This window comes from Schistosoma haematobium, chromosome ZW (assembly GCF_000699445.3).
Source record: "Schistosoma haematobium chromosome ZW, whole genome shotgun sequence".
In the NCBI taxonomy this organism is placed as follows: domain Eukaryota; kingdom Metazoa; phylum Platyhelminthes; class Trematoda; order Strigeidida; family Schistosomatidae; genus Schistosoma; species Schistosoma haematobium.
Genome location: NC_067195.1, coordinates 44684670 through 44815117, shown reverse-complemented (window position 1 = coordinate 44815117; position 130448 = coordinate 44684670). Strand labels below are relative to the sequence as shown.

General features: G+C 35.1%; 3 protein-coding genes across 8 annotated transcripts; 2 read left to right on the top strand and 1 right to left on the bottom strand.

Annotated features, from left to right (window-relative positions):
- The first annotated feature begins 8952 nt into the window (after positions 1–8952).
- On the top strand, positions 8953–12462 carry MS3_00003667 (uncharacterized protein). Its single transcript, XM_012937492.3, has 3 exons — positions 8953–8981; positions 9025–9233; positions 10426–12462. The coding sequence occupies exon 3, from the start codon at positions 10500–10502 to the stop codon at positions 11472–11474; it is 975 nt and encodes a 324-aa protein (XP_012792946.1). The 5' UTR covers positions 8953–8981; positions 9025–9233; positions 10426–10499; the 3' UTR covers positions 11475–12462.
- Positions 12463–30090: 17628 nt separating this feature from the next.
- On the top strand, positions 30091–44822 carry MS3_00003666 (uncharacterized protein). Of its 5 annotated transcripts, XM_051211525.1 has the most exons (10): positions 30091–30148; positions 30180–30263; positions 30296–30514; positions 30555–30703; positions 32155–32385; positions 33997–34093; positions 35001–35164; positions 39921–40155; positions 40784–40970; positions 41612–44822. In XM_051211525.1, exons 1-10 carry the CDS (start codon positions 30137–30139, stop codon positions 41863–41865), a joined length of 1632 nt encoding a protein of 543 aa, XP_051071592.1. In that variant the 5' UTR covers positions 30091–30136; the 3' UTR covers positions 41866–44822. The 5 variants fall into 5 exon arrangements, with proteins under 5 accessions (XP_051071592.1, XP_051071595.1, XP_051071594.1 ...); XM_051211528.1 differs by having other exon boundaries at positions 30091–30263; positions 41612–42238; XM_051211527.1 differs by having other exon boundaries at positions 30091–30263; positions 39859–40155; positions 41612–42238.
- Positions 44823–53919: 9097 nt separating this feature from the next.
- Positions 53920–117893, bottom strand: EFR3A_1 (membrane anchoring protein efr3a). Of its 2 annotated transcripts, XM_051211522.1 has the most exons (18): positions 117834–117893; positions 117702–117787; positions 117542–117660; positions 117364–117511; positions 117204–117325; positions 117038–117169; positions 112271–112399; positions 109810–109888; positions 107670–107871; positions 102132–102230; positions 99493–99573; positions 95568–96563; positions 90221–90463; positions 86018–86096; positions 83118–83240; positions 80514–80684; positions 79169–79245; positions 73066–77660 (listed from the first exon to the last, which is right to left on the bottom strand). In XM_051211522.1, exons 12-18 carry the CDS (start codon positions 95573–95575, stop codon positions 77282–77284), a joined length of 1080 nt encoding a protein of 359 aa, XP_051071589.1. In that variant the 5' UTR covers positions 95576–96563; positions 99493–99573; positions 102132–102230; positions 107670–107871; positions 109810–109888; positions 112271–112399; positions 117038–117169; positions 117204–117325; positions 117364–117511; positions 117542–117660; positions 117702–117787; positions 117834–117893; the 3' UTR covers positions 73066–77281. The 2 variants fall into 2 exon arrangements, with proteins under 2 accessions (XP_051071590.1, XP_051071589.1); XM_051211523.1 differs by lacking the exons at positions 107670–107871; positions 109810–109888; positions 112271–112399; ... (4 more) ...; positions 117702–117787; positions 117834–117893 and adding exons at positions 53920–67304; positions 67343–67428 and having other exon boundaries at positions 77335–77660; positions 95568–95770; positions 102132–107134.
- Positions 117894–130448: the final 12555 nt, after the last annotated feature.

The following is a 130448-nucleotide window of genomic DNA, read 5'->3' as shown; positions in this document are numbered from 1 at the left end:
CTCTTAGCATAAAATGGGGAGTTGCATTTGCCTTCACTGAATCCCTCCTGTAGTTTGAGCTGTTATCTAAGCTCTCTGTGGTTACAAACATAAGATTATGCTCTGAGGAGACAATCGGGAGTGGATTTCTATGGAGGATGTAGTTGCTTGTATCAAATGAGGCAGAACATTCATGACAGAACATTTTGACCGGTTAAGTTTTAACTCATTGTCTATTACATATTCCTATATTATTTTAGGTTTGTAACAACTTAGGGTGATTGGTTAAGAGTTGGCCGCAAACATCTTAGTAGCTTCACAGAATTAAAGTTCATGTATTCATTCACTTCCTTATTTTGTACAGGGATTAAATTTATATATATATATATATATATATATATATATATATATATTCAGACTGTTGCAGATGTGGTGCTTGTGTCAACATAAAATCCCTTTGGATAATAATCCCCGACTGAGTTGAATCATAAAACACAGGACCGCAGTGTACGCACATTGACTTCTCTTTAATATGAACATAGATCAGTCGCTGACTACCAGAGTGTGAGCTGGATAGTCCTGAGAAATATTGGTATAACGACTCATAAGTTAATTTAACTTAGTGATCAGTAAAAGTCTGCCAAGTACTGGGCATTATGCAATAAAATCCAAAGAAGTTTCTGTAAAGTGGTTTGCATGACGTAAGTACCAAATATGACTCACTGGGGAATTAAGCGAATTGTTTCGAGAAAATAGGACCTGAATCAAATTTGTCTGTAAAGCGCCCCGTGATTTTTGTGTTGTGGCGTTGAAAACGACTTATGGTGTCTGACTACATAGTAAAAACAAAGTTTAATTATAAACATTTTCATGTCCTTTTAAACATGTGCTTAAAAACATAAATTAAGTATTACGTAGTTTGATAACACTATCTTCCCAGTTCATTGGAAGTTAACATCATCATTTTCCAGTAAGATTTCTTGAGTTGTCAGTTTTATTATGATTACACCCAAGGCCAAATTAGTAGCTAGTTTGTCTGGGTCGTTAATATCTTTGCAAAAATCAGTTAACCCATAATCGTGAGAGTCATATAATTCCGAATATGATACTCCGAAATAAATAAAACTGAAAATTAGTGAAGTTAGTAATGATCACTTTAAACTACAATTATAAAAATGTAATTTTCCTAACCAACATTAAACCTGGAAAGTAAGAAGATAAGCTGATAGTCTTGATGAGAGCTCAACTTGACACACTCTTACCCCACGTTAATTTAATCACTGCCCAAACCACCTGAAATACACAGGTTTGAAATAGAAATACGTAAGTGCTCCAAGAAATAGCATCTTTACATAGCCTGATTTTCGAAGGGATTCAAAAATCCGGTTAGAAGTGATAAATAAAAACAGTTTACGCATCTCAACGCCACGCGGTTGACAGCAATTTAATAAGATCTTCACAAGAACTCGCGCGATTTCATGTTCGCTTGTCTTATTTAAACTCGAGGTAAACTGAGCATTCCTTTGAAATGTGAAGACTATAACACCACACGAACTACTTGATTATCTTACTTCAGTAATTTGAAGCATGCGATCGGAGACTTCCGAGAATAGCCTGTTTTTTACTAGCCTAGATAGCGGCTTTATTACATAGTCGTAAAAGCCAAGAAACGCAACGTCAAACAACCAGGGTTTCACCAACGACGTGCTTGCAAACCAAATAATAATTATAAGAAAGCTTGTTGACAATACTGAGTGTAAGATCCATTTTGAATGTTTTTTTTTGTGTGTGTGAAAATCCCTCCATGTATACACTTGCAATATGTTCCTGTTGATTCCCTGAATTGTACATTGTTAGTCTTTCGATTACACGTGGGTTGTTAATATTTGTGTTTTTTATTATAGTTTTTATTTTTCTTACGCCTTCACTAAATTTTTGTGTTTCTTCCCGAACTGCATCTATGTTGTTTTACTTGATACTTGTTTTTGGCGGCAGCCACATTGATTTGCCTTTTCTTTAGTGCGTGTTCTATCCAGTCAGGATAGAATAGCCTTCATTTGTTGTGACTGGTAATTTTTCCCGCATCTTTTATCAACTTCTTTATTTATTGTAATTTAGATTTGATTGATTGAACAATTATTGGATGAATAGCCGGGTGGTAATATTTGTTTAGGTAACGATGTACATTTAAATTTATGATGAATTATAGAACCGCTATTTACCCGATTACTTGTTTTGATTTTGACGGGCGAGGGCGCGTGTCTGACTTACCTGAACGGCTATTCATCGGTCCAAACCGTAGTTTGGATTCTACACTGAGGGCTCTGAAAAACTGAAAGGAGCTCGAAAACAGTGTCAGGGGCGAAAATGTGTGAGGAAACGTGCTAACATAATGCAGTGCAGATCACCTCTGGGACCAGTAATAACTACAACATTACTATGACGTGCTATTGTGAAGAACCAACTTTTGGGACGCTGAGATTATTCTTTAACATGCATAAAATGGAAATTACCACACAATTAAATCACCACATTCATCTGATGTGGAAAACCATGGAACATTTACTTCAGATCACATGAAATAATATAAACAATAAAAATGTGGTGAAAAGAAGATATTTCCAGTTTCAGTTTCATTTCGAAAAGAAACTTAGGATAAGCTATGTTAGTTCTGGCAATGGAAGTCTGTCAGTTAATCCGACTTACTATTGAAAGTGTCGACAAATGGAGCTTCAATCACATATTGAGTTGATGAATTCCATTCGTTGATGATTAGATAGGAAGATCGATAGCCGGCTAATAATTAGTTTGTTCTGCACTTGTGAGCATTTAAAAAGTGTCACCGTAATTCCTCTGTTGATAAACAAGGAAAGTGAAGACATGTCAGATGCAAATTTATTACCAAGTAACGACACTGCTTCTTTTAAGTTACCGTAGAAATAGGTTGAGTTTAGGCAGTGGAGCAGCATACGGCAGTTTCGCATTTGGAGGAATCAGATTAGTCTCATTGAACCTTTGCCAACAGTTCACTGCCTATTTTTAGTCAAAGGTAAGCTGCTTGAAGGCAGTATTTTTGGACAGGTCAGTTCGAAAGACAGTGAGTTCAATGAAACTGCAAGATCAACGAAGCGGAAAGCAAGGCGCAATATGGTATCCATATTTTAATATAAAGGGGTCGGAAACGATCCGCATTTCACCCATGAGCGCGAAAGTCTCCAGCTCTACCAGAATTTCTTCACCAAGTGTGATTAGGTTGGTGTTCTCCGTGTTGTATTTGGGGATTTCGCCTTTTCCCTTGTGTATGTTGAGGCCTACTGATACGAAGACTGCCGCTACACTGACTGCCCCCAAATGCCCTGACTGTCTTGATCTGCATTTGTTGATGTGTATGGAATAGAAGGACCAGGTCATCTGAAGAGTCCAAATCGTCTAGCTGCATCCAAGCTTTCTATTGTATTCCATGCTTACCCTGAAATGTGGAGGTCTTCATAATTTAGTCAACCACCAGAAGAAAGACGAAGGGAGAGAGTAATCAACCTTGTCTGTCTCCGGTCCTTACTTGGGATGCATCTGTCAGCTGTCCTCCATGCGCTATTTTGCATTGTAGTCCGTCGTATGAATTCCGGATGATGTTGACGATTTACTCAGGTACACCATAGTGTCGAAGAAGGTTCCATGATGTTCTATCCACGCTGTCAAACGCCTTTTTCGTAGTCAAGGAAGTTGATGTGTATAGTGACGAGTTCCATTCAATTGATTTTTGATCGATACGTCTACTGAATCTATCATCCGGCTCAGCAACACTGTTGGAAACTTTTCATAGTACTGATTGTAATGTGATGCTTCTGTATTTTTCAGACTTCCTCAGATCTTTTATTGATATCTTGATGAGGTATCCTTCTTTCCAGTCTGTCGACACTTTTTCCTTCTCTCAAGTCTTCCTGAATGGATTGTGGAGCACGTTCGCAGTTGCTTTTATGTCTGACTTCAGAGCTTTATCTGGTATGTTGTCACGTGCTGCTGCTTTCCCACTCTTGGTTTGTTTGATGGCTATCCTGATTTCTTCAATCGTTTATAGAGTGACATCTATAGAGAGGTCTATAGGTGCTATCTTGAATTCGTTGATTTTGTTAATATCTCGTAGGGAGGTTGTATTGAACCTTAGTAATTCTGTTTCTTCAGCTATCTAGTGTTTCTTTAGCTTCAGTTTCATCTTGGCCATAACCAGGTTGTGATCTCAATTTACGTCAGCTCCTCTCTTGGTTCTCACATCCTCCATTGTCCTTGTGAATTTTTTGTTGATACAAGTATAATCTATCTGGTTCTCTGTGGTGTGAACGGTGAGATCTATGTAGCTTTGTGTATGCGTTTGTGAAGGGATATTGTGCCACCTATAACCAATTTGTTGAATGCACACAGATATTAATAGGCATAATCACGTAAACTATTGGTATTGTAAATGCAATCGATACTTTTGAATATGTCTTATATAATTCAGTCTGCCCATAAATAATAAAGCAGGTTCTGGTGACGTATCCACTTAATGAATACTTTCTCAGTTCACCGTTTTGCGGCCAGCCACTAAATATAGAACAACTTTAAATATACATTCCATTGATTCACCTGTTAATGTTGATTACAGCACTATTGGCTTCAAATATTCTTTTTATTCTGAGAACAATCTTCTTGTCTACGGACCACAACTCATCCATGAACGTTTACAAGGATGATTGGGAAGCATCTTGAATGGTTGTTTGACATATTCACCGTCTGAAGTTACATGGAACATTGACTGACAGTTCAGAAACTTAGACGTTAAACAACAAATGTTACTTAAAGTTCTCACAGTTTTTGGTTCACTGTTAGACGTTGTGGTTTATGCTGTGATCAAATGTGCATTGAAACATCAAAAACATCTGCTTAAATCTCATGTCCTACAGCAGAATACTTTCGACATGAATGTAATTAGTATGGGTGGCAAGAGAAGGGATAAAATCACTCTTCCCTACTTTTTTGAAATTCCTTTAGCATACTGTCGAATTCATTTCAGCTTCTGAAACGCTTGTCTAGTATTATACGGTGAAACGCCTCGCTTTCATCGACCGAAACATCCCTTGAATATGAAGCGCTTCAAACAGCACTAGGTAGCTATTAAAAAGAGCTTCTCACTGTAATAAAACTTTGCTAACTGAAAATAGTACTACTAGCATCTAAGACTTCCCGTTATTTGACATTTCGCTTCAATCCTTGAGTAAAAACGGCAAATCACACAAACTTCGCGTGTTTACAATCTAAGTCTCAGTTTCAGTTTGGAAAGAACAAGAGGCTTGATGGCCCGTGTTAGTCTTGGCAATGGTGGTCTCCCAGTTGATCCAACTTTCTGTTGAAAAAAACGACGGACAGATGATGATTCGATGGGAAAGTCGATAGTCAGCTGACAAGTAATTTGTTCTGGGCTTGTGAACTTTTCTGGAGTGCCTTCGTAAATTCTCTGCTTTGGAAGACAAGAAAAATGAGGGTGTATCAGGTGCAAATTTATCACTAAGCAATTTGTAGACTGTTATCAAGTCGCTTTTAGTTCTTTGATACGACAGCAGGAATAGGTTTAGCCTGGCCAGTCGAGCATCGTAATGGAGCGTCGCTATTCAGTGAATCAGCTTATTTGACGTTCTTCGAACATTTTCCAAAAGCCCACTGTATTTTTCTAAGCAGGGGCTAGTCGCTTGTATACAGTACTCAGGTTTAGGACGCACTAACACTGTATACAAAGTCAAAAGGGTTTTAGCGTCGACATGACTAAAAGTTCTACGTATTGACCATAAAGTTCTAAAACCTTTAGCAGCTATCACACGGCCGTATGTAGTAGTCTTTAAGTCTTGGCTAATGATAACCCCTAAGTCATTGTTTGTCTGGACAACAGGTAGCTAAGTGTTATTCATCGTGTATGTGTCCGTACCTTGATGACCGATATGCATCACAATACGCTTGGAAATATTTATCGGTAACTGCCAGGTTTGAGACCATTCAGATGATTTCTCCAGGTCATTAAGAAGTTCTAAGCTATCACACATTTCCTATCGCTTTCCATATCTTGACATCGTCGGCATATAGCAAGACCAATTATGACAGGAGACTATGAAGGTCATTTACATACAAGAGGAATAACACTGGCTCCAAAACCGTACCCTGAGGGCACTCCATTAAGCACAGTTTCCTAGCTAGACAACCTGGAGTTCACCCGTACACTTTGTTGGCGCCCAACTAGGAACTCTTTTATCCACATCAATAGACTGCCTCCAACCCCGACATTTCTAAACTTATACAACGGCCGGTTGTGCGGAACTTTGTCAAGAGCTTTGCTGAAGTAAATGTAGGTTACGTCTACAGGTAACTTTTAGTCCTAAAGTACGCACCAACGTTCACGAGCCACTAATAAGTTAGTTAGACATGAATAATCTGGTCTAGAGCTATGTTGCTTTTCCGAAAGAATTCGGTTTTCGTCATGATACGAAAACAGCTTCTTCCCCAAAATTTATTCTGAAATTTTAACAACCACGCTGGTTAGGCTAACGGGTCGGTAGTCCTCAGGTTTACGTTTTGTACCCGTTTTGAAGACAGGACTTACTATGGCGGTCTTTCAGTCTTTTGGTAAACGACCCTGGGTTACGGATGAATTAAAGCATATACTTAAAAGGTTCGCGACGAAGTTAGCTAATTCCCTTAGTAGTTCATCGGGTCCCGTGGATTTACCTATGCCAAGCTTATTTAGCTGACCAAATACATCGAGTTCTTTAATGGTCACGCTGTCCAGTGTTTGTATGGGAGGATTTTCATGGACTGACCGGGAGGGTGTTTCTACGGTATATACATTACTGGAGTAGTTTGAGAACACTTGAGTTTTACCAAAGTCGCCCTCCACTAATGATGAAGCAGTATTGTCTTTCCTCTTCTTTTTTCCTTTGATCTATATACGAATATAAACGTTTAGGACATTCTATGGATTACTTGTTAATTTTCTCTTTGTACAACCTTCTAGACTTATGGAGTGTCGAGGCACAGGTATTCCGAGCTTTTCGATACTGAGATTTTGTCTCATCAGTCTCCAGTAACCTAAACCTATCCCACATTTTTCCTCTTTTACGGAGAAGGATGCGGATCTCCCTACTGAATCATGGTGGAGAATTTCTGGGCCCCCTCGGTGTAGTACAAGGGATGTGGGGTGTAGCGACTTTTGAGTTTAAATTTCGAAATACGTCTCAAGCCGTTTCGATTAGGAACTCTGGATCTATTGTCCAATCTACTGACGACGTTGAGTGTATGATATCTTCTATGTTGGCTTTCCAGACGTTAGGTCTGGATTGAGGTGACGCGCGCAGGTGTTTGACAATTATATGAATGTCGAAGGTTAAAACTGAATGATCGCTTTTACCTAGGGGTGGCATGTAATGGAGGTTCGTAACGTCATCCTAATAATGAGTCAATATAAGATCTATTAGGGATGATTCAGTCCTGGTAGTACCTAGTCGCTTCTTTTACACGTTGCACTAGAGCACATGAGATAACCGCATCAACTAGTCCCTGCTAGAAGGAATTATCTGACAATTCGGTTCGCAGATTTTCCTAGTCTACCATGGGAGCATTAGAGTCCCTTAAGATTAAACATCATCCACTTTTTGACCAAGTATTGAGACTGCTTATCAGGACCTCATTTACCTCACGGTTTGGACTGCGATAGACCAAACCAATCAACAGCTGTTGTCCCTTGCATTTCAAGGGGTAACTAACTAATTCACATGTCCCACTCTCATTGGATACACTGTAGATAGTGGCAAATGGAGTGGCATGCCTAATAAATAGAGATACTCCCCCTCCTTTACGCTCTTGTATTCTGTTGGCCCTAACTATCGTAAAACCCTCAAAATCAAGTTCCATACTACATATAGGCTGCGTCAGCCAAGTTTCTGTGACCGATTAAACCTCTTTTTCTGGAGTCAATATGTACACCTAGTTCCTACCGCTCATTGAGCAAGCTTCGGGCATTGGTGTAACAGATCGGAAGCCCATTTAAGTGGCTTCGTGCTGCACTGAGAATGGCTTCAGACCATTCGTCAACTTCGGTTGGAGTAGTGAACAAAGTTGCGTTAAGCATACTGTGGGATTCTGGAGGGTTATCAACGACTTGGGAAGTTAGACTGTTTTTCCTGCTAGAAATAGAATGAATCTTGCGATTGCAATTCCTAGGCGTTTCCTGCTGAATATCATTTTGAAGACGCGGAGCAAAGGAAACCTCCTTCAGTGAGTTTTTAATTAACACAAACTTCTTTGAAAACTGTCTTTTCTTTTAAGATCTATGTGAGTCATCTGTTTCCGAGATCACTTGAGGCTGCATCACATCAATTCGCGTGCTGACAGAGCGAGTGCTGTCCGATGTTGCACGACTGCGCTTTCTGAAACACGTCTTTGCAGCCTTTATCATTGAAATGACCTCGGTTAGCAAGCTGTTTGCGTCCGAACAGCTGCTGACAAGTCCATACGCAACCGTTTTTACTGAACCTTTTGACAGCCGCAGGAGTCAAATTCGTGCAAACTTCGTGATACCAGCACTTGCACTCACCGCACTGCATGCTTCTTTCAATGGGACATCGACAGCTCGGACGTAGGCAATTGCATTTTTTGCACTGTCCAGTCATCAAACAGCAGTCCTCAAAAACTGAAACAATAGTATCCAGAGACAAAAATGGTCCGTGACCAAAAAAGTGGAAAACTGGATACAGCAAAAACGTCAGAGCCTTTCGAGGCTGCATGCGGTTTCGTTTCAACGACCTTGAACGGCCTGACAACAGGCGCGCGACAACATGCTAAGTCATCCTTATTCTTGTTACGTTACCTCCTGGACCCTATCAAGTTTCAAAAAGGAGCTGAGATTCATTTGATAATTGGTATCTCAGGTAAAATTACGAATTAACAATCGAGCCAACGTGTATACTACAAGACAGAGAAAGGTGAAATAATGCCCTTCTCAATGATTTTAAGATTTTTCTACAGCAAAGGACTACTTAAATATGAAGACACTTAATATTTTTTCAACCAAAATGGACACTGGACAAAGCCACAGCAACTGAAATACGGAGTGACCCCCCATACCAGGCCGTCCAAGGTCGTTTGAACAAAACGGCGGGCTGCTCTGAATGGACCTGACCTGAGCGCTTGTCTTGACCATCTACAGCTTAACAATTGTCCAAACATTTCGCCTTGTAAGTTTGTAATCTTACTAGAATATTGATTAACATAAACCACATGATGGTGGAACTTGTTTAGTCATTAACTGTGAGTTGACTGTTGGGTGCTTCTGTAGATTTCCGATTCCCTCAAATCTTTTATCAGTATCTTGATGAGGTATCCTTTCCAGTCTGTCAACACTTTTTCCTTCCCTTAAGTCTTCCTGAATGGATTGTGGAGCACGTTCGCGGTTGCTCACGAGACCACATCATTAATTCAGGCCTTAGGGCGATTAGAAATAAAAAACAAAACCACTAGTCAAATGAGATGTTTCTCATCTAATAAAATAACATGCTGTAACATAGAACATAGATGCAAAACAAACAATAAAATATCATAGGCAATTGGGGGTAATTAGCTTGTAGGTCATTCATTGTGCAGTCTGTTTAGATATGACTGTTAATCCTAGTCGTTGACACTATCATTTTCGCAAGTCTTTAACCGAGGGCCGTTTCTAAAATGAACGAAAGATCACTGAAAGTTGTCCTTTCCAGCACAATTGTTTTGGACAAGCGCTTCTATCAGTTTGTCATCAAAGAGAACTTTAGTGAATGCTCATTAATTTTATGTACATTTTCCACTTCTATTCACTACCTTATTCATTATGTTCATATAAAGTCTGACGTTAATTCAAAAACATTCTGATCCACTTAGATAAGGCGAACAAATATTTTTATACAAAAAACAGTAGACGAAAACTAGTGCATTGACCAAAAGTCCTACAAAGTTTAATTCGTTTCTGCATTGCTAGTTACCATTTATCTTATTCGACGACATTGTGAAATGGTTGTGTTTTCTATCTCATTTTCACGATCAAGTTTATGCTTTGGAGTACGGACTTTGAAATTCATCAGTAGTAAAAAAGGAACAGCTTATTAATGCTAATTTACCCAAAACAACTGGATAGATGTCAAAAAAAAGTAGCTTGGAATACCTCGTGATGGTACATCAATATTCACTATTCGTGTCATTTTAAATAATCGGGTATATCCTACTTGTACAAGCCATTTTTATCTAAATAACCATCTATGATTCCGTTGTAAACATCTTAAGCTATTTCTATCACACTTGTAAGTATCTCGATGTTAAAAAATAACATTTTCATATTAAATATGATAAGCATCCACCTTCTACACATCTAACGCAACTTCATTTTTTTAATTTCAGATATAATAGAACCCGTCCGTTATCTATAAGTATATAGGTACCCGTTTCTCAAATAATTGTACGTTTTTGCCATAATGGTGAAGCAACGTTGCCTTGATCTACTATTCAATAAAATACCTTCCAATTTTATCGCCTACATTGATGAATGCCATATGCCTCGCAATAATAATAATTGGCTCTGGAAATGTTTAATAAATGAGAATTGTGAAAAATATACTTGCATACTTGTTACTTCTGAATTATACAACTACAAAACTGTTGAGAATTCTCATCAGTCACTTAAAGTTCTGCATACTTATAATTATGAAACTTCCGAAAGTCTTGTAAATAAGCTATCAAAGTTATCTTGTTCTGTTAGAAAACGGAACGATCAACAAACATTTATCTTCATAGAGTCATTATCTTGGTTTTTAATTGATTGTCCTATCGATTATGAATTTGATTACTGGTGTCAGTTTGTTATTGGTTCTTTGTTTAATCTTTCTTTAACACCCTATGTACAACGAGTAGTTTGTAACTTTAATCCTGTAATAGATAATTCTAGCAAGGTATATTATGGTGCATCTTCCACAATAATTGATACACTAGAAGCATATGCAACTTCTGTTATTTACTGCCAGTCGTTGACAGAGATTTCAAACAGTTTGACGAATCAGATCTGTCAATCTCTGAAATTATTTCATCGTCGTAGCCTTCAGGGTGAGTGTAACAAATGCTTAGAGAACTCAGTCTCTTTCAACAAGTCTTCATTTACTGAATGTGGTACCATCGAACTTGATACAAAAGCTTTAAAAATTCTCAAGTACTCGATAAATAAAAATGAACCAGATTCTTTACCAGTGCCTAGTCCTTTACCCAAGAGCACTTTTAATCTAACAATGACTGAAAGTGAAAAAATTGCTCGTAGTTTCGTCGTTTTACCGCATGATGCAGTACGGCTGTCCAACACAGTGGAGAAAAGTGAATCTCCTGGTTGTGTTATTCAGTATCAGCCTGATTGTTTTGATGATTTGGATGACGAGGATCCAGATGATGATTTACATATTTGAACATATAGTTTTAACATCTGAATTATTTTGATACAATATATGAAAACAAATATTTTGAGGCTTCACCTTTAAAACCCTTCCTGTAAACTGTTTTCTCCCTAAGTATTAAATTGTAATTATTACTTCTATTTTATATAAAATAAGACGTGTTAGATCATGTGGTTAAGTATCTGTTCTCACTAAATCATAAACACTCAACATTATTTACTTGTGGGGAATGTTATGTGACCTGCACAATCCATTAAAAAGGAATTCATTTTAAATTTATAAAATGATTTAAATGTAATTTTCGAGCCGATTTCCGTATTAAGTCAGTGCAACTTTCATTGTGTTAAATAATTTGGTGTGATTCGCACTAATTTAACTTTTGAATTAGTTCGCTATAATTTTCGTTCAGCAGGACATTCATCTGAACTAAATTTGTGTAAACTTCATCTAGTGGGACAAATGAATTAACTAATGATTGCTACGATAAAATCTGTATGTAAATAAATGTATTAAAATGGGTCTCTATCAATAAAATTTCCCGGCAATCTTTAACTTCTATTTATAATTAGTGGGCCGGGAAAAAAAGGATAATCAGTCTCGTTCAGTATTATTAAGTCTGTCACAACGTAGAACCTGAAGCTTATGTACAAGTTGTCACACCCCATCAGCTCAGAGAGGTGAAATTATACCAAATCCTAGAATAGTAAAGGTAGTATCAGTAGTAACTCCTCGAAGATTTCATGCAGTTGGTTCCCTTTATGAATTTAAATAAAGCCAGAACAAACGTGGATGCAGAGCAATATTAGTTCATTACATCTCGTGGTTTCTCATCAGCTGCTTACAACCGTATATGTACTGAAAGTTTACATTGAAGATACAGTGTGATGCAATTGACGTAGATGAATGAAAAGAATCGGGATGATAAAGGTAATCAATAGTAATTTTATATATGTTCAGGAACAGGTCGGGGTTCTTTTGATATTGGAATCCAAGAAATAAAGGGTGGGTGATGCACTAATTAAGGTTCAGAGACAGATCAGTCAGCTACAACGTAGGACCAGCTACGTATATGCATCGGTTCAAGTTGCCGCTTGGACAGACACAAGATAAATTGCATGATAATCTTAGAGGTTATGAATGGTTTCCATAATATTCATGGAATTAAAAAACTGGTGAGATGGGTTGCGCAATAATCAGACAGGATTTCGAGAGTTTATATAAGTTAAGTGAATGCGAATATATGAGTGAAAGGGTGGTTTTAATGTACAGAAAATAAGAATTCGGCGAGGCAAGACCATAAAGAAATGATTTACCAGGGTAGGAATAGGTTTACTACTGTTTCTTTTTGGATACATAATTCAGGTTTGAGTTTTTTATCGCTGTTGTTTCAGCAAACCGAAGAGACGCCGTGTTCTTTTGTCTACTAATAATTCTGAAGGCTTGAGAAATGTCAATTGTGTGCCTGGTATCAAGTAAATGCCGAGCTATTGCACTGTTAAGTCATTAACCCTCAAAGTCTCAATTTCCCTAGAACATGTTCGGAAATGTGGACATGTACTCTCCTCACTGGCAATAGAAAAAACGTAGGCACCGAAGATGCGACGCGAGGAAAAATATTTGAATTGACGAGATTAAAGCAAAAAGGAGGTTATGGAAAATTCGAAGTCTCAGAATTTGGGAGAGATAAATAATGGATGCGTTTAAGCCATTGCAAACAATTTTGAGCCATGTCATAGTCTCTAACCATTGGTTACGATAATCACACGGACAGAAATCGGTCAGTCTACACCTATTAACATGGCTATGTTCAGTCACTGGTGACTTCATGGACTAATCCCATTCTTTCGTCTAAGTACTTCTAGCAAATTCCTGCATCAGAAATTATCACCCTTTGAGGTAGGTGGTGATTGGGCGTACTCAACATTATTATTAAAGCCGGAGTTAGAAATTATTAATGAAGTAACCAGACGTTATTTTTGAGTAGTTTCCAACAGGTCTCCATGCACAGAACTGTATGATAACACCTAGTAGTGGTATTATTGTGCAATAAATGTGAAAACTATCTTCAGTAAAAGATTGTCATCCAAGAAAGAGTATCTTGGTTCATTTTACAATGGTTTATCTGCACTTCATGTCGCATATCCAAATAAAGCCGACAAGTTATTTGGTATCAGGGTGCGCAATCCAGTTATATATTCCTGGGAACAAATTCATTTCGGAGTAATACAAAGGGCACAAATCACTGGTTACGATTAAATGACTTGTCTCTCGTTAGTAAAATATCTGGTAACTACACTTTTATTAATATCGCTATCATCCAAGCAAACATTTTTCAGTACATGCATCAAAATCTAATTACATTCTTATTTCAAAGTGTTATTTATATATTCACTGTAACTGCTTGTAGATTGATAAATAATATTAACAGCGACATAAGTTAAGAGTAGGAATAATTTATATTATATTATCAAGTACTTGGTAAAATTAACTGGGATCAGTTTATCTCTGAGACTTTTCTATCCTACGTTTTCAAATATCATTAAATATTAGACCAACAGGGGGTGGTCAGGATTCCTGAAGTTCTCAAAAAATATATTTTGTCCTGTTTTATAGCGAACTCTAGGCGCTGAAGGAGAGAAAAAAGGTTAAAAAAACGACGGAAATCATAGTAAACTAGTGGGTGTATTTATTATACAATCGGAACTGCTTGGAATCTAAGATTAGCTAATTGAAATTAGTAAATCCGTAATTCAAAGTCAATCAATTGAATGTTGCGATCAATAGAAGTGTTAATGGTGCATAAATATTTCTGGATGTGATCATCTTCAAAGGTTTAGTCTATTCAATAGGTCTACCAAAATAAATCAGTGAATTAGTTTCTGGAGCGAATCAGTCTCTTGGATGTTAAAGAGAATTCGAGGCCGGTTAGAATATATTATAAACTAATAATCTGGATTAGGATCTGACCTGATTGCTAAACTCAAGCCATTAACCTTTATTATTGATGACTTTCAACTTATATAAATAATCTTTACACACACAGTAATATTCAAACAAACAGTAATATGTAGCATAAATCATGAAAAATACAACAATTAACTATATGCAATTACAGTTCATTGATTGTTTCACTGGATGTTAGCCGAGTTTTTATTGGTTGTTAATATTCTTTCTAGAAATGACTCTTTCTATCAAGATTTACGAAATCTATGCTTATATTAAACAGTTAAACAAATCTTCCTACAGTCTACTGAATATGATGGGAGGGGGGAATGAGTAAATATTGACTGTTTTTATTTGAGCTGAATTTCCCGCAATAATAAACAAACCTTTGTCACTATAGTGACATTTCTGTTAAGTATGAATGAAATAAAGATATATATGTTTATATTTAACAAATGATATATTACCTACTGTTTCTCCCTATAATATTCAATTTATATCCTATTGTTCAAGGTCAAATTGTTGATTAATTAATACTCAGACTGATATAATTCATTTCATACATTCACAAAATTGGTAATAAAATTTATTCCGATTGAACCTTTTCAAGTATTTTGTCTTTTAATAATCCGCATTCATTTCTAACACTTAAAATCAGCTATGATTCTTTTTCTTCTTATCTGCTCCTTTTATTACCTTATTGTTCTCTTAATGGAATAATATAAATAGTTATCATGAATCACATTATCACCGTCACCATAATTTATACTACTTATCGAAATTACCCATTAAGAAAACATGGTAGAATTATTAGCTGAGATCCATACATGTAAGTGATATGTGTGCATTTTCGATTACAGTGATAATATTTTGATAAACGTCATATCTAGTCTTTTGTCAACTTGAATTTTAAAAAAAAATTTTAATCATGATGAAATTTCCAAAATAAAATTATTAAGTGACAAAATACTACATTAATATAATGATTTAGTAAAAAATGGATAGTGGCTAGCAGTAGAATCCAGGACGCGCGTTTCGTCCTATTTGGGACTCCTAAGCTGGGCGTACCTTCATCTCAAAGTTGATGTTCACTTTGCGACTCGAACCCAAACAATACCAAGTGAATTGAAATTCACCCCATCGCACAAGCAAGTGGCTATCAGGACTCAGTAGCTAAGTGGATAACTTCGATGGCGTTTGAAGCGAATGGTACTGGGTTCGAGTCCCAGAGTGAACATCAACCTTGAGATGAAGGTACATCCAGCTGACGAGTCCTAAGTAGGACGAAACGCGCGTCCTGGATTCTACTGCTAACCATTATCCATCATTGCTTACAAAAGGCTTGTGAATTAAGGCAATATCGAGGCATACGCACAGTATGCACATATGCCGATAACAGACTGATCAATTGCAGTCTTAAACCTCAATGGGAAGATACAAGCTAAATAATACCAAGTGAATTGATTTAGTCAATAGTTAATTTAATCATAAATTAATTGAGAGAAAATACAATTAACGGTCATTCACTGTAAATTAATGATTTGATTAGACCTATTTAATTTGTCCATATTGCCGATAGTTTCAGGAAATAAATAAATCTTAAAAATCATATTTTTATTCATGATTCACTCAAAACAAATCAACCTTCTATTGTCAAGCTTTACATACACCTGGTACCAATCAAAATAAATCTTGAAAAGCTAACTTACTGAATTGGACCGAGATCAAGTAATCCTGAATCATTTGAAAAACTCACGTTTCCATGGCATCCCAATCACGAGGGTGTGCGAAACACATGATGTTCAACAAACAAGTTCAAGTTGCTCAACAGAATTTCTAAAGTTTCTAGCGTCAAATTTTGACAGGGACTTTGACAAGTAGTCATAAGCAACATCTGTCTAGACCAACGTAACTATTCATCTGTTCCTAGATTTGAATGGTTTCTTGGCAATTAACGAACCCGGCCTCAAAGTATCGTTGAATAAATAACTGCTTAAAATTCCCTGTATTATTAACCAAATAAACATATATGTTACTAGTACATGTCTTATTATCATTATGATTGCTATTAAAACCATTAATATATACCGTATATAACAACTATATTTTATTACACATCCATAAAAGAATGATACTAAACATTTTCACTAAAACTTCATCCATTAGGAATCGATGAATACTGAATCAGATCAAAATAAGTTGCTACAAAAATTTAAAAATTTACGCAAAGAACCACAAAAACAAGTAGACTATTTAACAAATGCAATAAATGATATCGAAGAAGTAAGTTTTATACAATATATATACAATATCGTTTCATTATTATCTTGTTTTTAAGTTATAGCACAGTATATCTATGCAATTATGTTCAACTTCATGAATTTACCAACAACCCTTAGTCAGTCACTTATCAATGTATGGGGATTTGTGAAGATTGTAGTTGTAGTGTAGTGAACGAGAAACAGGTGGGAACAATCGAATGCATTTAAATACAAAGTTACAGAACGTGTTAGTAAAATCTGAGAACTATGCAGTAAATACTGCATCTGAAAAATGTCAATTAATCGGCTCAGACTTGATTGTCCTTTCGTTTCCAAATCAACCATTCTCTGTTCTCGTTCTCCTGTATTCGATCTTCTTCACCTTCTGCCGCCAGGCGTTTCACTATCGATTGATGATACACACTACATATATCTGTCGACGTCAGTAGCAAATACCACAGTAGGAGTTCCATACTAGGACGAAACGGCCGTTCAGTACTTACAGGTTTTCAATGATGGTCTAGCTTCAATCGATTCATGAATCCAACTTTGAAAATTTTCAATGTCGTTTGAAAAAAACTGTTATAAAGTTGGTTGTTTAAAATGTAACATATTACACTATATTACTATAAACGGTAGATATCATAAAAACTGTAAATGGATAAAGTAACAACATTAATCTATTTCATGCAATATTCTATCTTATTAGACTTATACTTTAAGGTACAACTGTCAACAACTTTTTGAAACTAAATTTACTTCATAGTATGGAATGTTCAAACAAGTTCATTAGAATGAATTGATCTAGAGCTTATACAATAACTGATAAGTCCAATGCAACTTGAATGGTTGATAGTATTCCCCAAAACGAGTTCAGAGAACACAAGTCCACTAAGATTATTCATCTGAGTAATAAGTCTGCTTCATTATAATACACCAGTTTAATATTAACATAATACATATTTTTAAATGCTACAAATTGTCACCGGAACATTTTCACAGTTAATGATAAAATCTATACATGTTAACTTTACTTCGAACTTGTCCATCTACTTGGACAAGAAATTATTAGTTATGAAAGTTTAGAAAATGTTCAACATTACTACAACAGAAAAGCTTCCATAAATAAATAAGATCTCAGTCAGTAGGAAACAGAATGAGATCAATAAATGGTGATCATTATGTTGGATAGTATTTCACCGATTCATGTTTGCTAAAATACTCATTAACATCAAAATCTCACGGTAAATCGAAGACAGATAAATGACGCAAGATTTTGACTCAAAATAGTCAAGTAACACAAATTTTGTACGAAACTTCATGGGCTGAAGTAAGGTCATTCTTATGATCTGTTTCAACTGTATTTATTAAGTCATCTGATTTTATTTTATTTTTGTGATAATTCGTTCTCACCCTAAAACGACTCTGGTGGTATTTTTTTGTTATCCAACATGGTGAGTTTCACATTATTTTTCAGATTTTTTTTTATCATCTTTGTTTCTTCTTAACTTCCGTTTGTCTAGTTGACAATTTACTTCCCATATATAAATGTTCTTAACAATAGCATGTGTGATCCGATCGTCCGACATGCATTGTGCTAATTCATTACATAGTTCTGTTAATCTTCGTCTTCTTATTACATTATTCAAACTCATCAAAAGGACTAACTGTTATAAAATGCATGTTGCTAAAATATTCAGAAGTTTCGAAATGAATCAGCAACAAATCAGCTATCAAATTCACCCAAAAGTCACAAGTAAACATTAAGATACTCTATTTTTCGAAATATACTCAGTTTGTAGATAGTTTGTATCCTGAAATGATATCCGTTGATGAACCACTGGAAAGCCCTAAGGGATAGAGTAGACTGTTTCGAAATTCTCAACATTGCACAGCCAAGACATCATACTAGATTTAGCTGAAAACCATTAAACTTTCAGACAAATATATGAATCCGATTGTCTAATTTTTGAATTTATGATTTGTGAAATGAGATTTATTCATTATAACACAGTTCATACTTGTTAACATATTTTATTTATTTCCAGAATCTTATTCGAAATAAAGAAAGTTATAAAATACAAATGCAGAAAATCGATCAACTATTTCGAGCTAATGTGAACGATCTTAATGAACAGATAAATGTAAGCAATGTTACATTTTGAAAAAAAAGAATATTCATCATCTATGATGATTCTATAGTTTATAAACTGGATGGTTTAATTACAATACCATGTCTGAAGACCACTCTGAATATGAACCTTACTAAAAAGATGTTAAAATTATAATCCAAGCACATTCTATGAACGATGGACAGTTTCTACAAACTTCCCATTCATGTCAGTCTGTTCTCAGTAAATATGTCGATACAGATCCAATCCATTAATCAGTCAGCACCAGTTTAAAAAATCATATGATTATATACCAGTTCAAGACAAATGTTAATAGGAATGTCAATAGATATGAAGATAATAGAGCTTTTAAGTATAAATTATCATCAACGGGTGGTCAAATTAGACTGAATCTCCACCAGTAGATTGCTCACCTCTGTCCTAGGTAGAACGTTAATGATCCTATCTCTGAACATGATGGTTTTATTGCACGCTTCCATTATCATTCTGGACATCATTTGCGCTTCATTAATTTTAATCATAATAAATCTTAAGATAGAAATTATTTAGGAATTAACATTGATGATAATATCAAATTAGAATCAATAAATGAGAATACTGATTAAGATTGATCTTCACTGGAACAAAGCCTCAGTTTCTTGGTTCACACTAGTTTTAATATGAAATTGGTATGTTAATCGGAATAAAAGGTTTGCTTACATTTTTCAATTCTGTAAAAATAGCCTTCTTCCACATAACGAAATAGGATAAACTGGATCAGGGAACATTTGGACGATTGTTGCTCTTGATTTTCCAAACTCTCTCGAGTTATAATTAAAACGCTTATAAAATAACCAAAACAAACTTGATCTTTAGGTTTTTATGAGTATATTCGTAATACCAACTGTTTGGATACTTAAAAACAAATACTTTGAAAAGTCTTACTAGGATTAACATCCTTAAGTAGTTGTATTTAAATAACCGAACATGTAAGATCTAGATTAGTTAAAAGGATGTGAAAAAAATTTGTTTTTGTTGAATTGTTCCCTATTTATAAATGTTCAATTTTCATTAATACAAATTATTTAGCAATTGAAAAATGACCTTGAAATTCAGTCACTTCATTTGAAACAAATTGAAAAGTGGTTAAAAGCAACACGGGGATGGATTTTAATTCGAAAATATTTGTATAAACAGAAATATCGTAAATGGAAAATGGAATTGTTACGAACTCATTATCATGTAGGTTTTATCATATTTATGTTGTGACTATTGAAGTGAAACTATCTGAAACGTCGCTTCAGTCATCAATAGAAAAAAATATTTTTCATTGGTAATTTACTGAACCTAATTCGTGATCTTTCCTCGATAATTATACTTCTAAATAAGAAAGATTGGTTCAATAAAACGTCCTCTTTTCGGAGAATTCAAAGATGCCTAGTTACTACCAAGTATTATAATGTGATATTATATTTCCAGTAATGAATAATCAGTGAATTTATGATGTTTAGTTAGACTGAGTAAATAAAATAACAGAAAGCAATACTTGAAAATAACGAGACAGTAATTTACCTTTATGTCCAAATTGTATACTAGTAGTTAAAAATCGATTATCTCTTGGACACTTCAGTTAACAACATTGAATTCATAGGTAAGGGCAAAAGTGTGGATACCTCGTTAAAAAGTTATACTAAACTTATCAGTATCCAGTATTTTAGAGCAATTTTCAGATTGAATCTGTTTATTGATTTGATTTATGATAAAGATGTTCTGAATTAAAACAATAATTTTCAAGATACGTATTCCAATGTGAAAAAGTTACAATTATGTGAATTTAATAGTCAATAATGGATAATCCTGCTACTTATTTCCTAAACATCATTATTTTTAAGTCAGTTATTTAGAATTATGAATTTAGTAGTCATTTCCACTGATTCTTTATTTCTACCGTTCACTCAATTAGCTAATTTCAACAACTCATCTCCTTGCACTAAAGTATTAAAGTTCCACCAGTAATGAGAAGGATACTAAATGAATCAAACGGTCGCCCGATATTTGGATTAGTCCAATTTACCAAATTAAATTTTAAACTTTCCATACTGCCACACATAGAGATGTTTCCTAAGAAATTCTAAATTACTTACATTAGTTTAAATAAAATAGCATTTCTATATAATTAACTTGTTATTATATTTTCTTATTCAGATTGAAGGTGCATATGAAGCATTCAATAAAACTGTATTCGGTAATGAAGCTAATCATCCAATATGGAAAGTATGTACAAATTCATTAGCAACAGTACAATATCCTACTTCTAATAACTGGATAAATGAACAATCTTGGCTTCATTATAGAAAACAAATTATTGAATCACAATTAAGTACAAAAAGTAAAGATGAAATAAAATGCATTCAACATAGATTACGTAGTAAAATTACTCAACAAATACTTAATCATTATTCTAATAGAGAATCTCATGAAAATAATGAAGATTATGTTGATGAAATTAATGAATTAAAGCAACAAGATGAATTAACAAATTATCCTTACAGCATAAATCATCCATTACATATACATGAGCAACAATTGATGAATACATTTAATCAAATAAAAACTGTGCAATATTTAAATCTAATTGAATTAAATGAAAAAGAGAATGATTTACATTCATTACTGTAAGTTTGTTTTTCATTTTAATAGACTGGTTATATGCAAAAAAAAGGTAATCCTTATAGAATAAATACAATATTAAAAAACACCATCTGTAAATCTTTAATTTAAAGATATTGTTGGTGATATAATGAAAAACTATATCTGAAGTGGATGTCAGGTCAAAAGACAGTCTGTACAGAAAATCTTTCTATAAAAACAAAATCGTCCTCTGATTAAAAGCTAGGTTATAACGACTGGCCAATTTAATGTTTATTTTACTGTCCACCTACTTTTATCAACCTTAGTACACAAGCCATCCGTTGTAGATACGTTTTCCTCTTATTGAAAAATATCTACTATCATGACTTAACAAAGAAAAACATAGGTTAATGATGTTCTCTATTCTACAGCGTGTAATATATTCATGGAATCCAGCTTTAGATACATTCTTCGATAGCATTTATTAGACCGGCGAAAAGATTAGGGGTGTTGTACGCCTCAAAGTACCTTACATTACAAACGCATAACCGATTTACGTACTGAAACATGAATTATGTACTAAAAAATTTATATTTTTAGACGTTAATTTTTATATCTATATGTGCATATTTTCATTAACCAACCCAGTATTTTTTATTGTTTAGTAAAAGGTAATAACAGCGTTGCTCTACTTGCAATTAAGTCTGCAAAGAAAGGTTTAATCCCGTGAATGAAATTGCTAGACACAGGTGAAACCGTCGGATGAAAGCTGGCAAATCATTTGTTTTCTTTTTTAAAACGAGAACAGAACAATCTGAATCGATACAGTGGTTAACACTGACCTCAAAATGGAATTTTTAAACACTTCCTCACGTTTAGTTAAGGGTATAATCTTCATATAAAATAGAGTTCCTATCTATTAAAAGACGTAACACAGTAATGTTCAAGTTAATTTTATGATAAGTGTTGACAACCAGGAAACTATTCATCGAGAATTTTCTCTTTTACCTGATGTATATAACTGTTTTCTAATGATTTGCAGTTACTAATAGGTATCCTGTTTATAAATTTCTAGGACCATAAAACCCTAATCGTATGATACGAGCCTACTGAATCAAAGTCGTTAGTTCACCGAAATAGCTTCACCAAATCATTATTAGTACGTTGATACTTAAACTTTAATTCTGAAATTGCCAGAAAAATGAAACAAGTTGATGAATCTTGTTTAAACTACCACAAAATATCACTATTTTATTGTGTCCCAAACACTATCATTAGTTGACAAAAAAAGTTAACTGTAACATATAAAAGATCTACTAATTACTTTTGTTTAATATTTTTGAAAAATAAAGGACCGAAACCCCTCTGATAATTAAACCGTCAGGTACATATCATTTTATATCTTCTGGAGGACCTTAAATTTTATGTTTACCACTGAATAATCAAGGAGTTTCGGGGATAAAAATAAGCTATCTGAAATTCTTTACTATACAGTATAAAATATTTTGAAACTTACTGAATTTGTATTTTAAAAAGTTTACTTTTGATTTACAGAACACACATTAGGAATCTGAAATTTGATCTTGATAATGAATACACAAAATATACACAAATGAGTTTCAATGAAATCGACAAGAAGAAACAACAGTTGATCAACGTAAGTTTCTTTTTCCTTCGTTTTTTCCCCATTAAAATTAATTCAGTTAACTTCTTGACTCTTTTTTTTAATTATAGTTTTCAAAAGTACTAGATGAATTAGAAGAAGAAGAGACTGTTGAATTCAACAATTTAATTAGTAAAGCAAGAAAAACAAATGAAACAAGGATTGTACTTAAAAAGGAGTTGAAATATTTGAGAATTAGTCAAAATATCAATGCTATGCATCGTTTTACTTATTTTGATTATAGGTATAATTTACCTTTATGCAAATTATAAAACAAGGTTATATTTGTTCTACATAATTGTGGTATTTGTACTAACTGATGATTCATTTGTACTTGATTACGTGCTGATTACAAATTACAAATAATAATGCATTCATTTGTGTTCATCTAATTCTACCTACCTTAAATTGCACTATTTTTGGAATTCGTAGTTATCACATTTTTTGGGTCCCTTATTTAGATGTCAATTAGATCGGACGATTTATTCACTATATTTTGTCCATATGATGACAGTATTTCTTAAAATATATTACAGTTTCACTAAATTGGTAAAATATATTTTTTAATTAATCTAAATGCGAAAAATTATATGTAAAGAATTATCATGATACACAGCAATATATGTGAATTCCCAGTAAAGATTGTTATTTTTTGTATGTTTCTGTTATAATAACATAGCGAACAACAATTCAATTTTTTTTGTTTTAAAAAGAAACATTATCACTAAGAAGACGAAGATTATTAGAACTAGGTGGTATATTAGCGCAATACATTTCGAACAATCTGGTCACACATATACTTGTTAAGAACGTATATATATATATATATATATATATATATATATATATATATATATATATATATATATATATATATATATATATATATATAAGGTTGACTAGACATATGGAGGTTAAGTGGAAACAGAGGAAATAACGTAGAAAACGATATGAAACTTACCATGCCCAGTAATGAACTTATATTATCAGGGTAGGTTTAAGGTGAGCACAAACTATTTTTGAGTACATAAAGGGGGTCCGACTTTTCGTATGGCTAAGGCTTCAATAAGCCTTAGTATACGCCCTTTAACACATTTGTCCAACACCATTAAAACCAAGCTAAGATTAAACTTGTGACCTGTTGCAACTATATGTTCGACAATAGAGGATCATGGATGTTTATCATCTACTCTTATTGGGTCATTTGATTTTATTTGACACCTTAATTTGGTGATCACAATAACATCCCTATTTATGTGTGGCCACACACACATTTAAACTGGTAAATGCAGTGGGATGTGACGCAATCATTTTCATGTCTTTTAGGTTTTCCATGAAGCATGAACCTTGTTATTTCCTTGATAATGACCATCACTGAGTAATACGTCTTGTTGATGACCGATTTAAGCGTTTGTTTTAATAAAAGGCTATTTGAATCACCTCTAAATAGTATGGTGAATTCGACACTTTACATCTAGGTTTTTTTCTGCCAAGGCTATAGTACGTCTCACTGTACCATAAAATTTCCATCTATTTATGAATTTAAGGGGATAGCCACTTCCCATTAGTGCTTTGTTTAACAACCTAGCATCATCATCAATAGCGCCATTTGTGCAAAAGGGAATATACTAAGGTTTATTGAAGCCTTAGCCCTACGAAAATTCAAACCCACTATGTGTATTCAAAAACAGTTTGTTCTCAACTTTAACCAACCCTAGTAATATTAGCTTATTATCCAGAGTGGTAAAGTTTTGTAGTGGCATTTAATATTTAATATGAATAGAAGATATAAGGTGACATTCATCATGGACCACACCTGCATGGCCGAGCCACGCCGTTCGATCAACTCCAATTAATTCAATCATTCTTCCCGCCTTCTCCATCGTTAGGTATTTCTCCGCGTTAAATATTGAATATCTATTTCCCGAGTTGTCTCATGTTCAGCTTTGAGGATTGTATGGTTATGGTCCAATGCCACTACAGTTTCAAATTTTTCGCATTATTTTCTTTATTATCCTTGTCTTCTCTTACTCTCCATTTCTATTTCAATTGACCTTTCATTTTTATATATAAATGTTCTTAACAAGTGTGTGTGATCAGAGTGTTTGAAATGTATTGCACTAATATATCACATAGTTCTAATAATCTTCGTCTTCTTATTACACTATCAAAATTTATCAAAGAGACTAATTGCTTTAAACATATTATTTCAATAGTTGAAATCATTAGTCAATTGAAGCTAGACCACCATCGAGAACTTGGAGGCACTGTACGACCATTTCGTCCTAGTATGGGACTTCTCAGCAGTACAAATCCACGATCTCGCCCCGCGACACTCGAACCCACGATCTATCGGTCTCGCGTGCAAACGCTTAACCTCTAGACCACTGCGCCAGCGGTGTCAATGTCTGACTTCAACCAATCCACGAAATTGAGCCACCGTCCACCATTGTGATAATAATCAACTGCTCACTAGTGACTGATTTCAAGAGGCATTCCCTGGAGTTCTAGATAGAAGCCGCGACCAGTAGAGTTCAACCAGGTATTTGTGAGATATCAGCTAACTGAAGACAACAGTGTACGGTGGCGCAATTTCGTGGATTAGTTGAAGTAAGACATTAACACCGCTGGATGCCGGCTCAGTGGTCTGGTGATTAGGCTACTGGAGAGCAACTGATAGGTCCTGAGTTCGAACTACGCGAGGGGCGGGATCGCGAATGCACGCTGCCAAGGTGTCCCACAATACGACGAAACGGCCATCCATTGCTTCCGGGTTTTCCATGGTGGTCTAGCTCCAACTGACTTATAGTGACTCACATGTATCACGAGAACACGACTGGTTTAATAAAAACAATTATTATTATAACCAACTGTACCAGTGCTTGTTTTAATGTGCTTTTGTTTAACTGTGCTAATTATAGCCATTTTGTGCTTCCATTACCTTCCATCATTGTTTCGCGGTTTTTGGTACTGTTCGCACGTACTCCTTTCTCCTGTTTCCACTTGTACCATTCCTTGGCACGATCTTGGTATTCGTTAGATACCACGAGATCGCCAACGAAATAAACCTGGTTACGCTCGACCTTCGCCTTCTGATTTACTTGGCACGTGTTTCTTGGTAGCGGTGTTCATAGTCAATCTCGACTCGACGCCACGCTACAGACTCATGGTTTCAACTATTGACATTACTAAAATCTCCACAAAACCCCTTGTGATATTATTATTAATAAGTCCAGGTACATTTAATTAGTTTGGTTAACATCAGCACTACACTATTATCAAATATATTTACTTTTAAAAAGTGAAAATTTACTCTGTCTTTCATAAAACATAATCTTAAATAACATCTGAGAGAATAACAGGTACGAAATACAAGTAAGGACAAATAATGTTTTATCAAAAAATGTAGTTATCAGTAAAGGGGTTGTGGAGATTGTTAAGTTTTTGATTGAGATCATGAACCGATTGATGTTAAAGCAAACGAAACGGCGGTCCAGTGCTTCCAGGTTTTAAATGGTGGTCTAACATTAATTGGTTCATGATCTCAATCAAAATATGTAGTCTTGAATCTGTGACAAACGATAAATAAAATTTGTCAATGAATCTGTAATTAAACCAACTATAAAGTACAACACTTTTTTAAGAAACAGGATTTCAGAAATAAACAGGGGTTGATTTAGATCCAACTCAAAAAGAATTGTTTAACCTAAAGAAAATGCTTCTCCTTTGTTTCCGATTTTTCTCTTTTCCTTCTGTTTCATACATCGAAGCGAGAATTGAGAATATTTGGGTAGGATAACAAGGATTATTGTTGTTCCTGTAAGTCATCATCAGATGCCGACAAATTTCAGTATTATAAAATAAAAATACTTTGAAATTAACAAACTTATGCAACTAAAGCTGGTTAGGAATGAGTAAATATCACCATGATGGCGTGAAAATGCAAATAGAGTCATCAATATTCCACGAATTGTCGCAACTCAATTCAATAAGTAAATGGCGGTTCTGGAACAGCGAAAATAGGAACAAAAGACCGTATATCTAAAGATTAAACTATGATATGAAGTAAGCTCTGATATCAAGAATGATGACTAAATCTTTGCAACAAAATCACCTAGCGCAAACGACAGAAATGACACAATTATTCACCTACACCAAAACTCATCTCTAGCATTTAACGATCATTTATATGAACTATTTCAATCACAATTTCTCATTATCCAAATACTACCTCAGCCTTTTAATGTCGAATCGTTAAAATCAAAGTAATAAATGTTTAGGTACTTGCAGTTTGAGGTACTACGAATTGAAGGACGTAAACATTTTGACTTAATGTTTAGCTTCATCTTTCGTGTGTTTGTTTTCACATTCAGTTTGACATCGTGTTTCGTCGCGAAAGGCTGCTCCTCACACTAGAAGGATGTGCCTCCGAGATGCTTCGTTAGAACTATTGTGGTGTTTGTATGAATGAACGATTCCTGCTTACTTGTTGAATGCTTGGTTTTGAATCCCAAATACAGTACATTCGTTCGTGCTTATCTAGTACTTCTTGATCCAATTGCGTCATTTCTGGTATTCTTAGTTTGTACTATAATTTAAATACTCCTAATTATCACAACTATGCATCACACTTTTTTGTAATCTGTCTTTTCATACTTCAAACTTCCATTTGGATTAAAACTTTTTACAAGTATTAGATAACGAATCGTCAGTTTAAAATGCACCATGTCTTGGGTATTACGTAATTCATTTCTCTAAGATTTTAACACAAGCACAGTTGTTGCTAAAATGTGTGGCCTGAAATTGCATCTGAGGTCATGAGCAAGCAGGTTATCTAAGAAACTCCAACCATGTACAAAGAAAGCCTACTGTCACGCAATCTCATGACCATTATTTTAATTTAGTATGAAACTTGTATAAAGCACACCTTATGGCAGAATTGTTCATTATTACGTTAGTATTATGTCGCCAGTTCATGAACTGCATCACATCTACTGACCGGTCCTTGCCACTGCATCCTTCCTGTTAAATAGTTAACACAGGTGATCCGACCAACATATTGCAGTTAGTACCTAATAGACACAAGAAATCATTGTTATAGATCCATGCCGCTTTTGCGAACGAAAAATCAGTGGAAAAAAACCTATTTACTTTTACATGCAAAATTACAGCGTTCAGAAAATATGAAAAACATACATTAAATATATTATTGTCACATTTTCCTTCAATTTCCCTTAACTTACCCGATTATTTCCTTAAATCTGTTCTTATTTCGATTGCTGGATGATCGCCTTCCTGTTCTCGTCATTTCAATCTTCTGCTCCCAGGCATTTGTAGTGACCTACTTTTATCAAGAGAACGAGAATGGTGTAATGGAAACAATTATTATTTAACTGTACCAAAATACATACATCCTCCCGTTGATTGTGACCTTGCACGAATTCGGTTGCGCTCAGTAACCACACTTGTAACCTGGCACGATCTCGGTATTCTTTCGATACCACGAGATTGCTAACAAATACATCTCGACTATAGCCATCAGCTGCCTTCTGATACTTGGCCTACGGAGGATCATATCGGTTAACTGGCACGTAGTCTTCCTGTAGTGGTGATCATGGTCAACCGCGACTCGACGCCACACTACGCATTCCACTTTCGATCGATGCTACATACTACTTATACCTGTCAGAATAAGCAGAATACACCGCTCCGCGTCTATGTCTTAGTTTAGAAAGCGTATTTACTGACCTCTTCTGGCCACTTTTGGTGAAGCTCTAGAGAGAAGTCTGCGGCCAAGATAATTATCTGGCACCTCAGGACGATCTGATGAGACTTCAAAGTTGGGAGGATGGCAATGGGTTAACCTTTAACACTTCTAAGTATGAAGTAGTCCGTCAAAGACATGTCGTAGATTGAAAACACAACTTATGTAACTCGTATCTAGAGGTATCCCAAGTTGGTGCCCTATAATCTGAAATATTACATTGACTGCTACAAAAATGCCTTTCGAGCAAACCTTGGATTGATAAAGTTGAAGCGTATTTTTGACCAGTACAATGGGCAAACTGTCCACTTGATCCCCTACAGTTTAATTCAACTCCATTTAGAGTATGAAAACAGTGTTTCCTCTCTCATTGAAAAATAATAGAGACATAATGGAACTCATCCAAAGGCGAGCCACTAAATCAGTTAAAGTACTTCAATTCAAATCTTATCAATAGCGCCTCAAGTCGCTGAAGCTTTGCTCATTTAAGTATTGCTGTCTCAGAGTTGACCTTCCAATGACTTACAGAACCTTAAGTACTTCTGAACATCCTCCTAAATACCCACTTAACTTCAGTTCTAATACAAACCTTAGGGGTAACACCCATAAAAGAGAAACGCAACACAGCTGAACGAACTGTAAGCACATATCTGTAAGAGTAGACAAATGTTGGAATCGGCTGCCTGCTGAGCTAGATCACATGATTCCTTAGGAGCCATTTAAGAGAAAACTTGATATATACTTAAGGACTAAAAACAGCATCTCGCTATAGTTTTCTAATATTTTTTTCTCCCTTATCATCAAATATACTAAGGTTCCTACCTGGTAACATCAATTGTCCGTTGAGCGAAAGCTTTGTCTATTTCGCTCAGAACCATCTAAAACCACGTGGACCATTTAAGTATACGGATTTTCTAAAATTTATCATGTCGCAACCAGCTAACCGGCCTGGTGACGTCACTACTATCACGACAGCCATTATTTGTGCCCAATAGATGCTAACCCTTATTTAACACAAAATCCCTTATAATCAGAGCAGCCGAGTGACTGCGATAACCACATGGGATGATTTCAACAACCTGGAGCGTCTACGTAACCTAAAAAAGCCAGTACAAAAAAATTGGTCGAATTATGAAGGTTTTTCACGAAGATTTTACATATGAATTGAAGTGACAACTTGAGACTTTTTATCTTCAATTTTTCACACTAACAAGGTAAAATTTAGATTTGTTTAACTTGGTGCTCAACAGTTGCGATACAATTAGCCCGCGGGGTTCGCTACTGGTTGTGGTTCTTGCGTGATGCCGAAATTGGTTTGTTTCTTTAGTTATCCTTATTTCCTAGGTACCTGTATCTGTTCTTACGAAGGATGCCCAGTTGGACTTCACATTGAAGCGCAAGGCCTCTGGGGCACAGCTCGTCTCGAAAGTAAGCTACTTGTAGTTCTCTTAAAGACCCAGGTTTGCACAGCTCTTGGTATTAGAGAGATGTGGTATTTTGGTCTTCAGTGTGTGGACCACAAAAACAGACTTACATGGCCAGAGGCCGATAAGAAGATTACGACAACGCAAAAAATCAAGGATGGCCCACTGCATTTTGACGTCAAAGTGAAATACTATCCAGAGGACCCATCGAATGAACTTATTGATGAAACAACTCGTTTGTATTTTTACTATGATGTAACTACTGTTTTGCTAAACAATGTAATGATATCCATAGGTTAAAGACGACATAGTCAGTGGGAGAATTTATTGTCCTGCAGAAACTGCTGTTTTATTGGCTTCTTATCAATATCTTATTCGCAGTGAGGGAAATGGTCCATCCACCGTCAGAAAACCCCTTAACATCTCCAAATACCTTTCTGCAAAGTAGGTTTTCCTCGAATTCGTGTACTTTAGCACTACTAGTCTCATCAGTGTAAGCTAGGTGATAAATGTTGAATAGTGCAGCTAATCCGTTATTGGTAAAACTAGTTTATGGGTGACATCTGATTGACCTCAAAGTGAGATCGGAAAAACCCAACCTACTAGGGTTAGGTAAAGGTTGAAGTGTAGCGTAGGTACTCAGAACTAGGATTTATGTTCAAATGTTAGGGTTATGAATTAGTTTTTACAAATCACAATCTGATATCAACTATAGCCCTAGGATGTTATTTGGTCATATAGTTACATAAGCTTAACACAAATTCGAAACTGATTTAAATCTTATTGATGCGCCTCATAAATTTAAGCTCGCCAAGTTTGTCCTTAGAGTTGCAGATTAGTGAGTGAAACCGAGTCAAAAGGTTGGTACGTCGTTGGATATCCAGAGATTAAACGACAACTCAGAACTGATTGAACTAGCACGATTTTACTTTTCTCCTAATCCCCTGTAAACCATATGTTATAATGCTTCCTCATACTGTATAATCCTTCGTCCCATCACTTCAGACCTATATTCCATGTATATGTGTCTTAACGTGATTTCAACTTTCATTCCTACATAAATATCCCTGGTACACTAAATTGTATTATCCTAGGTCGGACTTGGTCTGCATCAATATTCAAGAGGAGTGCTATGCACTCACGATTAATCTTATCAAAGGCTTATGTTTCTCTAATTCCGATAGGATTATTATAGTTTTTGATTGTCAATTTGATCCATTTTAGTATATGCGGTTATCGTGACGATTTGTTGAGGTTGTGACATAACTCAGATGTATTCATTTATTATTACCCTAGAATTTCAAAAGTATTCCATACTGCGTTTCGTAAACCCACCTTTTCCAAAATCATTTTCTATTCTACTCTCACTAATACTATTGCTACCAGTTTGATAATCATTTCGCCAGTTTTACCACTACTGTTATCAGCCTAATTCAATTCACATATTGGCCACATTTTTCCTCTGGTTACGACTAAGTTGAAGAAAGCAAGCAGATTGCTTGTCATCACACAACCGTCACTACAATGTAGATTTCATGTCAACCGAAAGTCTATTTCTAACTTTTGGCATATGAGTGGATAAATTGTATGTCTATGAAAATAGTTTCCGCTCATGTTAATGGAGAACGTCAATCAGTATGTGTAAACATGAAAATAATTAACCTCGCAATTCATAACTTGTGATTTAAAGATGTTTTTTGATTTGATTGTTCAGGTGTTTGTCTCTTGATGCTACAAAAATACTTCACCTACTATATAAATAATCTATCTTCATAATCATAGGTCAGCCTAAAAGTGTTTCCTCTTGCTCATTAAACTTATTTATGTTAAACTGGATCTCAGTTTTCCCCCACACCAATCGACTTGACATGCTTTTTTGTCTACATTTATTTTAGTGTACGTGAACAATATAATCTAACTGATGAAGAATGGGAAGCCAAAGTGATGAATTGTGTTTCTTCGCATAAAAATATGTCCAAGGACGACGCAGTAAAGGAATACATAAGAATTGCTCAAGATCTAGAAATGTTTGGAGTTACATTTTTTAAAATAAAAAATGAAAAAAAGACTGACTTGTGGCTTGGTATTGATGCTTTAGGTTTGAATATTTATGAATATGACAACCAGTGAGTTTTTCGTTTTTAATAGGCTTCCCAACTTCATAGTACATGACAATTTCCAATATTTCTCTTGTTTTCAGCCACTAAGTCGCATGTTTAAACCCTTCTTCACTTCAACCTGAGCAACCGGTTAGTATCACTAGCCCTCACACCTAAGATGTGACTCCAAACTACGTACCTTTACCTGCTAATGAGTTTATAATAACAGTTCTACCCCTTACCTCCTGTTTTCCTAATTCATAACAATCAGTCTTTCGAAACAAACATCCTTTAATCTTGTATACGCTATATCACATAGGGCTTTTAGCATAAATAAGTATAGTTTTATTTGCTAAATGTTATTTCATAGTAAGTTGAGGTTGGAGCTTGAAGGAAATCTAATTAAACACATGTACGAACGGATTCCGTCAAGTTTCTTTGAGTTAATGATAGTCACATTAATAAACACGATGTATTTCACATGTATTAGAGATAGCCTGACCATAGTTCTGGTTGTACTTTGAGTGTCCAAATTTTCGTTCGTAGTAAAATAACTTGTAGTTTACGGTGGGAAAGTGTTTAACTTTGGTAATTTATATTTACAACTATGCGAAGGCAGAACATGAATAATAGGTTTATGGTGTTCAATCATGGATATCTAATGATCCTTAGCTTGCGATAAAACCACGAGGCAACTCGTTATGTTAAAGTAGAATGTAGTAAATAAAGGTGGTAAGACCGCACGTGAGCCTTCAACCTTGGTTCTTCTAATGCATCCGGCTAAAGTGGGCATCTACCTCATCGTGAGATATCGGTTTGCAGAGTCAATGATTATCCTGTGTCGTGTTAGGGTTTACTGGACAAGGTGAGGCTTCATTTTCAAAGTCGACCCTAATTACTTTACGTCATATAGATGCAGCATTTCCAAAGATCATAGTTTTTCGAGAGGTACACTTTACAGCTGTTAGAACCTTATGTATTCGAAAATACGACTTCGTCAGTGGACGTGGAGTTCCTACTTGTAGTTTTGTCACTTCAGTCGACCTGTCTGGCATGGCACGTATCTAAACGGAAAAGTGCTACGATTAGTGTAATTCGATTGGTTTATCACAAACAGACCCAATCGCCATCCCAAGGTATCAGCTACGGTTGCGAGTAGTTTCAATCCTGATCGGGGTTACCGGCTTACTCTATAGGATGGTGTTAGAGCTTAAGTCCATCTCTAATTCTCTGACTTCTAATCGCACCGATTATTGACGAAAACTCCCAAATTGGTAAAGTTCATGCAAATCATCCAACCATATTGTGTAGATTTATCTCGTTTACGGTTTGCGCTTGACTACTAAAATACGATAAGTTAGTGTTATCTGATAACACGGTACATCGTTAATAAGGGACTATCAATTTAGTGAATTCCGTTTTTAATACTTGATAAAGTACTCGTTAATCAAGACATTCAATACTAATTTAAAAAAAAAAACAGATTTAACGAAATATTGTTCCAATATATATGAACGATACTTAGTTTCGCTATACAATTTTACACAATACTTTAAATTGTTGGATATAAAAGACGTCAGTCCACTCCATGACTTGTGTAACGTCTCAATTAAACGTTTTCTTCTTCGAACTTCACAGATTAGCACCAAAGGTTACCTTTCCATGGAATGAGATACAAAAGTTATCCTATTCTCGCAATAAATTTTTCGTCAAGCCTGTTGAAGCTTCTGGGAAGGTAAGTGACAGAAATCTGTTTCCTTTCTTTATTCTGTTAGTTATAAGTAGGTACTTACAGAATAATTTCATCGGGTTTATGAATCGACGTGCACTAGACGGGATCAAAGTCGGTTGACTTTATTTTAAGATAAAATTCACTGATTTTGAGTTTTGTGAAGTGACCTCTAGTCTCTAGACATATATTTCTTACTGAATGAACATATAACAATTTCGGCTGTTTCGATATGAGCCCGAAATACTATTTTGAATTATACAAAATACACCTGACAAATAGCTCGAAATCTCGTTTAACCAGAGTTCCGTCATATATCCACAATAACAAAAAAAACAACAGGTTTCTTGATTTTTATTGAATTATTGTGATTTTTTATTGTTTCTCAAGTCAATTAGTTCCTTGATACTGTTTGGTTAGTTTTTATGATAGGAGTTGTAACTTTCAGTAAGTGGACTTACTACATCAAAATCACTATGGTTAGTGTTTGTGGTTAATGTGAATGTATTTAGTTTTCAGCTAAATGTTTCTTAGTGATCATATTGGTATTTGTGTTGTCACCATCTTATGTTTGAAATATTACTCTGCTTTGCTTATTTTGTTATGTAAGAAGCTGAAAATGAAAAGCAGTATTATATTTTGAAGCAATAAAATGTGTTGTTATGCTCAGTTTACTGGTCATTGTTTTCCTGTAGTAAAAGCATCAATCGTTTTGTTGCCTTTGTATGTAGTGATATGATAAAAATAGATTATTCCGTGTTTGTTTTTTGAATTAATTATATAATTTCTTTTGGGTTTATTAGCTTTTTTTGTTAACCCAATGTGCCAATGTTGCTTTTTTGGCATTGTACGTTTTACAGATTGTCATGCTGACATCATTAGTTGCTCTTCATTGTCTCTTGTCTAATTTTAGGTTCTCGTATTCTACACGGATAGTACTCATACATCTAAACTTATTCTAAACCTATCTACAGGCAACCATAAATTATATGCTATTCGACGTCAACCCGATTCGATTGAAGTTCAACAAATGAAAGTAAAAGCTAAGGAGCGACAGACTATACGTGATGCTGAAAGGTGAGTGTATTTTAATAAATATCTAATAATCTATTGTGTTATATCCCGACGAGAATAATCAGAATTAACTGCAGGTGCATCCACTTTTTGTGTTCTCCCAAATTCTAATCTTCTAAATTCTTCATGTCCCTTTCTTTTTTCTCTTTCCAAATTTATTTCAGTGGATTATTTTCCTTGAATAACGTCTTCAAACCCTAATTTTTCTGATTACAGCTTATAATTTTACTACATCTAGCACTACGGGATTTGAATCGACCACTGCATCTCTGTGCTAATGTGGTGTGGCAACTCGAACTGATGTACGTACGTACGAAGTTCCACGTTGTTACTGACTGACTGTTGGGATTCATTTATGGACTAATATTACACGTATATTCATGTTGTATATTTATTAGGTAACTAGATTAGGTATAATCATAGTCCTCTTATCATAAGCTTTATTTTGACCTATAGACTATTTGATATAATTTACTGTTTTTGAGTTGTTTCCAGTTTATTAATTACAGTTCCCCACAATCTCAGCCACTATTTGGCATGATCTTGTATAAATGTTATTTTCTATTTTATGGTGTGATGTGGTCTGTTTGGTTTGTATATAAACCTAGTATGTTTGAAATATGTGATAGATATAGTGGAAGCTGGTATTGGTTTTCTGGCATCAACTGTCAGTGTTAGGCGAAGAAAAGGACCAACCGGGACTCGAGACTGCTCATACAGGTCTATATATCATTGGTCTGGCACAGGGCTAAGATTGTATAAGTCATATTCCTATTGGCGAATAAGTCACGTGATAATTAGCCGAGCTTAAAAACACAACGGTTTGCACTTCACCTTTACAAATTGATTCAGTTACAAGAAAGTTTATATGAGGATTATTTCTTCATTGTTATTACCTTCCTCTTGATGAATTTTATTTACTAATATCTTAGTAAAACATAAATGCAAATAACATTTGTACCATAATTGTTATGAGCTTCATGGGGACTTGCTTTTGCAGCCAATACTATGCTATGGAGATTGTTTACCTTGAATGATTACAAAAAGGGTAAAGTGGAAGCATTGGCTTGGTATGCACATATTCCAAAAAAGCCTGGTCAAATATCAGCTCTGATATTGTCAATGAAATACTGTGAACCATCACGAATAATAAAGAAATACTCAAGACGCGTCTGTTTTCCATACAATCAAAAACGTTTCTTCACAATAATTTGCGACATTGGTCTGACCATAAAGAATAAAACAGTCCATCTTTTTTTACCAATTTACTTATATTGAATGTGATCAGTCCCAGTCAATTAGTGACTAACAAACTCAATATTAAATCCTTGCTTAAGTTCTCTCGAATAACGTTATGTATGGTGCTAGTGTTCTACCTTATTATGACCAACTTCACTACTCGGCAGTTCGTCCTTTATTACTTTATGATTGCAAAACAGGTACATTTGACTAAAGGGTTTAGTGACAACCAAACCAAATCTGACTGTTGAATCGTATCAAGAAATGCAATTATTTTTATTGGGACTCGTAATATGGTCATAACCATTTTTTGGAGGCTTTGGGCAACAGCCCAGATGTATTCATTATTTATTTTTCTCCAGATCTTCGATGTAATTATTTTATACTTGTTGTTTGTTGATCACGTTCGTTGTTTGCGAATTTAATTATCTGTTTGGTTTTCTATATCACTGATAATATCATTTCAATCCCTTTGCTTTGTACGGTATTGACTTTTCCCATCACAATAGGATAAAGGAAGTGGATTGCATAGAATATCGAAGTGGCTTACAAAAATTTGCTTTTAACTTAAATGAATCATAGAATCATCTTACCATGAGCCATCATTGGGAGATGTTATTTTCACGGTTAAAAACAATTTTAGCTAATGGTAGGATCTACATACATTCACCTGGATCTTATAGGCTACATGATTAGTAGTATATCTAATGTACTGATTTTTAAGGATCGACAACCAATATGCAGCCATATATGGTTGTTTTAGAAATAATTACAAGTAAGCACAACCATAAATTTAATCGAAAATGGAGTTCTCAAGCTACTATTACGTTTTGTGAACAAGGTTATGCACTGAGGAGCAGAATTCGATTGTTATCCATTTTTGTTAAATCCATTACTACTCTTCGGTCAAATGAGTGTGAACTCAAACATTTTCAACTGGACTGTGGATCGAAATATGTATTAATTCAGAAATATTCTTATATCTCATTACGTTGATGAAGGTGTGCTAAAAGTGTAAAGTATAACTTCACCAAGTGTACTTAAATCACTAATATGGCTCCACGTCTGTGATTAAGTGGTATAAACGCATAACTTTCACCTATATGGGGAGACGTTTAGTCATTCAGATACATTAGTATAAAAAGCCTGTTAATGCACCAGACTTTACCACCACACACTTTACCAGACACACAATTCCAAACGCACACATCTACTTGGTCACGGTTTACGATTTACTATGCTATTTCGGTAAAAGGCTAGATAAAAGCGAAAAATATCATTTCTGCGTGTGATACGCTTAGACGTAGCTTCTGGTATTCCCATATGCAATATCGTATCATGATATCACGCTTGCTTACCTAATCACAGTGTTTTCATAGAAAAAGTTCAAGATTGTGTGGCATATGTGATTTATCACTTTGTGTTGACCTAGCTGATTTCCATGAGAATACAGATACTAGAGATAATAAACATCTTAAGTTCTATACCATATTTAGTACTCATCAGATATGTGTTTATAATTATTTTTAAAATAGAGTGGTGAGCATCTCGTAAGTGATTTGGATTGTCGTAATGTGTTTTGATAATTACCTGTCAATATTTTGCTCCGTGTACCAATCAAAAACAGACTATGATAATGTAACTCTTGAATTACTTATCAAATCAACTGTGTACACATTTTTGGTGATTGATATACTATTTTGTATACAATGGTGGTAACTAAAAATTTGAAAAGTCCAAATCATTGCAGGATTCAGACTACAGACCTCTGGGTAACTAGCTCTGTTCTACTAAGTAATTGTTAACCCTGAGTGAATTCTTTTCATACACAGTAGTCATTCCTTTTTCTTATCACCCAATTTTAGTATTTTATGATCACTCCTTGGAAGAAGACATATGTGGGTAACTGATTATGCACAAATATAAAAGACCCTTGACTGTAGATGCAGCTCTGAATTTTCTATGAAAAAACTTGTAACCTTCTAAATAACTTAATTCCCTCATAGTAAAAAGAAAAGTCATAAACATGTTATCGTTTAGGAAACAGATTTTTTAACGCTTTTGACAAAAATACCGAAGTGAGGAAACACTCGTCCACCTATTGGGAGCGGATAGATAATACAAAGTAATATCATTTCAGGTTATTTAATTTACATTTCAAATCAATAAAACGTTTTATCGATCACTTGGATGTCCGATATTTTCTAACCAGACCTCATATCCAAAAACTCGCCTACTTATCCCAAAAGATGTCAACTTCGCCTATTCTGAGGGATTGTCTAATGTTACTTCGCTTAGTGATTTATCGAATAATCACTACAACCAAGGGATCTTCGAATTATCGCCATGTATTTTGGGACTAACATCCAAGCAATGTCAGGCTAGAAATGGGGTACTCGATAGAGGTAGCAAATCAATTGATGAGACAAATCTTCAATTAGGATGGTTTGGACAAACACCCTCTACATCGACGCTTGTTATCGAATGTAGGAGTAAGTTAAAAGGAGGCTGAAGGTAACTAAACCAATGCGTAGCAGCAATCTAAATAATCATTGACAAAGGAACTGATCCATATTAAAAGGTTATCTAGTTAAGGTTCGCTAGAATACTGTAACCAATAGTTAAGGATCTTGAACGATATGGCTAAGGAGTGTTAGTGACTGGGCAGGTGCGTTCATTCGTTGCCTTCTTCTAAACCCCAAGGTACCATATTCTTCAGAATCCTTTTATCTCACCAATTTATACCCTCTGGAATGGCACCCTCGACACCTAATCTTTTCTATTACCATTAACACTGTTACTACCTCCACTACTCCGGGATTTCCCCTGACAATTTCATCTCACTGAGTTAATGGGTTATGGAAAATTAAAGAGGTGTACACATGTCCGATTTACTGCGATGCACTTTATTGACTGAACAACCTCGTCACAACATACTAACAAAATACATGTAACTCTTAGAGTAGGACTTTCTGTGTTACTAAATTTCTAAGTGTTATTTATGTGGTCTATAATTGTAAGTTTACACCCAGACTGTTATACAACTTTATGTATTTATCTGTCATTCAGTGGGCAAAACCTTTCTGTTACTGCCATAAACGTAAGCTTCATGGTTTTCTCGACTGAATTTGATTAAAATAGTTCTTGTGCTCACAGACTAAATAACATCACTATTCATTTATTGTTTTATACAATAGTCAATTTACTAAAATAGGTTCTTAGGATATACCAGAAAAAAACCCAATTCAGATATTCATTCAATAAATATTCTCCCCTCTTTTTGTTTCGAAAGTAAATTAAATAATTTCACGTCCTCTTACTCCAGTTTGTTTTCTGTACATTCAATAAATGCTTGTTCGTCTCTTAACTGCAGTGCACTGTGGTGACACATGTAAGGACAATAATTTTGTGGTTGTTTGTAATTTGTGAATAATTATAGCTTTTTTGCTTCTATACAGGTCTGATTATTCATATTTTATCAAACTCAAATTAACTTCTACTTAATTAATATATCATTAAGGGAAAAACTACGTGCTGAACAAGAAGCGAGAGAAGTAATGGAAAAACGACTACAAGATATGCAACGTTTAATGCAAGAAAACGAGGAAGCATTCGCACGTACGCAAACAGTTTTAGAACAATATGAATGTAAAGTTAATGAATTGAATGCACAACTTGAAGAAGAAAAAAGTGCACGAAAACAATTAGAAAACTTACAGTATTATCTAGAAGAAGCAAATCGCAAATTAGGACTGGTAAGATTTGATGAACATTCTAAAATTACTTTTGTTTTTCCCTTTATTTTTGATTTAGTTTCTGATGATAATCGTTCTTGTTTAATTGTTGAACAATTAAACCCATTTGACAGCAAATCTCCAAATTGTATCTTTATCCTACCAGTTAGCAATTATTAGAGATGTATTATCAAGAAAATCCAACTTTGTTTAAAGTTATATCAACGTTACTCGTCTTTGTCCTTAAAGACATCTTTGAACTGAAATGTGAAACGACACGAGTTCCCCCCTAGTTTAAAGTTGACTTTTTATTCCTCATTGATGAAAATCAACCTATGGAGTCCCATAACCTCTCCAGGCAAAGGTATTACACTAAAGGTAATTACCTACTTTTCATGGTAAGCAGAGGCTATTGTCAAGTGTAAATCCTATTCTTTTGAAGACCGTACAACAGCTAAATTCACTAGTTACAGCTCTAGTTTAATAATTTAAGAACTACACTTTAGGTCAATAGCATTTCTAGTTTTCCTATGATAATTCCAGTTATAGGTAGCTATACTTGGTCATCGTGCTGTACTAATAACAATCCATGGTAAACGACGATTTTTTTGTCTTTGTTTTTCATAAACCGTGGTTCAACTGCTTTAAGTCAATAGAAGAGCGTCAGCGTATAGCACAGGAACGCGATGAAATCAATGCCAAAATTAATGAGCAAAACCAACTACTACAGGAGCGAGAGGAAGAAAAGCGTCAGTTTGAGGCTGAACTGGCTCGCGTTCGAGCTATGCATGAAGCAGAAATGGACCACTTCAGTGAACAGAAACAAGAATCTGACGGTTAGCGATGTACCACTTAAATATTTTTCTTAACCATAGTGATTAATTGGGGACAAAATCGTTATTGTGTGATGTACATTTCTCAGCTTTTGAAATACCATGAACTTTCTAACCATTTATTTAACAAACTCATTAGATTTTCTTTACCAAACCGCAAACAAATAAAGTTATTAACCATCTATGTAATTTCTAACTTACAGGACATGTATACATTAAATCATCATGTTTGTAGCTGCAGAGAGCGCCTATTCCTTGTCAGCTTCATATCTCATATAACCTTTCGTGTCAAAGAAATACAAAGTCATGCGCCTAGTCATATATATATATATATATATGCTTCCTGCAAATTATTATTTCAAATGAATTACAACCAAATTAAATATAGTTAAACATTTTATCATGCCATTTACAGTACCATATCCTTTGCGTTACCTAAGGTTTATTTTTCTCCTGATCCCTATAAATACTAGTTTATACTTGTGTACGCAGTAATAACTGTTGCATTTAGTTCATTGAACCACTCTCAATCTATTTGTTTGCCCCTAGGGCTACTACCACTATTGCTACGACAATTAGTAGTACCATTATGATTATATGCATCTATGTATATGTATATATGAAATTTATTGATTGTGTTTTAGAATGCGAACTGGAGGCAGTCAATAATGTTGATGAGGATTTACGTCAGTCCAAACAAGATACTGATGAGGATCATGCGACACGCCTTAAATTATTACGACAAGATTTAAGCTCTGTTCGAAATCCAAATAAGATGCAAGCGATCGACATTCATTATGAGGATATCGTAAGCAAAGGTATGGATAAATATCGTACACTAAGAGCTATACGTGAGGGGAATACGAAAAAACGAGTTGATCAATTTGAATCCATGTAGTTCGTATAATTGGTTGGCATACGTGTAGTAAGTAGAAAAGAATTCATTTGTTAATTAAACTATTTGTTTCGCTTGTGTAATCAAACATTCCATGAGGAAACGCCAACTGAATTACTGTCGAGCTGTTTTACTCAAGTCAGATTATATTTGTGTTTTTTTCCTCGCTTTCACATGTTGCACGTTTATATTTTTTTATTGCCGTTAACATTGTAATAGGATGATAATTATCTCATGATTTTGGTGTAAACACTACTTGATTGTAAAGAAAAACAATTTTAGCCTTGCAACATCTTATAAAATATTTTGCTTGTAGCTTTTCCGTTATCATCCTTTTTTGCTCAATATTTTTATATATATTCGTTGTATTTGTTTATTATTGCTTCTATTATTGTCAATTGTTACTATCGTTAATGCTAATCCACTACCTGATGATACGTCTCACGCGTATTCTATGCAAGACTAAAGAAAGGTATGGTGAATGAGATCACAAAGAAGATTTCGTATCACAGAGATTACGACTACCACTGCTGTTCTGAATAATTCATCAGCACAAAAATTGGAAGTTATCCTTACATATATGATATAAATATATGCCTTCTTAGTACACACGTATACTTATATATAAGATGTCTTTTATCCCCTGTCCAACGTTTTTCCATATTTCATGAGAAGTCAGTGCCTATTTTCTGTGACCAGTTTTCCGCCAATTGGTTGGAACATGTAGACAACTTTAAATACACTAATGATGCAGTGATTTGCATAATAATATATGTGTATCATAATAGGAGTATGCACAGACAGAATTTAGTAAAACAACTTCGCCGAAATAAACAAATGAAGGTTAAGTTAGCAAACTAATACTTGTTCTACGGGATCTCCGATCCACATGTTAGAGTCAATCAGTCAGCTACAACGTAGGACCAGGCACATATGTGCATCGATCAAAGTTGCCATACCTCATTAACACAACAAGATGAAAACCAGATTCATAGAAGTGGTTAATTCAGTGTTGGTAATATATGAAAGAAAGATTGCATATAAGGACATAGTACAGGAAGAAAGAATTAGTTAGTAGAAAGAAAGATATGGAGCGATTTTAATCTCAAAGTGTATAAACCGACGCCATTGTGATCGATTCTGAGCCATGTCACCAAGTCTCCAACCATTGGTTACGATAGTCATGCGGACCCCAACCAAGTAGTCTGCATCTACCAAAATGGCTCAGACTAGAAGTTAGTGACTTCAATGACTGGTGCCACGTTTTAGTTTGGCCGCTCCCTAATTTCTTCCAACCATCTCCGACACTAGTCAGGATTGCACGTCGTGGTAATCAGTGTTCAGGCGTACGCAACACTTGGCCCAACCATCTCAGTCGATGAAGATCCACAACCTCATCAACTGATTTATCATCATTCCCTAAAATCCTGTATCTAACCTCACTATTCACTTACCCGGTGATCCCAGCAGATGCGAGCGATATTTCTAAGGCATCTGTGGTCAAATACTAGTAGTCCACATGTTACACCGGGGACCTGTTTATCTCCATAATGTATGCTCGACAATCGGTAGCTTTAAATCATCCGCTGAATTTATCCTTCCGTCTCATACTAAGAAAAGAAAAGCGACAAAAGTTAAACAACCCCTTATTGGATAATCAAAATGTTTATTAGATGACGTCGATCATGTTCATGATATGAATACCATTATGTATATCCATTGATTGTAAATGGTAGTCTAAACAGTTTGTAAGTGTACTTTATTGTAAATTACATCTTGTTTGGTGTAGTAGTTACTTTTCATAATTATGGTGCGTAAATTCCAGTGATATTTACATGATAATGCATGTCAAACAACATCTGTTTTATACTATTTCAAGACGTTATGCGTCGACAAATTTCGCTTTCAGATTCTAAACCTATATGCTTAACTCTCCCCAGAGATGTTACAATGTCATTACTATGTTATACCGGCCTAATTTTATGTGACAGAAGAATCAAAAGACCATATAACGGTAACTTGCTTTCAGTGCACTTCCTACTAATAACCTAAGCCATCAGTTACTCCGATAATGATAATATGCCAGATAGAATTCTAACCAAAAGTTGAAATGCTGAGCATGTTTGAAGTTACCTTGATCTTATCAAAACACTTTTTGCAGCAAATTACTGTGAAAACTCCTTAGATTTACAGATTATTTGTCTTTAGTTCTAACTTTTCCCAACGTAATGTAAAAAGGCAGATAATTTTGAAATACCTAGTAGTAGTGCCTGTTATAATGAAGGCGAACCTATTGGCATCCCGAAATACAAGGTTTCCTTCAGAAGAATTGTTTCGACAAACAACCTCAAGTTTTACAAACATCCTTACCCGTATATCAAGTATCCTCTACTTTTGGCAAAATAAGCTTGCCTTATTACTGCAATTGTAAAGTGTGGCCAGACTTATAGTTAAGGAGTATGCCTGACACTAGTCTCTTTTCCAATCTATATGTTTCTTTCTTAACTTGCTGATCTAATTATGGTGAACCGTTTTAATATCAAATGGATGATTAAGGGTGAGAAAATGATATCTAGTTGCATCCTAATTATTATATATGGATTTAGTTCAAACTATTTATCATATTAGGTGGTTGTTAGTGAAGGTCAGTTAACAAAGTGCATCGCAGTAAATCGGACATGTGTACACCTCTTTAATTTTCCATAACCCATTAACTCAGTGAGATGAAATTGTCAGGGGAAATCCCGGAGTAGTGGAGGTAGTAACAGTGTTAATGGTAATAGAAAAGATAAGGTGTCGAGGGTGCCATTCGAGAGGGTATAAATTGGTGAAACAGAAGGATTCTGAAGATACACGTTAAACTCGATTTTTAGTGCGTAGATTGGTACCACGCAAGTTATTATAAAGTAACTGTACTTCCCCAATTCGTGCAGTAAGCTCTCCAGGGAACGGCTTACTAGGTCTGATGAGATTTCCGTAATATGTGAAGCAGTCGACCTGCTTGGCTACTCCATTGATTGTTACTTGGGGGGGGGGCTGTGCAGACCCATTTTGAGTAAATGTTTTGCTTTCGTGAGATATCTCGCGAATACGGTCGCATTGTCGCTTAAGACGGTCGGTAGGTTTTAGCGTCTTCGCCAGACGCAAATATTACATATAACATAACAGTAAAACAATCTCATGGGTGGTTAATTCCTCATAAGTTAGGTCGTAATAGTATTCTCTAAAAGAATGTCTCCAGCAGTGCTAAAAAATAAGAAAAGCGAGCAACTTTGTGTAACACCTTGAATAACAATTCCTATAACTCTTCGTCATAGTGAAGGTATAAATATCAGGAGTTTATAGGATATATTAATAAATTGTGTGTTTCCTCCGGGTTGGTGGTCATCATTAACAATATTTTACCTCAGACCATGGTTGTTGGAGACTTATTGAAATACAAAGATACACTTAACAAATCAAGGGATAAATGATCACTTTATGCCATAAGAAACCTAGATCCGTTACCATTGAATCATGAATGGCAATCTCCTTCATTTGTCATTAGCAGCTAATTGATATCGGTCAATCAAAAAAAATATTTTGAACTACGCCTCAAAGCAGGTGAATCACTGGTTGGTATCTTTTGTTGTCGAATTCCGGGTGTGTTGTTCAATCAATCGTAAGCAACGTGTGAACCTGTTATAAATCATCAGCCATTGTTTACGCAGTTTAGTGAGATCAGTTTTTCAAAAGAAATATCTAATTATTGTGCGTGGTGAATATAGTTTTAGAAAGGAGGGTCCTCAGAATAAAAATGACAAATACAAACTAGAGATAAATAAGTGGTAAACCTATCTTCGCTACTCCAAGTGATTCTGAGCGGTTGCTCCCCAACTGTTATCCTACAAACCCGAATAGGTAGTTCACACCTATCAACATGCATCAGACCCGTAGATAGTGACTTCATGAAGACATCCTACATCTTGTCTAAGCAGACCTTGACGGGTGTCGGGTATCACCATCTAGGTTTTGAATATTTCCAGACACTCATAAAAAATAGGTACTTTTATACATTGGTTTAATCGAAGCTCTAAAATAGTAAGTGAAAACATTCGAGCTAAACTTTTGTCCTTTTCGATTGGTATATAACTTCTGTCTACTGTCGTTAGGTTCGAGCGGGCGTGAAATGTGGCTGAAGGTTTTCTCCAGTTATCTGCAGCCACTTTATCATAAAGTAGTGGCCAAACACTTAGCTTTCGCTATTCAGTCTGTTATGTAGAGATTCGTTATGTTTATCTATACAATAATAACAGTTATCAGTACAGTTTTGGATTTTAGATAACAATGGGATCCAGGATACGTCTTGCCTTATTTGGAACTCATTAGGTAGACATACGTTCATCCCAATGAAGATATAATAAAATGTGTGACAACTGTGTTCGTTTTTATTCTCTTGTCCAGTTCATATATCTTTGTTTATTAATTAATACGCCAACCACTCATTCTAGATAATCACGAGCTTATCTAACGGGTATAAAAGTACGTTCCTTCGTTGATCTCCAAAACTCCATTTGGCATATATACCAACCCCAGACAATGCCCCGATATTGTCTTTACACAAAAGATCTCCGTAAAGTCATTACGTAGTGCATCGTCAGTGAATAAATACACAACGTAGTACACATAAATCTAATAAGCATAGCTATCATCAGCAAATAAAATGTAAGTGTATGATGAACACAGGCCAATCTGTCAAAAATGTACCACGAATGCATCGTCATATGCTACAAGTATGATAGATTCCACATCTTTGTTGAGTTAAATAAGTCTTAACAATAAAATGTTCAGTTTGTTCATTTGTGCCCTCAATATTTCTTAGTAGTGTGCTGAGCAATTGTACGATGAACTCGATCCCTAAAAAATATTAACAGCAGAACTAAGTCTTATAATTGGTACGTGAGTATAATGATGTAACAGTAGCATCAATGATGAAGTTGAGTTAGGTTACCAGCGTATATCCAGAGATGAAGTGGATTTCTCGACAATGGCAAAAGTATCAGTTACAGAGAGTAAAAGTCAGTTGTATAATATAATGTGACTCCAATTTAGTTATCGTATTCATTCTTGGTGTAATCTGTTAGTGAATATTGTCTTTAAAACGGACCTAAATGGTTGAGTAACTCCGAGGATAAAGATAGTCCTCTTTCTTTCCAAATGCTGCCATACGGTCATAGGCTTTTAGCCTCTGACAGGAATGGCTTGCTCAACGGCTTTACGTGCTGGTTGTTTTTCCATGAAATTGAAAGGAAAGGTAGCTAACATCTGGTTCTTTAATTGGATAATAGATATGGCGTTTCCACCCAAGGCCGTTGGAAAATTCAGATTTCAGACCAATGATCTTCAGGATCCAGAGAGGAAGAAGGATTCGTAAAGTTATTTTAGTCACTAGCCACTATAGGACAATCTCGTGATGATTCCTCACTGTCTGGTAAACTAAACCCTAAGTCAACGGCTCGTGAAATAGTCCTCTAAAAAGTCACCTACTTCCGTTTTTGCACAATAGAAGGATCCAAGCTAACACACAAATCTGATGATAATACCCTTACTTCCCCTCGTTATCAATACAATTAAATTGATATCACCAAATCCAAACACCAACTTCTGTGGTTAAAACATTTTTACAAATTTCATCTCAGTGACTTCCACATCGCTCTTTATTTGTCAACACTGAGGCCGGGTGGAAATGGCGGGTTGTTATTCAGTTTGTGGTATGGCACCGTGGTGTGAAAGATAGGCATACATGACTAGTATATGTCAGTTCATTACAACTTCTCGATTAGGGTCCCAAAGATCATACAACTCAATTGCTTGAGACGTTGTACAATATATGCTCCATAATACAATCCAGTGGCCCTTCATAATAGTGAAATTAGCCTTTTTAAATCCAAGAATGCTTTCTTGGCTTTTTGTTCACTGAGCTTTATCTTTTGTTGTATGCTATTTCTGCTTAGTTCTTTTTTGATTGTGTTCTCATTCTATGGATTTCTTTACCATATTACCATTTCATTTCTGTGGTATATTTTCTTTGATGCTGTATTGTACTAAAATTTGTCTATTAATTAAATAACCTTCAAAATAATCAACCATACCACAAACAACCTTTTCGTCTGTCTGAAATAATGAAAATATAAGTGTTCAGACAGAATCACAGTTGAACTGTTTACTACAGTTTTAAACAATAACTTATGAAAAATACCTTTCTTTGAATGCCAACACCATCCCACACTGAATCCTTAGAACTCAAATAAAATCCTGTCACAATTATTCCAGACTGAAATACAAACACCAAACTAGTACAGTCGGAAAGACTGATACCAAAATCTTTGTTCTTGCTCTTTTCAAAGTGATAAAGGGAACTATATATACCAAAATGAAACGCTACAAGTTATATCAATGGAAATACAACTTTCGATTGCACTGATTGCTATTAGAAGGTTGTTCTGATCTACGTAATAAATGTAAGATAGATCAAGGGGACTAACAACGGTCGATCAATAACTGAACAGAACCATACAAGTATGATACAAATTGATAATAAGATTAACACGAACAATTTTCATTACCATACACACAAAGTAAATTGACTAAGTTGTTCTACCTTCCGGGTCATTTTAGAAGTGAATTAAAGCATCCAATCATCAGAGAAAATAGAAATAAATTGAGACAAACCCTAAGTCTAACGCCAACAACTCGAAAAATAAATAGGAATTGGGCAGATAGGTGATCTTAAAACTAAGTAAATAGCGTGTACAGATTATAGGTTGTTTTAAAACAATGGACCTACAAACACAGTTTTGTGATATGAAATAAGTATTATTTTGGATAGGTGAGTTGATCAATTCAAAGTTACATCTTCACAACTGTTTAAAAACATCGTGTTCGATATCATCAAAGTAAAAACAGCCTACACAATGAAATGTACAACGTATTATTTTATATGATCATTTATAAAACCATGTTACATCATTAACAAGTGCTCCTATATTTCTCTCGAATATAATTTCCCTCTAATATATTCCATATATTTCAACTGACCATGATGTTTTAACATTTTGTAACTAAAATTATCAGTACTATAGCAACTCTCCTACAATCAATTTCGATTATGGTTAATTTTAGTTAAACCCTTTTATTAACTTACTTAATAGACAATGTTGTTCGAACAGTAATAATCCGTCCATTTTTTGTACTATTATGATCACTATCTTGTCTGTATAAAAGTGTACGCTTGATAATATGACAGCCTACACACATATATCTCTCTAGCTAAAATGTTAATCGCATAAATATTGCTTGATGAGTCATTCTCATTCACATGTATATATATACTCGAATCCTATTATTAGCCTTTGCCTTTCCTATCTGAGTCATATTCGATTCGTCTCTCCATTTGCTCGCATACACAAGTTCGCCTCTCTGCTTCGAATTCGCTCGATATGCTTTCAGTTTTGTCACCCATGCTATCCGCAAATAAATTGTAGTCACCGCTTCTTATTGCCTTCTGATTTCAAACACCGTTGGGATTTATATAATAACGGTTATCAAGGTGATTGATTAACGAAGCTGAGCTACTAAAGTACAAAGAAATATAAACGGATGGGAAATTTAAATAATAACTCAATAAATATATATTTAGATACTTAACATTGACATATTTAACAGATAAAACTACTAAAATACATGCAATGCAAATGATAACATATGTATAAATAAATCAAATTATTTAGCATAGTTTCTATGTAATATAATAAGTCATAAATAAAGACTCGTGGTATGATGATGTTATCTATTGAGTAAGCTTGATACTATTCACAAACATAATAAATGCTCACGTTATTTCATAAAGTAATTAAAGTTAATAATATAGACTATCTGGTTTACCCTTGATGGAATAAATTTATCCTAGTCCTCGGAAAACCTTAAGTTCATCCTCATGTAAGGTTATGGGTTTTCACTTCTTAGTAGTTGGAAGTAAGTTTGGAATACTGTCTGTGTAAAAGCTAGCAATGGAAATATCATTTTTAGATAATTATATCTATATAGTAAAATTATTAATATCCTGATGTTTAAAGACATTCTTACTGGAAAAAATAACGCTATACATTAGTTCATGTATTAAAATAATTATCCACATAAATCTCCGAAATATATACTGAATTTGAAACTTTGTATATGATAACTCTTGCTAACTGAACTCTATATTCGGTTCCTAAGCTATTCATGTAAACCCCAAGCTAGAACTACACAGCGACCTAAACACGACACGATAGGCGCAAAATATGCGAGAAGCATTTTACTCCAAAGATTCGTCCTAGTATAGAAAATATAGGGTTTTTATAGTATTTTAGATGTCCTTGGGTTTCCTGAAGATTCTGGAATGCTACTAAACATAGTAGCACTATAGTAATCAGTCACTCAGGAACTCTACATGTGACGTTTCGCTTTCTTGATGCTTCTGGCTAAACTTCAAGTGAACTCTGATCGAGTAAAATGCTTCTTAGTGTTTTCCTGATCCTTCCTTGTCTTTTGCGAGAAGTTTTCTGGACCACCCCAGCGGTATAGTATGAATTTACTCCTACATTTCAAAATATATTCTCCAATCTTAAGTGAAGTTGGATTGAAGCTAGCTGTGAAATTCAGTACACGCGTTTCGTCCAATTCAAGATTCGCCAGCTGGATGTTCCAGTTTGTTGTGTACACTGAGGACAGAACCCGGTACCTGAAGCTTCAAATCTTAATTTTTATACACTATGTTAATGTTTCTGGATACATCTAGCTAACGAGTCCCAAAAAGGATGAAGCGTACGGCTTAAATTTCACGAATGGCTACAATCCGAATTTACCATACTAATAAAAACTAATTAATTGCGCTCCCTAGTATCAGTAACGAGACCTAATACTCTTTTTTACTACCATGAACATTACAATTACTTCGATCACTTTGCTCAGCACTTACTTATTTCACGTCACTTGATAGTGAAATTTATTTATTTATTTGAACACATATGTATTGGTACAGGAGTGCGCCAAATATATATGCGCCACACAAAACAATGAGAATTTAAGAAGAAGAAAAAGAAAAAAGTGGGGAACGTAAAAAAAAAGATAAAAAAAAACAATAACGAAGAGATTGGTGTAAGTTAGTGTAATAATAATAGTAATAGTAGGGGAACAGAAGGGTACAATCAGAAGAAATCTTTCAGTTAAGGAAGATACAACCACGTTTTATGAAGAAAGTAAAAGAAGGCTACAGCATGATCGCCACTGGCTTCTATTCTAAGCCATATCTGATAAAGTCTCTAGCCACTGTGTTGCACCATCTCTCGGACCCCAACCAGGGAGTCGTGAAGGACCAACACAAGCCAGTCCTTTGCAGCTTTCTTTCATACCACGACACCATGTCATGCACTGACCATCTCTCCGCTTCTTCCAACCAGTCCCAGAGTCGGCAAATAATGCACGACGTGGAATCCTCTGGGACGACATTCGTAGAACATGTCCAAGCCACCGAAGTCGGTGTTTCAAGATGGTGACACCAATTGCATTATCGTCTCTGTGCCCGAACACACAATGCCGAACCTCTGCACTACTAACATGGTGTTGCCACTGGATATCAGCAATACTTCGGAGACAACGATGATCGAACACAGAGTTGTCTAACATCTTCAACTCGGAGACGCTAGGCTTCATAGGCATCGAGCAGAACTGCTTTCACCAACGCGTTGTAGGTCCGACCTTTTACAGCCAGACTAACATCACGAAGGCGCCAAAGATGGCCCAGATTGACATAAGCCGCTCTGGCTTTCACTATACGTGCATTGATCTCATCACGCACGCCACCACCAGCATTTATGTATCTACCTAGATACATAAACTTCTCGACTACGTCTATCTGCTCACCATCCAGAGTGAGTACAGAACTAGGATCCTGCCAGTCTTGTAGCAGTACTTTGCATTTCGAGGGTGCAAAGCACATACCATACCTATGGACACCGATTGCCAACTGATTAAGTGCGGATTGCATGACTTGGGCATTATCGCACAGTAAGACAATATCATCCGCATACTCAAAGTCGAGAAGTCTTTCTCCAGACAACAGATCCACACCGCCATTACTTACATCCATCAGAGCTGTTTCCAGAATGTCATCGATGGCAAAGTTGAAGAGGAATGGTGAGATTGGGCAACCCTGCCTAACCCCACTGCACGAATGGAACAATGGAGAGAGGTAGTTGTATGCCCTCACTCTGCCTGAGGTGTTTTTATATAGGGCATTTAGGATGTTAATAAACTTCTCAGGCACACCCTTCTTCAATAGACAATCCCAGAGAACAGTCCTATCCAACGAATCGAAGGCAGCCCTGATGTCAAGAAACACTACGATTGTTGGCCTGTGATGTGTATGACGGTGTTCTAACATTTGGCGGAGGGTGAAGATATGATCAATACATCCTCGACCAGAACGAAACCCAGCCTGCTCCTTGCGAGTCAATCTTTCTCGGCTTTTGAACAACCTACGAAGTATGACGGAAGCCAATAGCTTGGACGCAATCGGAAGTAGACTTATCCCCCGATAGTTGTTACACGAACGACGTGAACCCTTTTTAAAGATAGGGACAACTATCGACTCATTCCATGACGTTGGTACGCTCTCTAGCTCCCAGACTTTTGTAAACAACGTTGTCAGTTCCTTAGTCAGAAAGTCACCACCATCTTTCAAAAGAGCCGGAGGTAAGTCATCTGGGCCAGGTGATTTGTAGCGCTTCAAGAGTTGGAGTTCCTTGCGGACTTCCTCCTCGTTTGGTGGATCAGTCGTCACCGGCCATGGAGGGCAGGACAGTCTGACCGAAGTTGCCGGAGCAGCAGGCCAGTTGAACTGCCTTTCGAAGAATTCTGCCCATCGTCCAAGACATCGATGGATGTTAGTGATTGGCATCCCGTCATCCTCACAAATTGTTTCGCTCACACCAGACTTCTTGCTGCCAGTGACTCGGATGAGTTGGAAGAGATTCCGGTAGTTACCAGACGCACCTGCAGCTTCCAGCTCATTAGCACGCTCCGACCACCAGGCTTCTCGGTCCTTACTCAAGCTTTGCCCGATTTCATTACGTAACAACCCTCGTTTGTGGTCAAACTCACGGTCACCCGGAGTAGACCGACGGGCTTCAATGAGTTGTAAGGAACCAGAAGAAACCCAGTGCTTAAAAGCGGGACGTTTCGCAAACTCACAACTGACTGTACCCGCCATTTTCATGGCGTCAAGCAATTGCAACTAACGCTCATCTATACTTTTCGGTGGTATGGTATCTAGCCTAGAAGCTAGCTCGATTCGATACTTACTTGCAACAGGAGTTTCAAGCAACTTGCTGACATCAATCCTTTGGATTGTAACTCATTTATACGTAAAATCTGGTGTAACAAATGGATTTTATTTACCTAATTTTGACTGTATTATAATTATGAAACATTGAAATTTATTGACAAATGAAAACTATAGGAATTAGGCTACTTCAATTTGTAGAATGGATCAATATTTTTAGTAATGAATTCATAAAACAAAGCTGTGTACGTCAGGGTATTGGACATATACTGAAGTGTTATCGCAACCCTATTGGTCAGTTTCGTTTATTTCAAGACGACTAGTACTGAGTCCCTATATATTTTTACTGCACACAAACTTAGTTGCTTATCCAGTGTAACACAACTGAAATTTCGCTACTAAAGTCCTTATTCTCATTTAGCATACAATTATTGGAGTGTAATTCCATTAATTATAGGTTATCATTGAAAAACACTGTAGCATCTAACACAGTTGTTACCTAAATCTCTTCGTTCGGAAAAAATTCCGTGATCATTCCAGCTACTAAAAATTGAAAATGCTAATTTAGATGACCTTTCTAAGGACATTATATGAATGTATTATGTCAAATTGTTATTCATCTCATGCATACATACCACACATTATGTAGAATTTAATGTTATTATTTCTATTTACATATATATTACGTTAAAAAAAAAACAAATTACTAACATACAGATGATTTGTCCTTCAAGTATAACTAGAACAGATTTGTTATTAAAAAATCCTTAATCAATAGGAAAACATTTTCTGAAATACATGATGGCGGATTTGACAGAAATATACTCAAGTATCTGAAAACTATTTTATATAAAAGGGTATTTTACTAGTTTTAAAAGTTTGTATTTTTTAATTGTTTAGACAGCCTTCAAGTAATAGCACGATATACTGCTTAAAGAGCACATATATCAGCAAAGACTGGTTAAGTTCAACACTGAGTATAACATCAAAGGTAAAATGGAATACAACAATACACATCGACGAATTTTATGGTTATTATGACTCACTAGACTCGTGAAAAAATTTCCAAGTGTTGCTGAACAGGACCAAAGATTCAGTAGATATCCAGCTGCGAGATCGACAGATAGGATCGGTCGTGCACAGACCAAGTCGCGACACTACGGATCATAGTTACACAATCAACTGAATGGAACTCGTCATTATACACGTTAACTCCCTTGATTATGAGAAAACCTTTGACAGCCTAGGTAAAAGAACCTTATGAAATTTTCTTCGACACTATGGTGTACCTGACAAAATCGTCAACATCATCCGGAATTCGTAAGACGGACTACACGACAAAGTTGTGTATAGAGGACAGTTGACAGACGCATTCCAAGTGAGAACCGGTGTCAGATAAGGCTATGTACTCTCCCCCTTCCACTTTCTTCACACGATTGACTGGATTATGAAGACCTCGACTTCTGAGAGGAAGCACGGAGTACAACGGAAAGCTTGGATACAACTGGACTGCAGCCATCTTCACATCAGTAGACTTTAATATGCACAAGGGAAAAAAGGAAAAAAATCCTTAAATAGAACACGGAGAACACGAACCCAATCTCACTTGAAGGAGAAACTCTGAAAGAGGTGGTAACTTCCACGTATCTGTGCAGTATCACCGATGAACAAGGAGGATCCGATGCAGACGTAAAAGTAAGGATTGGCAAAGCAAGAGCAGCAGTTCTACAGTTGAACAACATATGGAACTCAAAACAACTATCAACAAACACCAACGTGAGAATTTTCAATACGAACGTTAAAACACCTTTATTGTACGGAGCTGTAACTTGGAGAACTACTGATCAAAGAATGTTTGTAGATAAAGAAGAATGACAGTTAATAACACAGATGATAAACTTGTCTTTTTTAAACAGTTACTATAGTAGCACTTTAAACGGATAACAAAACCGAAATCTATTGTAATACTGTATAGTTATGCTGAGAATCATTTACTGTAATCAAACATGGTATTAAATAACGGAATGCTTATTAATTATGTCATGATAAGCAAGCATCAATTGGAGAAAACTATTCTGGTTTCTATTGTTAGTCAGTAATTATAATTTTTAACTAAGAATTTCATGACAATAAACCTGGTGAAAGCCTTGCAATTATAATTTATTCAGTTCAGCAAAGAACACAATACACTTGAATGCATCCATCTCGAGTTGGAAAATTTACATTGTTACCACTAAATCATATAATATAGTAAAATCCAACTAGTTTACAGTATACTACTTATTTTATTTCACTATAAAGTAATAAATATTTGAAAGATAAATAGATAAAAAATATCTATAAAAGTAATAAATAAATCGAACGAATATTTTAAAACAAATTGTTAATTGTCAATCAACATTGTAATAATTGATTTGTCTAAGCAATTACACACATCATTATCATTAACATGTTACAAAATCTATTGAAATGGAAAGAGTGAAACAGTTAAATAGTCATGATGACAATAATGAAAAATCATTATGCTCTTCTAAACAAATACACACATCATATATGACTCAGTTTGTATCTGTACATAATTAGATTTAGATTTAATATGCATCTCTCTCTCTCTCTCTCTCGCCATATATGTATATTTGGGATAACGAATTACAAGCCACTTATAATGATATCAATGGGAAATATACATAATGAATTTGTGTCATTATTGCTTTACTCAGTTTTAAATGGTCGAAAAATCGAAAGTTAGCCAACTATGAGAAGAAAAAGTAGGATAATCATAAACTACTACGAGTAATTTTAATTGTTCATTTTTATTTAAATTCAACTCCTTTGTACAAGTAACTAAACTAAATAGTCATGAGAGTATAAGCACACTCGCATAGACATACATACACACAAATAAGAGAATAGATCACAGTTGTGTTTTTGTTTAAAATAACAAACAAAAATAATTCACTATTAGTTTTAGGAACAATAATAATAATGTTGATGATTTTACTGTTTACTACAAAGGGTGAAAAACACCAACACATGAAGTCAGCCATGTGTGTATAGATGCATCATAACTTCAAAGTTGAAACAGATTCCAAGAAGAAGAAAATTTTGTTGCACTTTTTCCATTTCAATGTAATAAACACTTCTTTTTTAAACAAAAAAATAGTCAGTGAATATTGTTGAGATTATTTCCAATTTTACAAAGAACAAGGAAATACATAAAAGTGGCAAACACGCAAAAAGAGAATGATTTCGTATTCGTGCTAAACAAAATATGATAAATGAAAAGGAAAGAACACAGAATGAGGACATAACGGAGACGGAACAACACCGAAAAAAGTGAGAACCTCTGTAAAAAGAAAAGGGAATGATTGATGAATTAAACAAAAAACAATGATCCAAATTCACGTTCCCAAACAGCTTGACTTGATTTATTTAATTTCTTCGATAATTTTATACCACCACTACAGTCGCCAGTGCGATTACCAGCGCCAATAGGTAAACCAATATTGGCATTGAATTGCTCAGAATTGAATTTATTATTGACTGTATCACTGACAGATGAAGGATTGAAATTTTCACGCCCTTGTATTTTTTTTGGACCATTCGCAATAGGTGGAGACATATCATGTAGATAGAAGTCACAAGATGATATATCATCAAATACTTCAGCCATATGTGCACGTACTGAATGTGCCTAATATAGTGAACAACAACAGGTAAGACATATATATTAACGCTAAAATGTACTTATGATGAACGAAAATGGTTATTTTCTTGACAGACTGACGTCAATTGAATAATTATTTAAAACTGTACATCACTGAAAGTGTTCTCTTTGGTTTAGTTTTTGGATTTCACAGTAACACGTTCTACTCACGGGATACATCAATCTCATGACCTATGGTTTATTCAGTGGATATACAATATTTTTAAACTTCTTAGATTATAGCTACTGATTAGCAAATTTAGGCTGTTTACAATAAAACGCAACTATCACGTTATATATATATCGTCAAGTTCTGCCCTCAATATAATTGTAATTCACATATATCACCTCATCATCCCTGATTTTCGTTGGTTCCCTCTTCGGCAATAATTCTAACAAGCTAATAAATTAAAGATCTTTGACAGAAATATTTTCTGAAATTCAATACAGATTACAAATTGGCTGTTTGGTTTTAATTCTGAATCTAACATAAGACATTGTGCACAAACTAAACAGTGGTAGTTTACTCACAGCAAGATTCAAAACTAATGAGGCTTTGATTTTGATAGGAAAACGTTTTTACAGAAGAAATTTTTCCAACGATATTGACAATGAACAAATGCTTGTCGTGTAACGCATTCAATAACTAACATATTCAATTTCTATTCTCAATTGTTAGATTATTTCGAATTCATTTTTGTATTTAGCTGGGTGCTATTGATTATTTGAATGTCAATCCATCTATCCCGTGTGTGCAGACCGAGGTACGGCACTCACATTTTCCTTAGTTCACCGAAATTATACATGCTTTAGACAATAACGGCAACAGCGTAGCTACCGCCTAAACACAAATTTGTCAAGCGTTAAATAATGAGTTCCTGAAGTCGGAAAGCTATTCATTAAAAAATGCATGCGTACGTATGTTCAACGTATATACGAGGTGATACCCCCTTTAATATCTTTAAATTTTTGCAGATATGTATAAAGAACAAAGTACAAAATTCACTTTTTCACGTTGTTGAGCACAGATTTCATTGAATTCAGTTGAATTAAAACATCCATCTAATAATCGATCTTCTTCGACAAATTTCGGTGGTTTTTGAATTTCTTCTCCGTCACCTATGTATATAAATGAATAAATAAGTCGAATTTGTGAAAAAACATGAATTAAAGTGTGCGAAGACTACACAAATGACTAAATGACAGTAGACATTTCAACATTTATTTGCTAATTACAGTATGACCAGGTGATATTAGTCAGTCATAGTTGTACGAATTATGAACTATTACTCTATAATCGTATTTCCTTCCACATAGAAAAAAAAATTAGTCGATTAAAGAAAATCACATAAAGTCATATCCAAATTACGAGACTACACATGACATCATTTATGTATAGCGACATTTTTGCAAACGATGAAATTATTCAGAAAAGTCAGTCAATCAGTTATAATCAACTGCATCACTAACACTGATTCTAGGCTATAAACAGGTATATACATATATGCATGCATGACAGCTGGAAGACTACCTCTTGACAACTATCAACTATTCATTCATAGTCATTCTCACTTACGAAGCGATCTTGCAAAAACTACTATTACTACTGTGGTGTGCTACTTATATTGACATAAGTAGTATATAACGTTACTCGTGAACAGAAGGCCTGGCAGAAGAGAGCAAGAGGATCGAGAAGTAAAAAATAGAAACAGAGTGCAATTTGTATGAAAATGCGAGAACAATCAAGTCTGAGCCATTTTGAGACAATCAATGGACATTCTGCAAATTAAGCATTTACTTTATGATTGTTAGATTTTATTAACAAGTCCTGCAATTCTGTGCTAAATACATTCGATTGTCCCCCCGGGTGTTCTGCTCACTACACTTCTACTACCACTACACTGTTTTACGTTCCATTGAGTAATGTTCGCGTTAATCATGATAGGGAAAGAAAACGCTAATATCCTTATGAAATGACATCATTTGTTAATTATTCAATAAAATACCCGACATGCTTTATGTCTCGCTATGCAAAAAAAGAGTATATTTACACGGTGCAAGTGAAATTGTCTTGTTCAAGGAAAAAGAGAGAAATTTGGAAAACAATTAGGATTAATGCCGATTAAGGAATTTCTTTATTTCATTTTATATTTTAAATATTCCGGTTAAATTAAAAACAATATTAAGCTTGAGATATTACTTGGTTTTAGAAACCAGTGAAATTTACAGGATGCAAATAAGAACACGAAAACTGATGTAGAAAATTTATTCCACCGTACAAAATACACGAATTGTTGCGACGGTAGCTAAATGATGCTGACATCTTGATCCCGTGAATCGCATGACACAAACAATAACGCGAAGATAATAGATAAAGATTTATTTCACACCGAAAATAAATCAAAACCAATGTCTGAATACATCAATTTCGTATGATTTACATTGATTAACAGTGAATTTTGTGTATATTAAACTGAGTATTACCAGACATTAATTTGCCAATAATGATTATTTACAATACAAAATTAACCACCTATAACCAACAGATATATCTAATATAATCACACCTCTTATAATGTGATTTCACATTATACGCGATTGGAAAAAGCCCAATTGAGTATGTCATTTGAGCCGTCATCAATTAACATTGTTGCTCATCATATAAATGAATAATATCTGTACTAGTGTAAACGGTAGTGTTTGATTGGATCAATATTGAAATGAGAGAATAATAGTAAAGCAATAAATATGTTTGGATTTTTTTTCATGGACTGCTGCAGCAGCACAAAAACATTTTTCTGCAAAGATTACATTCACGTAAATATTGAAGAATTTGCACATAATCAACTGATATAATTTAAATTAATAAAACAACAGTGATAACGACTTAGTTAATGTAGAAAGAAATATATTTATCTTTTTAGAAAAGTTACAGAAATCAACACATTCAGTACGTAAATACAGGTAGAGTTTATGCAGAACTATAGAGTCAATAGTTTATACAGACCGAAACAAACAATGCTATAACTACTACTGTTACATTTTATTCTTAATTCACTGTTCGAATTCTTTTATACTATGTAATTTAACTGTATCAACATAACAGAGAAAATAATTTCCAAACTTTACGTAAATACGCAATTGATGCAAGTAGTCAGAGAATAGTATGAGATTCAGAAACAAAAATGGGAAAATCTAAGACCGGTATGATTGATAAAGTATTTGATTGAGTGACGATTGAATGATCATTTGATAAAATGGGTCGAATGAATGATTTAGAATCCTAGTGAAATAATCGTTGAAAAAGTGAACTCTCATTTCAATGAATAATAATGTTTTAAGGAACTAAAGCTATGAAGAAGACTGAATAACAATTAGTTACCAATAATACAGTGAATGGTTAATAAAGAATAAAAATAAAAACCTATAAAACAATCGGTAGAGATTTACATCGCATTAACAGTAACAAAGAACCGTAAAATGATCAACATTTGGATAAAGGCAATTTAATAGTAGAGAGAAATTTGTAACTTGGGTAGATGGATTCAGTAAAGCTGAATCTCATAAGCTCGATGGTTTAATTTATGGAGATTTCTAGTTCACTCTTGAAAATATTACCATTAACTGTATGGCTTCCTTAAAAGTTTTGAAATTATATCATACTCTTTATTTTACCGACTTACAAAAAATCAAAAGAGAAATAGCCACGTTTATCATTAATTTAATAGATATTAACTGAGAATTCAAAAACTAACTTTTACCATACTTAATTAAACGGAAGATATTTCAATAAGATCTTATTTTAATTAATTACATTAAGTGAAAATTACTTACCTTTAAAAAACACATCTAGACAAGTCGGAAAAATTTAAATAATTAAGTACAGAGAATAAATGAATGTGAGTTAATCGGCGAGAGAGTTTAAAGTAATGAATAGACAATAGATTATCAAGCCAAATCACCGCATAACAAAATAATAGAGACTAATTAGGAATGACACTAGTTGACCGATTCTTGCATCCCAAACACTAAATGAATGCACAGGTTTTGAAAAAAGGTTCATAAACTTGCCAAAATTCTCCCTCGTGATTATTTTCAGACTAAAGTAGTATAGAAGTTTAACGGAAATTACTTAATCTGATGAATGGATAAAATCAATTGTTGATATAATATTCCCTTGCCAGATCCAAAACCGATTATTTAATGGATCCTATCACACGATGATAATAATCTGTATAATTATAGCTGCTTTCGTTAGTTTGTTTTCCTAACATACTAGTGATAACTGAAATTGTCTCATTAGATTATCAATTAGAAATAGCAATGAAATATTAAGGGTTTTAAATTTCGTCATAATTTTAACAAATTATCTATTTCCACATGATATACAATAATGTAACGGTTCGTTATCTGATCTTCCATACAAGTTAACAGTCAGTAATAATGGGAATTATCGCACTGAAGAGGACTGAATTTCGATCATGTACAAGTACAGGAGACGCTGGAGGTGGGTAGGGCAACATTATGAAAATTATTAAGCTGCATCATGAGGCAAACGCTCACTTGAGATCCTGAAGGAAGGGGGGCCGATCAAAGAACACATTGCTCCGAGAATTGAAAGTAGACATTAAAAATGGATATCACTTAGAAAAAGTTAAGAAGGAGAGCCCAGGACAGAGTTCCTTGGAGAATCCTGGTCAGAGGAAAATGCTCCACGAGAAGTTACAGGCGTAAGTAGGCAAGGCACATCTGTATGAAGAATCCTAAATAGGATGAAACATATATTCTGGATTGAACTGCTAATAACTTAAAATCTACAAGATTAATGGACCTATCTACCGAAGATGAGCATATACTAACAAAGAACAGTCAAAACATTTAGCTCTGAATATTAGCAACACGATGTAATACAAACCATTGTAAATACTTCTATATAGTATGTTTAAACTAAAAATATAGAGATTTAATCCCAACTATCTCGAAGTTCAAATCAATATACCGATTTGAATGTTTCGGTTTTCGATATATGGTTTGATTTACACTAACATTGGAACTGCTTTTAACTAAACAGTCTAAGAAAGGTAGTTCGCTACGTTCATCTTTTTTTGAAAGTGAATTTGATGTGTTATGTGAGTATGTTTATGTGTTTGGAGAAATTTCTAAGTCTTTTTAATAGTGATAAATGTGTCATCTATGTATCATCTGAGCCAGATGCGTGGTCTGATTGTGCCAACACCTCGACGTCCGTTAATATTATAAAAATAATAATATTATAAAAAAACTGAACATCTCACAAAAAATTATTGAAGATTGTAAGTTTGTAGTTTCGTACCCCTTCGATAATGAATTTAATGCTAAAGTAAGATCAATTTTTTTATAAATCTATTTTCAATGCGTCCATAGAAAATATTGAGAAACCTAATTTCACTTTTATTTCTAACTTTTCATACGCAAAAGATTTCACAAAGTACATCGTACTAGTATGCTGTTTATTCTTTTTCTAAAGTATTAAAGGTTATCAGAGCTGATCTGTAAAAACGAACTAACATATTTTATTTACAAATTTAAATCTTCAAATAGTTTAAAACGAGGTAATATTAAGAAAGATAGTAGTATATTCGGTAGTTTAACAGATACGTTTCAGTTATCTTAAAACAATCTTATCAAGCCATGATCACTACTATGGATTTTAAAATATCAACATTTTTTCACTGAATTTCGTTCAAGTTAGAAAACTTTATACCCTGCCTAATTTTATCTTTTCCTCACAATTGTTCTTTGAAACTAATTGTCCGTTCTAAAAAAATAGTTAGGTTATTTGTATTCTAGGTTAATATACAAAGTATGTAATCGATAATACTAAATATATAATTAAAACATTAAAAGGTATTTTGCAAGAACCTTCATATTTCTTAGTTTGCGTCTATTGTTGAAGGGTCAACGTATTACTGTCGACATGCCATCTAATAATAATAGTATTATATATGAACTTAATATTACCATTTATAACCTGTTATAAGTAACTTCTTCTGTACACATGTAATATAAAAAGTTAGAAAACTCTTCAGACAGTTTACAGGCTTGAACTTTGTTTTACGGTGTTGCGATCCAAGATCGCAAATGGTCAGTCTCCGTTAACACATGAACATTGTAAGACGTTTGAAGCTTAAATAAATTAGGCTGGAATTCTAGTACGAATATTAATATCGTGATGTGTGTACAGTTGCATAAAGAGTACGGAATAGGACGAAATGGGTGTCCTGGATTGAATGGACAACCGAAATTGGAGAGACTACAATTTATGGACGAACCAATGAAACTAAAGATAGCTAATCTTGGATCTCAGCACGAAGTTCATTAATCCATGTGGCTAAATAGCAATTTGACATTATAACTAATGTTAACTCGTGGTGAAAACCAAAACTTTGCTTCTTAATACTAACTTCTAACTTCGATCCTAGCAAGTAGGTAAGTTTTCTTAAGGTCACTTTGGGAGTCACAAAGGGGTGTCCATAAATTATAGTTTCACCCTGAAATCCAAATCTACCAAAAATTCATATTGTCAAGTGTAATTGTAAAGCTGGTTAATGTGTCCTTCATTTCCACAGTTACACTCAACATATATTACGAATTCTACCTGTTTATAAACATTTACATTCCAATAATTCTAAATACATAATTAATTTAACTAGCTTGTATACAATACACAGACAGGCACCTTATATATATATATATATATATATATATATATATATATATATATATATATATAAACACAATGTAACTAGTTGACTTACAATAAATGTACACATAACAAATGTAAATGTATGGATATAACTAAGTATGTTTATAGAGATCACTCTATTTCTTTCTTATGTGTACAAATGGATATGATCTAATTACTAATTGGTTGAAAAATACTTAACTCATTCAATCAGTCATTATTTCATTAGTATACAAATATGTATGCATGGTAAAATCTAATTATGTAAAAATGAATATACATACATATGAATGTATCTCTTCCTATGAGTAAAACAGTATAATAAACATTGCTCGCCTAGAAATTACCATCAATAGTCAGACTGTGTAAGTTTAAATTCAAAATTAACATACGAAAAAGAAATGTAGTTCTACAAAATATATTTAAACACCAACTTTTCGCCACTTTCTTCTTTATGCACTTTCATAATCATTTCTTTTTTGTTTATAAACCAAATTTTATGTTTATACAGAGAATTTAAGTTAATTTTCATTAAAAATTGGCATCAGGCGGAGAGAGTACCAATGAATAATGTGTGTGGTTAAGAAATACCAGAAGTTAAACAATAACTTAAACACGAAATAAAAACTGCTACAAAACAATCGAATACGTTTAATGATTTATCCAGTAAATATATATATATATATATATATATACTAGAAGTAGTAAATGAGATGAGATAAAGTTAATCATTCTCGCTCAAAACACATAATTTAACTGAAACTGGATAATTGATGTGCGCTAAACGGATCACACGACCCAATTGTTCGATCCAACAAATACACAAACTGAGACTATAAAAAAACTTAACAAATTTTAGAGTACTTTCGTTATTTCTTATTTTTATTGAGTCTAATCCCCTATTATTTCATTTTGCTTTTTAAATGCAAAATGATTATGGAGTGGGGCGAATATCTTGATCGCACAGGATAGTATAAATTGAGAACAGTATAAAAGATATCTAACTACTTATCATTTTATGATTGAATTTATAAAAGGTAGGAAGTGTACATAAATTAATTCGAAATTAGATGTGTTTGAGCAATAACAACGAGATAGTAAGAACAAAATAATCTATACATATTCTAATAATAATTCATGGTGCTTTGAATTCACCTTCATGCTACTTAGAAAGTACAAATGAGCCAAAGTAAACCAAGTTAGGAATGGAGCAGTAAATGACCGAAGAGAAGATTAATGAGGATTGTAGCACATAATAAAGGTTGACTGAAATTGAAAAAAAAAGATATTGCATTCCAACTCAGTGATCTGAAATATTATGCTTATAACAAGACCTGATGATAGTCATATGGAGTTCGAATGTATATAGACTCGGAACTGGGATGCAGAGTACTCCCTAGTTATGACTAATCAACTAACTGATATTAGTTTTTTTGCGAAAAAGGCATTTGAAAACCATACAAATCTCTCTCACTTATCAGGTATAGATTCGTGTAATGGCTATTGAAACTACACATAGCCCAGACTGAAGTAGGTGGGACGGGATTCGAATTTGAGACTTAATGGCTGAAAGGTGAACACCTTATCCACTTAGCCACTGCTTTGAAAGCAAAGCACTACAATAACGATTCAGGTTATTCATTGTATTCTACGTTCAATATCTAATTGTCAACAAGTCAAGTGTTACACACCGTTAGTTATAGAGTGGTTTCTAGAATCGATAAGCCAGAATTCTTCTTGTAACAGCATAAACTATGATGAAATCTCATGTTATGAAAGTAGTAGAACGAAAATTCTGACTACTAAAATCAAAATTTCTTAAATAATAAACTTACTAATTATTTTGCGCATATTCTTGAATGATAAGTATTCATCGACCATCTCATATTTGGGAAGAGGGAAGGAAGTGAAGAAATGGAAATCAGCAATGAAAATGATGGTTAACAAAATACAGATATTGAATGACATTAATTAATGATATAATTGAACAGTATGTGTTGTCCAACTATTTGTGCACATTAAATGAGCGAACAGCCAACAAATGTCTAGTAAGTTAAACATATCACTTATTCAGATAGGCTTCAAATCATATAGGTAGTTATACACAGGTTAAATATGGTAAATTCAACATCTACAGCTTACATTTTACTCACGATTAAAATAGATCAATGACACTAACGTAACAATAGCTGATGTAGGTTTGATTCCTTTGAAGAGCATCAGTTCGCATTTAGATTATAGATACTCTCTATTCATGAATGTTAACTAGCACAAAGTTAGCATTCAAACCTCCGATAAGAGTAATTTTTACGAACGAACAATACATATAGTTCAATGCTAGTAAAGGTAAAAAATACAGTACCAAAGGGAGAACAACAGAATTATATTTATGTGATCACAGTGACAGATCTGCTTGTTGAACATTTGTTACTGACTAGCAAGACGCTCTCTATAACCCCCGGTAATTTCTACGCTGCAACTCGAACATAAGAGAAAATGTACTAAATGTCAGTAGCAGCTTTACTACAAGCATAATTCTGTATAGAAAATGCAATGTAATTACATACTTTCATGTGACCTTAGTCATCCACAACTGGATATAGTAAAAATCTAGGTAATTATCCAATCTTTATTTTTCTAGATGTTTAGAAGTCTCTAGTCAATAGTAGGTGGACAAAACATTTTCAGTCTTTTCCCGGGACACTGGAAACTATTTCGAGGGATATTTGTGGACATACAAAGATTTATATTCACACCTAACAGAATCCAAATCCACCATTTTAACAGGATTGGACAATGTTTTGGTATAGTTGTTCTGTGAACCCTATTTATGTTTGGCAATTTCGTTCTTTAGTTATTTGCTGAAGAAGACCAAACTGTCACGGGGAACATTGAAATTATTCTTAATTTCAACTGCTGAAAATTTCACAAATATAATTTTCTTTTATGTATTAAATAAGAATTTCTTTTCTTCAAAACTTGTTTTATAGTGCAGTACATTCTTTTCGAAAAATCATTCGACCTTGATGAATTGTTTACTTGTTGACATTTTTCCTCAGTCACTTTGTGTGTCTATATATGAACTCAAAAGATTTGGAGACAGATACTTTTCAAGACAAAACAAATTGGATAATCAAACAAAGTGACAGGTCAATCAGCAATAATCAACGTGGAGCTCAGTAAAAATTTCAGTTGACCCAAGTTACAATAGGTTTGAACTTATCAATAGTACACATCGATAATCTTCTGTGAAGGATCGTATCCATGAGGGCTGACGCAGGTTTCACAATGAAAAACTTAGTATGTTATTGAAGAGGGGGAATTTGAACAATTTAAAATTAATAGGGATTAATTTGATTTATTCAGTGTCAACTGCTTATTACTTTCTTTCATATTCAACTTCGTTGACTTTGCACGCCACAATATATGAAATAAAACGCTAGAAATTTTATATTTGGAAAAGGCATGACTGATTAACAGAATAGATTACTTTTTGTTGAGATTTGAAGGTGTTCAGCGTTAGACTGTATGGAATTATCATTGTGTATTACTGAGGTCTCATTACGTACTGGAAATAAAGTAAAAACATGTCTCTCTGTTGGCAAACATTCGCCGATCGTGATAAAATTTATCTTCAGTTTGTGTTAAACCTTTATATAAATACAACATCAACCATGATAATACTTACATTAGTTGAATCTGCTACTGAATAAAGGCTATCAGTTAGCGAAAAACTACTTCCAGATTGAGCAAAGCATGTACCGCTTTCTACAACTGTAATTAACAGATAAAAACAACATTATTATTACTATTATAATGAATTTTATCGTGAATACTTGAACTTTACTAAGGCTTTAATTTCTACGTAAATGAATTTTTGAATTGATTTGAGATCTATGGTCAGCCGAGAACAATTACATAACATGAAAACGAACAATAGTTATACATGTATATAATTTAATGAATTCTCATTTGATGAAATATACTATGAACGCGTGAATTTTATTAAACACGACACATTCATTAGCCAAGCAGTATGAAATCCTACATGCTCAACACTCCATTACTTATAGAATACGACTAGTGTCAATTTCATTTTACAATCTTTACTAGACCAGTTTTGCAAACAACAAGATTTGTTAGATATCAAAGTTAACTGATTCCTGAATGATAATCAATGTTACGAATAGATATCACTGACAAAGTTTTTGTTGCATAGTAATCACTAAACTGAATGGTGTGAACGCTGTACTGTATTTTATGACAATAAGCATTTTGATTACATTACGTGTTTGTAAGTACCTGCCAGTAAAGGATTCGAAGGTAATGAAGAAATAGATATGGATTATGAAATTTAAAATGATAACATTCAAAGACACTGTTTAGGGCGATGTAGATAATCTCCAACTTACTGAAACTACAAGCATTTACATGTGCTAAACAAGATCAAATTATTATCAGTTAAACAGTTGGTAGCAACATCCACATAATGATTAATCCGCACTATAAATGTAAACCAACAGTACTCATCTGATTGTTCACAGTAGACTTAAAACAAGTATCATGGAATAAACACCATTTGTGTAATAATATGATGCGTCAGGAACAAAAAAACACTGTGAAAATAGACAAAATCCCTAAATGAATTCATTTAACTTAACGATTTGATTATGGCTGAAGAAACAATTTCATTGGTTTGAAACTCCATAGAATTATACCAAATATAACAAATAGAGAAATTTGAATTCAAGAATCCAAATGGTCATAATGATCAAATTTGGCCGCTATCTGATCGGTGTTAAAAATTATCATTATTAATAATGACAACAATAATCAAAGGTAACTGTTGGGATTCATTTATGGACTAATATTACACGTATATTCATGTTGTATATTTATTAGGTAACTAGATTAGGTATAATCATAGTCCTCTTATCATAAGCTTTATTTTGACCTATAGACTATTTGATATAATTTACTGTTTTTGAGTTGTTTCCAGTTTATTAATTACAGTTCCCCACAATCTCAGCCACTATTTGGCATGATCTTGTATAAATGTTATTTTCTATTTTATGGTGTGATGTGGTCTGTTTGGTTTGTATATAAACCTAGTATGTTTGAAATATGTGATAGATATAGTGGAAGCTGGTATTGGTTTTCTGGCATCAACTGTCAGTGTTAGGCGAAGAAAAGGACCAACCGGGACTCGAGACTGCTCATACAGGTCTATATATCATTGGTCTGGCACAGGGCTAAGATTGTATAAGTCATATTCCTATTGGCGAATAAGTCACGTGATAATTAGCCGAGCTTAAAAACACAACGGTTTGCACTTCACCTTTACAAATTGATTCAGTTACAAGAAAGTTTATATGAGGATTATTTCTTCATTGTTATTACCTTCCTCTTGATGAATTTTATTTACTAATATCTTAGTAAAACATAAATGCAAATAACATTTGTACCATAATTGTTATGAGCTTCATGGGGACTTGCTTTTGCAGCCAATACTATGCTATGGAGATTGTTTACCTTGAATGATTACAAAAAGGGTAAAGTGGAAGCATTGGCTTGGTATGCACATATTCCAAAAAAGCCTGGTCAAATATCAGCTCTGATATTGTCAATGAAATACTGTGAACCATCACGAATAATAAAGAAATACTCAAGACGCGTCTGTTTTCCATACAATCAAAAACGTTTCTTCACAATAATTTGCGACATTGGTCTGACCATAAAGAATAAAACAGTCCATCTTTTTTTACCAATTTACTTATATTGAATGTGATCAGTCCCAGTCAATTAGTGACTAACAAACTCAATATTAAATCCTTGCTTAAGTTCTCTCGAATAACGTTATGTATGGTGCTAGTGTTCTACCTTATTATGACCAACTTCACTACTCGGCAGTTCGTCCTTTATTACTTTATGATTGCAAAACAGGTACATTTGACTAAAGGGTTTAGTGACAACCAAACCAAATCTGACTGTTGAATCGTATCAAGAAATGCAATTATTTTTATTGGGACTCGTAATATGGTCATAACCATTTTTTGGAGGCTTTGGGCAACAGCCCAGATGTATTCATTATTAATTTTTTCCGGATCTTCGATGTAATTATTATTTTATACTTGTTGTTTCTTGATCACGTTCATTGTGGACGCTGGTATTGGTTTTCTGGCATCAACTGTCAATGCTAGGCGAAGAAAAGGGCCAATCGGGACTCTAGGCTATTCGTATATGTGTATGCATCATTAGTTGGTTTTATAGGTCAGCGTACCTTAACTGGCAATCGCATTTCGCGATAATTGTATAAGCTAAGGACATAACAAATACCATACCTTTAATAACAGTAAAACATTTCTGAGCACAAGATGTGAAATATCAACAGCGTCTAGTTTCAGTAAAAAATTTTACCCAACTTTGTTCATTCTAACTAGATCGATTATTTTTTTAAAGGAGAGACCACAAGGAAACTACGTCAACAATAGTGACAGTTCGGTTAGAATTTAACAATGATTAGCTTGTGTTGTGTAGGATTGTTATTAAGGCGCATAAGTGCATGTGGTTAGTATATGTAAAAACAAATCTAACATAAGAAACTTTATTGAGATATTTCAACATGTGAAGAGTATATGGCTGAGAAACTTCAGCTGGTTACCATGCTACTTTATGATGACAGTTTTCTATTAGTGTTGATACATGACACAAGCTTTAAGCAATAAAATTAGCCACCATAATATTATACTTGGAACCGAAAACTGTTCAGTCATTAGGGAACATCTAGTCTATCAGTGGACAAACACGATAACATATGAGATCGAACGCAGCATAAACATTTTTATGTACCTTTAGATCACTGGATTCATAGTATTAATTTTAGTCAATTCTTAATGTAACATGATCGTCAATTAGAGACAGAAAGGTTATATGACTGATATAAAGCTAGGATCCAACACAGTAGAAATTCTTATCTAACAAAAAACAAGTTCAATGCTGAATAAAACAAAAGCAACCAAGTATCTAATCTTACAGTACACCACGCTGAATACATAGAAACACTAGTATGTAACTATTTTTTTAAATAACAAAATAGGTGATCATACAGACTTAGTGGAGAATGCAATCGATATATAGACATACAAATACAAAGACAGAGAAACAGAAAACACAACGGCCAAGTCAATATAGAATGACAATCAATTATTTCATATATGCATACATCTAGATCTATAGTCAGTCGTTTTAATTGCTTTGTGAACTATACTAAGAATTGTGATTAACCAAATATGTAGAACCATAAAACAATATGATGTTGCGTAGACGCACAAATACTAACATTATTTGTTCATAAATTCATGAGAAGGTATTGTTACTACCACAGATAAACATAATCATGCAAACACACACAGAGAAAACACGACGAAATTGATACAAAACTACTTTTTTTTCATATAATTTAACAAAGTTATATATTTTCAATCAGCATCGTATTTTCACATAAATACAAATATTTTACAATTAAAAAAGTGGGCCATGTTTGTAAACAATAATACTGACAAAAACAATAAGAATTAATTGTTTAACTGATACATTTTATAAAACTTATGAAGTGTTTATGTGTGTTCAATACGTTAATTGATGCTGTAATTGACCAGAAATATACTCTTAAGTAACAAAAGCGTTTACTACTGCCGGCATATTATATGATACGCATACAAGCGTCTTAGTAACAAAATCATCTATATACATACATACTTTGATTGAATGAAAGTTTGGGCAAGTTAGGTTCAAACTTTAAATTCACAATAACAATATTCTTGATTGATGAATGAATACAAAGATTATTTATTATTCCAGTTTAGCTTATTCACAGAGTGAAAATAAAATGCAATAATTGTCAATATTGGCTTGTTGAGATTGTTGAATTTCATTGAAATCATGAACCAGGTTTCAATAGCTGTCTACCTTAGACCGGTTCGTGATTTCGACAAAAACATAATAAGGTCGAATATTAACATTGCTTAATAGATAAATTACTGAATGAATAAAAACAAAGAAAGGTCTACATCAAATATGTCAGCCTACTCTTATTTCAATATGATTATACGGATGTCACTGACACATAACCAATATCATTGACTATCTAGTATTTGAGGCTGATCGAATTCTGTCGACCAAAGTCCTCCATTCGACTAGGTCACGGTATATCTTGTTTGGTGTAAAATTATGGACAACTACTGACAATCAATTTCACAACATAAAATGATTTAATATATAGTGATTAGTTAGAATAGACATCATAGTTCGACAGTTCTTAAAAGTAACATTCATAATTACAGCAATCCGAATTGCATGTGAATTACAACTTTCATCACGATTATAATATATATCAACCGACCTAGACTTAGAGATACAGTTCACTTCTATTAAAATAACCATGAGTTACGCTGAAACAAAATGAAGCATTCACTATATTGTATTTGTTCGGAATCATAAGTCAGTAAGTAAGTCAGCTACATCGTAGGACCATGCACATATATGGATCGGTCAAGGTTGCCATACCTCATTAGCACAGCAAGATGAACACCGGATTCATAGGAGTGGTTAGGTCAAAGGTGGTAATATATAAAAGAAAGATTGCATATAAGGATACAGTACAGGAAGAAAGAATTAGTTCGTAGAAAGAAAGATATGAAGCAATTTTAATCTCTTAGTTTAAGGGAAGATAGGGAGTGTATACACCTACGCCATTGTGATCGATTCTGAGCCATGTCACCAAGTCTCCAACCATTGGTTACGATAGTCACGCGGACCCCAACCAAGTAGTCTGCATCTACCAACATGGCTCAGACTAGAGGTTAGTGTCTTCAAGCACTGATGCCACGTTTTGGTTTGGCCGCCCCTCACTTCCTTCCAACCATCTCCAACATCCGTTAGCATTGCACGTCGTGGTAATCGGTGTTCGGGCATATGTAACACGTGGCCCAACCATCTCAGTCGATGAAGATTCATAACCTCATCAACTGATTTACCATCATCATTCCCTAATACCCTGCGTCTAACCTCACTATTACTTACCCGGTGATCCCAGCAGACTCCAGCAATATTTCTAAGGCATCTGTGGTCAAATACTAGTAGCTTACGAGTATCTTCTACTCTTAATGGCCACGTTTCTCAGCCGTAAAGTAAAACGGAACGAACTGCTGCGCAGTATACTCGTCCTTTTATTGATAGACGGATATCTCGCCTTCGCCAAAGGTGACGTAAGTTGGCAAAAGCCAAACGAACTTTTCGAATCCAAGCTGAGATTTCGTCAGACACCAACCCATTAGGTCTGATCAGACTTCCAAGATAAGTGAAGTTGTCAACGCGTTCGACTACTTCACTACCTATCCTTAGTTCAGGTGTTGACGCAGGTCAGTCCTGAAGCAACAACTTGAATTTAGAGGGAGAGAAGCGCATTCCAAACATTTTGGCATTGTTTCTCAGTGCTATCAAAAGACTCTGCATTTTATCAGCATCTTCACCAAACAGGACTATGTCATCCGCGTATTCTAAGTCGATAAGTGGACCTCCCGGTAGGAGATCAATACCCGAGAATTCAGTCGATGAGAATGTTAATCCCATCAGTAGGTCTATGATGAAGTTAAACAAAAACGGAGAAAGTGGACAGCCTTGACGGACACCACTTGAAGTTGCAAAAGTAGATGACAGTTCGCCATAAGCTCTGACTCGACTAGTAGTGTTCGAGTAAAGAGCCTTCATAAGGTTTATTTACTTCTGGGGTACGCCTTTCAATGACAGACACTGTCACAGAATCTCGCGGTCTACAGAGTCAAATGCTGCTTTTATGTCAAGAAAGACCACCATTGTCGGACGCCGATAAGTATGCCTGTGTTCTAGAATCTGACGAATGGTGAATATGTGGTCGATGCAGCCACGACCAGGTCTGAAGTCAGCTTGGTTCTCTTGTGTTTGCAGTTCACGAGTCTTAGTTAGGCGTCTGATAATTATCGAGGCTAGTATTTTAGATATTATATTAGTTAAACTAATCCCTCTGTGGTTGTCACAGGATGATTTTGACCCTCTCATATGTATTGGGACGATAAGTGATTGTGACCAGTCAAATGGGATAACGTCCAACTCCCAGATTTTAGCTAAAATATTGGTCAACCTAATCGCTAAATTTGGACCACCATCCTTAAAGACCTCTGGAGTTAATCAATCTGGACCATCTGTCCTTCCTCGTTTCAGATTAACTATAGCCTTTTGAACTTCTGCTAGGGTTGGGGGACCTACTTCAATGTTCCATTCACACTGTCTGGGAATGGAGGGTAGTTGTAGAGTAGCTGAAGGCCAGTTGAACTGTTCTCTAAACTGTTCCGCCCATCGTTCTAAACGTCTGGACTGGGAGCAGATGAGAGTATCGTCTTTTTCCGAAATAATCTCACTTACACTTGACTTATTAGTTCCAGTTTCTTTTATTAGTCTGTAAAGCTGTCTTGTGTTCCCTATATATATTCAAGTGAAGGATAACTTATCAGTAAGAAATTAGAAAATTATAAAAAATACTCATTACTGATGGACTACGGACACTGATAACTTAGTGTTTTTAATTATCGATCGTCTTACTGGAAATAATAAATGGCCTGTAACTAAAAATTAACTTAGTTACCCCTCAATGTGATAAGATAAAAAACAAAGTGATTTCCCTATCACATTCATACATATTTTCAGTTCTTGATAAACCATAAACAAAGCTATTGCATAATGTAGACAAAATTAAATGTTTGCACAAACGGAAATAGAAACTTTTATTACGACAGATAGAAATTCATTCATTTATATAGCATGGAGGAAAAATGCTTACTATTCACTTATGAAATACATAACATTCTGCTTAACTTCACTTGTTGTTTTTTTACTTATATCTTCCCATTGTTATTTAGGATTGCAATTCATCAGTCTGTTGTTGGCATATGTGCATCCTGTGCGGATTGCCTCGATATGGCCTTGAGTCACAATCTTTTTAAACCAAGATGGATAGTGGCCAGCAGTGGAATCTAGGACGCGCGTTTCGTCCTATTTGAAACTCGTCGGCTGGATGTACATGCATCCCAGAGGTGACGTTTACTACGGAACTCGGACCCAGTAGCGTTTGCTTCAAATGCCATCGCGTTATCCACTTAGTTAATGAGTCCTGAGAGCCACCTGCTATCAGGTACTGGGTTTGAGTCCTGGAGTGAGCATCAACTTTGGGATGCAGCTGACGGGTCCCAAATAGGAAGGAACGCGTCCTGGATTCCACTGCTCACCACTATCTATTAATTCTGCTTAACTGTTCCAAATTAACCTTAATTAATAAACAGTAACAATGAACACATTCAATTTTCAGGTATCATTATTTACAAGATCAGTGTCACCTGTATATAAATATGCGTATAAATTAAAGTACACTTTTACTGTATACGCATATATTACAAAATATTTATTGAGTATAGAACGTCTTGTTATCAGTTATATAGAAATTAGATGAACTAACACCTATAAGTACATGCATTAATAAGAGTTTCAAATTATATTAATTTTTATTACCAAAATTGGAAAAAAAAAATGTAAATGACAAATTTATGAAACAGATGAAATAGCCTACTCTCCCTTACTGGATTAGGCGTTTGAACCCTATTCTATCCACATATATTCTAGGCAGAGAGTATGAAAACAGTGCCGCCCAAATTCAAGTACATAGGACTCTGTTTCAGTAACTCAGTTGCAATAAGAAACAGTGAATGAATGATTAGAACTTGCATGGTACCTTACATTGAGTACAGATTACATACTGATGAAAAATTAGTTTCAATTACCTGTAACTAATTAATGAAAGAGAAGCTTTTTAAACTCAGAGTTGATTTACACTTCACATGTAATGGTCAGTGGTATAACAGTGTGGATTGTTAAAACAACAGAAACAGATTCTCAATGAAAACACACGAGTCAACAACAAGTACGAATGATTCCCAAGTCAGTACCTTGTATCCTATTAAAGCATATAAATATCCGAAGATGATATCTGGTCTATAACTGTAATAAATTTTAACCTAAAAACTATAAATACTCCAGTAATATTATTCGGATTGTGTATGCTACTTATGTCGACAGATATATGAAGGTAAACTTGAAGGAAACAGAAACGGAATTAGAAAGGAATTATGAACTGAAAGAAGCATATAGAATGTCAAGGAAAATGATGAAAAATAGTAAATAGAGTATTTAATGCATGGTTCTTATATTTTATCAAGAGAATCTATAATTTTGTATCAAAATGGATTTAGTTGTCCCACCTGTCTGTTCATTCACTGCAAGATCATGTATCAAGTCTCAAAATCTATAGTAGGAAATATTTAACCTTATCGATCAAAACCTTAGAATGATGATTTCTAATTTACTGACCTCACCTCGATTACCTTAACGCGAAGTGGTTGAAAGAGGCTTCAAATATGAGTCTGGATGATTAAGCGGCTAGTACTTTAACTGCTAAGTTACTGAACAGTAGAGAGAAGAGACAATGAAACACAAGAAAGCGATTGTATTGTTTGTGGTGATTAAATCAGAAACAGTGACGTAATATTTCGCCGAGACATTTTCCGATGTAGTCGGTGATATAGTCATACCTGAATTCATCCCTTAAATGCCCTGGTACGGCCGAGAGTGAGGAGAGTCCGCTCTCCCTCTCGAAATGCTCTCACATGGTCACGTGTATAAAGCCACTGACAGGGAAGTCCCACTCATTCTCTTCTCGTGATGTGGGTGTTGTTTACGAAATTGAGAGGACGAAAAGTGAATGTCCGGCACTTTAACCGGGTTGGTGAATATGGAGGATCCAACTAGGGGAGTTACAAAACTCTGATTCCAAACCAATGGTGAACACGGGCTCCAGGATCCTGAAGGAACAAATGGTTTATGAACCAATCGTTGGTCACCGGCTACCATGGGACTGTATCTCCTTACGTTGCTCCACTGCCTTGTTGATTAGACCTTTAGGTCGAAGGCTCGGGGTGTGACCCCTTAAGGAGACCACCTGCTTCGGTCTGGGCACTTGGGCAGTATCCCAGACCCCACATTAATCGAATGATTTATGTGGCGCATATCTATTTTTACTATCTTGTATCAATGTTTACGTGTTTAAATAAATAAATAAATAAATCAGCTAAAATTAAGAAAAAACATGCTTCACATGAAATGAAAACATACAATTCAGTTTTCAACAACTGAGCTATTCAAAGGCCATCTGGATGATTTTAACACGTAAACAAAATATGGATGCAAGCTAATCACAAAGTAGGTTAGTCACTTAGTCAGAGCAGAGTACAACCAGCTACTTACATGCATCGGTTCAAGTTGCCACATCGACATCGTCAACCTATGGTTACCATAATCGTGAGGACACTAACCAGGTAGTCTGCATCTAGCAATACAGATCACTTAAACAGTAAATGACTTTATGGACTGATGCCACATCTTGGTTTGACCACACTCAACTTTTTTAAAATCCACTCCTGAAATACGGATGGTTGACATTATTTCAATTTTATAAGTCTGTTAAATAAAGTGCTAGGACAAAGCGTTAACAAATAGATACTATGAATTCTTCATCAACCAATAATAATAAATACTTACGACTGCTTTCACGACATAGCATTGTTCCATCTAAACATGTTGAATTCATACGTGCACCAGGAGCCGAGTTCACAATACTGGAATTTTTATCATCAACAGTACCATAACACACTGATTGATTAGTAAAATGTTCATTACCGCTTACACGTGGATAATTGGTACCATCGATAAGTGGATCAGGAGATTTGCCATCATATAATCGTAAATAAATCGGGTTATAAGGAATTGACAAAACTGTAGTATCATAACCAGCATTTACTAGTGATTCAGTTATTTTATCTGATGAAAACAATAGATCATCATTTATTTCAAATTCAGTTGGATAACTGTTTGAAAACAAACAAACGACGGAGACATTAATTATTACCACTATTAATCATAAGAGAGAATACACAGATAATAACTTTGATAGATGCCACGACAAAAAGATTTTAAGTTGAAAACAATTGTGACTTGGGTGGCGAACCACATTGACAATGATGAGGTAGTAAATAATTGATGACAAAAAGTGAAAATAGCACTATAGTTAATTAAAAAAACAGAAACCATTGGATATTGACTCACGGTATCGTGGTCATCATTAGAAATGAGGGTTATGAGTTCTATCGTGAGTGAATTAATGTATGCATAATGCTAACCAATGCTGGTGTAGGAGTAGATTTTATAAACGTTGAGTGTGGTCAAACCAAGATGTGGCATCAGTCCATAAAGTCATTTACTGTTTAAGTGATCTGTATTGCTAGATGCAGACTACCTGGTTAGTGCCCTCACGATTATGGTAACCATAGGTTGACGATGTCGATTGACATGTCCGAGAATCGGTAACAATAACGCAGATGCATACATCCTTTCTCTTTCATTAGTTCCTTGACGTCGAACGAATCTTATACTTTTTATTCAATGGATTCATTACATCTAAAATAATCTTGTCCATGCCAAGTTGATTCTACCAGTATTGATATTAGTATTACTTTTACTACTGTGATATATTACCTTGTTGTGCTAATGTAGTGTGGCAACTTGAACCGATGCATGTAAGTAGCTGGTTGTACTCTGCTCTGACTAATTAACTTATTTCACCAATACCAAGACAATGTTTCATTAAAAAATAGTATCAGCTGAAGATTTATGAAAAATCATGGTGGAATTAATGTTTTGGTCGAGGTTTTTTTTGTATATAAATGACAGTTTTTATTTTCCTCAATATAGATTTAACTTTTATTTTGGCTTTCTATCTTTAAAAAAAAGCACTTTAAGGTTCAGAACTCGTGGTTATGTGAGTAAATTATGCCCAATTATGTCCATTTCATCAACAAATTGTGACATCATAGCATGAAACATATCTAAACTTGTAGTGCCGACGTTGTTGTTAAATTATTCAGTTTTATATCAGTAGATCATAGAATCAAACCTCGCTCCATCTGCTACTTTATTGAGAGTAGTCGGGTACAAAGAATGTCCAGTGAACAATTATTTGACTGGATTTTTTTATTTGGTCCAGTTAATTAGAAATCTACTGTCTTTAGTCTTCCGATTGTACAATATCAGCATGTGTTTGCCATAGATTTTAAAAGAAAAACTCATTAACTAGGTACAGATTCGTGTAACTGGCTATTGATACTACCCGTCGTTCTAACGAAATTATTCGGAACAGGGTTTAAATTTGAGACTTAATGGTTGGAAGTCGAAACCTTAGCTACTGAAACATTACTCATCAGCGACTGATGACAGTTTTGCAGTAAATATTATTTGCATATAGTTAATTGACATAGATGAATTGAAGAAAAACAAAAATTGATAAATAACATACGTGAAGTATCAAAATAAAAATTACCTATCCACAGTATTTGTTCGATTAAATGCAACAGAAGGCAGTAACCACGGTGCTATGTCTCTTCGACGTTGAATAACCTATTTAAAGTGGAAGAAAATAAGCCAAGTAAGAAATCCGACAAAAATATAGTGGAAAAATCCTTGAAGTTCATAATACATAAATGCGATTAGTGGGGACTTGTCAAATTTGAAGATCATGAATTAACATCTGCTAAGGTGCCACCGAAATATAGAGAGCAGTAAATATATATGTTTCGCTTCTATTTTAAAACACTTCATATGATCCCACTTCAGATTGCCCTCAAGATTTCCACGTGTCCTGAAGATCTAATGAGAAGACATAATCAGTGTCACGAACCGCATCGGGAGTGAAGTGAACTCCCGTTAATTATAGTAAATTATGATCGTGTAATTATGCAAACTAAAGATGCTTTATGAAATTCAAGCGTTGAAGACAGAAATTTGAATGCAGAAGTAGCATATTCAAAATCTAAATAAGCCTAATTTCTCATGATTTTTCCTACTCAACAATATGTTATTCTTAATAACTTCATTGTTTTCATTTCCTCACCAACTAGATATTCGCCAAGTGGACAATCAGCTTCCATATATTTAAACGGTCAACTACTCACTAACTTTATCTATTACACAACCTTCTGGTAACATTGGAAATTTCTAAACACTTTGTGATGAAGCCACCTTCTATTTATCAATAGACTGACAAACATTTTCTAAATAGTCATAAAGACAATTGTATAGCTCCAGTAAATGATATTGTCAAAAAAAAATGATAAATTTGATTCGTCAAATTATTTGTAATCATTTTTCAGTTAGATTCACTTGGTATTGTTTTGCTTGTATCTTCCCATCGGGGTTTTAAGACTGCAATTGATCAGTCTGTTATTGGTATATGTGCATACTGTGCATATGCCTCGATATTGCCTTAATTCACAAGCTTTTTTAATTAGTGTTAGGTTCATCGCATATTAGGATTGTATCAAGCTTACCAAAAATACATAAAAACCATGGATACAACTCCTATATAAGATAGCAGGAAGGAGCAACTAATGGCTTCCGAATGAAAACAAAATAGTTGCCTAGTTCTTAAAAGCGTTCAATGGTTCCCTAAATGATATGAGCTTTTGGTGACGTATTTATAAAATATAACAGAGATCAGTGATAACAACATTAGACTGAGGATATAGACCCGAGAACACCGTCAATATATTTTCATTCATCGTATTCACTATTATATATATATATATATATATATATATATATATATATATATATATATATATATATATATGATATACTACTATTAAAAATAACCAAAAGTCACTTACAGTATAAATATGTTCACTAAGTGATTGAAGATTAATCAACTGAACAAGTAGTGTTATTGTACTAGCTAATAATGCATGTAAAGCACAGCGATGTGTTAACGGCATATAAGTATTTTCATCAATGATTTTTGTTTGAACTGCCAAGATTAAACGAAACAATTCTGTAATAACCTGATGAAAAAAATGTGACAGAAAGAATTGGTTTATTAAATAAAAATAAATCAAACAAACGAGAGTGAAGTAAAACGTTTTGTGAAGAAACATACACTTGATAAGTTTTGTATCATCTACTATTCCACGATTCACAACTTCGATACAATTATAAAACAAAACAAAAGATATAAAACATAAGTTAAAAACCATAATCTTGCATCCAACCGTTGAAAAAACAAAAATAACACTCAGAAATCCTATTGCAGATAAGATGTAAGCTGATTAATAAATTACGAAACGTGAGGGTATATAAAGGAATCCAATTCAGATACCTTTGAGAATAGACGAGTAAGAACGCAGGTATCAGGGCGTCAAACTCAAACTTACAGGTGTAGTTCCTAATTCAAAAAAAGAGAATTTTAAGTGTTTTTATGGCTAGTTCTAACTGAAATTCTAAGAAACTGGATTTTCGAACACTGAATATTAAGGAAGGAAAATAAAACGTTCCCAGAAAATCTAATTCGCATTACATAGATTTGCTAGCATTGATAGAATGATTAATTACAGTAGTTGTGATGATAACGCAATAGGATTGATTTCAATTGAAACTTAATATCAACAATCATACTAATAAAACGGGATATTAAACGAGGAAGCCGACCTGTATTATAATATGGGAGTCAGAAGAATTCAGAACGGAAGTTTCAGATTACGTGAAACGCAAAACGCAATGTCCTAACCAGTAGACCACAACGACCTATGTCCCCAAATGCCCTGGTACGGCCGAGAGTGAGGAGAGTCCGCTCTCCCTCTCGAAATGCTCTCACATGGCCATGAGTATATAGCCTCTGCCAGGGAAGTGCTACTCACTGCCTTCTCGTGGCGGGGGTGTTGTTTACGAAATTGAGAGGACGAAAAGTGAATGTCCGGCACTTTAACCGGGTTGGTGAATATGGAGGATCCAACTAGGGGAGTTACAAAACTCTGATTCCAAACCAATGGTGAACACGGGCCCCAGGATCCTGAAGGAACAAATGGTTTATGAACCAATCGTTGGTCACCGGCTACCATGGGACTGTATCTCCTTACGTTGCTCCACTGCCTTGTGGATTAGACCTTCGGGTCGAAGGCCCCGGGTGTGACCCATTAAGGAGACCACCTGCTTCGGTCTGGGCACCCGGGCAGTATCACAGCCCTTACAAATATCAAATGGGAATTGTGTGTCGCATATGTATTTGGTGCCTCCTTGTACTAATATCTACGTGGTAAAATAAATAAATAAATAAACGTGAAACACATCAATTGTAGGCATTCGCTGTTAGTGGTATGTAGAATAACTAAAAAATTTGACGAACTCAATAATATTTGAAACGCTTACTAAGCCGTGTGACCCTGATTTAACTAATCATTCTTAATTTGAAGATGTGTGAATTGCCAATCGATAACAGATTGTCATTTATCGTACACACACAATCGTAATTGTTACCTTGTTCATTTAACAAGTCATGTAATACTTTTCAGTGTATATGCACGTGTACGTGCATGGTTTTGGTAAACAATTGGTTCAATAATCTTACTTTCAATTATTATACTACCACTTAAAAACTCAGAAACAGATAGCATCGTAAACTGCTCCGTGTTCAAAGTGGTGTTTACATATTGACAAAAAGTCAATAACTGAGCGTAATCATTATTGTGTGTAATATTAACTGGATTCAATCAGATATCTTTAGTTAGGAAAGATTAAAGTACACATATACGATGTTAAATCACAACGAACTCATCAGCATTTACAGTAAGCTGAATCCATGTACACCAGTAGACAATAAGTCTCCATAGAAAATTAATTAATGTCGTCGAAACATAAAGACAAAATAAATTTTTAAAACGGTAAAAAACATTTTAAAACTAGATAGATTAAAAATTATTAAGAGTTTCAGGTACACGAAGATTGCTGAATTAATAGTGCGCTGACTGTAAAACAATATCATGAGTTGATTTATGTTTGAAATATGAATCACTGGATTTTCGACTCAATGTTCTAAAAGTATGCTGCCAACCGCGAGAATTGGAGGTTTTACGCTCCACCTTATGTTTGGTTATACATATGTGATGACGAAGAATCACAACATAGACAGTTGTATAACGATACACCTTAATTTCCATTCAATTATGAAAATAAACTTTAGGACAAAAAACTATCCAGTCAAAACAATTTATTGTCTATAATATGAGAGTGGTAACAACTGAATAATGATTTTTTTACGTCTATTATGATAATAAGTCGTATTTAAATCTATAAAACAGTGTAACTGTCTATAAGATACCTACTGTACTTCAATAGAATATTAAAAAAGGATAAAGTACATTTAATCTTTTTTGTACTTAGGATAGCATACAGGGTAAAATGGTTAACTAAATCCCATGTAAAGAAAAATTACAACAACTAACCTGTTCTGCACCCATTTCTAATGCAACCAACCCAACAGTGCATGACAGATATTCTAAATTGTCTACTTTGTTACTAGGATCTAATAACTGATGATAGATATTTTCAATGAATAACACACCAGTCTGTGATAAGAAGGCACAAGAAAGAAAGAAATTTAGATGTTACTGTCATCAACATCAATTAAATATATTGATCGTTTAGAGGTAGATGATGCGTCGGAGGATTATATATACCCGAACCATATATATATATATCGAACAATAAATAACACTAAACATAAAGTATGCCATCGTGATAAAGAGGGTTCAACTTTATGTATACACTCCGCCCTATTTGATTGTTTGGATATTTGTCTCATGACAAAAATAATTAATTTGGACAGGTCAAACATTTTAGGTTTTCTTCGTCAAACAACAAATGTCGTTTATGAGCTTTAGTTGAAATTTTAGGAAAACCCTTCGTCATTCAGCAGACACTGATTACTAATACTGATTGACAAGATAGGTTTGTGACCTGTTATTACCCTGAGATTGGTAGATTGTAGATACTCATTAGTTGTAATTTCCTACTAGCATAAAATCTACTTCTTTAGTTTCACCATGTCGATCGCCTCATACCTAATAAGTCGAACATAATATGCATCGCGATGCCCAGTCACTCGGACCAGTATGATCACATTTTAATTTGATGGATAGAATTAGATGGAGATCACGAGACAAACAACTAAACATCTAAACAACTGTTAAATATAACAGAAAGCAATCGCATATTTGCTTTAATGGCAAATTCATCCATAGTGATGAAAAAATACTTTAAAAGTAAAACTGGCTGCAGAGATGAAGCATTGGAATATACGTAATCATAATATATAAAATGTAATTCATAAACCAAGTACAGAATTATATACTCGGCTTTGAGTCACACTTCAGGTGCGAAGTCTATATAATCCGACTACATAAAACCGATTAGGTGGTATGAAGTTTCAACGTGTTGTCTAATGGTTGAATGTAGAGAATTCTTTAATCACCAAGGCATGGCTCAATAAGTTCCAATTAAATGATTGAAGTATAAGCTAACTTACCTACTTTGAACATTATTTTAGTAGTACAAACGGTTGCAAAAACTTCAAATTAAAGGAAAACAGTGATGGATACTTCTTTAACGTGGTAAGATTACATTCATTTTACTACATTGTCGTTTATTTCGATCCTTTCTCATATTCCAATCATATCATTTTCATTTCTTTCCGATTCATAATTTTAATTCTAATTGGCCGAGTTCAACTGATGTTATTCCTTACTACCATTATTCTGTGTTTAGTTGCTTCAATACGTAGTTGGGTAAAACCTAGTAGCCCTATGATATTATCTACCATTTTAATGTTCTGGAATTTTCCAGCTTATATTTTTTTATCTGAATCACTTTTTCCTGACCATATTAACTTTCTGGTTGCTTCGCTCTGTCGTGATGATACATATTAAGTTCTAATCAAATTTGGCTGCATAACTATGTAAACCTATGATAATTTTGATTTAGAAATACTATAGGTTGTAAGTGGCTGATGAGTTCCTAACAAAATCAAATGAATTCATGTTATTCTGATCGAATCTTTGTTTTTCCTTTCATTAAAAGGATAGATACTTATATATGAGTTATAGGTATATTTTCAGCTCGGTTAGCAAAAAAAGCTTTCTACTTATTGTTAGATTTCTCAATCAAGTAGTTGCACTGAGTACTCATATAAAAAACGTATTCATCAGTAGTAAACTCGAATGACGGCATAACATAACTGTTAACACCATAGAAAAACAACATATTAAGTGAATGTGCTGTGTTCAACGGTCCGATTCACATATTATCACATACCTAATCCCAGTTAACCACCTATTAAGAAACAGGAGATAAAGTGAATCTTAAATAAGAAAGAAAGATTAGTTCAGCGAAGAGCTCTCTTTTCGGCGAATTCATTTTCAAAGCTGTACAATCGCAAATATATATACTTATTTTTACAGGGTGATAATAATACTGATAATAAACTTATGATATACATGGTGATGGTGAGGTTAAATAAACAAAGGTATTAGAAAAAAATTTTTAAAAACAAGGAAAGTTTGATAGTTAATGGCTTAGATATTCATCGGGTAAGAGTAGCTCAGCACGATAAAATAACATAAAATGTTGAAACAGAGATGAAATGTAATCGGAATGATCGTTGAAATAAAAACAAACCGGTTAGGGGTACAAGATTTGAAGGGAAGATGGAAGGTGAAGCAGGTGGCTGTAAAAGAACAAGAGTAATGAGAAAGAGAAAAAAATTTTTTAATACATTAAGACCACGGTAAAAGAGACTGGTACAACCCTCATTGTCAACTCATTTTTCATATGACCTTGATATAAAATATTATTTGTCCAACTTTATCCAATTTAGCAAACTGATTAAATTTGGATAGGTGTTGAAATTTTCTGATCTATGACAACTCTTCTGAATGTTTCACATGCATATTTCTATGTAATTAAGGACGTTGGGTGAATGGATAATTGAGGAAATCAATAAAACCATGATAATTACTTTTACAGTATACTTTTTGAACCTAGACAATGATTCTCTCTAATGGACATTTTAGTATACGATATTCCTCAATGAGTTTTGTCACATATTTCATTTCCATAATTTTTATGAAACGGAAAAAGAATTGTATTTTCTAGATGATCAGATCAACTTGTAAATTAAGAGGATGATTTCAACAAAAATATACCATCTGTTGTGAAGCTTTCAAAGTCTTTCCACAGAATGTTAATCAGAACAATGTAAATCTCGTGATATATATATAGTAAGAAAACAACGTTTAAACAAACATTTATAAAACAACCTAATCTTTAAATAAAGAAAAACGTTTACCTTTTTCATGAATAAAATATCTTGTCTTTCTGGCTTCTCCAAAATGAAATAATTGCTTAATCCATTCTCACCGTAAATACTAAAGCAATAATAAAACACGTAGGAAACAGAAGTAAGAAGAGACAAAAGGGTGTTGCAGATAAAATCAATAAGTAATTTTACTGTGCCTTTCAAAATACAAATTTTCAAAATTTTATTTCGCTGGAAAATAATAAGTACATATGTAATTGATGGAAATAGATGTAATTTAAAATCACGAAGAGGATCCAAGTGACCCGGTAGTCTTGAATTTGCTTGTAATTCGATTACTTACTTACGCCTGTTACTCCTCGTGAAGAAGCATAGGCCGCTCACCAGCATTCTCCATCCAACGCTGTCCTGGGCAATCCTTTCCAGTTGTTATCCATCCTTTTCATACCTGCTTCTATTCTCCGACGTCATGTATTCTTTGGCCTTCCTCTTTTCCGCTTCCCCTCAGGATTCCAAGTTAAGGCTTGCCTCGTGATGCACTTTGACGATTTGCGCAATGTATGTCCTATTCATTTCCATCGTCTTTTCATAATTTCTTCTTCAGCTGGAAGCTGGTTTGTTCTCACCCACAGAAGGCTGATGCTGATGGTATCCTGCCAATCGATGTTGAGTATCTTGCGTAGACAACCATTTATAAATACTTTCACCGTTTTGATGGTGGTTGTTGTAGTTCCCCAAGTTTCAGCTCCGTACAGTAGAACTGCCTTGACATTCCTATTGAAGATTCTCACTTTGATATTGGTTGAAAGTTGTTTTGAGTTCCATATGTTCTTCAACTGTAGGAATGCTGTCTTTGCTTTGCCAATCCTCGCCTTTACGTCTGCATCTGAACCTCCTTGTTCATCGATGATGCTTCGCAGGTATGTGAAGGATTCTACATCTTCCAGAGTTTCGCCATCAAGAGTGATTGGATTGCTGTTCTCCGCTTTGAATTTGAGGACCTTGGTTTTCCCTTTGTGTATGTTGAGGCCTACTGATGCAGGGACTGCAGCTACATTGGCTGTCTATATCTGCATTTGTTCGTATGTATGCGATAGGAGGGTTAGTTTCCTCGTTGTATCGTAAAGCTGTTTCATATTTCCTTCTCTTGCAGCTTTTTCTGCCGTCGTTGCTAGTCCTTCCACATATTTCTTCTTGTCGGCTCTAATGCTCTTCTTCACTTGCTTGTTTGCTTCTATGTATTCAGCTTGTGCTTGGACTTTCTCTGTTCGTGTTCGGCTGTTGTTAATTGTTGTCTTCTTGTTCTTCCTTTCTTTGATCTTGTCCAGTGTTTCTATAGAGAACCATTCCTTATGATGGTGCTTCTTTAGGCCCAGAACCTCCTGACACGTTGAAGTTAATGCTTCTTTGATACCTTTCCAGTTTTCCTCTATAGTAGTTTCTTCTTCCTTCAGTATATCCTGTAAGGCTTGGAACCTGTTGTTGAGAGCTATCTTGAATTCATTAAGTTTGTCAGTATCTCGAAGGAAAGCTGTATGGAACCTTTGTAGTGCTGTTTGTCCAGTTCTTCTTTAGCTTCAGTTTTAAATTGGCCACAACTAGGTGATGATCTGAAGCTATGTCAGCACCTCTCCTGGTTCTCACATCTTCCATTGTCCTTCGAAACTTTTTATTGATGCGAATATGATCTATCTGGTTCTCCGTGGTGTGGTCCGGTGAGATCCATGTAGCTTTGTGTATACGTTTGTGTGGAAATATTGTGCCCCCTATGACCAGTTTGTTGAACGCACACAGATTTGCAAATCTTTCTCCATTTTCGTTTCTCTGTCCCAGTCCATGTCGTCCCATGATATCTTCATATCCGGTGTTGTCTATTCCGACTTTGGCATTTAGATCTCCCATCAGAATGGTGAGGTCCTTTCTTGGGCACGTCTCTATGATTGATTGCACCCTGCTTCTTTACCCGGGCTTGGGACCGGCAGTAACTCTAGAAGAGCTACAGGTGGTTAACTGATACTGTTCTGAGAATGAATGATATCGAAAATTTTAATCGCTGAACCAATTCCAGTTTTGTAAATTTTCTGTGACAAAATTAATTATCCTGTGTAAAAAATATTATTCTGAACAGGGAGCGTGATTATCCCGTTTGTTCAACGTTAAACAGAAAAGTTTCTCTACGTTGCCTAAAAAATTTGATGCAGTTACATTGATTGTGATATGGATTGTATTGGTTACGTGGTGAAATGATGTGGTGTGAAATTAAGTTATTATGGATAAGGTTCTTTATCCTCGAACAGTAAATCGATTTTGGACAACGGTGATTTACATCAGTTGTCACAGACAAATACACAATGAAAATCTATACAATATATAAGGAAACAGAAAGCAACTGTAATAACAACAAAATTGAAAAATCATGAGGCATGTAAAGGACAATTGAAGGAAGATGAACAAATAAATTGTTTAATGTATGGTTTTCATGATTTACGAAGGCACTCTGTAATTTTGCATTAAACAATAAATTGGTTTTTTCCAACGGTCTTCGTTCATTACATATATACTTGCTAATGGTAATTAGTGTAGCTTGTTAAATGAGCATAGCACTTCGCATCTACTTATCAATCAAGCTTTACCAATGAGAGCTAGTGATGTTACCAAGAGCCAATCAAAAAATAAAGTGGGTGAGAAGTATTCTGTACAGGCGATCTAGTTCCTAAAAGTTGGATACCTTATAGCAAGCAAAGACGATCGTAACTGTTGGAACGACTATTCACTAACGTTGATAGATTAACAGTACTTGCTAATAAAGAACTTAAGAAAGAAGGAAATGGTGTGAACTACAAACGAGAACAACGTGAGATAATATAGATGTTGTTTTATGTAGTTGAAAGATATACGAATTAATAAATCATGATAACGAATAAAAAATAGACAAACACCATCAACATATAGCGTGGCTCAGAGGTTCTTTGGAACATATTACAAACCCCATTAAAACAGCTATATAAAAATAATGAAAGGAAACGAAATAATGTGACAAAAAGGAAGACTAAATATTGAGAATATGATTTGAAAAAAACAAGGTGGAGAGGCAGGGATAAAGGAATACAGGAATTTAAGACCGAGAGAAGATAAGGAGTGGATCCATCTGGGTTATCGTGAGCGATTCTGAGACATGTCCAACAAAATCACGAAGTATTTATTGCGGCCATCTCGCGGACCCTAGCCAAGTAGTACCTATTTACCAGCATGGATTAGACCAACAATTAACGACTTCGTAGACGGAGGCCACGTTTCGATTCGGCTTTGCTAGCTTTATTTATTTATTTAAACACATGAACATTGGTACAAGGAGGTACCAAACAGATATACGCCACGTAAATCATTCGATTAATGTGAGGGCTAATTGCCCAAACCGAAGCAGGTGGTTTCCTTAATGGTTCACACCCCGAGCCTTCGACCTAAAGGTCTAATCAACAAGGCGGTGGAGCAACGTAAGGGATACAGTCCCATGGTAGCCAGGGACCAACGATTGGTTCATACACCATTTGTTCCCTCAGGATCCTGGAGCCCATGTGCACCAATGGTTTAGAGTCGGGCTCTTTGTGTCCACCTCTCTAGCTTCCTTCCAACGTACTTCTGATGGATGAGAAAATCTCTACAGAAACAGACAGTGGCATGTTTAATTTTTTGATAATGTATACCATCTACAGCACAAACCAGTTATCTAAATATCGACTGTGGTGAAATGTACAGAAGCGCACTTTGTCCAACTATAAAATCACTTTGTTTATCAGAAAAGGATATCTAATGAATGTACTGAACGCATTACATGTACTTCTGAGGTTAGACATTCAGCGTTGAAATAATTGAAACAAATATTAGATCTGCATAATCTTAAGCCATTTCGACGTGACATGCTAGTTGAAGCCGAATCGAATAAATGCAACGTTGATGTGAATAAGACTTGATGTTAATTCATGAAGTGACTATTTGCTGAACTGAGCCTAGTACAAAATTTCATAATCTGGATTGTTAATAACAGTTTGAAATATTTCCACATTAATTTTGATGCAACTCATTTTATTTCCATAGTTTCGAAACTGTTAATATGTCATGTTTACCTCTGTTAGTGCGTATATATCTAGTATGGAGTATCACAACCACTAAGCACATAAACTATGATAACAACAAAATTAACAATAGTAGCACTTTTGATAACATTCGACTCACCGAACAGTCAACAACTGTTCTGTATTCCCATGTCGATCAATTAAAGTATGTAGTATTTTTTGTACAATTATTCGTATGACGGGATCTGGATCAATAGCGACACCACGTAATAAAAGATTTAGAAAGTCCGAATTCAATGCGTTCGATATAGCAACTGTTTTATATTGTGTGGCGACAGTTAGCATAGTTTGTAATAGGACCATAATTAACGGTTTCGGACGATCACCATACTCTGGATGATAACTGTTTAAAGAAAAGGAATAATCAAAGTACAATTGTTAAAGAGAAACTGAAATCCGAGACAACAATCAGTTATAATCAATGCAGGCCCTGTCAAAAATGTGCGTTAGCTTAAGTTGCCCTACTACAATAACGGGATAAAACGTAATATGACATCAAAGTAGAAAAAAGAATAGTCCGATTTCGGCAATAGCATCAATATTAATAACTTTTAAGCGACACAGCTCATACCTTATATGGTGTATAAATCAAATAACTAAAAAAAATAACTGGTAATCATTTCATTGTTTCTAAGAGCAATATTATTTAATATCTCATGCATGAGGCATATTTCCCAAATACATAAAATTGCTTGATTTAATATATACATTCGAATCCAAATATCTTCATAAACAAGAAAAGCCATTACAAAAGCGAACTGAAATACTCGCTATGCGTACAACGAAAAGCGTATCAACTATTCTGAATAACATTTCACATTAGTTTCTGATCACTAACTGAAAAATTTAGTTAGATTCAAATGTAGAATTATTTTAGAAAAGTAGTGATCAACTCCTTAGAGTTATTTAGAGACTTCACTTCATCTGTGTTACATATATTTGAGTGCCGAATACTAGAGACATTGAAATCCTAGCCACCTCTTAGATTCCAACTTAGCGAAATTTGTACATTGGGTAAAAAGAATGTGATAATACAAAAAGCTTAAGTAAGTTTAAGTGTAGATAAAAAAAATATTGGTACGTAAAGGTCTACTCAATAGTACCTAATTGAATTGTAAGGTCATTCTCCCATCTAAAGTAAATTCTTTAAACAACCTGAGAATCGATTCATTCCCCTTTTTCCTGAGACCACTGTAGAAGGGAAAAGTAATTTTTCTTTAACTTTAGAATGAAATTTTTTTTGAGTTCTGTTATACAGCTTGTGCTGTTGCTGTAATCGTTACGTCATTCCCTGAATTTAAGTATATTGGTTTATTTCTCTCTTTATATTTTCTCCTATCCCATTGAGCCTAAACCTTATAAAATTCGTTTCTATAGTGTTCACACAATATATAAATCACATAATTTTCCAGATACCGAATCTAAAGTCAGAATAATAGAAAGTAAGATTCATAGTTATAAGTTTCTCACAATTTTTATTCATGATTATACAAGTAAAATATAATTACACATGGACGTGCGAGACAATTTACAGATTTCAGTTAGTTTACATATGAGATAATTTTAATATAACAACAAAATAGTCCATTCATACTTTAGTGGTTGTTTATTTTAGATTGCCAGTTATAATGACTCAAAAAAGATTCTATTACCTAGAAAATTCCCATTACTTACTAACCTACACCTGTAGCCCCTCGTGGAGGAGCATATGTTACCCACCAGAATTCTCTATCGAACCCCGCATTAAACGATCCATTCTAGTTGTTCCCAGTTGCTATTCATCCCTTTGATGTCGGCTTCCAATTCTCGAGACCCAGTGTGTTCTTTATTCTTCTACTCTTCCGTTTCCATTCAGAATTCCAAGTTGGCGCTTGCTTCGTGGTGCAGTTTGATTACTTCCCCAATGTTTGTCCTTTCTAATTCCAGAGTCTTTTCCTAATTTCTTCTTCGGCTGAAAGCTGGCTTGTCCTCTCCCACAGTACGCTGTTGCTGATGGTATCCAACAAACGAACATCGAGTATCTTAAGCAGGCAATTGTTCATAAATACTTGTATCTTTTAGATGATGGTTGTGGTAATTCTTGAAGTTTTATCTCCGCACAGTAGAACTGTCTCGATGTTCGTATTAAAGATCTTGGCTTTGATGTTAACGGACAGCTGTTTTAAGTTTCATATGTTTTTCAACTGCAGAAATGTCACCCTTTACATCTGCATCACATGCACATAGTGACGAATTCGAATTAACGGATTGCTCAACAATGATCCTAATGGTCGCGATTTGGTACACGATCGATCCTGATGGCATCTAGCTTGTTGATATCAAAGTTAGGCATCCACTGAATCTTTCATTCGGTTCAACAACCCTCTGTCGAAAGCTTTTCCTGGTACCGATAATAGTGTGATGCCTCTGTAGTTCTCAAATTCGCTCAGATCTCCTTTCTTCGGTAGTTTGAAAAGATATCCTTCTTTCTAATCTGTCGGCACCTATTTCCCATTCACAATCTTCCTGAATAGAATGTGGAGCATATTTGAAGTTAATTCTATGCGTGACTTCAGTGCATCAGCTGGTATGTCGTCTGGTCTGGTTGGCTTTCTCACTCTCGATTGGTCCAATGGCAATACTGATTTTCATGGTCGTTTGTGGAGTGAGATTCATATGAATGTCCGTAAGTGCTACCTCGATATCTTGTGTATTCGGCGAAGCTGGTCTTTTCGATAACTGTTCAAAGTGTTCTACCCATCAGTTCCTCTGTTCATGAATCTCACTGACAGGCTTGACTCCTTTGTCCTCGAAAGGTCTCTCTGGTTTACCATATTTCCATACCAGTTTCTTCGTTGCGTCATATAGTTGTTTATATTTCCTCCACTTGGAACGTTTCCCGTTGTCATTGCTAGGTCTTCCACGTATTTCTCCATATCAGCGTGCACGTTAGGTTCTCTCTCTTTTCTCTTGTTCGACTGTTGTTGATTGCTGTATTCTTGTTCTTCCTTTCTTGATTTTTGTCCAGGTTCTTGATAGAAATCCATTCCTTATGATGATGCTTCTTGAGTCCCAGAACCTCCTGACACATTGGAGTTAGTGATCCTTTGATCCCTTTCCAGTTGTCCTCCATTGTGGTTTCCTCTTCTTCCAGTAGATCTTGTAAGGCTTGGAATCTGTTATTGAGAGCTATCTTGAATTCGTTGAGTCTGTCAGTATCTCGAAGGAGGGCTGCATCAAACCTTTGTAATCCTATTTTTCTAGTTGTCCAGTGCTTCTTTAGCTTTAGTTTCATCTTCGGAACTACCAGGTGATGATCTGAAGCTATATCAGCTCCTTTTCTGGTTCTCGCGTTTTCCATTGACCTTGTGAATATTTTAATGATGCAAATATGACCGATCCAGTTCTTTGTAGTGTGATCCAGTGAAACTCATGTAGCTTTGTGCATGCGTTTGTGGGGGAATATTGTGCAGCTTATAACCATTTTGTTGGAGGTACATAAGTTTACAAACCTGTCACCATTCTCGCTCCCTTCTCTCAGTCCATGTCGTGACCAGAGTACAGCAGCATCTCTCCCGAATCTATCCTTTTCTGTCCAGCTTGGGTCTAATGTATTTCATTGATTCTGAGCACCACCAAATTGTATCTCTTCATTTCCGTAGCTATTTGATCAGTCCTCTCAGTCTCCTACATTGTCCGAACATTCCATATACCTATATTAATTGTTGCCGTGGCGGTCAGAAGGGGAATCGGTCTCGTGATTTTCGAAAAATCTCGGCTTTCTTCTGAATGAAGGTCCTTCAACTCTTAGGACAGAGTTTAAACAGTTTACATTGTTTTTTCTAACTAGAGTTCTCTAATTAATGTCTTTTTCTACGGGATGTGGTTGCTGACCATATGCACAACCCTTCTCTTTTATCCAGGCTTGAAACCGGCGGTAACCGTGAAGTTCTATAAAATGTGTAAAACTAAATAACAACACTATTAACCATTAAACCCCCGAGTCGAATCCGATTCCAAACTTTTGTTGGGTTTCTTCACAATGTGACTGAAAGTTAAATACTTAAACGTAAACTTAATAAATGAGTTGGGTTTTAAACGTCTAATGTATTTTCCCCATTACACTAATATCCACTGAAAGCCTGAAAATATAAAAGCACTAGATATAAATTCATTAGATCAATTGCATTGTGTTAACATGAAGATTTATGAACTATCCTGTACAAGTCCCTGTGTTGTTTACATAGATTAAAAGATCTAAATTACAGCAGCAGAACTATACATTACTCTTCAGTTTTTAATAGTTATCTAACTGAATTCATAGTTGATGATAATATATAATTTTGACCTATACAAAATCACTAGAAATAACCACGTAGCATTACATTGAAATCCAAAGCCTGGCTGTGAAAATGTCACTTGTACACAAACAAATATAAAAAAAAATCAGTTCATTTGAAATTATGTAACTAAAACAAAAAGAAAACAATAATCACCACAAAGAATGACCTATTATGACTTGGCATCATTCTCTTTGTTTAGAAGTTCCATTCAAGCATATATATATAGCTTTGTGATCGATATAGTTTACAATAAGATAATGATTACTTATCATACACAAAAAAAACGGAAAATGGATTGAATCATATAACACACCAAATGATTTGGTATTTTTTGTTAGTTCACTTTTCAGTATATAAAGTACAACGTAATATTTAACATGATTATTATTTAAAATTTTTCGAACTGAAACAATGCCTAAGGATTTTCGAAGACTTGAATAGTATTTTAAGGCTATGGTATGTATAATATACATTCTAAACGAATCATATTATATATATACAACCACCGCATACTTCAAACTGAGACCCTGACTCTTGCAATAAAATGTTGGAAGACAGATAGGGATCACCAGAACAATATCTGGCACCAGTAGATGAACTTATCAACTATTGCATTGAGCCGTGTTGATAGATAAACATTCTCTATTAGAGGTCTTGATGATTTTTTTAAACAGTGGTGTGAGAGGGTGGATGGCATGTCCCACTCTTTGTTTTCCCTTAGATTTTGAGTTTCAAAATTATCTTATACTTTGTATTCGACGAGTCAATTCTTTCTCTTCGAATCGTATTGTCGATCTTCAATCTTTTCACTATCTCTGATACTGTTACTACTTCTGCTAATGTGGTGTATTTCATGAATTTCATTTCGTTGTGTTAATATGATGTGACAAATTCAACCGATGCATATATATATATATATATATATATATATATATATATATATATATATATTCTGGATTTACTGCATTAGCTATTCATTGTTTCATAACAGTAAAAAAGTACAGTACAGTGTGACTATACAGTATGATACAGACACAGAAGCCCGGTTTATTAAAAAAAAAGTTTAAAAAACCAACAGAAATAGAAAAACGGCAGATTCAATATTGGGACTGTTTATATACTTACTTAACCATTGGCTCAAAATTCAATATAAATTTCAATATTTCTATTTTTTGCGTGTCTGGAAGATTTTTGGCAAATTCGGCTATGGTATTGATAATTGCCTCTTGAAACTGACGTTCACCAGATAATTTTCGATTGGAATCATTAAATGAAGGTTTTTCAGGATCAGATATTTGTGAAGTTTTATCAATACTGGCTTTTAAGATCTAGAAATTTCGGCGTAGATTGGAATAACAGCAATTGAACAAATAAGACAAGTCAGTAATACGTATATTTAGAGACAACCTTTAAAATTTTCACAATAGGTATTCAAAGACTTGTGAAATAGACAATATAAGAAACTGGTAAAGTTTTGAATCCTCAAATAAAGTAGTTATTGTTAATAAATCATATAGTAGTGATATTGCTCAATTCCGTAACAAATCTGTGTACATAGATATAAGCCAGGCATTTTTGCATCGGGACTGATTAGATTAACTTCCTGCCTGCATCAAAGAAGGTTGAAGAACGTTTGAAAATGTGACTACGAAGAAGAATGTTGAGAGCCCTACGTACAAAGACGATGATTGAAATAAACATTGCTGAATGTGGTGCTGATTTTTCCTGTAATATTTCCTCACCTTAGTAAATCTTGATGAAGTAATCGTTCAAAACTATGTATATCATCACATCAAATATCACTAATGAAACGGATCGAACATGCTTAACTTATATTCTACTATAATTATGGCATCACTAACCAGTTAAATTTTACATTTATTGACAGAAATCAAAAAGCAATGAGATAAAGGGTGTGGGTGTACAATAAATAGGATTTATTGTTTCAATAACATCGTGCACAAAACAAAGATACAAGTCCTTATTTCATATGTTTACAACATCAACGCTACAGTGCTGATAAACTTCTATCCACCACACATTTTTGGTGTCCGTTGATCTTCACTGGTTCGCCAATAGTTGACATCAGTACTCGTTTGAAACCAAACATGAAACTATTTTCTATCACAAAAATATTAAGTATAAAATGTTAACTACTAATAAGTAACTCGATTCAATAATCTAAATATGTACCACTGACAATTTAAAAGTATATGAATAATGACATAAATAATAAGTCCAAACTATATAAAGTAATGCTACTTTTACTAACATTCTCAAGCAATATTTTGATTACATTGTATGAACAAAATGTGTATATATTCTAACCACTATCATATATACAGATCAAATGCCCCAATCTGCCTAAACTAAGAGAGATAATGTAATTATACCTAGAATTTCAAAGACGAGGCCTGAATACTTAAGTAATTGAGCAATAAATTCACAATTTTCACAGAATGCAACTTTTAGGAGGATATAATTGTAACAGTCGTATTTCCAAATCTATCTATATTGATTGGTTTCCTCTTAACCAAACAATGATAATCGACGAGCCAAGAAAATATGAAAAGTTTATCATGCAGATTCCATACAAACTCTTGTTTTTATCACTGTACATTGGTGCCGTAGCTGTTTAGGATGCATATGTTGTCTATTAGCTTGTCCAAGTCTTTATTTGCGTTAAATCTGGCGAACTGTAGTGGTGAAAGTGTACTAGACAATGAAGAATGTAACAACAATTAATTCAATGTATGTTATTATCCCGTAATAATTACGTTGGTGCTGTGGTCTTTGGACTGTGTAGTTTAGTTATGAAGGTTTTATTGTTCTTTAGGACAAAATCGCCATCTTATACCCTTTAAAGCATGTATTAATAACGTTATTTAAAAAAAGACAATCAAAGCTTCATAATTAAACTAATTAATTCACAGCCGACAACATTTCCAACATCCTCATACTGATCTGTAAATATTCTTAATCTGATAATACTTATACTGTCTACTGTAATTATATGACAAATAATAGGAAAAACGGCAATGATAGGAAAATAATCACAGCTATTTACTACATATGTACTACAGTCTGTACATAAAATCCAATTGAGAGAAAAAAACAAATGAAAATTATTTATTCATTATTCCATTACTGTAATTGCATTTTCTTAAACCAAGCCCGATGAAAAACTCAGTATAAATTATTTTATTTATATTCATATAAGTAAATCCGGCAACCGTATCCTCTTTGCCACACTAGTTTATATATATATATATATATATATATATATATATATATATATATATATATATATATATATATATTGAAGCCCAAAAACTATGAATGAAATAGTTATTCAGTGCTACTTCATTACCAAACAATTATCATGGGATGATGTTAGTTCATCATAATGAAAACGAATGAATTGACTAAAACATTTTACTCAGATAAAATGTGAATTGTATTATTCGACACAAATCTATTTAATCTTCGTTGTGTCCAAAAATTTAACAACATTCAGAGCAGATAATAGTATAGTTATCCTTTCTGTTTGTTTACTTTTTATCAATTCATTATTTTTTTTTCATTGAAGTGAATTAGATTTTATTGTTATTATTGACCGATTTAGGATGATTATTACCATTCTGTTGTTTTCGTTTTCACTTATTCTCACCAATCACTACCTTGTAGATGAATATTAATAAAATAGACCAACTACTTCCAGAGTTGATGTGTTAAGTGATGTAATCAATTAGTCACCAATGTTAAATACAGCTTGATACGTTCGATCACGTGCGGAAAGATGGCGCTTAGCGGTAAACACAGTTACCTTTTCGTTGTCTGACCACCACTTTAAAACCAAATACAACTAATTCAACAAGCACCAAATTGATTTTCAAGACAACGAATTTGGTTTTGGTATGTAAGTTCTATAGCTTTATACAGCTGAATTATGATTTAAAGTTGGGTACATTAGCATATACAAGGGTAAACAAGTAACATTACTATAAATATTACCCTGTGCTTTATTGATTCCAGACAGATTAGAACTAAAGTGCATGGAATTTAGTCCGAATCACAGATTTGACATAGAAATTCTACATCTAGCTATCAAAAAAAAGCCTTTTGAATGAATCCCTGACTAACAGAACCTCTTGTCGTATTCGTAGAAAACAAATAAATTATAAGTATGGGCGAATAATAGAAAAATATATGATAATTACTAATTTACTTAAACACAAAAATATTGCTATAAGAGGACACCAAATACATATGCGACACACAAGTCACATGAATGTGTGTGGGCTGTGATACTCCCCAAGTGTCCAGACCGAAGCAGGTGGTCTCCTTAAGGGGTCACACGTGACCATGTGAGAGCATCCGGAGAGGGAGAGCGAACTCTTCCCACTCTCGGCCGTTCCAGGGCATTTGTGTGGTTCAAGGATTATTTCAACGATACTATATGAACTTAAAATTCTAGAAAAACGTAACCACTTTTTATTCATAAGTCCGAACAAATTAGGAAACAAAACTCCCTGATATACTGTGAACTAATGCTCAAGGCACAACACAATCGACACTACAACACTAAAACAGTTATAAGTATTTTAATTTAGTGTGGTCTGATTGCCGTTCGAATTGTATGCTTTTACAGAATAGATTGACTATGAAAGAAAGTGGGAATCAGGATGGAGGTTTCGTACTGTTTGGTACTTGTCATCCGGATGCACTTGTATTTTAGTGTTTTTTTATGTGGACACTCAAATCTAGTGTTTTTCGCTGGAAACGGCCAAAACGTTATCCATCTACATAGTCACTAGCGTATTTAAAAGATACGGCTAAATCGCTTACATCAATGCTTTTTTTAATTTTGTGTATATCACCATTCTATATTCCTAGTGAATATGTCTTTTTTTCCTGAGAAATGTATTTCTCACTCTCAAGAAGAAGGTATCTAATCAGTTTATTATTAACTTCGAAACAGTCATAGACAATACCATTTATCTAAAATATTACAAACACAAATATACAAAGGAAAAAAGGAGTGACTTACTTGAAGTAATGATTTGAAATTATGAAATACATCTGGTCCGATCGCTCCCTTTGCTAAACTAATTACAACTAGTCCGATAACCTGTAGATTTTGAATTTCAAAAAAGAAACAGATGATAACTCATTTGTTACGGAAAGTTGAGTTTGACTGATCAAATTTCAACTGATAAACTATAGATAAATATATGGATAGATATCTACTGACATTCAATCAATCAAGTCTTAATTTATTGGTGGCAGAGTGACCCATAAAGTGAATATCCTCCAATCATTTACGATATTTAATCGCGTTTACTTTTTCGTTAATAATTTGTGTAAGAGCATGTCATTTTATTTTTTTTTAAAACTATTATTCTAGGTAATATTCTTGTTTTTAGTATCAGTTCATTCAATTGTTGAGTCGACAAACTAGTTCCGTGAGTAGCCATAAACAGACCTTTTTGTATTACTGCTAAGTTTGGAGAGAATATGATATCACCAAAATAGGCTAATGGAACGAAAGTTAGTAACACAACAGGACAGGTTACACTATTCACTGCACTCCAGCCCTGCTGGCTAGAGGGAGAAGACCAGATTGAACCGAGGGAAATGTATATTCTTCAAGCGGTCGGAAACACGAACGAACAAGCATACAAACCAAACGTACGCATACAGCACAAAAATGACCTTGCAAAACGTCATAAAATAGCGTAAAGAGAAGACAAACCAAGAACAGTTAATATCCTTTCAAGTGGGCGCTTTTGATGCGAAAATGAAAAATTCAAATTCTCGAAATAAAATTACAAAAATAAAACGTTTACCAAGTGATTTATGGGGATCTAGCATCCGCAACAAATACTGCATTCATCTATCGGTCAACATTCGTTTCATTTATTTTAACAATCGTAAACCCGTTAATTAAATCTGTTGTGGAGATCCAGAAAATTACTCGAAAAAAGTCTAAAGGGGCCTTGAAAACACTGGGAAACATTTTGTCCAGTCAGCATTGAACAGAAGTGTCTCGAAGACATCTAAGAAGTGGGGAGTCACGTGTCACATTTCCGACTGGATGATTACATATCCTACTACTATGCTTAGTAGCGTTCCAGAGGCCCAAGGTCTTCTAAAAAGCTATGAGTACCCTAAATTTTCTGTACACTAACTAACTTTAGAGTGAAGCGTTCACCACATATCTCGAGCCTTTTCTATCAAATTCACGTTACCGTTTACATCTAGCCTGTGGATTACTAGAAGAGCTTAGGAAACTGTATCAAGCATTCAGTCGGAAGATTTATCACAATCCTAAAATCATCTTACATAACAATTTATAAGGCCTAATGAATCCAGTCGTTATGGTAACAATGCACCTAGTTTAAATAAGTATAATCCTAAACTAACAGAAATTAGAAATCAACTTAGATAGAAGTTCACGTTTCTGATTATGGAATGGAGGAATGCGAGTCAAAAGTAATAACAATAAAGTAAGCATATAATCGAAGTTTATAAGCTTCTAATCAAGAATACCAAAAATCTAGCAGCTATTTGGTAATATGCGAAGAAACAACAACTTATTTGAGGAACATGATATTTAAAAATAAAATTAGAAACACCGATTACTGTAGGAAATGGAATCGATGATAAATGTATTAATAGGGTCAGCAACCACATCCCGTAGAAAACGACATTATTTAAAGAACTCTAGTTAGAAAAAACAATGTAAACTGTTTAAACTCTGTCCTAAGAGTTGAAGGACCTTCATTCAGAAGAAAGCCGAGATTTTTCGAAAATCACGAGACCGATTCCCCTTCTGACCACCACGGCAACAATTAATATAGGTATATGGAATGTTCGGACAATGTAGGAGACTGAGAGGACTGATCAAATAGCTACGGAAATGAAGAGATACAATTTGGTGGTGCTCAGAATCAATGAAATACATTAGACCCAAGCTGGACAGAAAAGGATAGATTCGGGAGAGATGCTGCTGTACTCTGGTCACGACATGGACTGAGAGAAGGGAGCGAGAATGGTGACAGGTTTGTAAACTTATGTACCTCCAACAAAATGGTTATAAGCTGCACAATATTCCCCCACAAACGCATGCACAAAGCTACATGAGTTTCACTGGATCACACTACAAAGAACTGGATCGGTCATATTTGCATCATTAAAATATTCACAAGGTCAATGGAAAACGCGAGAACCAGAAAAGGAGCTGATATAGCTTCAGATCATCACCTGGTAGTTCCGAAGATGAAACTAAAGCTAAAGAAGCACTGGACAACTAGAAAAATAGGATTACAAAGGTTTGATGCAGCCCTCCTTCGAGATACTGACAGACTCAACGAATTCAAGATAGCTCTCAATAACAGATTCCAAGCCTTACAAGATCTACTGGAAGAAGAGGAAACCACAATGGAGGACAACTGGAAAGGGATCAAAGGATCACTAACTCCAATGTGTCAGGAGGTTCTGGGACTCAAGAAGCATCATCATAAGGAATGGATTTCTATCAAGAACCTGGACAAAAATCAAGAAAGGAAGAACAAGAATACAGCAATCAACAACAGTCGAACAAGAGAAAAGAGAGAGAGAGTCAATGAAATAGTCAAAAGGATAAATTAAACTTGCGTATATTGTTTATATGTCTTAGTGTTTTACCTGAACTAAACTTGTACGTTCAGACAATGTGAAGTCGGATTCATGTAAGCTGAGATGAGCAACTAATTGTTTGACTAAACTATGCGCCACCTGAGTTGTCTAAATAAAAATAGAAAACAGAGGCAAGAAACAGACAAACAAATATAAACTAATGAATAATTTGTATTAATTTTGTTTGAAAATATTAAAGTAATTTGACAATGGCTTTCAGTATACGACTAATTGGTATCATTCGAAAAATAAGTGAAGAGAAAATAACTTCGAAAAATTAAACAGTTACTTTTTATGGTTTGTCCGAAAATCCTCATTTTATGAAAACAGAGAAATATAAATGTTCATTAGGTTCTGCATCTATAAATTTAAACTTATGTTCCAAAAGGATAGCCAATTTTAAGGCAACCACATATTTGTGAGAATTACAGCGAACGAATATAGGATTGTTGGTAAAATAAAATAAAATCCCTAGTGTTGAAATGTCCATCATTCAATACTAACTAAAACAAGTTTATGGGTCAATTGAATTTGTGAAATTAACAATTAGAATAAATATGGATAACATGAGGTTAGAGAAACAGTAATGTAATAACAAACCAAACTAAATGTTTGGTGAAAGATTTTATAATGTATAGTGATAAGAATTCAGTAAGGAATAGTAAGATAAAGTGAGTGCTAGTTAGCTTCACGTATTTACAAGACTTAAGTACAAAAATTATTCAAGTTAACATTGCATGATAGCCGTCCCAACAATAACAACTTCAGTTTATTTTAGTAAACATCTTAAGTCCCCATCTTGTTACTTTTACGATGGTAGAATGCGCCTTAAAGTTGATGATCCCTTATGAGCTTGATGAAAACATGTAAATAAGACTAATCTTCAACATCAATATTTCACTGAGCTCACAGAAAAATAATGAATAAGTTGGTATTACATGAAAATGACGATTATTAGTGATAAATCATGAACCAATCAATGTTAGACTACCATTTGAAACCTGGAAGCGTACAGGATCATGGATGAGCATTGATTAGGAGTCTCATACTTGAATTAAACGGCCGTCCAGCGCTACCAGGTTTTCCATAATGGTTTAACATTGACCAGTTCATGATCTCAGTTAAAACTCAGACGATCTTATACTGATAATAATAAATCAAGTGATGAAAAAAGTACACATATTTAATATGCCAAATGAAAACATATATAGTATTGTAGAAGCCTATAAGCGAAAATTTCACTCAATTATTCACTATCTTAAACTTTTAAAAAAGGAAGCCAATTATAACATGTAGGAAGAATATGTAAATGACTAACTACAATTACCATAACAACCTTCGCCACGATGAGATCCGAAGAAAAAAACATGAGTAGAATGGTAGTAATATGAAGACAATAAAAAACAATCGGATAATCAATCTTCAAACATATCACCTATGATCAGATCAATATCAAAGTAGAATGTCAAAATCATTTAGTATATGATTGAGTCTTGAACTGGGAATAGCTTGATGGATTGTTGAAATTATTTAAATTTCAGTATATTTTCATCATTTACACTTAAACAGTAAACATGGCTAATCGTGTATTAAACCAGTGAACAACTTAAACTGTTTCAGTAGCATAAGAGATACAAAATAATGCAGACGTGAAAAGAATCAAGTGGATTTTGATTGGCTGGAAAGATGATATTTCCATCTTATTAGTTAACCTTACTCCGAATAATCCCGATCGAATGAACACAGACATACATAATTGTAGTGTATTAGCTAATTAGTTTACTGTGAATGGGATAAAATCTAATGTATTGGTTTGATGTCAGTGAAACCTATGTTATTATTACTATGTTCTCATTTTATGCAATCGATCATCACATGGACAATAAGTAAATGGGAACTAAAATCAAATTGTTTCATAAAGGAGAGTAGGCAATTCAGTTTATCATTTCATAGTTTAATTTTCAATTTTATCTTATGTATTTTGGAGAAAAACGATAAGTGGAAAAGATATTACCTTCTGAAACTTGATAAATGTTCACTAAACTCATTGTTCATATAGTCAACTTTTAGAAATAAAATAGATGCCAATCCACCCTTCTTTCTTCATATGAATTTAGTAAATAACTTATAATATGTAGTCAAGAGTTTCAGTAAAAATCACATTTACATCGATTAAATATACACTGAGAAATTTTTTTACATAACAGAAAAGGAAGAAATATAGATTTGCTCTCTCACTCCCCGTAAATTTACACATATTTCGTTTATTGCAATTCGTTGTTTTTTCTACCACTAAACTGCATGAGTTCACTTTATCTACTTCAGTCTGGATAACTGAATATTATATCATTAGCTCTCATACAGTGCGTCTCATAATCGAGTATACTGACTTGTGTTTGATAAATAAATTACACTAATATTTATGGAAATATGAGAAAATAATCAACTGATTTGATACTCGTGAGTAAATAGATCACAGTAGGAAAATTGTTGAAAACTAAGGAGAACATGACAACCTTTTCCCCCTAGTTTGTCACTCCTTAGCTATCCACACCTACAACCCAACATAAGATGGAGGCCATGATCTTCGTTTACCACGGCGAATAATGACATTTGTAGTGTATTAAAGAATACGAAACCAGGACGAAACAGATTTTCCTGTCCGTATGACGTCAGTGAGTCGTAAGTAAATGTATGCCAGATAACATAGTTACGTAATAAATATTTTCCTTCCAGTAAAAATTAATTGTATCGGTAATCTAAGCAGTGAATTCATATTTAAATTTACTTTAGTCATCACTATACACATACAAGCATGCTTGAAACAATTCTTGTTTATTTAAAACTGAATAGTAATAACAGTAGTGTGATTATACTGATAATTTAAACTTTAATATTTTGCAGCGATAGAATTATAGAAAAAATGAACAGGTTTCACAACTTATCAATCAGTAATGATTATTGGAAGCTTGAGGCTCGTGTTAAGTGAACCTTTTTTTTAATTTTTTGGAATTATCGGCAATGCTTTGACAGATAGATAGTGTAAGCCAATTTTATAATTCATATGAATACCTTTGAATAGTTCAACTTTAAAAGTCAATCAATACGCAAGGTACACAATACTGTCACTTACTTTAATTACTATAAGCTTAACTTTTTTAAGTGATGATGAACTAATGTATCAAGTAAAACAAACACATAATGAATCCAGAGACCTTCGAACCCTCCCCCCTTAATTCGATCCACGAGACCAGGTAGTGATAATCTCTTATGATGTAGCTCGAAGACGAAAACATTAATCTACATATGGTAAATTAGTTACATTGGCTAATCAATATGAAAGGGTAGGATAATGACTAAGTGTATCTGGGCCACTATTACTGATTTTTTAAAGGGAACGTAACTCAATATCAACCTTATTCTCAGTGGTTCGTCAACTAATGTTAATACAAGAAAAAATTGTTAAAAACCACCATAAAACCGCTTGAATATGTGAATGACCTCAATTATTTTTATAATTAATTGAACAGAAGAACACATGCCGATACAAATGCATATATATATAGACATCTGAGAATTCGTGAGATGATAACAAACAAGAAGACAAATGATAGAAGAGAAATGAAAAATAAGGTATCATCCGATTATAAAATGAACATATTCTATAAATTTCTTGATATTGATTGGAATAGAGTCAAAAGAAATGAACGAAAGGTATCGATTCTGAAAAGTATTCTGATAGAAACAAATATGACTGATAAAGCAAAAGTGTTCTATATGAAAGATAATCAATTATAAGCACATACAATAGAGATTATAACGGTAGCCTGATACCTAAAGAACTTGATTTTTAACTAATTGTTCATAGGTTCAATCAAACCTCATTCCATCAATTTCAGTTGAGAAAATCGAGCGGTATCATTAGCCCCCACAGAAATATAATAAGTCAAAGCCGAGTACATAGTATAGACCTGTACTTGGTGATAAATATCAAATTATTTAAAACCATGAAAGAAAACATTTTTCGAACGCTAAGATGCGTCGTCTCCTTATATCAAATCACATGAAAAGTCAATTAAGAACACTATACGATCATGTTATGAAAATGAGTGATGAACGTATTAAATGTTCACTTCTTTCTAAGTTCTACGTAACACGTAAATCGATGCGATTTCATGTTAGTTTATTTTGTTTACATTAGGGTTAAACAAATAGCCTCATCAATTCATTAAACAATAGGCGAGCCAATGAAGTAAGAATGCTAAAATGAGTGAAGATTTATACTGTTGAATTTCTCATATAGTTGTCACATAATTTCATCTCGCTATACTTCGACGAATTTACTCATAAAACTTTTGTACATTATAAATTTCCGATAAAAACAGTTATGGTTATGAGGAAAATTCAGTAAAAAACCTTTCGTGTGAATCTATTATCACTCAGATAAATGATATTCAGATGGAAAACCGATAATAAGCCAAGAAAAACTAATAAAAATTACAGAACAAGGAGTTTTACGTATGTCATTACTTCTGAGGTGAGATACTTTCGATTTATATGGACTCTGTGATCATTAACTGAAAATTGGCTTCTAAATCATAAAGTTATTATTGACTTGGCCTTATAGTTTAGTTACACCTGATTAGTTTATGAAGCGGTGTTTAAGATCAAACTCTTCGTCTAATTCGGTTTGGAAATCCACGCTAATAAAACCAGTTCCCGACCTTCCTCAATGAAAGTACGTTTTTGTCCACTCAACATCAAGTTACGCTTACTTAATGAATCCTAGTAATATTATTTTCTGATTCATTTGCACAATATATAAATACATATATAATCTAACAGGCGCAGTATACGTTAAGGAGGGGTTCGTTCCAGGAATCATACGTCTGAAAGCGCTTTCATCAAATAATTCGCTTCTTGACAGAATCCCACTCATAAAATGTTAAAGGTTACAAATAGAAATTCAACCAGTGTCTCATAGTTGACTACGTAATTAACACCGATCTATTGTAATAATCGAATCTATGTAATAATAATGATAATAATAATAACGATAATAATAATAATAATAATAATGTATTATCCTGTTTAATCGTAACAGTAGCACTGATGAGATCATTTTAATCATTAAATTTAAATAGAAACGGAAAAGAAACCTGATGATGATGACGATGATTATAATAATAATACATGGCTCGACAAAATAACCCAGCTGGTAAAATGAATAACCAGTCCTAGTGATGGTTATGACGATTCGACAAGATAAACTTAAATACAACGAAATTCTGCCCAAACAGTCAAAAATTATCATGGGAATTTTTCGCAACTAGAACAGAAAGATACAGTTCTTCTTGAAAAAAAATGTGTGCATTAAAGGTTAACACTGTAAGGTGTTTAGACATGGAAAATAAAATGATGAAAGACTAAATAAGCAGATGAATTTGAGGCATGTCAAAGAGATGAATTCTTAGGGCCTTAAACATTTTTAAACACTCACAGATATTGATTTCTGATGTTTGAACAGATTAATCCACGAGAACTTACAGCTTTCTGCATAATTAAGACCAATAGGTAATGATTTTATAAATTGATGTTATATCTTGATTGATCTATAAGTTTAACCATCTCCATTTCAATTGACACGAAAATAACTGAATAAACAGTGGTTTACATTGTGTAACACCATCAGAGTCGATAAAATTTTAAAACTTAGGTCCAAGATTTCATGCCGATCGCTTCCAATCATCTGACATCAAAACAATGTGCATACAACGTTGAGTTACTCATAATTAGCAGACACAATATAGAGTTATATTGTACAATAACCCTTTGACAGTCATTCGAGTATATGAGGTACCACAGACAGTGTATGCTGAGAAAGATCACTCACATTTTGTATTAAATTATGATATTTTACTAATAACAATCTGAAAAAATGACAACGACAACAATAACCTCTACAAATCCAAAATTGTTTTTTATCACATGGCAATGTCAGTTGACCACTTACTGAAAAATTGAAGAACGACAAAACTTTTGACATTTCGAATAAATCATTTACCAAGTACATGTTTAAGTACTCGGCTTTAAAGCCAAACCTTTTGCGAGAAGGCTAATAACACCATCCAGACGGTCCAAACCCAAGTAGGTGTTGATGACATGTGGCTGGAGGTAATCGGCAGGAAACCTTAGACCTAGGGATTCTTAATGGTTGGTACTCGTTAGCAAGATATACCTGTAATTGTCAGAGAACTGATGCTTTCTAAAAGGATTCGAACCCATTTCCCTCAGTTTTACTGCTTGAAACGTTACCACTGAATTATTCGGGCTGCACCTAAACGCCAAAAAGGTGCTGCAGAGTTCAAATTTGCAACCTAATGGTTGAAAGTCGCTAGATATTAATACATAAACACACAAAACCTCTACAAATGACGTTATTAAGACGAAATAAAATGATAGATTACGTTTTGGTGTTCATTCAGTATAACATGAAGTATTCATTATGTATTAATTCATCTCCACCACTTTAGATAAGTATAGTATTTATTGACTGATTACCAAGCAGCACTAAAAAATATATATCTAAATGCGTATTTAATTAAAGCTATTGTCGTGTTTCTGAAGTGTAAATAAGATTTCCATTAATCATCCATTTTTGTCTTCTTGCTTGAATTGTGAAAAAAAATCACTTTCCCCTAATGCCAGTATCAGTTTTCTCAGTTATAACAGAAACGTGCAAATCAGCACTGGCTTTAACTTGACTTTCACTATTCAATTAAGTGTCACCAGCCTAATGACCCAGTCACAGGTGGAATTACATTTCATTAATTTTAAAATGTTTCTTTGATGGAATGAGTTATTACCAAATATGTACATATTTTTTTACTACTGGAAAAAAAAACATGTACATCTTCTTATTATTGCAAAGGGCGATGATGAATGAACACTGTGAACGAGCCGAGAAATAACACTAAAAATTAATTTTCCATATTTGTTAGTTTTGAATATTGTAGGCGTAAGTATTTTCAATATTTACTCAAATTGTATACATATATAGATGTATATATTTGCCGATCTGTTATGAAAGAAATAATAACAATCAATTCAGCGTCAACTTGAAATCAAATAAAAACCGAAATAACTTTTTTAACACTCAAAGAAACTGAAAATCATCAAAATATAGGAAATGCTTTATCACCAGCCGACAACAATTTAAAAACAGTCGAAATGAATCAAGGGCAAAGCATCTGCTTTGGAATAGATGAAGACACCTTGACAGTCCTTATCCATGGTCTTACACTGGACCAGAACAAGGATACTTATATCTTGCAGCGAGCACGATACGATTGATCTGTGAAGCTGTGACTTTTGGAGCCAATTAAGTCAAGAGTGAATAATTTACACTGATGAATCTGAATAAGGATAGCACTTTATCACAAATCGGCTAGAGTTTGGGAATGTTAGTATTAAATTCTGATCAAGCTTGTTGAGACACTGAAATGGCTTCGACTCAGTCTTAGATTTGAGTGATTACTGGCTGCATGTCCAAACCAGAGTGAAAACATCATTTAACTGTGTTGCCTAGGTTTGAACAGCTCTGGAGATAGTGTCAATTTACGATAAAAATAAACTTTAAAATATAAAGTCATCAAAGAAAAACTACTTAAATTAATTTGTTTATTACCTTGAGTGAATCCAAAAGATATTGAAATATGAGTAAAGGAAAATCACAAGGATCCCACAATTTATGATTATCTAAATGCCTACAAAAAATATTTAAAAACAACAATCATCGGTACATAGATTCGTTTACTTTCAATAAAAAAGTGTTTTAGCATGAATTTCATTCGAAGATAGTAATTTATTAAATACTGACATAATTCTTGACCTGTCAGTAACTAAACTGTGTTAAATAAATGGATATTCACCAAACCTAAAAACGAACTCCAATCAAATCGATAGCAAAAAACGTCAACTAATGAATAATGGACCAATTTTATATAATTATAGAATCAAACATACAAATACACGGCGAAGATCCACTTAGATGATGCATTGATTTAGTGATCATGTAATCAAAATTAGTCATGAAATTCATCAAATAGTCAATAAAGATTATACGAATAATCGGTGAGAAGTGTCCCTAGAAATAAACGTTAGCATTTCATAGTTTTCAATCTTAGAATTCAAATCAGGGTATTGGCAGGTTGAGGTACACCCAGAGGACAGAGCAAAGACGGCACTTTTTATTCCGACTGGGTTATACGAATTTCAAACAATACTCTTCGGACTAACTACTGCCCCTGCAACCTTTCAAACACTCATGCAATTAATCCTGAAAGATTTAGTTTCGAAGGTGTGCGTGGTTTATCTAGATGATATTGTTGTTTCCAGCAACAACGTCGAGGGACATATTCACCGTATTCAGCTAGTGTTACAGTGACTCAGTGATGTTAGTTTAAAGGCTCATCCTAGTAAATGCAACCTACTGCTTAAGGAATTAACCTTTTCGGATCCCCTGATCGAAGGTTGGAAACCACAAGGCGCCCACCAGCCCCTCCAAGGATTAGAAAATTAAGCGAAGGCGCTTGCAAAATGTTATTATTCCCAGCATATGACTATTGTTAATTTTATTCGATTCTTTTCTAAATGAATCCGAGACGAACAACTCGATATAATAGGGGCTTTTCTCAGGATTTCGGCCTGTTTTTAATGCCCGTCCTATATAAAGCCAAGATATGGCTATTAGTGGGTCCAGAATTGCGTGGAAACGAAAACTTATGTTGTTTTTTGTAAAATATAATTTTTTTAATAAGTGAATATGCCAAACACGTCAAGGTGATTTAGTTGACAGTCAGCGACTTAATAATGTCTTTGTTTTGGTGTCATTATTAGCATTTTCTCGACAGAAACGCATAACTTAATTCACTTTGAATAGGATTGTACAGCTTTGGCAAATGATATAGCCGAAAAGAAAATTTTCTTCGATGAACAAACCATCGTATTGATGGTCTGTATAGACATAACAGTCCGATAATTGCGAAAGATACATGATTTTTGAATTACTAAACCTCAAAATATTTGTATGACTAGTTGTGCTTTCCATCTAAGATTATTTACATGGCGAGCCGAAGCTTTTTCATACTTATATGTCCGGTTGGCCACAAATACCTATTTAATTTATGTATGCATGGTTTGTATCAATTTTAGCTGTCGAACATGACAGAAATATTAGTGATCATATTATATTACAGACTTGATCGCTACCTGGATTAAATATCACAATTTAATCAAAAAAAGGTGACAAAAGGGAGCCCTACATCTCGTTTAAACGTTAATCAGATAAAATTATTCAGGATTATTAGTATAAACATATATATGGGTGAGGGTAAAAAGTCATCCAACAACATAACAAGATTCATTGGAACAAGTCTTCTAAGTAATTCAATCAATAAATATATAATACAATGAACTAGGACGTTATATATCCCCAGATCGTCCTTAATTGTCAGCCTGAGACATCTTGATAGATGTAGACAACTTGTTTGGGGCTCAAACGATTACTGAAGTCGGTTGCAATGCTCTAGATGCATTCACTCCTTATCCACCCTCAGAATTTAAGTTCCAAAATTACTTTATCCTTTCAATTTTGTAAATCGATTCTTTCTTCTCACTTGTTATTCTCTGTGCCTAGTCTTTGTCTACAACTTCTATTACTCTGGAATTTGTTTAGAAAATTTTTTATCTCACTTTGTTGATTTAGCGTGTCAAATTAAACAAATGTACATATGTAGCAAGTTGTATGCTGCTTATAACTGAATAACTGGCCACACCCTTTAGATTAATTGACTTGTTTTCTACTTGCCTGAAACTTAATTTTACCTTTTTTCTGTAATACCTTTTTAACTGCGACCTGGATGAATAGTACTTCTATCGTTTTCGAACTCTTTGTCTATTGTGCCATTTAGTTGTCTAAGATTTTTAAAAAATTTTGTGTGCATGTTACTACATAAAAGCTATATCTCCGACTTTCAAACACACGCGGCTTTACTAAGTAGGGAAAAACTAGCTGCAAAAGTTATTTAAATATACAAAGCCAAATAATCATCTTGTTATTTATTCATATAGAAGAAACACAAACTTACGTTAAAATAGATGTTACCACAGGTTTGATATTTGTATAAGAAGCTTGTCTAACAATATCTTCGAACACATATACAGCTTCTTGTGAAGGATCACATTGCGATTCATTTGAATTGGAATCTAGTTCAAACCTTGGGAACAAGAATTTTCCAGGAGAAAAAACAGATTAAATTAAAACCTCATTTATAATAGTGACTAATATCATTTAAAAGTATTGCAATATAACCTGTGATATAATCATGGATTATGATATATATATATATATATATATACCCCTAAATGCCCTGGTACAGCCGAAAGTGGGAAGAGTTCGCTCTCCCTCTCTGAATGCTCTCACATGGTCACGTGTATAAAGCCACTGACAGGGAAGTCCCACTCATTCCCTTCTCGTGGTGTGGGTGTTGTTTACGAAATTGAGAGGACGAAAAGTGGATGTCCGGCACTTTAACCGGGTTGGTGGATATGGAGCATCCAACTAGGGGAGTTACAAAACCCTGATTCAAACCAATGGTGCACATGGGCTCCAGGATCCTGAAGGAACAAATGGTTTATGAACCAATCGTTGGTCCCTGGCTAACATGGGATTGTATCTCCTTACGTTGCTCCACTGCCTTGTTGATTAGACCTTTAGGTCGAAGGCTCGGAGTGTGACCCATTAAGGAAACCACCTGCTTCGGTTTGGGCACCCAGGCAGAAAAATGAAAACGTAGGCTAATACTGCATTTAATATGAGCAGTCTGTCACTAACAACGTAGAACCTCGTACGTACGTACATCAGTTCGAGTTGCCACACCACCTTAGCACAGAGATGCAGTGGTCGATTCAAATCCCGTAGTTCTAGATGTAGTAAAATTATAAGCAATGATCGGAAAGATTAGGGTTTGAAGATGTTATTCAAGGAGTATAATCCAGTGAAATAAATTTGGAAAAAGAAAGAAGAAAGGGACATGAAGAATTCAGAAGATTAGAATTTGGGAGAACACAAAGAGTGGATGCTCCTGCGCCATTGCAAACGATTTTGAGCCATGTTATTCAGGGTCTCTAACCATCGGTTGCTATCATCTCGCTGTCCCCAACCAGGTAGTCTACACCTACCGACTTGACTCAGACCACTTGTCAGTGACTTCATGGACTTGTGCCATGTTTTGGTCTGGCCGCCCCTAACTTTCTTCCAATCTACTCCGATACAACAAAACATCGCACATCGAGGCAGTCGGTCGTTGGGCACACGTAACACGTGTCTCAGCCATCTCAACTGATGAAGTTTCACCACTTCATCAATTGATTTGCCATCCTTACCTAGTACCCGTATCCTAACAACTGCATTACTTACTCGTAGCAATGCTTCGAATGCACCTATGATCGAATACTAGTAACCTGCGAATATCCTCTACTCTTATCGGCCATGTTTCACTGCCATAAAGTAGGACGGAATGAACTGCTGTGCAGTAAACCCTTCCTTTGGTTGATAGACGGATATCTCGCCTACGCCATAAATGACGCAAGTTGGTAAAAGCTAGTCGAGCCTTCTCTATCCGTGCTGAGATTTCGTCACACACCAGACCACAAGGGCTGATGAGACTTCCAAGATAAGTGAAGCGATCGACACGCTCAATTACTTCACTTCCTATCATTAGTTCGGGTGTCAATGCAACCCAATCCTGAAGCAACATTTTGCATTTCGAGAGGGAGAATCACATGCCGAACATGCTTGCATTGTTGCTTAGAGTGGTCAGAAGACTCGGTATTTTGTCAGCGTCTTCGCCAAATAAAACTATGTCATCGGCATATTCCAAGTCAACAAGTGAATCTCCCGGTAGAAGTTCAACCTCTGGAAATTTAGACGAGGCAAGTGTTATCTCTAAAAGCACGTCAATGACAAAAATGAACAAGAATGGAGAGTGGACAGCCCTGACGAACACCACTTGAGGTAATCAATTCTGATGACAGTTCGCCATAAGCCCTCACTCGATCAGTTGTGTTCGAGTAGAGAGCCTGTATAAGGTTAATGTACTTCTTTGGTACTCCTTTCAGTGACAAACACTGCCATAGAACCTCACGATCAACAGAGTCGAATGCCGCCTTAAGGTCGAGAAATACTACGATTGTGGGGCGTCTGAATGTGTGTCTGTGTTCTAGAACCTGACGTAGTGTGAACATGTGGTCTATACAACCACGTCCAGGTCGAAAACCAGCCTGATTTTCTCTAGTCTTTTCTTCACGAGCTTTGATTAGGCGTCGAAGTATTATTGAAGCTAATATTTTAGACACTATATTTGTCAAACTGATTCCTCTGTGATTGTCACAAGAGGACTTTTGTCCTTTTTTATAGACTGGCACAATCAGTGATTGAGATGAGTCAGATGGGATTACGTCCAGTCCCCAAATTCTACCCAAGACCTCAGTCAATCTCACTGCTAATACTGGATCACCATCCTTAAAAATCTCAGGGGTGAACCTGTCAGGGCCTGCTGCTCTCCCTCACTTCAGATTTCCTATGGCTTTTTCAACTTCGTGAAGAGACGGAGGACCTACATTAACTTGCCATTCAGGTCGACTGGAGATCTTGGGAAACCGAAGTGTGGTTGAAGGCCAGTTGAACTGAATCCTAACGTGTTCTGCCCATTGATCCAATCTCCTGGATTGAGAACGCATAATATGTTCATCTTTCTCTGAGAGTGTTTCGCTAACAGTCGGTTTCCTAATACCGGTTTCCTTAACAAGTCTGAACAATTGTCTGCTGTTACCTGATGCCGCTGCCTTTTCCATCTCTCTTGCTTTCGCTACCCACCACTGTTCACGATCATTGCGTAGTCTTCCTGTCAGCTTGCGCATGGGCTGACTCAGCTCTTCGTTATGTTCAGAGCCATATGAAATGGGTTTTTGAACATCTATCAGTGCAGTAGATGCTGCTGAAATCCAGTGTTTCTCCCTAGCCTTATGGTTTACCTTACTAGCAGATATCACTGCTGTTTCCACAGCTTTTCGGATATCATCCCATGCTGCCTCGGGGTGGGCATCACATACATGGCTGCCTAACTGTTTTTCTAGTTGTTCCTGAAATATACTCTTAGCTTGACTATCATTAAGTAGGGCCCTAAGAGGTTTCCTTGCAGCGTCTTTCCTACGTCCAGTAAGACGCAGGCAAATACGCGCTCGTACTAGAGCATGATCTAAATCTAAGCATGTGCTCCAGAATGAGCGACAATCTTCTATCGAGCTCCTCTATCGGTGGCTGATAGCGATGTGATCTATTTGGGTCCAACGTTGGGACGACTTAGGGGGTCGCCATGTCAAAAGATGTTTTTCCTTATGCTTAAAGTTAGTATTTGCAAGGAACAGGCGGTTATCTGAGCATAGCTGAAACAGACGGTCGCCATTATCTGTTCTTTGAGCCACGATGCTATAGGATCCACCCAGGTGTCTTTCCCTATCGCTTAGTTTACCTACATGAGCATTAAGGTCACCAGACACTATTAGTACATCCGAGCGCCTAGCTTTTCGGAGAAGGTCGGAGAGCTTTCTGTAAAACTCATCTTTTACATCATATGTACTGCAGTCAGTAGGAGAATAGGCAGAGACGACGAAGAAGCAACGACGAGTGTCCCTATCTTTTCGGATCCTTACTGTTCCGTTCAGTCGGACAGCGCACAAACGACTGTCTGCTGGGATCCACACTGAGAGAGCTAGCTCTGCCCTAGGACTCGATGCTATACCTACGCCGGCAAGGCCACGGGAAGCAGAATCAGAGCTTCCAGATACACGAAGTGTGAACCGAGTCGGTTCTTTATTTTGGCATGGTGTCACTACTCGAATCCTGTATGCGCGTTTCGGAGACGCAGCACACATCGATGACGCAGGGTTCTAAAGTCTTAGCTAAGGAAGCCTGCTGTCCTATTTGGCACAGTGTTCGGACGTTAAAAGCTCCTACGTGTAGTTTAGGGCGTGGTTTCAGGAGACCAGGAATAGCGTTCCGCGTACTCGAATCGTTTGCCCTAGCGGTGCGAGGTGATAAAGATACGTGAGGAGGGTTAGTCATGGAGATAAGAGAGGTATTAGGTGTAGGAAGGATTTGAATGTGACCAACTTGGTCCCGTGTGCTGTTACGGATATGAGGTCTGATATCACTTCCCGGCTGCCCACACCATGGAAGGGTATTTCTTGAGGAACCTGAAAAGGAAATTGTATTAGTGTTGGTCTTAACGACCTAAGAGCGTGACCGCAGAGCCCAAGGGACAACTGCTTGAGGCCGGTTGCGCACGGCCTTTTCGTGGGAGGTTTTTGACGTGTTAGCTCCGTTCTTCAAAGGGCCTTACTGCAGGAAACGGAAATCCGTGAGGTAAGGTGAGGTGTGACAATTTTAGGGTCGACCTTTTCTAACCCCACCCCTCCTTGTGGGAAGGCAGCGTCGCTGCAGATGCTGGTTGTCTGAGGGAAACACCTTACTGCTGTCACATCCCTCTACAGTCAGCAGTACGACTTCGCCCTCAGACCTTGAGTTGCTGCTTTTAGTCTTACCGTTCTTCAATCGACCTGCCTGGCGCGGTAGAGCCTACAGGAACATATGTTCCAGCCAATATAGCTCGGTTGGGTCATCACGATAGGCAAGCCCGACCACCGCAGCTTCGGTCGGGCATTAAGATTAAGTATTGAAATGAATAACCGGAAATCGAAAAATCGTGTTTGATAAACTGTTTCATGAAAAGTCAATAGACAGTCAAGCTCTTAAATTTTAAATTGTAATCAGACAATTTGCTTTGATATCTTACTTATCACACATATTGAATAGGAGTGGAAGTACGATTTTGTCCATATTCGACTCGTGAACTTCCAGTATCAGTTGATCACTGACCATTTTACGAACAACACCTTGGATTCCTTGTATACCTGCCACTCTGACACTGGAAGCACTTGAGAAAATTAATGGGGACCTACGCATTACGCTCTTGTGGGTTGAGAAAAGATGCGTGAGCCATAGCAGCAAAATGGTCAAGAATCTCATTACATTCCTTGTGATAGTTGGGAGAATCATCGTCTATCTTAGAAAACTCTACAAACTTCACCCAAATTAACCAAAAAAGGATTGGTGACTTGCCGACTTTGACGCCATTATTTGTAGGTCCATGCGATTAGTCTCCAGAAGTAGTTGAATCATTTTCAAAAAACTAATAGCCAGAACTAGTCTGTGACCATGACAAACTTGGATTAGTTTGTCAATAGCTTTGACGGATATCGATATATTTCTTGGGGAAATAAACATCAAACAAGCTTACTGATCATAACGCCTACTGAGATCCTGTGAGAGTCTCAGGTGCAAGTACTTGGCAATTCGATCCAGCTTATCAGGCTGGTGTAAGCAATAATGTATGAGTTTATTATGGTTATTAGTATCCTAAAAATTCGCGACATACAAAAATAACATTTCAAGCAAACCTGAGGGCTGCCAGAATACAAATTATCAACCATTTTCATCCATTTCGGTCTGCATGGCCCACACTTAAAACACGTTGATCGTACACCTAGTAGATCCCTTGAATTAAAGGCAAAATAATACAGAAACCTTACATAACATTCCAAATCACTGCAACGCATCAATTCATAAAAGTCACACACTGAATCACAACGTTTGAACAATAAAACAGTTTGACAAATGAAATATGGAAAAGACTAATAGCATAGTAGTACGAATCCTCAGTATTCGTACTTCCTTCACAATTGTTTTTCGATGGTTTCAGTTACTGACACATGAAGACACCATACTCTGCTGTATGTATCAAACGCCTATGGTTCAGTACCACCATTTTTAGGTTTGTGGTAACCTTACAACAACTTAAAAGACAACGAAAATTTCTCAAAACCTTTCTGTTCACCTAAAAAGTACATGTGCTTGGTTCAGCAACGATAGAGAGTCATAAGGAAGAATAATCCGGATTAAGATGTCTGAAAATTTACGGAGGCTTCAACTTTGCTGAACTTATTCAAGGTGGAAAATTGGACAAACCTCTCAGCCACAACGTTTCATCTCAAACTGTCAAATCCAGGCTGGAACCGATCTGTCTGACTAGGTAAATAATGCATGACTTACCTCATCTATGTGTTCGAGCAAACGTCAAGATGATCTCATAATGATTTTTCGGGCCTGGAGCAAATAAATTAGTAAGGGAATGGGTATGATCTTATATGAACTATAAAAAACCTAAAGTGGCCGGACATTTACGTTTTTTGAGGCCTTTACCAAGTTTTTGATAGTAGAACATTGACATATATCAAGGTCCCTTTCCACATAGGCTTATTTCAACCAAACTGCTTTATGACGTCATTCGACCACCTTATCCAGACTATAGGGTCTATGAAATAACACTAAGCTACACCCAACTTAGTCTGCTAAGCTGAACGCATTACAATCACGAAAAACTGGTTGCATGGACGGTAAAGCTAATGATGACTAACACTTATTATTCGGTCTCTCGAATGGGGTGATACTTTTGGTAGCCTTGATGCCTACGTTCATTCTATTCTTTCGCCTACCTGTGAATTCAGTGTTGGCAAGAAAGCTTTTATTCGGTCTCTAGGTTTACTACATAGCACGTAGCCAGGTCATGGGTTTAGAGGACTGAGCCAAACAGGAGTTGTTTTAGTGGTATCGGTTCCTAACCACATGATCTTTGAAGCCGAGCATATAATTAATAATTTACATTCACCAGGTAACACTTAAAGAAAGTCAAAAATGGTGGACGCGGGAACAATTGATCGGTGTAGCATGGCTCAGGCTTGCAGGCGTCGCCAAATGTGTAACTGATCCCTGATTATATTAAGATATATAATCTTATCCCCAAAAGTACTAAACATCGTATTGCTGACTCACGACACGATGAGTCTGAATAAACAGTGATGTGGTTTCAACGTAAGATCTTATGGAATAGGTAGTCACGTCATGACAAATCTACAATTTTGGGACTGTGTATGAATATGGTGACAAAGATAAATGTAGCAATACTGAATTAGGTTAAATCCTACATCGGTGAAACCGACTGAAAGGACTTAACCTTTTATTAGTTCTCATATTCACTTTAACTTAATCTGTTGATCTTTTCTTCAACCCGTTATGTTATTAATTCGTTAATTAATGCTCATGTGTATTGTTGTATTGTAATGGTGATTAGTTATTATAGATTATTGGATCGATCGATGCCAATAACTGGTCATCTATATTCATATTTAGCCACTATGGTCTATTAACAGGTATTAGCTGCGTTTACAAATAACCCTATAGTTCTGCTAGGGCTACTACCGGTTCCAAGTTCGGGTAAAGGAGCAGGGTTGGACATAGGGTCAGCAACCCCATACCATGGAAAAAAACCTTGCCAAAAAATGCTAAGCGGGAAAAACAGTTTAAACTCTGCCCTCCGGGTTGAAGGACCTTCATTCAGAAGAATTGTGTCGCCTCTTGTTGAAAGCCGAGATGTTCTGAAAATCACAAGACCTATACCCCTTCTAACAACCAGAGCAACAATTGATATACTTACATGGAACGTTCAGGCAGTGTGGGAGTCTGGGGGGACTAGTCATATAGCAACGGAAATGGGGAGATGTAATTTGACGGTTCTCGGAATCAGCGAAACACCCAAGCTGCACAGCAAGGGTTAATTCGTTTCCTACCTCATGCTAAACTCGAAACTTGCAACTAACCTGTATGCACAATGAGCCGATAAGTATGAATATAAATAACCAGTTTTTTGCGCATCAAATAATTGATTTCAGGGCACGTCATTCACGGTTACACTAGCGCTCAACGAACTGCTGTTAGCAATCTGTCCAAAATTCATATAATTATAGCTATTTTCACCTAATAAAAGCATTTTTGATAACAATTCATATATTATTAGTTTTATTAAATATCGTCATGAAAGCACAGTCATATAACCTCCCGATTACTTTATCTAATGCATTACTCTCTTTCCAGCTCAAATATATTCTCGAAAGCTGCTACTAGCCATACTGCTCATTATCACGATAGGACGAGTCATTGTAGATAATGCCGTGACTTCAACGTTGGATCTCATATCAGGACAAATCTATGATTTTGGGATTAATTATATTATTAAAGTAGTATCAATACCGAAGTAGACGGTGATTCTATAGAGACAATGAGAAGTCATGGTGACTCCGTCTTCGAAATTGATTTCCACCCTTAATGTTTTTTTCTAACAACAGATGTCCTAGAATAAGTTATGTAGCCGAATCGTACAGAAAATGTTTTGTCTTAAAATACTGTGACATTGCTGTATTTTCCAATACAACAACAGTTTTTTTCTGCCTGCATGGGCGATTGTTTTGGTGTCCTGATTAAAAGAATATAAAATGGCTCCATCGATGTTTAAGAGTCACTATGTGTTGGTAACAGGATGTAAAGTAGAGGCTCCGTAACCTGGAATGAAACGTTTGTATGGCCAGTTTTCAGCTTTCTTTGGCCTAGTGTCGCTGTGTTAATTTTGTGGACGATTTCGCTTTCCTCAAAAGTCTACCATGAGTGTTAGGATATCCAGTTAAATGTAGGTTTAAGACAATCCTTGAACGAATGTGCATATATATGTGTGAAAATCCCCCAATCATTGTCTCCAAGTGGCAACGTTTTTGTTCTTCTCCGTATGTAACGCTTTTTCTCTGGCCTTCTGCAATTATGTATATTACGTATTAAATTTTTCGATCCCTTTACATTTATTTTATCTCTTTAGTGCCTACAGATTCCGAAATCAACTTAATCATCGGTGTCGCCGAGTTTTCAATAACTGTTTCACTTTTGTTTTGTTTATCACTACTTTTTGGGGCTAATTAAATTAGATTACTGTGCTTTCGTTATGACAGCGTAAACTAACGGTCTCCTCTTTCTATTACAGATATTGAAGCGCATTCCTTGCTTGTTTTGGTAACTTATACAAGTGATAACCTGTAACTGGTGGTATTTCATGTATAATTATCATTTTATGGCCGATCGCCCATCATTGGAGGAAAGAAAACCAACCTATACCTTTTCTTTGTGTAGGATATCATTCCTTGATTGGTAGGAATATTCTTCCTGTTGTAACAGCTAGGCTTAACCAGACATTTGTACCCATTGAAAGTGAATTTTCCAGAGAGATTTGGTTAAATGTTTACGTTCATTTTTATTCCTCATCCAATTGATTGTTTGTCACATTATTATAGGACGGTTCTTGACCATCATCGTATTTTGATGTATTTGAACCAATAGGAGAGTGGCTACGAGCACTAGTGGCACGGATCCGCCAAAATTCGAGAAATTCTGAATTTAACAGCAGGTTACAAATAAATGAAAGAACACAAAGTTAATATTGAAGGAATGGCAAAATTTGAGGTGTTCACAAACATGTTTTTAAATCTCAGAGTATTCCAACATGACATTTAAAAGTAACAGCAGTGAATATTAAGAAAGGTGAATATTGTTGTTGCTAATATAACGGTTTTCCGAATATTTTAATAGATATTTGACTACATCACTGTGATCAAAGTCATGTTTGATCTTTAGAAGGAATATTTTGATGTAGTGTTTGTTGTGTATGATGTCGGGTTTTACTGACACTCCTTTTGTTCTCATAGTGTTGCAAGGTTCACAAACACAAGTGTGTGAATGCGTCAGCTCATTTTTCTAAACTCTCTCAATGTATAATATTACACACATAGCAACGTCACAAAATAAGTGTAGACAATATTAACACTGGACACATACAGCTCAACCTGATTTGGTTTATTTTCTCGGAAATCAAAACAAAGTAGCAATAAACCAGATACCGTCAGTGTTCCTTTCTCACCGATAATATTGATGACCATTTTCGCTTGATCGCGTTCTATTCCATCTGTTAAGAAACAGATATTGGTCAACGGAATGGCCATTATTTTTCTGCGGTTAACCGAGTAAAATGTGGGATTTAATTTGCCCTACATATATATACTACTAGAACTAAAAACGCGATATTGGTGACCCCAGAGTCCATGTGAAAGCTATAGTCAGAACAAGGACAACTTGGCTTTGAACTTTATCTGTTTCTAAACGTAAAAACAATTAGATTGTCATTAAGTGGAACGTACAAACATACCAACTAGTGTTGCATGTTTTACCGAAATGAACAAAAACTGAGTCACATCAATACAATGGGATAATAATATCCATACAACAGGGATAGTCTAGAGACACACGACCAGATTGGCGTGGTGAGCGCTTAAACAACGATTTGATTGGTTAGTTGTGGACATAACTAACATTCTTCGCAAAGGGACACTACGTTCATGCTTCACTGCCATCGCCTCCATATGATCGGCTGATCTCTTCGGACGCTGTCTTCGGTCAAATTGTACTGACTCGTCCATCCGGATCACAACTGACCTGTCAAACTATAGCTTACGGCCACAGATTTTTCTTTGAACTAGTATTGCCTACTAACACCAAATCTCCTAGTTGTAGATTTCTTCTCATGTCCAACCACTTGGATCTCGCCTGAATAGTTGATAGGTACTCCTGTAGCCTTCTGTTTCAGAATGTTGTCTAGTTGTTGCTCTTCCTTCCATCTTCTGTTGTAAACACGTTTTCTTATCTGTGCTTCGTCGAATAATAAACTTCTATGAACTAACAATAACTTATTTTGCGGAAGTACATCCAGATTATCACAGTCATTAACTAGCTATACGAGTGGCCTCTATTAAAAACGCCTGCAAAGGCTCATTCGTCAATACCTTCTGAAACAGTAGTGTCCGTAAAATTCTTCTTTTCGGCTTTATGATGTGCTCCCATACTCAGCCTGGATAACCAGCTCTAGGAAGGTGAAAGCACCATTCACAAACTCTTTCTAAAAAGGCGTTTGCTATCTTATTCTGGTCCCAACAACACATAATCTATCTAAGACTAGCATTAGCTCCTTTAAGGCTACCAGATGCACCCTTACTCTTATTCCCAACTTGTATAAAGGTGCCTTTCGCAATACCGTGTACAATACCACGATGAAGGGGCGCTGCCTATTTCATCAAGGTCATAGTTACCGACTTCTTCGTTACAGTAGGCTTTGGCTCCTTCGGTGACTCGGCTTTCAATTTAGTGAGCTTTCCTTAATCTTTTTTGGAGCTGATTTGTGTTTAACAGCAGAGAGCACTTTAGTTTTCGGTTAAACAACCTTGGGTTTAGCGCCAACAATTTTCTTTTCGGCTACCTGTCTCCGTACACGCTTAGCACTTTCGTTCGTACAGAGTTGAATATTAATGTACTTACTTACTTACGCCTGTTACTCCAAATGGAGCATAGGCCGCTGACCAGCATTCTCCAACCCACTCTGTCCTGGGCCTTCTTTTCTAGTTCCATCCAATTCTTGTTCATTTTTCTCATGTCTATTTCCATTTCTCGGCGTAATGTGTTCTTTGATCTTCCTCTTCTCCTTTGACCTTCAGGATTCCATGTGATGGCTTGTCTTGTGACGCAGTTGGGTGCTCTCCTCAATGTGTGTCCTATCCACTTTCAGCGCTTCTTCCTGATTTCTTCCTCCGCTGGGATCTGGTTTGTTCTCTCCCACAGTACGTTGTTGCTAATAGTGTCCGGCCAATGGATCTGAAGTATTTTGCGTAGACAATTGTTAGTAAACACCTGTATTTTCTGGATGATGGCTTTTGTAGTTCTCCAGGTTTCTGCCCCATACAGTAGAACTGTCTTGACATTTGTATTGAAAATCCTGACCTTGGTGTTGGTTGACAGTTGCTTTGAGTTCCAGATGTTCCTCAGTTGTAAATATGCTGCTCTTGCTTTGCCGATCTGCGCCTTCACATCTGCATCAGATCCACCCTGTTCATCAATGATGCTGCCCAAATACGTAAAGGTTTTTACATCTTTCAAATCTTCTCCGTCAATTGTGATTGGATTGGTGCATTCTGTGTTGTATCGGAGAATCATGCTTTTCCCTTTGTGTATATTGAGACCTATTGCTGCTGAGGCTGCTACCACACTGTTTGTCTTCTCCTGCATCTGTTGTTGCGTTTGGGATAGAAGGGCCAGATCGTCTGCGAAGTCTAGATCATCCAACTGCATCTTAGATGTCCATTGTATCCCGCGCTTTCCTTCAGACGTTGACGTCTTCATGATCCAGTCGATCACCAGGAGAAAGAGAAAGGGTGAGAGTAAGTAACCTTGCCTAACACCGGTCTTCACTTTGAACGACTTTGTCAACTGTCCTCCATGCACGATTTTGCAGTGTAATCCATCATATGAGTTCTGTATGATATTGACTATCTTCTGAGGCACGCCGTAGTGTCGAAGAAGTTTCCATAGTGTTGTTCTGTCCACGCTATCAAATGCCTTTTCGTAGTCAATGAAGTTGATGTAGAGTGATGAATTCCATTCAATTGATTGTTCCACAATGATCCGTAGAGTTGCGATTTGGTCTGTACACGATCTATCCTTACGGAATCCTGCCTGTTGGTCACGAAGTTGGGCGTCTACGCAGTCCTTCATCCTGTTTAACAATACCCTGTTGAAGACTTTTCCCGGTATTGAGAGAAGAGTGATGCCCCTGTAGTTATCACACTTTCTGAGATCGCCTTTCTTCGGTATTTTGATCAGGAGTCCTTCTGTCCAGTCTTTTGGTACTTGTTCCTCATCCCAAATCTTATTGAAGAGAATGTGGAGTATCCTTGCAGTTGCCGCTACGTCTGCTTTTAGTGCCTCTGCTGAAATGTTTTCTGGTCCTGCTGCTTTGCCACTCTTGATTTGTCTGATGGCCATGCTGATTTCTTCAATTGTTGGTGGGCCAACATTGATTGGGAGGTCCGTGGGTGCAGCTTCGATGTTGGGTGGGTTCAGTGGAGCTGGTCGATTCAAGAGTTCTTTGAAGTGTTCTACCCACCTGTTTTGTTGCTCTTCAATGTTGGTGATTACCTTGCCTTCCTTGCTTTTCATTGGTCGTTCTGGTTTGCGGCGATTTCCAGAGAGTTTCTTTGTCGTGTCATACAATTGTCTCATGTTTCCTTCTCTTGCAGCCTTTTCCGCCGTCGTTGCTAGATCTTCCACATATTTACGTTTGTCGGTTCTGATGCTTAATGTGGACATTAATATTACCGTCACATGACCTCGGTACTCTACGGTTTCTCGCTGTGTGGTTCGCCTTCAGACGGACACCGCACGACTTCTGCAATGCAGACTCTGTCCTTTCGTTAATGTCCTTATCTTTAAACCTTTCATATTGTTCTAAGGGGTGGTTTCCAGTACATAATAAACAAGAAAACGTGCTTGATCTTACGTGTGGAGTGACATCAGACGCACTCGTGTTAGCGGACGACACTCGCCTTATAAACTGAATCATAGTCTCTTTTAATGACGACAGCCGACTGCATATGGTTGCGAACAGAAGGATCTCGATTAACAAGTACTCTGTATATTGTATTAGCAATATATGACTACTCTTTCACAAGTTCACAAAGGTCCTTAGACAAAGGCTCTCTACCTGTCTTAAAAATTTTATATGTCCTTTTCACCCGTTCTCTTTATAAGCGTAGTGGGAGTTTCAAAAATATATTATCGATAGTATTTAGAGAATTCAGATCGGATATATAGTTCATCTGCTCACAAATATGCATCTCATTAGACAGCCTTCGTAAACTATCCTAATCAGTCTGTTTAATAACAGGAATGCTTTGCATCCTAGGAATAAATGCATGAGCTATGATGTGCTTCTGACCGAACGCATCCTCGAGTAGCTCTAACGCCCCACCATAGTCTTCTTCTGGTTCGAGCAAGGCACAATAAACAATAGTAGCCTTAGCTTCACCATCACAATACTGAACCAAATAGTCAAACCTAGATCGTGATTTAACGCATTCATCGAAACGGTCTTCAAAATCCCGTATGAAACCCCGATAGTTCATGGGATTACCATCAAAACTTATGATCTCTCTTTTTGGTAGGTCTAAAGATTTAGATACCATTTTTTTCTAATTCTTCCCAGGAGAAACCTCATCTGCATGTGAGGCGGATGTAGACTCGTACGACATCACCTTATCAACCATAACTTGACTAAAATTTTCCCTCCTCCTTTTACATAACCTCTCCATCTCAATTTTCCTTTCTGTCTGAGCTAAACGTACTTTAGCTGATTCCAGTTCTAAAATGGGATCTATTCTATAGAAGTTTCTTCTAAATTGGTCATTACCATGAGTTTCTGCATGTGGAGTCAATTCCGGAATCTGAACAGTCTTTCGACTCCTCGCCGTAAACATTTGACTGCACTCAACATAATAATTTCTGGTGATATAATGGTCGGATCTTTGTAGGATTTAATTTATCCTACATACTATCATTCGCAAACATCTTGTGGGTACATAAGCGTTGTGAAGAAACCAATTCGGGTGTCTACGAAAATGCAATAATACACAAGCTTTAATTATGTTAGCATTATATTTGTCATATTTGAAAAAGAGAAAAAAAGATAACAATGATAATAGAATAACAATAAATTAAGTTCTGTGTAATTGAGAAGAATATTGAATTGAGTTTAAAGAAGGAAAGGGAGAAAATAAGGGAATAGAAATAAAGGAGACGTGAAATACGCAAATAGTTTAATAGGTGTGCTTACGAACACAGAATAAGAATAAATGACTATGTGTGTATAGTCAAATTAGCAAATAAAAAATAGAAAATAGTTAAGAAAAAATAACTTATTATTGTAGTAAGATATGACGCTAGAATAAATGTTTGTGCAGTCATCGTTTGGAGTGATGGTATGAAAGTCTCAATTAAATGAAAAGGATAACGAAATATCAATATGTATGAGTCGTATATGCATAGTGAAGATAGAACGTGTCTGAGAAGTTAATTTAAATGTGGCACAAGTTGTTGTCCTAATCTTAAACTTCGTAATCTTAAGAATAATATTTATTTAGATGGAAAAAAGAGTGAGAAAAGAAATGAACACCTAGTGAAAGGGTTAAACCATGATAATAACAATTGTGTAATGAATAACGACCTCAACAATTGAAAATAAAATAAAACATGATAAAAAATTCCTTTAGTGCACTCGGATGAATACATTTAGATTTATGTAATAGTATACAGAATGAAGCCGGATATCCGCATAAACATTTGTGCAATCATAGTTAAGAATGATGCTGTGAAAGTTACAATTAACTGCAAAGGATAATCAATTACGAATTTCTGTGTTATATATATAGTGAATATAAAATGAATTTGAGTTAATTTATGTGAGTGTAACATAGGATAAGTTTTTTTTGTTTTTAGTTATAGACTTCGGATGTTTAGCAATAAAATAGGTTTAGAAGGAAAGAAAGAGACGAAAAGTATATCCAGTTTGTCGAGGGACCAATCATGATAATAATATGTTGGGATATTCAGGAAAATATCCCAAAAATTATCCTGTTAAGCCTAATGCTATCCTTGGACATGAAATAGTATCATCTTATTGGTCAATATTTATTTAACGTGTTATTTTCCTGTTGGCCAATATTGTACAATGTTATTTTCTATTCTGTGGTACGTTGTGGTCTGCTTGACTGGTATATAAACAAAGTATGTTTGAAATATAATGATTCATAAATCCGAGGCTGAGACTTGTGTTCTGGACTCAACTGGCTGGGCTAGACAGGGAAGCGAGACCAATCAGAACCCTAGGTCGTTCTACGTGTTTGCGCGTCTTTGGTCCGATCAATAATTCGCTACCCTTAATCAGGAGCATTTATTTTTCACGTTATAACATAACAGCAGTCATAATTATAAATATGAACATCAGCGCACTTCAGATAATGAGATGAATAAAAAGAAAACAAAATAGAATAAACGAAGAAAGTTTTAAAGACTATATTTTGATTATCAGTCAGTTAGATAGATGATGGACCTCGTTTGTAGAAATCATTGTTAAATTCATTAATATTTAATAGGTGACACAATGCAATTTCGATAAGAAAATAATCGATACTTCTGAACCGGGTTGTAGTTTCACCGCAACAGATGTTCACTGGGAATCTGTTTCACATAGTTGAGTAGCGGATAACGAAAAAGTTCTGCCGTACGCTTGTGTGGGTTTGTAGAATTATAGTCTACTTTAATATTAGTACTACTTTCTTAATAGACCTAACCCTAAAATTGTAGATTTGTCCTGATGCAACTGCCAAATCTATAAGATCTTAAGTGGGGGTCACATCATTTTCTGCCCTGATTCATCGTATTGTAGCAATCATCAATACATGATGAAGAACACATTTAGACTGAAGGCCGAACAATATATTTAATATGGATAAAAATGTTACATAAGCAAGACTACGCCTGAAAGGCCAAGTCATACCGTCCGATCAATTCGAACTAACTAAATGTTGAATATCAACTTTCCCAATTGTCCCGTGTTCAGTTTTTAGGATTATGTAGTTACGGCTTAATTCCACTACACTACTTTACAACGAAAATCAACGTGATGTTGGTTCGATACCAAATTGAGTGGGATTGTTGCGCGCCGAAGGTTACCAAGAAGAATAAGAATCCTCCGGATATTGATAAGTAGAAAGACAAACCAAGAAGAATGCAGCAGCAACTGATCGGAAAATACATGTAATAAATTTAACATGTCGGATTTAATGCTGGATGAAGATTATTTGAACTAAAAACGGGTATTATAAAACTAAAATGATTCCGTGTAGAGATATTTTAATAAGTCGTCGTAAGATGCGTAGTAATAGCTGTTGGGTAATAAATAGCCTAACTTATGGGTAGTACATATTTTGTTTCTAGAAATAGTAAAAGCAATTAATATTGTAGAAATGTTAATATTGGTATCGCATTTAGTCTAAATCAAGTCAAATAACGTTTATGCCGGTTAGCTATCCATATGAGTTGATTTCCGATTGCATGTGCATTAGTAGACTAACTGATAGAACAAAAGTATTAACATGGGGAAGAAGAATTCCAACTAGTGTTCTAATTAGTTCGATACAGTTTATTTAGTTACGTGGAGGTTTTCTCGACTTCATTTTTACTTGGCCGTGATAGAATTTAGTAATATTACTAATACATATGAATGTTTATGCAAATAAATTTTAATACATGCAAAGTGATAACTATGTGAATTTTGGACAGATAGTTAAGAGCGATTCATTAAACATGAGTACATTTGTAAGAGACAAGCTCTAGACTCAGTGTTATTTATATTCATATTCACCGGCTGATGATGCATACAAGTTATACATACAAGTTATTTACAAATATGGTGAGTAAGAATTGTTGAAACCGATCAAACCTATGTGCCTTAAACCTAGGTGTTGTGGTGTTGCACGGTGCTTCCGGTTAAATAAATCTATACACGATAAACAGTGAGTGATGCCCATGAGATTATCAAGAAGAACCAATGATAGTACCACAGGGTTACAAAGAACCAACGGATTTCTTCAAGGTCTATTGCACTGATCGATCCTCGCAAACTCGTACCATCTGGTTCCGAACATGATGAAGAGCGAAAACAAATCAGATCTAGGTTAAGAAAAAGTCTAAGGAACGACCGTGAGAAGTGGTGGTCAACGAAAGCAAAAGAGATGGAAAAGGCGACGACTATAGGGAACACAAGACAGCTCTACAGACTAATAAAAGAAACTGGAACTAATAAGTCAAGTGTAAGTGAGATTGTTTCGGAAAAAGACGATACTCTCATCTGCTCCCAGTCCAGACGTTTAGAACGATGGGCGGAACATTTTAGAGAACAGTTCAACTGGCTTTCAGCTACTCTACAACTACCCTCCATTCCCAGACAGTGTGAATGGGACATTGAAGTAGGTCCCCCAACTCTAGCTGAAGTTCAGAAGGCTAATAGTTAATCTGAAACGAGGAAGGGCAGATGGTCCAGATGGATTGGCTCCAGAAGTCTTTATGGATGGTGGTCCAATTTTGGCGATTAGGTTGACTAATTTTTTAGCCAAGATCTGGGAGTTGGACGTAATCGCATCTGACTGGTTGCAATCACTGATTGTCCCAATACATATGAGAGGGTTAAAATCATCCTGTGATAACCATAGAGGGATTAGTTTAACTAACATAGTATCTAAAATATTAGCCTCGATAATTATCGGACGCCTAACTAAGACTCGTGAACTGCAAACACGAGAGAACCAAGCTGGTTTCAGACCTGGTCGTGGCTG

What these genes read in the sequence shown, in the direction of transcription:
- MS3_00003666 (XM_051211525.1), top strand. An exon ending in GGGCACAGCTCGTCTCGAAA is followed by an intron (nt 30,264 to 30,295) that starts GTAAGCTACTTG and finishes TTAAAGACCCAG; the next exon opens with GTTTGCACAGCTCTTGGTAT. An exon ending in ACTATACGTGATGCTGAAAG is followed by an intron (nt 35,165 to 39,920) that starts GTGAGTGTATTT and finishes TATATCATTAAG; the next exon opens with GGAAAAACTACGTGCTGAAC.
- EFR3A_1 (XM_051211523.1), bottom strand. An exon ending in CGAACAAATACTGTGGATAG is followed by an intron (nt 77,661 to 79,168) that starts GTAATTTTTATT and finishes GTTTTCAAACAG; the next exon opens with TTATCCAACTGAATTTGAAA. An exon ending in GCTATGTCGTGAAAGCAGTC is followed by an intron (nt 67,429 to 77,334) that starts GTAAGTATTTAT and finishes TGTTAATTACAG; the next exon opens with TTGTAGAAAGCGGTACATGC.
- MS3_00003667 (XM_012937492.3), top strand. Translation starts at nt 10,500, where the DNA reads ATGGTGAAGCAACGTTGCCTTGATCTACTATTCAATAAAATACCTTCC.